Below are 136,123 nucleotides of genomic sequence, written 5' to 3'. Positions count from 1 at the left end.
CCCCAGCACCTGGCTTTCCTCTACCCTTTTCGCAGTTCGTCGATTGATATAGATCTGTGGGTTTGGGTACCTGCTACTAATTTTTAAATTACTCATATATAAATAACACAAACATAGTAAAATGTTATTTGTGTGTGTATGGGTGTTGTGTGGTGTGTGCATATGTGTGTGCTGTGTGTGTAGGGTGTGGTGTGGTGTCTGTGCGTGTTTGTGGTATGTAGTATATGTGGTATATGTGGTGTATTTGGTATACTGTATGTGGTGTGTGTGTGAGTGTAATATGGTGTATGTGTATGTGTGGTATGTGTGTGTGCAGGGTGTGGTATGGTGTGTAAATTTGTGTGTGTAGAGTGAGGTGTAATGTGTGTATGTGGTGTGTGTGGTGTATGTGCATGTGTGGTATGTGTGTATATGTGTGGGTGTATGTGCACGTGTGGTATGTGGCATGGTGTGGTGTGGTGCGATATGTGCGTGTGTGTGTATGTGTGTGTGGTGTGTGTGTATGTCAGAGGACAACTTTGTGGAGCCTTTTCTCTGCTGTTATCTTTATGTTTGTTCTGGAAATCAAGCTGAGGTGGAGGCCTGGGCAGCAGCCCTTCACACACTGAGCTATCTCGCTGCTCCCAGTCAGCTCTCTACGGTAGCTGCGTTTGCTCTTTCTCATCCCCTGCCAGGTCTATGCTTGGGTTCTTCTTCTTCAGTGCTGTTCTGCTCTTCTGTTTGGGTGACTTCTATTGCTCTGTCTCGGTTCACTGTTCCCTCTGCTCTGTCGAGTCTGCAGATGAGACTTTGATGTCAGATGTCACTCTCTTTCCACTTCTCACATTTCTCTTGTGGTGTTCCCCTCTGACCTGTGCTGCCCCAGACCCTGCAGCTTACACTTTGTGTCTCTTTTCCCACTGCTTTGGCTAAAGGTTTTAACACATTATCTAGAGTTATTTTAAATTTCTCATCTGATAGTTTCAATAGCTATATCATATTTGTTTACTTATATTGATTGCTCTGTCTCTCTCTCTACCATCTATCAATCTATCATCTATAGTTCTATCCACCAACTACCTGTCATTTATCTTATTTCATCTATCTATCTATCTATCTATCTATCTATCTATCTATCTATCTATCTATTATCCATCTATCTATCTATCTATCTATCTATCTATCTATCTATCTATTATCTTTCTATCTATTATCTATCTATCTATAATCTCTATCATCTCTCTCTATCCTCTATCTATCTATCATCTATTTATCTATCATCTCTCTCTCTATCTATCATACATCATCTACCCAACACTTATCATTTTTTTTTGCTTTGTTTTGTGCTTTATATCTGTATTTTTGTTGTTGCTGAAAGCTGAACATCTTGTGTAGATCTCCGTGGATTGAAGTAAACACTGGCAATGGTCAGGCCTCCTTACCATTTACTAGACTTTCATTATGGAGCGTTGAACAGTGTCTTGAGGATTGAGATGCCTTTGGGCTTTGTTGTTGCTATGGTTATCACCAGTGTGCCATTGATTGAATTTTTCTCACATTGCTGCATGTTCAGGCAGCAGCTGATTGGACACAAGGTTTTCCCTACTGTGTGTTCTCCCTCATCTTTAGGGCTTTCCTTTGGCTTACAGAGCAAGAAAAGTGTGTGCGCGAGCGCGTGTGTCTGTGTGTGTGTGTGTGCATGTGTGTGTGAGTGCATGTGTGTGCACGTGCACGTGTCTCTGTGTGTGTGTGTGTGTGTGTTTTAAGATTCACTTTCTAAAATACATTGCTGCTACTCATTGCACAATGGATTTTGGATGGGAGTTAGTGCTTGGGAAGAGAGACAGTCTGGCTACTGTGTTCTGGCTTCAGTCTTGACCAGAGTTCTGGCCCTCCATGGAGATGTTTCTCTCCTTCATGTGCAGGTCTCTATCTGCATGTGCCTTTGATTTTTCACTCAGGGAAGATGCCTCTTCTTCCTGTCTCCCAGATGCAGCAGGTGATCAACTATGCCTTAAAGATTTAGGGTGTGCTGCCAGTCCCCAGTAGCATATTTTTCCCTAAAGGAATGGAGGAGGCTCTTTTCAGAACTGTTTCAACACCGCCCTTCACTCCCAGACCTGAACTGAGAGAGAGAGAGAGAGAGAGAGAGAGAGAGAGAGAGAGAGAGAGAGATTCATTCACTTTTATTGCATTAATAAAAAAAGAAAACTTTGGTTGAAGCAATGTCATTTTGAATCACCTTGAAGGCTTGTCAGGGATGAAGTCCCTTGTTGTGCTCCTTCCCTCTGTAGAAGTCAGTCTCTTAGGGACCAGAGGGATGAACATTTATGGTTGAGATGGGTGAGGTTTCAGGAGCTAAGTTCAGGTGCTTTTCCTGGGAATGTGAAGGATGGGCTTCTCTGTGGTCCACTCTGAGCCTCCTGGACAGGACAGCTCAGAGTACATCTCTAGGGCATTGTGGAAGCTGAGTGTGTGTTTCCCTTTAACAGGTTGCTCCTGGCTGACTAGGGCACACTTCTGTGGTGTGGGCCAGGCAGAGGATTGATCCACAGAATACAGGGGACTCTCTGCCTTGAGAAGTGGGAGTTTTTATTTTATTTGTTCCATAAAGGAAGTAACAGTCTGTGACTAAGGTGACAGTGGAGGAGATAAGGGACCAGCATCAGATCCCAGAGCCGAGGTAGACTGCCAGAATTGGAAGACACGGCCTGAGCATTAATCTGTGGGAGAGAGTCGAGCTCCCTGCCACATGGGGCTTGAACCAATTGAATTTTATTCTTCAGGGTCAGTTGGAGTTCCATTAATCTGTGGGTTACAAAATAAACTCTAACTGCTCAGTTTGCTAAGACATCTGACTAGTTCCTTGTCTCTCCTTGTCTTACAATCTTAGTCCAACTGCAGAAACTGATTGGGAGGTCCAGGCTCAGTATCTACCTCACTAGCCCTGTCCCCTCACATCTCCCAAGACATTGAGCTCCAAGCCCAATGGTGCCTGAACTTTGAATATCTCTTCTATTCAAGGGCCATGTTGTAGCTGCTGGTTCTGTCCAACAGAACCTCTTATAGCCAAATCAATAATGGGCATAGACTATCCAGAAACTGCCTAGCAATTGCTCATACCAGTGTGTCTTCCAGCTTCTGGGAAGCTCAGTCCTCCAGAATTCTACACTCCCAGAAGTGGAGAGGGAAGAGGATGGTGGCAGTCTGTGGGACAGTGAAAGGCACACCTGGTTCCTGGTTGAGGAGTCTTGAACACTGGAGACCCTGAAGAGATGGTAGACAGCCCTCCATAGATTTGTGGCCATCAGTCATGTAAGGGTAATGTCCTAAACCGCTTCACAGGTCATGTAGGCTCAAGACAGTTCTCCATTATAATGAGGTACCCAAGGGCTTGGAGGCTTAGCCAATGAAACTTTCCTGCCCAGACACTTCTCCCTGCATAAGGTATTTACTCTCTGGCCCATCCTGAGAAGTGGGGTACAGTTTTACTCATCCACTTTCCGCCATGACAATACATGCCTTAAAACCATGGATTGTCTCTTTTCATTGGGATCCACGATGGGGAGCTACAGAGAAGACCTTTGCCTACAGAACCGCTGTCTAATCTTCCGAAGAAGGCCAGTGGGTGGCAGGCCCCAGGCTAGATCCAGCCATGAGGGCCCCCACTCCATTCTTAGCTCTTCTGAGGCATCCCAGTGGGGCCTGGATGCCCAAGAGCTTGAGAACCAGACGCAGCTGGCCTCCTTGCAGGATGGGGAGTGGTGTCAAATTCCCTTGTCCTGCCTCCTAGAGCCCTGTGGTGGAGGGGATGTGGAACCCCAGTCTAAGCCTACAGCAGTTCTCAAGGGATGGAAACAGCAGTTATGGCTGCTCTGGGTTATACACAGAGTTTTTAGTAATCTGTTGCTGTGAAGAGACACCATGACCATGGCAACTCTTATAAAGGAAACACTGCATTGGAACTTGCTTACAGTTTCAGAGGGCTTGTCCCATTTTCATCATGACAAGGAGCACAGTGGCACACGGGAAGACATGGTGCTAGAGAAGTGCCTGATAGTTCTAAAGCCAGATCCCGAGGTAGCAAGAAGAGACACTGGTCCCGGCTTGAAACCTCAAAGTCCACTTTCAGTGACACACTTCCTCCAATAAGGCCACACCCACTCCAACAAGGCCACACCTCCTAATCCTTTCAAATAGTGCCACTCCCTGGTGACCAAGCATCCAAACCTAAGAGCCTGCAAGGGGGTCATTCTTATTCAAACCAGCACACCCAGCTAACTCTAGTTGTTTTCTATGACCTAGCATTGCTTTAAGCTCAGAGAAGACCTTGTTCTTCAAAGTTTTCCTTTCCTTATTTCAGAGAGGAAGAACTGAGATCCTTAACATCACACATGAGCATTCCCCTGAGAGCCATCAGAGCACAAAGGGGAAGAGAGCGGGGCTTCCTTAGCTGGCAGTGTGCCTGATTCAGGAATACCACACACAGGTCTGAGCCTTTGTCCTACCCTGCTTTCAAGGGTGCTTCAGCCTGACCAGCTGCCCTAGAAGCTCCAGCAGGGGCACATGTTTGTACATGTGGCTGGCTCAGGGATTTCCCCCAGGAATGCTTAGGATGAAGGGATTAGAGACTGAGTTGCAAATGCAGTGGGTAAAGGGCTCAGTAAAAGAGAGTTGGAGGGAATTTCTTACAATCCGTTTTGGCTTTTGGCAAAGAACACTTTGAGAATGGAAGACATTCTTTTGGGCGATTCAGGGGTTCATCTCTCCTAGTGTCCACACCAAGCATCACACAAGGTCAGTGCTTTGGATGATGGGACATTTCCAGGAGCCTGGTCTCTTGGCTGCTCCATTCTGTCCTTCTGTCTTATTCTCCTCATTGGTGAAGGACGATACTGCACTCACAGAGAAGACCAGTATGGTAGGGAAAATAGCCTAGCCAGCAGATTTGAAGATTGGACTTGCTTGGTTCCTGGTCCTCCCGGTCGGCGGCTGCTTCTATCAGAGACCCTTTTCATTCCTCATAAAGCCAAAGCCCTTGAGCTTCTGTTTGTGAGAAGTGCTCCCTATACCCGAGTGCAGTAAGAACCCAGCAAACAGCCTGTGGTTACTGTTACTCTGGCTCTGTCACAGAGTAACATCTGCATCCTGGGAAAGGAACAGCTTGCAAAGAAACGCTCTGGTTCCGTGGCCCGTGCTGCCATCTGGAGGTCGTGGTGAAGAAGATAAAAAGAACCGGAGATGAAGAAAATGAAAGGATATTGATCACACTACTAGACGTAGCATAATTGTCTTGGCACAGAACCGGCACTTGTGGTGATTCACCCCACCTAATGATTAGATTCAGAACCTCGCTAAATAAAGGGACATCGCCTCTGTCACTTGGTCTTTACGACCCAGCCAGATGGAGATTTATCCCCTCCTCTCCCTAGATGAAACACAACAAAATCCAGGAATGTTAAATACCACCCTAGGACCACATGGCCAGTAAAAGAGTTACAGTTGGAAACTAAGTCCATGCTTAGCTGTAGTGATAACTTTGGTTTCTTTTAAATGGCAGTTATGAGAATATGATTTTGTTTTAATCTCAGGTGTGGGATGTGGGGACGTCTCAGTTTGTCCACAGCAGATAACTACCATTGTCTCATGCTCTGGGGCAGAGGATGGGATAGTTGTAGTTAGTTTGATTATGGGGATTCTGGAGAGGGTATAGACGGGAGAGCGCTGAGGGACCCTGAGGCAGCTGCTGCTCACCCTGCTGCTGCACCTCCCTCACCCCCACCCCCGACCCCCACCTCCAGTCTCTGCTGCTGGCTCCTGCTGTTGCATATGCTGGGTTGCTGGATACCAGGTATTATGGTGATGAAGATTGGATTTCCCCCTAGAAACCTGATGCCCATAATAAGCAGGAAGTAGTGTAAAGAGGTCCATGCCCCCTTCCCCCTCTAACCTTCTTTCTCTCCTTCCTAGTGTTGGGGGCTTGGAAGGGATTAGGGTAGAACAAGGGTTGGAAGGGAGGCAGAGAGAGGTATAAGAACCCAATAATGTAGTTAAACAAGCGTGCCAACACTTGTCCCTCTATATTATGCCTTCTCTAGAGAATCTCTGGATCCCTCTACCACAGTGGTTCTCAACCCTACCCCTTCAAATGACCCTTTCGCGGGGGTCACCTAAGACCAGGGAAAATACAAATACTTATATCATGCTTCATAGTAGCAAAATTACAATTATGAGGTGGCATCAAAAGTAATTTTATGGCTGGGGGTTACCACAACATAACTATTAAAGGGTCACAGCGCTAGCAAGGGCAAGAACGGCTGCTCTACAGGCTCTGGGCTAAGGGAAGCATCTGGCAGGAAAGACAGGTGTGGCCAAAAAGGAAGACGCGAGCAAAACAAAGATCTGTAGTCCAGGAAGCATCACGCCTGTTCTGGCTTCGAGTTGCCCTCACAGCAAAGACAGGAGACAGATCGGCGGTGGACAGATACCACCGCTCTGCAGTCCCCAATGCAGTCCAAACGTGGGCCGAAGACTCACATTTACAGCCCCACAACATGACTGGTTCAAGAGTCAAGAGAGGGAAAAGCACAGCAGCTCTGGGGCAGGGGAAGATGGAGATGTCTATGTTTGCAGTTTTGCACAGTGTGCCTTTCCTTTTTCTTCCAGTGCACCGACATGTCATTAAAAACAAACAAACAAACAAACAAACAAACAAAAAACCATGTGTATGCTGTCACAAGAGAAATGATCCTTAGATGCTGCTTAGCTCATAATTGGGCCCTGGAAATGTGTTGACAGAAGGAAGGAATCCCTTGCAGGGAAACTGAGGCAACAGAGAGGAAAGACATTATTACAAAGCCATACATTTAAACATGAAGTCAGCACTGAAATTTAAGTCTCCAGACAGCAGCCCTCTCTCTCGGTGCTTTGCTGAGTGGTACCCAGAAGGAACTGTAACGGGGATGAAGGAGCGAAGGGCAGGCCCCTGTCTCAGGTGGTCCCCAGGTCTGCTCCTTGATGCTTACACCTGTTCCCACCCCAGAGGCGTCCTGTGGGAGGTGAGAAGTGACAGAGCTGGACGTCTCCCCTTGCTGTGGAGGCTCCTAAGAGAGCGATAACCCAGCTTTCAGCTACCGTGGATCCCACAGTGTCACGAAGACCAGACGAGGCCTTTTGACAACATCGTCTTAGTAATTCTCACATTAACCCTAGGATGTACTATATCCCTAGCCATATACTTTAAAAGACTGCCTTCTCCCTAAGAGACTTTAAGGTCATAGCAAAATTAAGCAGAAAGTGTAGACTTCCTTCTGTTTTTAAGCCCCCATGGCCCCTCTCAACATCAGCAGCATCTTCCTCCAGAATGGCCCCTTGATTCAACAGATTCACCAACATTGGCACCTTATCATCCCTGAAAGTCCACAGAATCTGTTGCAGGTCACCCTGGGCATTAAAGTCATGAGTCAAGAGACCCCATCTGCATCTTTTAGTGTCTATTTGTGGAGGAGAGCAGCTGGGACCGGAAGTTAAGATGAAGGTCACACAGCAGGACGTGGCAGGGAATCCCAGACTGGACCTTTACCATCTTATACCCAGTCTTGTGGCTTCCTGATGAGGGTCCATCAGGACAGGCAGAGGCCACCTGCTGGATGGAGCTTCCACCTGGGGGAGCCACAGTTTTGTGGGGTTCACAGGTGCACCTTCATTGGCATTCTTTTGTAGTAAGTGGTTTCCTGTTAACCCACACTTGCTGGGCTTTCTCACAGGGAGCACAGGCTGGCTCCTGAACAGAGTAACCGGACAGGTTGGCGCTGGAGACGTTCCTCCAGTGACTGACTCAGACTCCCGATCTGATACCATAACACTGACATGCGCTTATTAAATCAGATCCTTGCACCATAGGAAGGCCTATCCAAACCTTCTAGGCTGTCTCTCCCTCATCTCTAGGTACCTAGAAGACTCAGGGTACAAGATAAACATCCTTTCTTGCTCCTTTAGGTCAAGCTCAGCCTCCGGTATGCTGTCCAGTCATTCCAGTCCACAAGCATTCAGCCAGTGTGACCCAGACTTCGGGCAGCCATTTTAGACTTGTTTTCCTGTTTGTGTAGACTAGTGGAAAGAGTGTAGCTCTGTAGCAACCATCCATGTTTTACCCTCGTAGCTCTTGGCTTTGGGCACAGCCCTGTTTCCTGAGCTAATAATTGTGGCTAAGGCCAGGATAGGGGTTTAAGAACCAGAGAATATAACGTAATTCCCACTGTACCACTGGAGTGTTTAGCAGCTAGCGGCCTTCATCCCCAAGTAAGATGCTCTAACTCTGAGGAACCTCCCATCTTTAAAGTATGCTAGATGGGGCTGTCAGACAGAAGCCTGGGGGTCTCCAAGCCCAGTTCTCTCGACCAGCCAGACAAACAGCAACCAGTCTTGTTTCTGTTACAGGAATTACAACTCTGTCCTCCACGAGCAGATCTACAGCTCCTACTGGATTTCCTCTGCCGACAGCAGAGGTCTTCCTGTGAGGTGCCAGACACCTTCCCCTGCTGCGATCTACTAGGTAGTCCTCAACTTGCCACTTCTAGCCCAGTGAGGGGCAGCCATCTTCCCCTGCAGATCAGCAGTGACTTCAGGAGGGTCTGTGTCTACGCTTCCATCAGCACCCGGGTCTATCACGTGAGACTGTCTGGAGCAGGCCCGGGATAGTCCTCACCAAATTCCCCATGGAGTCTGTTTTGAGTGTCGCTACTCCCGTAGGATAGCTGCCTCACGGGTCTGTCTTTCCAGGGAGAGTCTGAGAGCCCCGGCTGGGAGGATCGGACCGGACAGAATAAAAACTCACTTGTCGGTTGTTCAAGACTTTTTTTTAAAGTTACTGCCCCAAATACTTTATAGGTAGAGGTACTGCTGGCTGGGTGTGGAAATACACACTCCAGACCCACACATATATCCGTTTAAATACCAGCTCAGAAATTACTAGTCGCACGGTCATCTTGAGTTACTTCTCTTAGTTTTTAGTGTTATTTTTCACAGAGTTGGAACGGATGGTAGCCTTTACTTCAACGACTTATAATCCACTAGAGACGTACAAAACACAGAGCCTGGCTTTGCTCTCAACTCAAAATCTGTTCTTCAGTGCTGACTTTGAAATACTGGACTTGTATGAACCCTGCGTACTGGACTCCTTTCCCCACTGGTGCAATGTTCATCTTCACCACCAGATGGAGATAGTGAGATGCCGCAAAGCTTAGTGTGCTATCAGCACAAGGGAGTCCCAGGTCCCATTTTCAGTGAGTGTCTCTAGTACCCCGCAGCAGGGACTCTCCTGCGCCCAGACTTCAATCCTTTAAAGAAGATAACTGCCTTTTATTTTTGGTAATTGTATGCGCATATGAATTAACTCTCCCTATTTAAATTGTGGGCCTGACATAGCAGGTATTTTGAAACGGCACCTTCAGAAGGTTGATGCTAAACGTGATTTCATAGCAGAAGGTGGCCACATACCACCGGAAGCTCTGAAGACTCTAGAATTTGTATCCTCAGTCTGAGCCAATTACCACTTCCTTCCGGGAGGGCTCTGACGGGTTACCACTGTACACACCTCTGCGTTGGTCTAGGGACAACCTTATCCTATGAGTGTCTATTGTTTCCCCACTGCAGACAATGACATTTGGGATGAATTGAAGCCTTGGCCCACAATATTTGAGTCAATGACCTGGTTGTGTTGGTTCTGTTATACAGCCACATGGGGGTGGCGGTGGACAGAAATGATGACATAGGTAAAATCCAGGGTTCCCTTATTGGATTACTCCTACCTGGTAGGAACTCAGAATTAGACTTGGAGAACAAGGGAAGGGTTTCGGGGGCCAGGACAAATTAATTGAAGAAACTAATTAAGGCCAGACTGAGGCACAACTTTAAGGGGCCCACGTTAGCCCCCAGCGCTCACATTGTGAGCTAATGCTCTTGGTTTAGCCTCAGCTGGGACTGGACTTCTGGCAGGCTCTTTGGCCGCAGGGCGAGCGGTGGTGCTGGACCGTAATTAGTAGAGATCACCATTAGGTGTCACTGTCTCGCCAGCATCTGTCCAGAGAACTCTTGGCTGATGGCTAACTCCGGGTAGGTGGAAGGGTTTGTTCATTTTCATGCTTATAAACATCCAACGTAGAGTCGCATCTGCTCCGGTACTGTGGGGAGAGAGCACTTTCTGGCTTACTGCCCTGGGCAGTGTGAGTCCCGCTTGGGAGGTTGTACCAGTGGGTCTTTTTGCATGGCGATTAACAGCGGCTTTCTGTGATGGTTGCTGCTTAGACTGTTAAGAACTTGCTCCCTAACACTGTTCTGTAAAGAAGACCTTAGCGGTCCTCGAGTCAGAGTCTTAATTTTTGGAGAAGAGGCCCAGACAGAGAAAGCCTTTTCCCTAGGTCATATAGCCGAATCCAGACAGAACAGACCTGAGCCTTAGGCCGGGCTGTTCCAGCTTAAGGCCGTGGAAGCCACCATGTTCCTCGTTCGCTTTGCTCCTTTAACTCTGCTCTTACCATCCACAGAGCAATCAGTGTATGCTATGTTCTTTTTAGCTGCACAGAGCTGGAAACTAGACCTATGATACCGTGGCATGTGACAGACCCAGTGTGTGTGTGTGTGTGTGTGTGTGTGTGTGTGTGTGTGTGTGTGTGTGTGTCAGGGGCAGCATAACTCGGGAGCAAGCGATTTTCCTCTCTTCAGTCAAGAGTGCTTTACCAAGACCATCCACTCTTTCTGGGAAAAAAAATGCAGAGGATTCAGAGATTGGGGGTGGGGGCGGGGAGTGGAAGGCAGTTCCACAGACAATCCATTATCAAATGCAAATAATATTTACATTCGTGATCAGGCCCACGCAGGTCCTGAGAGTGTAAGCAAGTTACATAAAGTCGTCCAAACGCGCATATTTTCTCCCCTGTTACAATACTTTCTGCTCTAAAGCATGTACCTACAGCCTTATGGGGCGTGGCTTATGGTTGGTTGACCGAGGAAGAGAAGACTAGGGCCTAGGTGGATGATGGCTCTGTGCATACAAGAACCACCCAGACTGCAGCCCCTCTCTGGGACAAACCTGAGAGATACCAGTGGACAGAACGTTGGGAGGTACCTAGGGTTGTATATTTTGCTGGGGCAACTCGGATGATACTCAGGCTGGGGTCCTCACAGGCCACTGGACCCTTGCTGGTGCAGGAACCTCAGAAAGTACAAGAGTTGAAGTGGCAACTGTGACCACCAGGGGGCAGTATTTCACCACATTCCACTTAATCCAGGCCCATTCTCCCAACACTGAAGAAAGTTATGTCTTCTTAGGGAATCAGTGTGTTTGTAATAATCGCAAAAAAATGGATAGGTATATCAGCCTGAACTGAAATCTACTTCCCAAAGGCAGTATTGTCTCTTTTGTCGCACCCTATACCCCAGCAGCTATGGAGTCCACACAGCTGCTAAACCGAAGAAGCATCCATGTGTTCACAAACCTTGTATGTAAGCGGTCCTTCTCCGGTCCAGAGTTAGTCCAAGTTGTTCTCGGAGGACATTTTGTGGTTTCAGATCGAAGGGTACAGAGTTTCATTTATGTCCCTTATGTAGCCCATGGAAGAACAACCAATGTGTCTAAACGCATCTGCAGATGATGATGGCGTGCCGCAGCGTCAAAAGGATGGGCACCACTGCGTGCACTTCAGAGCCAGCCTTTTGTTCCTCCTCTGCCTTCTACCAGGTTGCAAAACTGGGCCCCATTATCTATTCAGCATTCGTCGTCTTCAGATGTGGCCAGACCCACACTGCCGCAGCGGCACGCCACTGCCACACTGGTTATTGACCATTCTGCTGGGATATCAAGCACTTTGGGCTTGGCTAGGGGACCATTAATCAACAACCTTGTCAGAGTGATGGATTCTGTTAGGATTATTGCTTAATTAGCTTGTTTAGGGCAAGAAAATCAACCAGGACATTAGTTCTCTAGCCAGAAGGAAGAGGGAAAGCAAGCAGAGGTGGTAGGAAGGGGTCTAGGAGCTCCCAGGAGGTGGCCAGGGTATTGAGGGTGGGGGTGGGGGCGGGGGCGGAGCCTCGGACAGAGCAAGCCTTATGCTCGAATTCACCAGACATTTCTGCACCTTCTGGCTGTCACAGCCCAGAGAGACGCCCCATTCAGTGGAGTTGAAGAACATTCCTGATGTCAAGGACCACGTCCGTTTCCGGGAAGCTTTAAAAATTCAGATTCCCAGGCTTAGGTTTGAATTTGCCCGGTCCGAATCTCTGAAGGTTTTTGTTCTGTTTGGTTTCTAAGATAAGTTGTTCCAGGTGGGTTTTGTTCACAGTACAATGTGGGATCCTCGGCCTCGGAGGTTGTGAGAGTTTCTTAACTCTGGCGAGTGATGAGGAGGTCCACATTTCTTTCTATCAGCTATGCATCTCTCCTGGCTTTGCTTATATTGCTCCCTGCCATGCTTGCTTCCGCCCGCCATTTTTTTTCCTGAAGTCTGCTTCCCAGGTCTTTCCATCCCCTATCTTCCCCTCTTTCTCTCCATCTTCTTTTCCCATCCGAGAAGGTGACTACCTCTTGGCACCAGGCTCCTTTTACACCCCTCTCTCTAGTCTTTCCTATCTGGTAGGGCCTGGGAGCCTGAGAATGGTTTTTGCAGAGAGAGAATTCCAGATACAATTGCAGTTCGTCATCGATAGGTGCTTGCGTGGTGTTTGGGAGGCAGAAGAGGAAGCTGAGTCCCAGGAAGCAGCTGTAAATACATATGCAGTGGTTTCGGGGGTGGACTCCTTCGGCTTTGCTTCCCCCTAAAATAGAAACGAAGATCCACTTGGTTCTCAGTTTCTCCAGGTTCACGGAATGAAGGTAGTTCTCACAGAAGGCAACCACAGAGGCTCTATCATTAGCGAGCTGTGAGCAGTTGGCAGGGCTGTGAGCATCTGAAGTCTGTCGTGCGTCATACTGCCCTTGCTTTGGGAGCCTTTCTTGACCTTTGCTGAGGAGTGCAAAAAGCCCAGAGGAGGTACAACATGGGAACACTTCTGTCCTGCACTGGGTCCCCACCTCCAGACAGGATGTCAGAGTCTATGTGTCACGTTATGGCCGCTGTAGCCCCCACTCCTCCCCCCCCCCCCCGAGTCCTCTGTGTGGTTCTGTGAGTCAGCATTTCAATCCACTGACCAAGCAAGTCACCTCTACCTTTATCTGTCGATACTTTAAAGAGAAAAATTAATGGCTGACCCGGAATGGCGCCTTTGAGGGAAAATCCTGGCCTGAATGGCTGTGGACATCAGTCTAGTAAATAAAAAGGAAGCCTGGTCAGCCCCAGGGCTGCTGGCTGTTGACCCTATAACCATGAAATGAACTGTTCTTTCTTGGTTCTTCAAATCCATGCCAACCCAGAAGGGGGTCAGGGTAACACGTGACCGAGGCAGCCAAGAGTGCAGGTGTGCCAGAGTTTCTACATAGATATTCAGAAGGAAGGTCACCTCTGAGCCCTTCAGAGACGCCTGATTCAGTCTTCCAGGTTTGCCCTTGTAACAGAGCTTGTATTGACCTGGGGCCCAATATTTTTGCACACAGAAGATTGTCTGTAACAGAGCAATCCAGCCCATTAGCTATTTTAGTCTAAATTCCACAAAGGGTATGTGAAGTGACCGAGAGCAACTCTCTGTAATATGTGAGTTAGTTGGCTATGCTCGTTGTCTGAGTACTGGATGTGGTCACTTCCAAATGGTGACCTTGCTCTTGCCTGAGTGTGTGTGTGTGTGTGTGTGTGTGTGTGTGTGTGTGTGTGTGTGTGTGTGAGTGACAGAGCACTCCTGCCTTTTTCTAGTGGGGGTTTCTCACAAAATCACGCTCGGAAGCTTTTCCCCTTCCTGTCCTTTCCACACAGACATTTGCTGTTCCTGTCCTTTAAATCCGAATTGTCTCCCTCAAGCTCTGGTATTGAATGAATATCTGTTCTCCAGCAGGTGGCGCTGTTTAGGGAGGTCGTGGAACCTTTAGGAGCTGGGGACCTAGCTGATAAGTATAGGCCTCTAGACGTGAGTTTTGGGGGCTGTATTGCCTGGGATCTGGTTCTGGTCCTACTGTTTCTGCTTCTTAGCCCACTATGATGTGAGGAGCCCATGTCATATGGTCTCCCTTTCCCGCCACAGTGGACTAAAATCCCATTATATCGTAAGTCAGAATAAACGTTTCTTCCCTGAAGTGGTTGCATCAGGTATTCCATCACACAGATGAGGAAACCAACCAGTACAATCCCTTCCTGGGAGAGGCTTCCTGAGTTGAGCTCTTAACGCCGCACAGCCTCCAGAGCAGGGTCTGGCTTGGTGAGCTTCTGAAATGACCATGATTCAAAACGACCATTTTGAGATACCCAAGGACCAGGCGTTGAATGGAGAGGTGACTACTTTGCTGGCTAGAATCCCGTCCCCCCAGTAGTACTTTAAAAACCAGATGGAAGGTTCTTCTTTCACACCAAGAATTTTTTTTTTTTGTAGAAATAAATTTTATTTTGCCATTTAGCTGTGAAACAACTTGGGTGCAGATACAAAAGCATGTGGATTTTTGGCAAATGACACTGATTAGACCAATCCCGGGGGTGCATAAACTGGATCAGACTGTTTTTTTTTTTTTCCACAATAAATGGATCCAGTGATTGATCGTGTGAGAGGGGATGGAATGCCAGTTTCTTCCTGCTTCCTCTCGGGAGTGGGAGTGGACACTTCCTGTTTTGTTTTCCTGCAAGTGCCTACTGACGTCAGAAAGTGCTCTGGTGACCTATGACCTTGGGTTTCCCAGGGCCTGCCTCAGCTAAGACCTCCACTCAGGCTCTTCACAGGCGCCTTTGACTCCATTTCAAATACCAGGTTTAGCTGCAGACCTGCCATTGGGTTGGTACAACTCCACGGAGAAAGCCATTTCCTCGGGTGACCACCAGGAGCTTGTCCTAGCGAAGAAAGACACAGAATTTCATAAGCAAAGGACCCAGGGAAAGCAAAGTTTGTTCCTTTCTTCAAGTGACCATGGAGGCCCAGCCCCATTACAACTACGTGGATGCAATAATGACCCCGGGAAATTTCCACCGTGAGAGTGACTGGTCCCCTCCCAGGCTCTCCCAGGAGATAGGGATGGTCTTATCTTCAAAATCTACAAAAGACACTGCCTTATTTGCTCCCCTCTGCCTGCAGCTGGGATCCAAACTACAGCTCTGGCTCTGGCCTGTCTGCAGGAGTGTGAACAGCATCATGGAGTTGGCCCCTGTTTTGGGCAAACCAGATGGAGCCCTCTGCCCTCTGCCCTCTGCCCTCTGCCCTCTGCCCTCTGCCCTCTGCCCTCTGCCCTCTGCCCTCTGCCCTCTGCCCTCTGCCCTCTGCCCTCTGCCCTCTGCCCTCTGCCCTCTGCCTGCTCCAGTCTGCTGGCCATGGACTTCTGTAGAAGAGTGGCTTTTCTCAAGTGCACGTGGCTCAAATTAAGTGGCAGCCCTGCATAGCTATCTCTCCTGCAACTCTAACATGTCCTTGCCCATGGTGGTTAGGTCCCATGGTGGTTAGGGACCCTGGCTTTCCTTCCATTTACTCTCCTCTTCTTCCAAGGCTTAAGTGTTTTACGTTTAGGGTTTTCCCTGCCTGTTATATTTATTTTCTAGTAAGAATTCAATCTAGCACACACACAATTTGAAAACCCAATTGTTACTACAAGCCGTGAAGGGAAAGGGGCAGATCGCTACATCCTTCCTGTCCCCTGTCCTTTTCAGGCTTGCTTTGGAAGCTTCAACCCACATTTCTAAATGGCAGCCTTAGACAGCAGCTCTCTCACTTGCCAATTTTAAATGCCCATCGATTTCTGTGATGGACGACGGGGCTGGGTGTTCCTTGCCCACTTTTATGTCTCTATCGTCTCTCTCCTCATCCTTCTAATATATTTATATCACACTTTTTGTTAAATCAATATTTAATTTCTACTTTATTACAATTATATATGTACTGTGCACTGCGGAGTGAGGAAACACTCTTGAATTGCATTTCCTTTCTTCTGTAACTTTTTGTTCTTTCAGGAGTTACTAATTACCTCATTTTTTGTCTGCATTATCTGTCATTATCTTAATAATTCTTACAAAAGTCTCCAGCAGAATTTCAAAGCTTTCTGCACGATGAAGCCACCCAAGGAACTGTATTGATTCCTCCTTCCTTCAGCTCACCCTTCTGCTACCCTAAGAATGGTTGCCCTCTGCACAGTGTCTAGCTTTGATAGCTGTGCTTTTCCACTGGTGGGTCCCATGCATCTGGATTCCCACCCCCACCCTCCGATCATGCTGTCAGATTATGAATTTACTTTCCTAATTGAATACGTTTCTCTTCAAAGCCAGCTCAGAAAGCTGGACTCCAATCTTCTGTCGGCTGTGGTTTCTACTGGGATCTAGAAACTTTCATGTTTCCAGCTGCAAATCCAGACTCTCGACTCTTTTACGTTATTTTTTTTTGTTCTTTGTTTTTCAAGATGGGGGGTTTCTCTGTGTAGCCCTTGCTGTCCTGGCTGGACAGGTCACTTCAAGACTAGTCTGGCCTGAAATTCATAGAGATGCACCTTTGTTAGAAGGCAGTCAACTGCCGTATTGTCAGCAAGCCAGCGTGGATGCAGATGGCATTAGCTGAACAAGCTTTCAATAAGATGTGATCCACAGTGTACTCTGAAGTCAGTTAAGATCACCTTGCTTCACCTGTTCCAGTACTCCCAGCACCTTCTAACTTGATCTTTGAACAAAACCATCGTCTGCAACGTGGCAGCGGAAGTACATGCCTTCTTCTAAGCAAACAGGTTGGAGGATGGGGTAGAAGAGTTGACCAACCTGGCTGAGCTAAGTCAGAGGTGAGCAGGGGTTGGGGGTGGAAGATGAGGCAGAAATAGAGGAAAACACAATTCTAGCATCTGTCAATGGTAGTACAAGCCGAGCTCTCAGCAAGTCTAGGGTACATGAAAGGCTTCTTGTATAATTTACAGAACGTGACCCAGAAATAGACTGGCTGGACAATGGCTCCCTCACTTCTTTCTCTGGGGAAGAAGCTCATGGAGCAAATGTGACAGTGACACGTCCTTTGATTATTCCAGAAACAATATGGTGGACTCAAGACCAGAACAGTGACAATACCGATTGACATGCTAGCACGGAAGGGGAAACTTTACAGGGTCCTACATCTAGACACAGGACAACTAATGACTGCTGAGAAAGGGAGAATTGTTCTCCTCTATAGATGAGCCCCCTGATTGGTTATACCTGGACTCATACACTCACAAGCAATACTCAACACTCAGTAGGTTGTGGTTATATATTTGTGCATTTATGTATGCACACATATATGTAATTATAATAAAAGAAGAAGCCGTACATTTGAGTGGGACAAGGGAGAGATTAGAGGGAGGAAAAAGAGGTAGGGAAGTGATGTAATTATGTTTTAATTAAAATAAAATTTACGAACGAATGCACAATTTCTTCTGCCACCTGGGAAATGGTTACTGAATGCCAACGTTTTACTTTGTGCTAAGGTGGAAACAAACAAGACAGATCCAGTCTTAGCATCTAGCAGGAGATGGCGTCATTAAGCAAGCAGCTAAAAGAGTATTAGGCACCTACAAGCAGAGAGGAGGTTCCATAACCTGATGGATGGTATTAATTAAAAACTCAAGGTTAAATGGGGCATCTGTATCACAGACCCTCCCTCCAAGGCACGGGGGTCACCTCAGACAAGAGGGCAGAAAGAATGTAAAACACAGAGCGGGCAGAGAGCTTTTCTGAAACACCAGTTTCTAAACACGACAGGGAAGCTGTGTATGTGAACCCAGAGCAGTTGTGATGGTATGCCCAAGACCTGGGCAAGGTCAAGGCAGACAAATCCCAACATGGAGTCATCACAAAGTACCACCTCTAGTTAAGAAGCTATTGGCAAGTGGTGAGAGAGAGACTCTCTCAGACTGCTGGGAGAGCGAGACAGAGTCTGTTTTCTTCAGAGACATGCTCCCCGGGAGGCCATTCAGGTTCCGGTAGATGGTCCTATACCCAAACACACATTGACAGCACTAAGCAGACTTTTGGGGAGGCCTGGGGAGGGATTATAGGAGAGGCAATGGGAGGTAGATTTGATCAAAATACATTATATACATGCATGAAATTCTCAAACAATAAAAAGAGAAGAAAAAATTCACGAAAGTGTGCATGGTCTTGGACATACTCATTTCTGAGTGAAATTTGCATGTAATGCTTTCTGAAGAGTAGACACGAACACAGTATAATCAACCACTGTGAATCACAGCTGGAAAAGCGCCATAGAAAAATACGGACGTCACAGACCTAGTTTTTAAACCTCAACCTCACTCTTAGCCAGCCTTGCAAGCTGAGCAACTTTCTCAATTGTAAAATTGGGACAACACTAATCGGTATTTGTTGTAACACTAAAAGCACTGCACTCCGCCCCCTAAAAAGAGAAACCTTCAAATTTAACATCATATGGATTAGTGAAAGACTAGTCATCTTTGCCAAGATCAGGAACATAAGAATATCTGTCTGTCTGTCTGTCTCTCTGTCTGTCTGTTTATTTCTCTTTGTTTGCTTTTTAAATATCGGTTCAGAACTATAGTAGAACCCTATCCAGGGTCACTGAAGAAGGGTAAAAACCCCAAACCCCAAACCAAACCAAACCAAACCAAACCAAGACAAAAACCCAAAGTGATAAGTGGATACAATTTGGAAAATAGAAAATAAAACTACTTTCAGATACAATTTATATCTTTTTTTTTTCTTTTTTCTTTTTTTTCCGGAGCTGGGGACCAAACCCAGGGCCTTGCGCTTGCTAGACAAGCGCTCTACCACTGAGCTAAATCCCCAACCCCTACAATTTATATCTTTAAATGGGTGCAGAGAAGACCAGACATGTCCACATGTGAAGGAATAAAACTAGACTCCTGCTTTGCACAGGCAAAAAAGCCAACTGAACAAAGAAACCCTCACAGTAGTTCTAAAGTCTAAAGGACAAAAGCTAAATTGCCATTAACAGCGTGTTCCTCGAGAAGCAGAAGTAAACATTTGTGACCCAAGGCTGGACAGTGACCCTTGAGTTCTACCATCCAAAGTATAGATAAAGAAAAATAGACATCGCAGACCTCATCGGACTTAGAAGCCCATGAACTTCAAATGATACCACCCAAAATCAAAAAGATAAAAACAAAATAAAATCCTCACAAGAAACGCAAAGCAGGGGGTAGGGGGAAGATCTGGGAGGAGCTGGGGGAGGGGAAAATGTGATAAAATATATGGAAACCGTTTTAATTGAAAATTAAATAAATTTTCTGTAAAAAAATTGAGAAGACAAGCTAAAGAACAGGAGAAAAATTGGCAAATAACACGATAAAGGTTAGTAATTAAAATATGAAAATAACTCTTAGAGCTCAGTAACGAGAAGATACTAAAATATACATAACTCAGTTTCAAAATGCAGAAGGGATTTGAGTAGAATTCTCTAAAGAAAACATACAAGTAGCCCATAACCAATGGAAAAGAGGCTCAGCATCATTTGATATCCAGGAAGTGCCAATCAAACCCACAGTGAGGTACCAGTTCAAACCCTCAGAGGCAAAGATCACCAAGTGCTGTTCAAACTCCCATTCATCATTGGTAGGAAGATACGAAAGGCAAGCAGCGTCTCAAAATGTCACTCAGAGTTACCATGTGATCCACCAGGCTGTGTGACCAAGTGAAGTGTGTAACATCCCTAGCTGTGTAACCAAGTGAAGTGAAAACATACGTCCATCTCAACGCTCACCCACAAACACTCACGGTATGAATATTAACGCTAGCCGTGAAGCAGAGATAATGCAACATCTACTGGTTGTTGGATCAAATATGGTGTGTAGCATCAGTGAAATATTCTTGGAATTAAAATGGAATGAAGAATTAACGTGGGCGAGCCCTGAAAACATTTTGCTTAGTGAAAGACAAGGTTACTAAGGGCCATTCCTGGATTCCACTCCTCACACAATGCAACACCCAGAACAGGCAAATCTGCTGAGCGGGAAAGTAGATTAGCACTTGCCTAAGACTGAAGATGCGGCTGGGGAGTGACTGCCAGGGGAGTGGGAAGTTTCTTTATATGCAGACGAAAATGCTCTAAAATTATATTATTGGGATAACCTATAACAAAAGGAATGGGATAAGTGCAGGCCTACAGTTATACTAAAACCACAAATACAACATGATTGTGTGTGTGTGTGTGTGTGTGTGTCCTCATGTAGCTGCCCTGGAACTCACAATGTAGCCTAGGCTGGATTGGAAATTGTGATCATCCTGCCTCTGCTTCCTGCGCTCTAAGTTCTCTAGGTGTGCACCCCCATGTCCAGCTTGGACGCCATACTTTAAGTGTGTAAACCGCCCAGTGTGAATTGCATTTCAATAGACCTCACTAACGATGAGAGAAAGAAATTGGCAACAAGAAATCTACGGGATGAGTTTTATAACTGGGGGAAAGGGTATGTGAGAAACTTTACGCAAGCTGCCAGTTGGGCTACAGCAAGGAAGGGCAAGTGTTGGGCTACTAGAACCCAGGATAGATCAGACAGCAATGTCTGAGAGCCAAGGCTAGGAATAATGGCATGGATGGTAATGAATTACCCAGGTATGGTGGAGGTAGATGAAGGAACAAGGAGTGGTCAGATGGATGGGCAGAGGCAGATGGTCCAGGCCCCAGGGACTGACGTTAAGGGCTCTAGACTTGCCTTGGACAGGAAGAGGGGGAGATGTTGAAGGGTTTTTAACCTGGAATGCAGTAAATGGGTTTGAATTTTTAAGAGCGTAGCTCTGGATACAGGAAATTGATTTGAAGGATGTGAATGGATACAGAACAATAAGATCAAAAGCCAATGTGAAATTCAGGGAGACAGATGATTTCTAAGAAATCCAAATTGAAGTGGTTTGAAGAGAGGGTAGGAAGTGAGGACGTGGAGATAGTTAATTCCTACATGAGATTTGGCTGTAATGGGTAGAGAGGAGAGAGGCAGCAGTAGCTGGAAGGGATTGTGAGCTGGGAGAAATTCAAAAGATACACGTACGTGAATGAGGCACAGAGAAGCCGAGGGAGGCGTTAGCATTCAGAAGGTAGAGGAGGGAGTTCATTCGATCGGGCCCCTGCAAAAGTGGATACAGGACACCCCCAGAGGGAAATGCTGTGTAGCAGAACTTGAGAGAAGGAGGGATGTTACCAAAGCAGGAGGGGTTGTACATTTTCAAGCAGAATGCCTTCATCTTCCTGTCCCTAGTTCCTCAGTGCAACTCCTGAGCCATGTGTGAAGGGACACGTACAACATTATGATGTCAAAGAGTGACAAAGCAAGGAAGACGGAACACTGTTGGGGTAATGTCAGCGTTAACGAGAGAGATAAATACATATAAAACACCTATGTGACTTATAGTTCCCCCTTCAGCCTTCAGAACAGGAGACTGAAAAAAAAAAGTCAGTAAAGAGAGACAATCCAGTGACCTTAAAGTTTCAAAAGTGTAGATCCTGTCAGCCCAATTAGCTTCAAGAGAAAACTAAAGAGTCATTCTTTACATTAAAGATATACAGATTGTGCTAGGCACAATAAAATTGGAAATGATCCTCCTTTAAGGAGTGAAAGGGAAATTCAATACAGTTGAGTAAAAATGACTCTTGTCGATTTGCAATCACTAGCAACCATCAAATGTTCATCAGGAAGTATTGATGCTTAAATACTACATCTTACATCTTTATGCAGAGTACCCTTCTCCTAGTTTCAACATGATTCATAAATTATCAAGTACTATTTACAGAAGTAACAGAACTTCAGAGGGTGTGGTGGTGAATTCTGATGATCGACTTGATTGGAGTAAGACACACCTATGGGATTAGCGGGGTGCACTTTTGGGTGTGTCTGCGAGAGAGTACTGAAAGAGGTGGTAAGACGTGTTCTGGATGTGTTGGGGGATACCATCCTGGGAAAAGGGCGGGGGAAGAAGAAAGCCAGGTGACTATGAGTGCTCCTCTTTCCCTGCTTCCTCACTATGGATGCAAAGCACCAGCTACCCTGCCACCACACTTCCCCTGCCTCCATACACTGTCACCTTTTTTTTTTCAACTATGAGCAGAAATGAACCTTCCCTTCTGAAAATCGCTGCTGTCAGGCATTTTGTCATAGGAACAAGTAACTAACAGAGAGGGTATTAATCACAGGATTGTCGAATGGAGAACCAACAGTGATAACTGAAGAACAGAGACTTTGGGTCAGTCAAAGGAAATGTCTTCAAGGATCTCAGGTTCTGGCATGTCTAGCCTGTCTGTCTGTCTGTCTGTCTGTCTGTCTGTCTGTCCCTTTTCTGCAGAGGTCCAGGGAGTAGAATTTCTATGGACACATGGATAGAAATTTCCAGGGCACTGTATGCTTGTTTTTAACATAAGGGATACATAGCACGTGAAGATTTCCAGACAGCAGGGGCACAAACTCACAAGCTCCTCAGATTCTAGAACACTCAGCCATAATTTCTGCTATAGCAGGACTGGGCACTGTGACAGTAGACGTTCTGGTGTAGACAGTAGACAGTAACTCTGGTGTGTCCCATAAAGGTCAAAGAGGGAATGGCAATGTGTTTGTTGCTGAGCACAGGCCGGCAGTATAGGTGCTGATAATTACGCATTTCTACCACTGCCCAAAGCCAGCGACGCAGCGGTAGAGCTGCGGTGGCTGGCTCTCCTTTCCCCCAAGGTCAACAGCTCATGTTGTTTCATCATATTCTATTCTCACCATTTCTAGTCTGTCTGGAGTGAGTCATCACCCGGAACATTAATTACATGTTGTAAATTTCTCATTCACAACTCTCAGACTGCTCTCTTCATGAACGTGTCTGGACGAAATCTCAGCATTTGGCCTTGAAACTCGGGAGCAAGGATCAACGAGGCCTTGGCTCCTAAAGATACACTTTCTGAAGTCTCTGAGCGGCTGTTTCCAGGGAGTCTTATGCCATTCTTACAGAAAGTGGGGAAATGTTCACAGGAAGGACAAAGGACGCTAATGCTGTTGTGTCTTACCTGGTCCAGAGGGCTCTGCTGCATTTCACACTTTAGCTGTACATGACCAGGTTCATCCACTGAGAAAGAAACATCATTAGAACAAACATTCTGTCTTTCCTCTCCTTTCTCTCTGGTGTGTGAGTACAATATGTGAGTTTGGGGGGCAGATGTTGACACCAGGCGTCTTCCTTACTTTTTGAGAAAGAGACTCCATTGAACTTAGAGTTTACCCATTGGGCTAGGCTAGTTGGCCATCAAGTTGCAGAATCCTCCTGTTCCCCACCTTTCTGGGGCTCAGGGCTTAGAGGCCTGTACCACCATGTCTGGGTTTGTGTGTGTGTGCTACGGATTTTCAGGTCCTCAGGCTTATGTACTTAGTTTCTTCCTGACTGAGCCCCAGCCCCATGGAACCAATTCTTAAATACGGAACAGGGCAGACATATACCATCTCAGATGATCTCAGTTCAGTATCAACACCCCTTTCTAGCTAGTTCCACCCCCAGCGTTCCGTCACAACACATCTTCCCCCTACTTTCTAGGCAACTCCTCTACAATCCTCCACTCTGCCAGCTGAGCAATTGGAGGGGACCTATCATTTTCTAAATAGCCCGGCAGAGAGAGGTGTAGACGAGTTGACCAGCTGGCTGGTTAGGTGGCTCTAAAATTCAGGCTTAATGTACAGTGAGCTTGGCGGATTGTTCTTTACTTCCCTTTTGGATTTATGACTCCCACATAATCCTCTGCTTTATTAAGCTATTGGAAAAAAATAAAATCTCTCTGCCAAGATCCTAAAGCAGCCTGGCAGCCTGCAATATATAAAGGCAGTAATTGGAGGCAGCCCCCCCCCCCCCCCCAGCCTGGCTGGCCTTTGATAGACTATTATTCAATACCCCAGGGAGAAAAATGTCCCTTGGAACTGGATCAGGGGAATGTTGCCTGCTGGGACTGTGCCTGGTCCCAGGAGGGGGAAGGTGCCTCACCTCCATTTCTGTCAGGTAGATGCTTTTGCCATCCTTGGAGAGGTTGCGGAATGCCTCTAGGGTAGATAAAGAAAGGTTTAGACTGGCTTAGCGGTCATCAGCCTGTCTGTTCCCAGAATGTGCCTTTCCTCTCGTCTCCTTTCTGTTCCCTCTGTTTCTTGTGGGGGCAGCTCAGGGCTCTCCCAAGACAAATATAACCGGTTGTCCTCATCTCTCCCATTCCAGACAGCACACCACACACCTCGCTTCCATTTCTTTGCTGTGTGTGTGTGTGTGTGTGTGTGTGTGTGTGTGTGTGTGTGGCGGGGGGGGGTATGGAATTTTTTTTAATGGGCACAGTTAGGATCTCCCTAATCTATTTCAGAGCTCAGTTTCTATTTCACCTTCTCAGGGCTGTATTCTCTCCATCTTCTAGGAGCCTTGGGCTTTTCAGATGTGTCCCATGGCTAGTGAGATAGGATTCAGGGGTGTTTCTGGACCCCACTCTATCTTTCCCTCATTCCCAACAGCTGTTTTGAGCTGCTCCGTGGCTTGGGGCCTGACATAAAATTTTATTGAAAAGAAAAAAAGCTATTCTGCTTAAATGTGTGGAAACCTCTGCCCTCCAACTTTGGGTTTTTATAGCTTGAAGAAAGACCTTCAGCCCACGTGTATTCACTTGTATAAAATTCTTTCAGTGCAGAGTGAAATCCTCTACTGCATAACTAAAGAGTAGATTTGGTTCTAAACTTAACTTGGAGAGGGTGATTTACATTTACTTTGTTCCTGAGACAGAGCCTGAAGAGGGTAAGGAGGTGAAAAGAGTTTGGATATAGGGACAGAAAGGAGTGCAGAAAGAAAGACAGGGACACAGTTAACAGTACTGTCATTGGTAGTTATCAGAGTCTGGTATTCTCTGAAATTTCTAGATCCTTGTGTCTGAGAATTAAAAACAAGAAAAATATGGACAGACATGTGGATTAGAGCAGAGGCAGGGAGAGTTTATTAAGAAAGCGTATACACCTGTGATGGTGGGCAGAGTTAATTGTCAACTTGTGAGAGTCTAGAGTCACCAGAAAGAAATGAACCTCTGAGCATACATATGGAGAAGTATCTTGATTGTATTCATTGAAGTGGGAAGACCACCATGGGCGGCACCATTCCCTAGCTGGAATCCTGCGACCGTGTTAAGTAGAGAAAGGGAGCAGAATGGAAGCATGCATTTATTGCTTTCTTCCCAGTTATAGATGTGACATAACCAGTGGTTTCAAAGTCTGGCTACCTTGACTTCCCTGACTGTAAACTATTTAGGCAGAATAAACCTCTTTTCCCTTAAGTTGCCTAGGTCAAAGTGTTTTATCATAGTTACAGTAAAGCAAGACAACTTTCAAGGGAGAAAGTAGGCCAGAACTTGGAGGAAGGTTAGAAGCTCAATGGCCTGGTGCTAGGAAGATAGTATACCTTTCTATGTTGTTTCTATAATACCAATTACATCATAATTTGCATAATACTATGGGTTTTTTTTTCTTTCTGAGAGTGTACTATATATTATATGTTGTCTTTGGTTGGGGAGGTTTCCAGTCTTCTTGGTTGACTGGTTTCTTTCATACCTGAATCTCACAGCAGTCTATATAAGGCTTTTGCTGGTCTCACCCTCTGCCCTATTCTTTGCCATACACTACGTAAAGTCTCACTGCCTTGGCCCTCTTATATCACGGAAGTCTCAGGCAGGACACCAGCCTGGTTTCTTCACCCAGGTTCTAGGGCATCAGTGCTGAATGTCTACAGAATGTCCCCAGGGCCACTTACTTGACATGGTTTCCAGCCGTATCAGGAAGCAGACAAGACTGGGAAAGCTGAGCCGGCCAGAGCTATCACTGTACCTGAGTGTCATAAGACTCAGCAGCTCCTTGCTGAGGAGGACTCCTGAAAGGAAGTCTGGAATGGGAAGGTGAGTTGGTGAGTTGAGGAGACTGAAGATGGGGTGGTCCTCTGCCTTGTGAGTCTCAAGAAACCTGCAAAGGCTGTCCATTAGCTGTCTCTCTTATTCCCACTCAAGTCAAGCATGTCAGCCAGGCCCACCTCACTCAGGGTCTCTCCTTTTTTTCTTTTTTTTTTTTCGGGTCTGGGGACCGAACCCAGGACCTTGTGCTTCCTAGGTAAGCGCTCTACCACTGAGCCAAATCCCCAACCCCCGGGTCTCTCCTTTTGAGTCTTGGCTGCTATGCCCTCACATCACACGCCTGCAGCTCGGCCAGCAAAAAACTCAAGAGACTCAAGACACTGACTACTCCTCTGAACACACATTGTCTTTCCCAATAATTAGATAATCCTCATGTAGCATAGAGGTGCCAGGACACCTAAGGGCTTTAGTTCAGTCCTGACTCTGCCAGGTTTTTCTTTGCTGGTGTTTGTATTAAAGTATCTTCCATCTAAATGTCATGACTCTCTGCAAGTCCCATATATAGGTGCTTCTAATGTTGGCAGGCATGGTCTCTGTGAAAGAGGGAGATTCAGTTCTAATGTGCTCATCCCAGGGAAGGCTGGGGCACAGAAGGGAGATCACAGCTCAGAACTTTGCCTTAGCTGGGAAGATGATAGGCATCTTGCCCTCTTTCTTTGACCTTGTCGTTTGAATCTTTCTTTAGTTATCCAGGGAGGCACCAACCACACAGGTGACAAGAGAAGAATGGCCAGCAGTTGTTGCTCCAGTGAGCAGGCAGACACTTGAAAGCTGATCCACCTAGGCAGGGATGAGCGTGGTGGCCCATGGGCCTCATGAAGCTAGAGGCACATTTGATTTTTGTAGTAAAGCTGATAAAATAGGAGCCAAATGCCTTCAGATCGGGCTTGAGTGTTCACCATAGCCACCTGCCCTGCTTCTGAGCTGAATTGGAAGGGTCTCTATTTCACTCCTTTGTTTTGTTCTGTGGTCATTAGGCTCCTTTGACAATATCATCTTTAACTGGTTTTTCAGTGGTTCTCCAAGGGTGGCCTCATGTGTCAGCCACAGACGCTATCTGGCAGCAAGTCTTAGAACTTGCTGGAAATGTGCCTTCTTCAGTCGCCCCAGACCTCCTGAATCAGAAATGTGGGGGCAGCTCAACCTTCCTAGTTCTAGCAAGCCACACGGGGTACCTTAGGGCATCTCAGCTCTGAACATCTCAGCCTTCTGCCTCACTGTGGACCCGTGATGCTGGGGTACAGCTGATGACAATCAAAATTAAGGAGAGAATCTATGCTCAAACGGAGAACAGTGTCTTGTATTTCTACCACTTTCTATGCCAGGGGCATGGGAAGAAGAATCACAGAGGCACTATCTCCAGAGTTAACCTGGGGGAACATGATTCTATGGCTTATTAAGGAAGGTGGCCATCTCGTTCGTAACCTTTTTGTGATATGTCTTCCCCACAGGTAAATGGAGGTAATGATTCCTGCCCTTCCCAGTTCTCAGCCAAGTGGAGACAATGAAAGAAGAGGAAGTGAACAGTTCTTGGTCAACCATGAAGCACTTATGCACCCTAAGGTATTGTTATTATCCCAGGACAGAAAGCTTGTGCTTACTTGAACCCAACATATGCCATTTGGTTTAATCTAGCCTTGAAACTTCCGTGAAGAGAGAGAAATAAGATCCCCATCCTGCTTTGTGGGTATTTGACTCTGAAAACCCAGACAATGAGCTGGAAGCTTTTGGAAGATGAGCCCAATTCCTTGTAAGTTATCAGACTTGTACATCCCCACCCCATCTCACTTCGCCTCCCCTTCTTTCCCCATTAGTCAGAGCTGTGTTGGAGAGAAAAGGTGGCTGAAGAATGTATGGGTACAGGACTGCTCAGTCTGTGGGTAGGGAGCTCAGATCAGAGTCTGGTGCTGGAAGCCCATCATGGTCAATGTAGCTAAGGGAGGTCACATAAGCTAGAGCTCTCTTTCTCCCAGCTCCCCAGTCTCACCATGCCAGCCTTGCTTATGTCATGCTGGAAATACGGGCCTCACAATGTCCCATAGCCCTCTATCATCCAGGCTCATGGGCCCAAGTTACCTGTACTCTCTATGACCTCCCATAAGTCCGAGCTGCGGAGAACTCCTTGGCTCCTCTGGATGTGCTGGAAAACATGCTGAGGGGGGAAAAGAAGCAAGAAGGCTGTGGGGATGGAGGATGTGGATGGGAGAGGTCCTGTAAGTCTATTCCTCACCTCTAGAGGAGGTTTTTTACTGAAGTGTTCGAGAAGCCAACCAATTTACAGAGAGGTAGAGCAGGGAAGGGGCAAGCAGGGATGGCCATACTCCTTAAGTCCATCAGTTTGCTCACAACTGGGCCTAAAGTTCCCCTCCCCCAACCAGTTTCCATTTCTTCTCCCGTTAGACAAAAGGGACATTCAGCTGTCTTTGGAGAAGCACAAGGTCTCTCTATAGCAGCGCTTTCCAACCTTCCTAATGCTGTGGTTTAAGCTCCAGCTCAACCAATGACCAGCTCTGTAACTGACCTTCGCCAAGTTACCACATCTTTCTAGGCCTCAGTTTCCTCATCTGAGGTACAGGGCTAGTTACGGTGCCCACCTCCTAGGCTTGTTATAAGAAGCCAATGAACAAACATCTATAAAGTGCAGATCAGTTACTAATACCTTTGTGCTTATCATTCACTGATTCCTAAGTGTGCACGCTCACATACAAATCCCCTCGCTTGTGCATTAGCGAGTTCTACATAGAAAAGGCCAGAAGCAGGTTAGAACTGTGTCCTGGCCCAAGCATGGGTGCAGGAGGTAGTGACTATAGCAGCAGCAGCCACTGTTGTACTGACTCTTACATTTTCTGGAGACTTTTTCTCTCTACATAATGCTCATTGTAACCCTGACCTGCAGCACACTTCCTAGATGGGGAAATTAACCCTCTGGCAGGTGCAGACCTGGTCTTGGATTAAATGGGCAGCTGCCCAGGACTGAGCAGAGAGCGGCCGACTGCCATCTATATGCTGCTGCCTCACAGTGGCTTTTCCACGTCAAAATAGCAAATCCCAGATATGCAAGGCAAGGCCAACTGTGGGGTGGGGTTGGCAGTGGGGGTGGGAGTAGGCCAGTGGCTGTAGGATGATGGCTTGAGAGCCTTCTCTTGGCCTTATTTGGTTTCTGGTAGGTTTGAAGGTAGACACCAAGTGGTTTCTATTACACAACCTTGTTCATTTAGTAGCTGACTAGCTATGTCATTATTGGGCGATTCCGAATGCTGCTATATTAAACACACTGTGGAGGTCTCTGGGGGGCAAGATGAACATGGGGAAGAGCTTGCCCTGGAGGACCCAGCAATGTAATGGTAGGAAGTTCCTGTCTAACATTTTATTGTCTGAGAAGAAGTCAAATTCCCCCCGCCCCCTGCCCTGGCCCTGTCAAGGATCTTGGCATAGCCACATAGGACTACTGATTTGGCCTTTCAAAATGTTCAGAGAGGGTGACATGATTAGTCATATGACATATTGGTGCTCTTTATTTTTTAAAGCAGTTTGTATACGTGTATATGGCTGATTATGCTATTTATTTATGCACTCATTTATTTATTTGACATAGGGTTTCCTCTAGCCAAAGCTGGCTTTAAACTCATAATCTTCCTGCCTCAGCATCCTAACTGCTGGGATTACAGATGTGTGCCATCATGCCTGGCCTGATTATACTTTTATTTTGTATTAACTGGGTCTTAATACTTTCCTTTGGCAAGTTAATGTTTTCTTTTTTAGGTTTATTTTTCCCACCTATGTTTTCTATTATCAATAGACATCACTTTTAAAATAAGAAAAAGTTCTTCTTAAGTGCAAAATACTAAGGCACACAATGTGGCTTGCCCTACAGGTGTTCGCTAGAAGGTGAGGACTCAGGTCGTAGGGACTGGCAAGAAAGGCTTGGCAGGGAAGGCATGTCTGCAGCTGCCTACATTCTTAGGATGGATGGGCAATGGCCAGGCTTAGAGCATGGGGATGGGGGAGGAAGGGGGTGCAGAGGAACAAAGGCTCGGCGTTTATAGGGAACAGCAAGGCATCTTAGAGTTGAGTTTCAGAGGAAGCAGGATGAGTTAAAAATGGCCTCTTCTGGACTTAAAAATAGAGACTTAACTCAGGAGGTCTGTGTGCTGCTTTGAAGCATTCAGACTTTGTCCTGAGGACAATAGAGGCCATACCCAGCCCGTAGGCCAACTGTGTTTATTTTGGTAGATCCTTCCACAGAAGCATTGATGTAGAAAGAGATGGGTTCTGACTAATGGGTGTTTCAATATATATCATGGCAGTTCTAGACACTGTCCAAGATAACCTCTTTCCCCAGCCTCATAGAACATTCTTCATCCTGCCACTCTGGCATTTCAGGCCTTGGTTGTCTGTTTGTCTCCCAAAACAAAATATGAGGTGACTTTGAGGGCAGGGTGATGTTTCCCATCCTTTCATACCCTGGTGTGGGACACCCAATCACCATTTGCTCACCCGGGTTAAATAAGAGCGTTAGTCGTGTCATAGTGAATGTGATCATACCTGGCAGTGGATCAGGCGACTCTGTAGTCTTGCAAACTCCTCCCGATCCAGCCGCCCATTCACTTTCAGCTGGAGGACAAGTTAAGAGCAAAGCAGTCCAGGGGGCAATGGGAAGGGGAGCTGTTTGTCCTGCTAATGAAGCCAGAGCAGCTTCAGCCTTCAGCTGGTAACCCAGTGCCATGTTGGCCCCTTGCCAGCTGGCTCCCACTCTATCTGAAGGTGACCTGGTTTGGAATTGTTTTCCAAAAACAAAATGTATTGTTAGAAGGAAAGATCTCTGAGAACAAGGCATCAATTTCAGTTATATCCAGCAGAAGAGAGAGCGTCCCCTCAACCATCAGTTGGCTGGGCTCCCTGGCAGGGGAAGGGAGGGAGGAATATGCAGGAGCCTTGAAAATGCAGAAATAGTGTGGAGAGGTAAATGTGCCATCCCTGGGCCCTGTGTCCCTGGAATGTTTCCTGTGTATAAATGCTTCCCCTGCCACCCCTTTTGACTGGCAACTAATTCAGGGGAAAATAATTGAACTCTGAGAGCTACCACAGCACTGTAGCTCTGGACCCCAGGGGAGGCTCTATTTTCAGTCCCCCAGTATAAGGCACAGGTCTTTTCTACCTCTTTCTCCTCCTCCTCAGTTGGGTGCCCGGCCACATGGCTGCAAGGGCCATTTGGATTCTTCTGTGTCTTCAAGTGACTCCAGGCCACAGCCAGCTGAGACAGGGCTGATTTATGATTCCATCAAGAAGCCTTCTTGTTCTACAATGGCTGGCTTCGAATTCACAATCGAGCCTTGTTAACCGCGTGAAAGAGGGGTGATCTGTCTCTCTCTGGAGACAGCTACAGCCCGAGAAGGAGCTGCCAGGCTTGGGATCCCTCCTATGTGGCCAGTGTTTCTCCTGCCCGGAGGGAGAGAGGTCAGATAGAAGAAGGAGGCTCCTAGGAGAGAGGGTGTTGATATGAGAGCAAAAGCAATGAAAGTTTGATTTTTGGTCCTGTTCCTTATGTCCATGAAACTAGGCTAGCCACTGAATTGTCTCAAGACCATTGCCTAGAGGTATAAAAATGCCATGTGAGCCAAAAGGGGTTCCACTACTGTGCACTGCAGACCAAGAAGGCTTTTGAGTTCTCTGTGGTTAGCTTTTAAAATTAAGAGTCTTTTGAATAAGGAATCCCAGCAGTGAAGATTACCTCAGTGTTGAAGGAAAGGGTGAAGGGAAAATTGCTCCGACTGGAGAAGGTAGCATAGGTTGAGGTTAGAATGTGGAACTTGGAGGCTTAGACTTCTATTTCAAACCCATGCATAGCCCCCAACTAGCAGTGTAAGCTGGGTGAAAATACTTCACCTCTGCTGCCCCTGGGTCTTCCGTGGTTCAATGGGATAACAGCAGTTGCTGGGCTGTTGTAAGCATTGCAAATACACTTCGTTATGATTCCCAGTGAGTAGTGACTAATACTATGGCTACAATGATAAGCGCGATTCCGGAGTGAACTGGTATATAATTCAAATCCCAGGGAAGCCCACAGGGGTTGGGGGGTTTCTAGGGCTGTAGGAGAGGGTGATTACAAAGGATACATCCATCAGTGCCATGATGCTTTGGCACTGGTCCAAGGAGAAAGTGTCCCCTGGGGGCCCTGAGGAAGGAGAAGACTGAAGTGTCATTGAGGATGGCAACATGAGGATAAGTGGCGAGACAGCAGGCTTCTAAGAGGACATACCTGTTAGGTACTCCTGGTTGAGAAGGCTCTGAAGTTGGCTGGCATCAATGTCTAGCCCCTGGTCCAAAGTGCAGGAGGAAAATGGGTTGTGAGATGGAAATCAGGAGGCAAGGAAAAAAAATCCCTCCAATTTTGTGGCAGCTCTCTGACTTCTGAGCCCTTCCTTTCCATAGCACATCTGCCTGCTCTTTGTCCTGGGCCTGCCCTGGGTTCTGGTCATGTTTGTAACTCCTCCTTTGAGTATCCATCACGATGGTTGGTCCTGACACTAGGCTCCTGTCTGGGCTCCCTCACACTGCCTCCCTCCATTTATTATTGGACAAGACAGGTGTTTCTTCCTCCCCTTATCATGACTGGCACTATGGGATCTCCTAGGAGGATGGTATCAGGATGACCAGTGTATTTGCTACTTTCAGAAAGATCATGAGATGTGTGATGACTTTGTATATATGTATGTGTGTGACAACAGGAGCTAAAAGTACTCAAAATCTAGGCTACTAGAAGCTTCTATCATACAGTATAATACTTAGTCTTTTGGGTACTAAGGAAAAAAGGAAGGTATTATAGCTTCCCTTAGATTAAAAACTGAAAGCAACCACAGTCATGTGTAAAGAGGACATTTTCTAGGCTTGCTCTCAGGGTGAGGTCATGGCCCTGGCCCTTCCCTGTAGACAGGCACTGGGCAGCCTGGTGGGTAGTACCTTTGATGACAGTTTCAGGCAATTAGGCTTCTAGTCCATGTCTCAGAAAGTGCTTCCTAGGGGCCTTCTGAGAACAGCCCATCATAGATACCAGCTCTCATAGACCCCACACACTGTCCCTTCTTCTCCTAACATTGACAACACCACCTTGCCCCCAAAGCAAAGAGCAGCCTCATATCCTGTTCTTGCAAGGCCCCATAGAGAGAAGCATAGACTCTGAGCTGCCTGTGTCTGATGCTGGGCCATTCTTCTAACCTCGTAATTTGGGAAGATCAGGGAAGTTGGCTTTATGTGCCCACCATCAACCGAGTTTTTCTTCCAAAGTATCTTGACCCCTTACAGTGGTTAATACGCTAAGGAGGATTCACTTTCATAGGATTATCCACGAGCCAACTGAACTGACCCTGGGCCACATCTACTGCCTGCTTCATGTTACATGTAGGACACATGTGGACCTGGACTCTACACTCTGTCATGCGTCAGAAGCACTTACAGAACTAACGGCAAGCATGACGATGTGGTTGCTCAGACAAGTTCCCCCAGAATTGCATCAAAGCTTCACAGGTGGGGGTACTTAGGGGAAATGCCCTAGGAGTTTGGAAACTGTTTGCCAATTGAATTCATAAAGGATGGTTGTTAGATCTGCTCTGTCTAACCTGGGAGCCCAAACACATGATTCTTTTCTGACAGCCAGGCCTGTTTATGCCATCACTACTGCCATGACTAACAAAAGCAACTAGTATCAATGGGTAAATACTGTATTAATAAAGCTAGTTAAAACGAATGTGAGGGACCAGGAGGGAGGATACAGCGAGTAGATGAGAAATGCTTTGCTTAAAAATTTCTTAGGAGTCACAACCTCTGAGCATGGTGTGTAGGTTGTGCAAGATGGTGCCAGGGGTGCCTTGCTCAAGGATGCCTGCCATGAGGTGACCTAGGCACAACGCCCCATCTGTCTTATTCTAATTCTGTCCGATGTCCAATACCAGCTAACAGTCACTCTAGAGGGTGCCAAACATTTGGCTGTTGCTTAGAAAAGTTCTGATTAGGGAGTTTGTACCATCCTATCATACGACAGATTATATTTTTATTTTAGAAGTACAGGTGCATGGCCCTGTGAGAAACTATACCACCTGCCCTGAAGAAGCCTGGTCTCAGGCATCCTAATCAGGTCTTGATGGCCACCTCAGAACAGCTAACCTAAGCTCAGGCATCTGCTCCAGGGGAGCTAATCTGTCTTAATTCAATCTGACAGAAATGATTGAGCACCTCCTCTGGGCCAAGGACAGTGATCGGTGGTTGGGGACAAGGAATGCATATGAAGTTGTCTCTCTGCCTTTGGGAACTCACAGACAGGGACAGTGGTCCTCTGGGTCAGCCTCGTTTCAGTGAGAGCTGGCCTGAATCCTGGACAAGTACTGAAGGGCTGCTCTTTCCAAGATGCACCCCTCATTCCAGCCACACTCTCCATCTATCCTCTCTCCTTTGGGTGTGTGGGTCCGATCTACCTCAGAGATACCACCATGCTATTAGCCCTCTGAGTACAGAGGCAGGGGCGGCTGGCATCCTTCCTCCCGCAGTCTTTGCTTGGCCCACAGTACACAGAATCATCTATATCATTTTCTGCTGCTTCCCACACCAACACTGTTATTAATGGTAAAAGGCCCATCCCACGGAACCATTGGCAGCTCTTTTATCCTGAGGAGTCAAGGAGTTCTTTATAACAGTTTATTAAACCATTAGGAAAGCCCCATGTGCACATAGGTGGCTTGGCAGGAGGAGAGCTGTTGGGGCTTTCTGAAGCTGGCCAGCTCCAGGGAGGAACAGTGCCAGGTTTGGGGTGGGGGAATGGCAGAGCCAGAGAAAGAAAGATTTCTGCCAACTGCTTGTCTAAAGGCTGAAGCCACACTATATCCCTTACACACAGCTCATAATTATCTTCGCCTTGTTCAGCTCTATGTTCCAATGGGATTCCACTCACATTGGGACATCACTTGTCTCCAGAGCTTGGCAACCAGAACATCTGGGGATGGTCCAGGGATAGGACGCATCGAATATGATCAAGTCCCTTTTGCCCTGTGCATTCTGATAAGTGACTAGAGATGTCTCTGTCCTTGCACTTTCCCCCCTACCATGGTGAGGTCCCTGGGTGCTAGATAGCATACCTGATCCATATATCTGTGGAAACTGCTTTTTGGGGATTCGTTTTCTGAAAGACTTCCCTGGATCAAAAGGAAAAGAGTTACATTAAATTTCTGGGAAAGAGGTCACTCATCCGGTACAACCTTGCTTTAGTAAGAGTTGGACTGACTGAAGGAAGCAATCAGCCTGCCTGAATCTAAGACAGGAGATTCACCTGGTAGTCGCAGGGGTGAGGTAAAGGAAATCAAATTTAAGGGGGTTTGAAAACAAAAGTTTGTTAGAAGGAAGATACTTGGGTCCAGTCTGATCTTGGAGGATTGGAATTCTCTTCTGCCCCACCTCTTAGAGCTATAAATACCATATCAGGTTGTCTCTATTTTCCCTGGCCATAGCAAGACCAGGAAGGAGAAAGAAGCTCTTGGGGGATGCAATGTAGGTAGTAAAGACAGCAAGCAAGACCCGCACACCTACCTTGAGGGCTTTGAGGTTGAAACTGCTGTTTGGATTCCTAGAAAACCAGGGAAACGGTGTGACAAAAATGACCTGCACTGTATTCCCAGAAGTCTACCTGTGGAGGGCACTCAATGACACCTATTATCTTCTGCAAGGATGAGAAGAAGGCAGCCACATCAGCAGACACACGATAATCATATGTTCATTTGGGGTGGGCATGGTCTAAGTTTCTCACCGTTGACTTGCTCATACTGAGATGCACACAGGTGGTGACTTTTACTGCCAGGGTGCAGATGACCTTTGACTCATGGTCCATCTTGAATTGGCAGTGATGGCCCTTACACATTGCTGTGAAGACCTCTATGACTATAGTAACACTTGCTTCAGGCTCAGGGGGACAGGACTTGTTGACCCCAATCTGTCCCATGACAACATTCAAGGCCGTCTAGAATCAAGGCTTGTTTTCAGGTCAGTCCATCTTCCTGGTCTACCCTGAATTCTGGCCATATTACAAACAAGTGAACATAACACATGGTATGATTTTCCTGTGCACATGACTGACAGCACGTATTCAACAAACCCAAGGCTCCACTATGTCCCTGCTTCTTCCTGGGCTCTTTCTTCCCATGAGTATGGTCTTCTCCTTGAAGTTATTAACTTCTGATTACCTTCAAGGACCAGCTCAAGCGCTGTTTACTCTGAGAAGCCTTTCCTAGTCCTTGTGGCCAGAAGCAGTCCCTCCACTCTGTCCTTTTGTATGGTTTTACATCGCTGTTGAGGTCACGTTACTGGTTCATGGAGTTTCTCATTCCCTATTGTTGTTAGCATCTCAAGAGCAAGTCTCATCCTGTGTCCCTGGCACACCATGGTCTAACAAACCACTGCTCATAAAGACACACTGAAGTAGACTAAAACACTCAGGACCCTAGTGCTTCTATACCTGTCCTTGTGTGGCATTTTGAGGAATATTCGGAGCAGGAACTCCACTTCTTTCCCGTGTGCTGAGGCAACCACTACATAGGTCCCAGGACTCAGGTGGAAGGACTTTGTGAAGTTGCGTTTGGTTACATAGTCTATTCCCTGGGCAGCATCTCTGAATTGGGAGAAAAATGCAGGTGGCAGTCTTTTCTGGAACTTCTGGAACTAGAAGAAATGAGATTATTGTGAGAAAGCCTCTCCTATACATAAGACCTAGTTGCTAGGACAGGTGATTCCTTTCTAGACCCTTCTCTGCTCACTGGAACAGCATTATAAGCTGGAAAAAGGAGATGGTGCTGACTCAGATTCAAAATTAAAATACCGCTTACCCCAAAGAATGGTTTCTTATCTACCAGGTGTGTCCCATCTGTTGTCTGTGGTCACACGAGTCCCAGCTATGGGTGTGACCCACTACATTTGTATATGACAAAATCATGTTGCAATGTCAGAAGGCTGAACTCGGCAGATCCCAGACACTACAGTGGATGCACGAAAATTTGACAGGTAATTTTATCTCACTAATCTAATAGCGTCCTGGGGTTCTGGTTTTCTCTCTTATTTATGCGCAAACAAGACATGGGAACTGGTGACATTGTTCCAGTGTTGAATTTCTTCTGGCGTCCCCAAAGCTATGTCTCCTCTAAAACTTTAATCATATGCTGCCATACAACTGCAGGGTTGAATTTTCTTCTCTCCCTTGCTCCCATCTCCCCAGCAAGAGCCCCGGGATTCCTTCTCATTGGAAAATAATGGGTCTCAATCATTTCCCTTTTATTTCAAATTTTCTTACAGATAAAACAATAAATATAACGCAATTCCTATTACCAGATGTCACATACATATTATATAATAAAAACCCTTACTAAACAAATTTTCCTACTATGTGTGAGCATGGTGATTCCATTTAGAATGCTTATGCAGCATGAAATGGTTATTGATGGGCTCTGCCTTGGGGGAAGAACAAGGGCAATGGGGAAGCTTCTATCAGGAGATAGCAGCTAGTCTTAGGCAGGGGATAGGCCACTGTCCTGGGTGTACAGCAGAGGGTAGGTGGAACCCCCCAAAGCAGTTTTACTCCTTTCAAGAGCAGCCCCTGTGGGCTTGGGGACCTGGTGTGCATAGGTCCTTTTGACAGAAGTAATGGATGATGGGGCCCGGTTCTCTTCCAAAAGAGCTGCTATGCCCTCTGGCACTAAGTATAAATGTGTGCAGAGGGATGTGAACAGCCTTCTTCCTACAAGCTAGGTTCGATGGCCCTACTTACCAGCTGTTCTCCAACCCCCATCACCTTTCTTTTTAAGCTCTGCTCAGAGTGGATTTGCTCAGTGGCAGTGAGCAGTGTGACCAAGGAGTGGAAGGAGACCTTGGTCCAGTACTCAGAGGGGTGGCATCATGCAGATCCAGGGTCACACAGCTACAGAGCTGGTGGTTATTCTAGTTGCAAAGTTTGTGCCCTTTTCTGTCTTGGGTCCCTGCTGTGCTGTGTTCTCCAGCTCAGAGAACTGGATCTGAACCATTCCATTCATTTGAGAGCTTCCCTCAGAGCCCTTCTAAGTTTTCTTCTTATGGTGGGGCTACAAGGGACCCAGACAGATTCTAAGCCCCAGCTTTGTGCCTAGGCCATAACTAAGGGACCTACCTCTTTGCTGCCAACTTTCTGTCTGGATTTTTGAGTCCCTCTGCTCTTGGAGTTGCTAGACACTGCCTACTTCTTGGGGCCTTGTAACTGCCTTGGGATGGGGCACTGTTACCATCTGCTGGTGATGGTGATGGTGATGGTGATGGTGATGGTGATGGTGATGGTGATGGTGATGGTGATGGTGATGGCACCATCTTGTTCCTTGTCCATACACTGTATTTTCCTCTTGGCAGTAGAGAGGAAAGTTACTGCAGAGTTCATAGCCATGGCAAGGCCAGGTCTGTGCCTGTGAGGTCAGGCCCTCTGAACTTCATTGTCCCTTTCCATTCTTTCTTATAGGCTTCAACATTTTCTTTCCAATCACTACTTGATCAGGTCAGGTCAGGTTATTGGATTAAAAAAAGATATCTATTTGCTTATGAGCAGATGTAAGGGTATGCCTTGAAGCTATATGAAGCCTGTAAGCGTCGGCTTATGGTAGATTCAGGGATTAAGTCAAACATCTGAAGGTCATTCCTAGATACCCCTTACTACTGCAACCAGTTGGACCAAGCTTCTCTATGAGGATCTAATGCGTTAGGGTGCTTTTACAGCTGTGGACTCTCTTGGATGTTAACGAGAAAATTCTGTGAGGTCTAGCCATATACCAAGATGCCAAACCATCCATGCTGAATCCTAGTTTGTTGACCTGTTTGGAGACGCTAAGCTGACTGATGATTCAAGATGCAGCAAAGATGGACTTGTGGACCTGGGTATGTGGAAAAGTATATCGGTTTACCAAGGGGCAGCATCAGAAATGAGGGAAGTCAGTGAGGACAGCAGTGAGCCGTACCTGGGAATCCACCTGTGGAAGAGAGAGAAAGAGGCATCAGGAAGCAGACACAACAGAAAGAAAGACAACTGGGTCTCCCATCCAAGCTCAGGACCCATGCTACTTCTTGTGTGGTCAGCCTGTCCAGCACACAGGGCATGTTATAGGAGTGGGATATATTCTTCATTTATTGAGCAGAATTGTAGAAAAGGAAAGCTATATTGTTATAGGGAACAGCAAAGAGGAGAAAACTGAAGGAGGAAGATTATCTGAGATGGGGCAGTGTCCCCTTTGTGTCTTAGAAAGATGTGGTTATTGTTTATAGCTATAATGGTGACATATGTTGAAGTGGGAGGACACGGCAAGAACAGAGAGAAGACACAGTCTCAGTCTATGGCAGATTTCCCAAAGTCAGGTACAAATGTCTTAATATGGAGAGTGCCAATGATAAGACAACGTCTCTGGTCTCCTTAGACAACTGTAAACGTGATAAGATTTTGTTCTATGGATATTCACTCCCCTTGTGCACATATGAGTGGGCAAACAGCTGTGTTCCTCTCTTTCCATCTGGTAGAAGGACACAGTTTCATCTTTATGACCCTCTAAATGAACTATTTCATGTGTGTGGAAATGGAGGTTAGGCAGGACCAGGGCAGGGAACAGGACAAGCTGCACTGCTTCTTTTGCAACGACGCCCTACTTCCCACCAAGCACAGACATTCCCCATTGGCTGGGTTCTGATTCCTTTCTTTTGTGAGCTGAGGTCCTACCCAAGTAGACCAACCACTTGATGGGTGTGATAAGACATTTTAGTCGTGGATACTGGGAGTGAGGTGTCAAACCCTGGCCTGTGGGGACACCTGTAGGGAAAGAGGACTGAATAGCATGTCCTCTTGTCCCCTTTATCTGTCCTAGCTTTTTCCTGCCTGTTCACAGAGCACTGGTATCTGGTTGATGTAACAGAACAGTGTGACCATAGCTGCTGGGAAATCCTAGACTCCCACTAAGCTTGGACCCCCATTTCAGCTACTTCAGCACTATAATTGCTCAGCCCTAGGGAGTTCCATAAGCCAGGATGCAGGCGAATTCACTGTTTCTGGCTGGAATACAAAACCAACCGAAGCATCTTTTTGAAAAAGATTGAAATTTTGTTTATGAGTGTTTGTCAGCACATACAGGTATGCACCAAGTGCATGTCCAGTGCCCAAGAAAGAAGAAAGCATTGAAAACCCTGGAACTGGGGGTATAGACAGTTGCGAGCTTCTATATGGGTACTAGAAACCCAGCCTAGGTCCTCTACAAGAGCAGCAAGCACTTTTAGCTACTGAGCGATCTTTTCAGTTCTCCAAGAATCTTAAGATGAGATCTAGACTGAGCATTGGCATTTAACTCAATCAGGATCCTGAAAGGACCATTGTGTGTAAGTCTGAGGAAGCCTCTGGTCTGGGGGGCAGCAGAGAAATAATTCATCTCTGTAGAAAGGAGAGAAGGAAGCTTGGAGAAAAAATAGAGTTGATTACAACCTCACTGTAGTTCCTGAATCATAACATGTTTGTCCATCGGTTGTGGGTGGGGTCATCTAGAAAATGAAGCTCAAAAGGTAGGTGGGAACTGTACAAGATGGCTCCACAGCTTGACCTGACCCTACAGAGGGGCCTGTATGGCTACTTCTGGGATCAAAGATTTGTTGTAAACAATGCATAATTATTCCTACCTCTTTTGTTTAATACTATTCTAGTATGGGTGTGACTCTCTCTCTCTCTCTCTCTCTCTCTCTCTCTCTGTGTGTGTGTGTGTGTGTGTGTGTGTGTGTGTGTGTGTGTGTGTTTGAGATGGCTGGAATGAAGGTAAAAGGTACACTCAAGTGGAAACACCCAGGTCACAAATCGTTTCCTTCAGCATTCAAGGGCTGAAGATGGGATATTTGGCTTCCTTGGCTACTACAGTAGAAGCTTTCATGTTTCCTCCTACCAAAGTGGAGGCGGGTGCTGGGTGGTGATTCAAATGACAACTGTCTATTATTGCCATTGTTAGAAGATGTTTTTCGATAGTCTGGGCAGGCCTGAGACAATGTAAAAGTATTGTGTTAAATCCCAACACTTTGTTCTGTTGGAGCTTTGACTCTTGAAGAATTCAGTAAAAGAAGTGGTTAAGTAAGAGTGAACTATGCTAAAAGAGTAGAACCCAATGGGCTCTCATTTCAGAGCCTGAATCCCTGATTCTCCTGTTGCTCTGGGTATGATGAGAAAGGGAAATGTCAGCCTTGTTGAGGGCCCTGGGCTTGGGCCTACAGGTGCTGAGATCAAACTCTACCCATCAGCTCTAGCAGTTGGGAAGATATTTCCTTTTCCTCTGAGCTTCGGATTTCATAGCTTTAAAAGTGGGGATAACCATAGTCTTGAGACACTAAATGAGAACAAGCTTGTGACTCTGTAGTGCCACAATCTATGAAGCCTCCTCACTAGCAAGTGCCACAGCTGTAAGCAGGACAGTGCCCATGAGTAGAGGAGGCAGGGAACTTGTCTGGCCACAAATGGGCTGAGACCAATGTCTTTGAAATTTGCTTTGTCTCAGTGAGCAATGGAAGTTATTCTAGAATGCTAAGCCCATCCCCAGCCTAGTGTATCAGTAGGCTTTTGAGCTGTGTGACTGCAGGCTTCAAGGGCATCTGATGCCCAGCCTCAGCTTCACCATTAACTCTGACATGCCATTTCACATACCCGTGTACCAGTTTCTTCAACTCTAATGTGAGAAGAGGGAACTACTTATACCTCATGGAGTCACAGTCTTATTTGCACAACAAGGCTATAGGATAGATGATGTGAGAATCACTCCCTCTACCTCTGGGATGCTTTGAATTTCTTAGGAGAAGAGATAGCAGAGCCATTAAAAATTCTTTGTAACTTTTCTCTTTAAATTTTTTTTTAAAAAAGAGTTTCTTAGTTAACTGTTTCGTGGTATGTGTATGTGCTATCACGGGAGTAAGGGGGAGTGAGAAAACTTATTGACAGTTAGTGGAAGAGAAGAATCTGGGCTGAAGGGAAAACCTGGTTTTGGATGAGCAGCCAAATGGGTCTTAGATGCCAACCACTGAGCTATATATCTGGGCTTTGGTCTAGAGTCTAGTCCCTAGACGTAAGAAGAAAAAAATTTCACTGATTGAATTTAAATGGGTGCGCATGCATGGACACATGTGTGTGTTCGTGTGGGTTTGTATTTGTTTGTGTGTGTGTGTCTTAAGCTCTTCAAAATTTAACCAATGATCTTCAAAAGAAACCCAAGTAGGCAGTCTCTGAGGAACTTGTTAAAACGCAGACCGTTAGACTCTGCAGGTAAGATTCTCTGATTTAAGGGTTATGGAGCTGGTCTAAGAACCTGCATAATTATAGAAGCAGCTCTTAGACTTGAATGCTTCTTGAGATCCAGGCATTAGATTCTGAGGCATACTGGAAAGCTATACCATAAAGTGACAGAGGTAAGGGACATCTGCCATCCAAAACATGGTCGAGAGGCTGGAGGGATGACTCAGGGTTGAGAACAAATGCTGCTCTTGCAGAGTTCTGTTCCTAGCACCTGCACAGTGTGGCTCTCAAATGCCTGTGACTCTAGCTCCAGAGGGATCCAAGCCTCCTGTAGACTCCACGAGCACCTGCACCCACCCGTGCACATGTGCAATACCTACACACAGATACAGCCATAACTAAGAATAAAACTTTTTTAAAAAGTCAAGTCTGATTCTCCTTTAGTTTAAATGGTTCTTCAAACATGAGAGCTGGACATATGAATGTCTTTGGGCTTTTATTACTAAATCTTCAAGCTTGGCCAGTGTCCCTACCTAGCCCAAAGTGTACACAGTATCTACAAAGAACAAGACCCAAAGCACATTGCTTACCTTGAACACCTGGAACTGTAGTGGAAATGGCCACTCTTCTGTCTTCAGGCTTTGTGGCATGACTGTGAAAGCCACAATGACATTGTTACCATCCATGGGCTCTTGAACGTCAAAGAGGTACTGTATATCCCTTCCATCTCCTCCTGGAAAGGAAAGAGTCATTACTGGGGCTCAGAACACCCCTGGGGGTCCCTGGACACTGCTTATGGAGTTGGGTTTAAATTCTGTTTGGAGAGCTAAGACCCAGGCCACCACAATGATTGTTAGAAGTTATGAACCAAGTGCTTTATATTTGAACCCTCAGTCTCTTCCTCTTAAAAACAGAGGAGGTAGTGTTATGCCTAGTGAAGTAAAAATGTCTCCTGTATGTTCAGCCCCATTCCTGTGTGCGTGTGTGTGTCCATATGTGTGTGTATGGAGAGGTATCCAGGTGTGTGTACACATGTTTGTGGAGGCCAGAGGCCAACCTCAAGTTTTCATTCCTCATGTTCTGCTCAAGGTGTTGTTTTGTATTGTGTTGTTTTGAATTGTGTTGTGTTGTTTTGTGAGATAGGGAGTCTCACTGGCCTATGGCTTGTGAGCAGGCTAGGCAGGCTGGCTAGTGAGCCCCTGGAATCTGTCTGTCTTCACCTCCATCAGCACTGGGATTATAAGAGCCCATCACCATAGGCAGCCCTAAGGGCTCTTTAGTAAACTTACAGAATCTCTTAGTGTGCATGGACTTATTGTACTGGCAATAAACACTAGAGCCTTGAACGGCATCAATCACCAGATGCCGGTGAATACAGGGGGAAAGAGGTGGTAGGCTGGTCATATACACTGCTCTTATACCCGAGCACACTGATCCCAGCGAGTGCAAGAGGAGAGCGCACATGGAAACTATCAGACTCAGGTGCATGGAGCAGTGCAGGAAAGCTAGGCTATAGATGAGTGGATATTCTTCAAAAGGCATGGGTCACAACAGATGAGCTCTGAGAGGTGAGTAGTGAGATGTAGAAGACTATCATGGTCATGGCCTTTCTACGAGTACCGAAGAAGATGATGATTAAAATGTACTTAGCAGCAAAGAGCAGGCACTCAATTGATTATTCCCTTCCTTCTCTTCCTTGGTATTCCTATAAATGGCCTTGCCGTGTAAGTTGGGCTAGGTCACTGATTCTCATTACGTCCAAGGAAAGGGGCTTTTGTGGTGCAGTCAGGCAGGCACTGCTTGGGGAGCTGAATAAGAGTTGAGGGACTGGGGATTTAGCTCAGTGGTAGAGCGCTTACCTAGGAAGCGCAAGGCCCTGGGTTCGGTCCCCAGCTCCGAAAAAAAGAACCAAAAAAAAAAAAAAAAAAGAGTTGACTCAGCATTTTCATTTAGTCTGCTGTGAGCTCCTGGGTGACAAGGCTCTCTGAGTAGCAGAGTGATCACATGAGCCCGGAGAACAAAGGGAAGCACACCTTAGGGTCTGGGGTTATTGAAGGGAATCTTTCTGGACAGGCAGGTGTGAACATACTTTCTCTCACACACCTATGTTTACAGCCAGTTTTATGGAGAATGTGCTAGCTCGCTTAAACTGTACCTCACAGGAAGCCGCTTCAGTCACCAGTGCCCACAAACAGGGAACAGGACGGACAGTGAAGGGTTATGATGGAGGTCCCTACTAGTGCTCCCTCATGAGCAGGAAAGGATTATTCACCCCATGTCTGGTTGCTCTCCACAGTCTTTCCTCCTGTCTTGGATGTCTACTGGAGAGCAGAGAGCCAGCTCTTCACCTGGGATTTGGGTGAAGCTGATTGGCAGGATGTAGGATGCCAGCAGCGATGATTGCCCCGCCCACCCCCATTACTGGCCAGCATCACGTGCTGCAAGGGTAGCTGCCTCTTGCGGCTAACTCCTTTGCTTTCTCATTGGGCCAGATCTAATCAGACACAAGAGTCAGAGAAAATTTGGGATAGGGCTAGGGCTGACAGCTACAGGTCTGGCAGAATGACCACCTGCTGTGTTTCCTGAGATCACTTGGTTCTTAAACCTCATTTGTCGCCAGCTCTCATTGGGTGTGACTCCAGGATCCATAGTGATCGGGAACTGGCTACATATGTACAGGCACGAGAAGTTCTCATGGAAATCTCGACAGGACATCCTGTGGAAAATAGACACACAGTCCAAGTCACCTCTGGCCGTGTCCTCAGTTCCAGCTTCCCATCACTTCGCCAAAGTCTATCTGTGGCACATTCAGTGTCATGCCTTTCTGCCCTGAGACTTTCCTCCACTGTTAGAGAGGACAGTGGTAGAGACAAGTCTGGGTATTGTGTGTCCACCTGGCAAAACCACTTTCCAAACGCATTAATCCAAGTCTTTTTAGGGTCACTGGGGCAAAAGCCATTTTTCTCTGCTCTTGGTCCTTTCAGCTGTTAGCAATCCTGCCTTTGCTCATTGCAAATTCATGGCTGAGGTCTTTAAGGGAACACAGGGATGCCACAGTGAAAATCTGGCCTTATGCTAGGATTAAAATAGAGATATAGGGGAAGATTTGCCCTTCTAATTGACACATGTCTCTGATCCTGAGCGACTCAGAGCCAGGCTTTCTTTCCTTATCTCACTCATGATAAATGTCTTCTTTTTTAAATTATTTAAATTTGTTTTCATACAGTATATTTGACCATGTTCTCATTCCTCCTCCAGTCCCTCCCACCCATCTATCCATCCAACATTATATCCTTTCTCTTTCTCACACAAAAGATGAATACAACAAGAAGGGAAAATCGAAGCAGATATCTAAAAAACAAACAAACGAACAAAAACAAAACAAAAAGTACACCCCCAAGAGGAGTTTATTTTATGGTGGCCTACTACTTTTTGGCATGGGGCCTGCCCTGGCATATGGTTGATATACCCAGCGACACTCCATTGGAAAAAACAGCTTCTTGGTTGAGGGTGGGACTTTGTGTCCGCATCCTCTTCTCAGTGCCGGAATTTTGTCTGGTTTGAACCTTTGTTGGTCCTGCGTGTGCTGCCATAGCCATGCATTCTCAAGTTCTTTTCTTTCTCTCCCCTGTTCTTCAGGGAGTGGCTGAGGTCCCTGCCATACTTATTCTACAGATCTGTCCTAAGGGTTTCTCTTCTTTTTTATATACACATACTAACTTTCCCTGTAATACGTCACTAAGCAAAACAGAGGACCCTCCAAGACATGTCCATCTTCTCTCAGATGTGCACATAAGGCATGGCATGTGCTTTCAAGACATAGAATAATGCATAGCTTCTAGCTAAGGACACTACTGTCCTGCCCAAGGTCAGGCTGGTAGATGCACTTTTGGTTATGCTTTTGGAGCGTGTTATCAAAGCAAAGTGGAGCTGCCGAGTCCCCAGATGATGGAAGACAGGGTGACAATCATATCTCCAAATTAAAACTTCTCATCAACTACACCTTCCCATCAAAATGTCCAGGAGAGCCCAGTATCTCATCTCCAAGATAACCTTCACATCAAGAAGAGGGGACATAATGCCTGCCATTCAAAACTTTTGTGACTTGGTAAAGAGTATAGGTTCCCTCTATGTGGGTCTTTGCAACATTAATTTCCATCCTCATAAACGTTTAAGGGAAGCAGGTGGGTTGGAGGGCTTGGGAAATAAGTACTCCAAACATCCTTAAAGAGGGGTAAATACCAAAACTCGCCGTCATCCTTATTCTCGTACAGCTGGCTTTTCCGTGAGCCATGGGTTTCCCACCACTCCTGGGACCTGGGTATGGATAGAAAGACCAAGAGTGAGCTCTCCCACACTCCTGCCAGAGGCCACAGTGACCTCAAATCACCTGCCGCTTTGGTTATAGTCTACATGTTTTGTGTGAGAGAAAACTCTGATATCTAGCCTCCAGGATCTGTAGTCTATCGTCATGAATGATATCCTCCAGTTCCGTCCATTTCCCTGCTTAATAGCATGGTTTGGCTTTTCTTTATGTTCAGGCAATGCTCCATTATGTATATAGGTCATACTTTGTTTACCAGCTTGTCTGTTGGCAGGTGCCTCGGCTGATCCCATACATGAACAATGGGAAAGGGGCGGGAGGTCGTGAGGGTTGATGAAGTGGGAGAACGATCATAACACATCTCAGACATGTATAAAGGTGCCATAATTGGTATAATTAATGTACATTTATAAAAACCATCTTCTGTCTTCAACCATCATCATCTTCTTCCCTCTCCTATCACCGATCTTGAACACAAGAGCTTTTTGTTGTGTCTACCTCGACAGTATCAAATATCATTCATTTACTGACTCTACCTCCTAGTCCCCTCTCTCCTCCCTCTGTTACCGCAGTCCAGCCCGCTCTTCCCTGAGCACAGCTCTTTCCACTTTCTTCCCTATCCTCCACACTACCACCAAGACTAGCCCTCCAAAGCAGGTGCTTGATCCTGTCACCTCCCCGCTTACGACCTGTTGGTGTCATCCAATCACTCCTTCAGGGAAGGTCAAACTCCTCAAGGAAACCGCAGCCTGTTCCAGCAATCTCTCGAATAGCTTCATGTCCTTAAAGAGGGTTACCTTCAACCCCACACATATACCTCTTTGCTTTCACCATGTCGCTTCTGTGTCAGGAAGACACCTCTCAATGTTGACCTGCCACCTCCTACCCTTCCCTTCTCTTACCTAAAGGGTACCCTGTATGAGAAGCTTGGCTAAAGCTCACCTGCTTCACCCTGAGGCTCTTCCTTTGGGGTCCCGCAGAGCCAACGACCTATGTAGCTACATTGCTTCTTATTTGTCACTTTAGACTCTAGGTGCCCAGAGGGCAGTGGCCTTGCCTTCTGTGTAACCATCCCAGGTATCTAACACACACCATGGCACCTACTCCATGCGATGATTTTGTTTTTTCTCTTTTGCTTAGTTAACTAAACTATAGAGTTGGATGATGTGTTCTAGAAGCAAGGTCTGGGGTGTGATGTCAGACCCTTCTAGGCAAAAGGCAACAGATGTTCTTCGTTCAGCTTGAGCTTCAAAGCCGCAGCAAGCTCCACAGGCTGTAGGCCCCAGAGGCACAAAAGTTTAATGAGATCTTTCCCATAGAGGAGCCCTATATCAAGAGCTCGGGTCACTTCTGTGTCAGGACAGCAAGGAAGAGACCACCACCCAGGCTTCCGGCTGCTGGCTGAGGCAGTCAGATCTGTTATTGTAAAATGGCAATTTTATAATTAAGCGATAATTACATTTTCTGCAGTGTGTAAGGGAAAATAAATGTAGTGTAAATCAATACGCTATTGATTCATGCAAGTTTGCCTTTAAGTGTGTGCGACTGAAATTTCAATTATGGCTGAGATTAGACCATCGGGCTCTTGCCATCCGTCTCCATTCCTACGGAGTGGGGAAGAAATCGACCACCTGCACGGAAAGGGTGATTATGCGGTCCCCTCCGCTTCCTTCTAGCCTGGTTCTGGTGAGAGGGGCTGACCCTTTGCACTCAGGCTGGACACTGCTCTGCTCGAACACTCCTGCTTCGAGGCTCCATTCATGCTCATTCCTGTCAGGTGAATGTCTAAGCTCCAGGACCATTCTCCCCACTCCGTTTCTTTGCTGCAGCCCAGCAGTTTCCTGGCTGGGGGAGGGGTGTCCTACCTAGTGTCTCTTTTGAAGCACATCCTGTGTCTTTGCCACAAGAACACCCCAAGTTCATTGCCATCTGCCATGCTTTCCCTGAATATGCCCACATGCAAGACCTTTTCCTTTTCTGAGCTCTGAGGTCCCTTGTGGCCTTCACAGGTCATGGAAGACCCAAGGGAAATATTAACCATTTTGAGTTTATTACCTCTGCTCACCCCAGGGAACCTGTTGTCAATGGTCTGACTTGTGCTACTCCTGTCAGCCAATCAAAATATCCTTTGGGCCCACAGTCAGCAGCTTGGGGTGCTGGGCATGGAGAACTGGGGACAGCTAAAGGTTACTCAGATTTACTTTAAGACCCATAAAGGATAATCCAGGTCTGGGTGCCCAGGCGTGTTAGCTTAGCTCCTTCAGAGACTGAGGTGAAAGAATGGCAAGTTCAAGGACAGCTTGGGCTACAGAGTGAGTGAAACTTAATCTGAGCAATAAGACAAGACCCAGTTCCACACAGATACTGAAGCGGGCTATAGTAAAGTGGGTAAGAGCTTGCTCGGCAAACATGAGCCCTGTGTGGAAGGAAGAAGAAAAAGACAACGTTAAGAATAAGGTGAGAGAGGAGGAGAAGGGACAGGAATGAAGATGATATCAGGCTAGCTTGGTGCATGACTGCTTTCCCACGTTCCTGTTCCTGTTCCTCCTCCCGTTCTTCAGGGAGTATCTTAGTGCTTCCAGCTGGGCTTATTCTACAGGTTTCTCTTCCTTTCTCCTCCCTTTCCCTCTCCCCCTTCTATTCCTCTCTCCTTCTCTCTCTCTCTCTCTCATCCTCCACCACATATCCCTTCATCTCGCACTATTTCCTGAGAGCCTGTATGGCCAGGCACACACCAGCCCCAGAGCCCACACCGAATCAAGGGGTCTTGCCTCAGCTTGGTCCAGGGAGTCCTGCTGGGATGCTGGCAGCTGGTCCAGCAACACTGGCTGTCTGCCTGTGCCTTCCAGACCTCAGCGCACACACCATATTGATTTTCACTACTTGTTGGGTCCTGTTCTGTTTGTCTGACACACTGCATTTCCTTTCTGATCCTGCTCCTACCCCCGCTGGTAGTGAGGCTGCAGCCGCTGGGCTGGGATGCTTTTTAGAGGTGTGCACAGATCTGGAGCAGAATGTGACAGGCCCAGTCCCACTGGTCACCAAGAGAAGCCAATCAAGCATTGCTGCCTCTGTCCTTCTATTGAATTTCCCTCTCGGTTGCCCTGGCACTGGGGACTGCCATGGGAGGAAGAGGAGATAAGAGGGACATGGGAGGCACAAAGACAAATATTGAATGTTCTCCTCATAAGAGGAAGCTATGGCAATACGTTTAATTGTTCACAGCAGGCAGTAGGGCACCAGAGGTCAGGCTATGGCAGCTGAGAACGACCAGTCCAAAACCTGGGGGAAGTTGCTGAGTGGATACTCATAGGGGTGTTGAAGACCTAGCTAGTCAGCAGCTCCCACCACAAGCAAGGAGCATTGTGGTATAGGTACACTGAGCCCATATCAAGGGTCAGGATGAGCATCTGAGCTCTACCTGGCATGAAGCCAACTCTGAGCTGATCTGTGGCATCATCAGATCTGGGCCCAAGGAATCCCTTCCAGGAAGGATGCTTTTATTCTCCAGCTGTCTCTTCCCAAGGGGAAGCTTGGCTCCCATCCTGCCTCTCACCCTCTTTGCTAATCTTGGGTGCATGAGTTCTCAAAGATTTTTGGAAGACAGACACAGGGTTTTACCATTTGTATACACATCAGAGCACACACCTAATCCAGTGTACATTTTGTGACACATATATGATAGGTGTCTAATAGATGCCTAAAAAATGATATTCTGCGTGTATAAGTGTGCCCACAGCTATAACCAGTGATGAACTGGCCAGCCCTGGAGTGAGGATTGCAGTGGGCTATCCAGACCCTGCCCACCTTCTCAGTGAAGAATCTCCACTTGCCCATGTTCCCAGCACTCATACCCATCTCCCCAGCGGCCTCTCCATTCTGTGTTGCCCCAGGGGTTCCAAAGGCGGATGATTTCTTCCCAGCCCCTCCGGTACTGAATCTGTAAGGAAGGAAGAACAGGAAAAGCAATAGTCACGGCTCTCTGGCAAAAGTGGGCAGAGAGCTGAAGTATGAATGCGGCTGCTTTTACCTCCCAGGACTAATTTAACTTCTGACCTCATTTGGCTGCAGCCAGGAGAAAAATGAAAGAAAGAAAAAAATCAATGTCTCCCTTGCTGCCTGCATAGAGTTGGAATGAGAAAGGGAATGAGAAGAGAGGCAGGAGATGAAAAGGACCCTTGTTTTGCTCAGACCCCAGAAGGTGCAGGGGTAGCTCCGTTACATTGGGTGCTGTCTTCTGGAACTGGGTGAATTCAGATTTAACTGCAGATGCCTAGCATGGGATGCTGAATTTGGCTCTAGGGGAGGAGCTGTAGGTCCCCTGCTTCTCTAGTCTGTCACACAGAAGGTGTCTCTATCCCACCTGCCCAGTGTGCATCCCTGCCAGCTTTCCACCTGGGACTGTAGTGCAGTCTTGTGAGTGAGAGTCCTATGTGAGGAAGACAGAGACATCTTTGGAGCTAGGGTAGCCAAGGCTAGCCCTTTTCATTCCACATCTTACCCCTGACTAGATACCCCAGTCTTTGAGAAGGTGGCCTCTAATAACCTAGATCTCCCTTCTTCGTCCTTACTGCCAACATGCAGGGTATCACTTCTAGTTAAAGGGTGGGACTCTGGGGACATCCGAACAAAGAACAACAAACCATTAATTAGCTCACACTTCTGGGAGCCAGGGGTCCTCAGCCTGGAGATGGGAACCAAAACATGACTGAGTTGTATCTGGGCTATTGATCCATGCTAATACTGTCTAAGGAGATGGAAGGCCCACGGAAGGAGGGAGCTGCCCACCGACTCCATGGTAGAGGCTGCCGAGAAAATGAACGGCCTATTACTGGGCAAGGAGAAACTGTGCAGATGTCCCACCCAGCCAACTTTCTCTCAGTTCTCTGGGGTGGGTACTTTTACAGTCTAAGCCTTGCAGAGGAAGAAACAGAATTATAGAGGTGAAGCAATTTTTGCGAGACTACCGAGTAGGCAAGCGGCAGGCAAAGGGAGAATTCCCATCCTAGCGGCTGTCAGTCCTTTAGGCCTAGGCTCTACATTTTGGAATTAGATATGGATAAAGACATGTGGCTGTGTCCTTGGCCTTGGATATAACCCTGGAGTCATCATGCTTAGGCCCATGTGACCATTGACAGGTACAGCTCTGGAGACGCAGCATGGCACATAACCTGGGACTTCGCTTAGAAAAGGTCTTTTGTGTTTCTTTCCAGGTCTGCCCCATGTCTCACCAGGATGCACCAGAAGGTTTGCAGTTTCTCCAGATGGCAGAGGCTCCTGGCACACACCTAGGCTTTCATCCTCTCTGACCTACCCCAAGCCTATCCTCAGCTGTCAGCATCTGCTGATACCCACCGAGCAGGGGCATGAGAAACGGTCACCTGGTGTGCTGCAAAGCTCGACGGGCCCCATTTGGTGCCCGGTGGAGTCAGGGGCTCAGTTGGGCATAGGGAGGAGATGGAGCCTATGATTCAGAGGGCTTAGAGCAGGGCTAAATGAGGCATGCAGATAAACACTCACCCCTTGGCCCAGGGGAGTTGCCAGCAGAGCTAGGTGCATAATAAAAAATGCCAATTTCATTTATCTTCCTGTCTGGGTCCTGCCTGAGGGAGGACGAGCAGATTAAAAAGCACACTACATTTACAGGCTGGTTTAATCTTAGCACTTGTGGCTCTGAGTTATAGCCTTTTTGCTCCCGACGGGAAGGGAGTCTCTAACAAAGTCAAATCCCTGAGCCTGTGTGTCCTTTATGCTGTTGCCCAATTGATGGCTAAGTTGGCTGTGGCTGGGGCTTTGAGGTCATGTTCAGAGCTAAGGCCACTGGTAGGGATAAAAATGGGCTGGCTCATGCCTCCATTGGTTTGACCATTCTCCTGATCTTAGCCAGCCTTTTCAGCAAAGATGTCGCTGGACAAGAAGTACCCCAGGCTATCTATTCTAAACAGCAGCTCCTTAGATGTATTTTCTCTAATGAAGACTAGTTCCATTGACTATTAATAGTTCTATGCCAGAAAAAAAAAAGTGGTTTCATTTTAATGGTTGATTAAAACCAAGCGGCACCAGTGCAGGCATTCTCAGAGCCTTTAAACTATTAATGTTCACTGCATCTGCAGGAGGCAGAGATTCTGAGATGCATCCTCCACATGTATTAGTTTGCACACCACGTCTCCTGAAGGTGATGTGAGATGTGCTCAGAAAGGCAGAGCAGGAGTCTATAGGCCACGTGGTCCTGGTCATCTGTCATCCCAGGTGCTCTGTTCAGGCCACTCTCATCACAGCACACATACCAATCACTGATCACAGCTCTCTTTCTCCAATTCTGTAATCAAATATCAAAGTCTTGTCAACATAGAAACCCAGATGGCATGGCTGAGTGATCACAGTTGCCACATGAGATAAACTTTATTTGTAAACCTAAGACTTGTCCACATCTGGGATAGCGGGGCTAGAGGAAATAGGATGTCCACGCGTGTCCAGTGTGATGCTAGTATTGACTGTCAACACTGACAGTTCACAGAGGTGGTTGGGAGGATAGAGGAGAGAGTCTGATGCACAGTTCTAAGGACTGGAGTCTGCAGCCTCCATGAGCTTGCTCAGGGAAATGCCTTCTAGAACTCTCTCATGTATTCTGTGGTAGAAGAATAGCAGTATCATCTTCTCAGGCCAAGGGCAAATGCATTCCTTCATGCATGCAATTGCATTCATCCATTAGACAAGCATTTATTACACGCCCACTGTCTTCAGTATATTGGTGCTGGTTTACCTGTTTGGAGGCAGGTAGAGGACAGAGGAGTCCCATACTGTGAACTAGGGCATGAAACATTAGGGCAACTGGTTTTATTTTGATGGATGGGAGAGATAGATTGGCAGAGAATAGGTAGGACAATTTGAGGTGGCCATAAAGAACACTTGACATTCTGCATTCTCTAGTTCATAGGCACCGCTGGGGTATCTGCCTTGGAGTTTAGAACTCTTGTCTCTTAGGGCACAGAAGCCATGTTTGATCTCAAGAGTAGTAAGGAATGAAGTAACAGGGAATGCTGTGGAAAACCTTTGGGTAGATGAGGAAATGCCACTACACAGGTGTTTGATGACTGCAGATGCCAACTGGGGAAGCCAAGTGCCAGGCAGCTGTCTCACATGTCACCATCTTTGTGACCTTCAGAAAGATGTTTCTCCCATCAGCTTTCAGCTTCATCATTTTAGAATGGGGGAAGCTGGACGCTGGTAGTGTTTTCTAGATGGATCATACTTTATCCAGAAACCACACACATTTTCGTTCATTTGTAGTGAGTTCTCCAATAGACTGCCCTTCTCCCCCATGGAGCCAAAAAACATCTGAGCAGAGAGAAGCAGCCGGACTCCTTCGAGCCTCCTTCAAGTCACTGTATGGCTGGGAGATTAAATGTAAGCCAATGAGGTATGTGTGCGAGCACATTTATGTGTGCACACACGTGCACACATGTGTGCATATGCGCATAGGGAGTGGATGTCTTATTGTCCACTATAGAGAACAAAGAATGGCTCCTGACCTCTTTTTCTTTCCAAGCTACAAGACAAGGGTACAGAATGTGTCTTGAACTCACAGGTAGAATCTGCTACTCTGGGTGTTAGGTTACCCATAGGCTCATATATTTGAATAACTGGACCCTAATTAGTGGGACCATTTGAGAAGGATTAGGAGGTGTGGCCTTGCTGGAAGAGGTGTGTCACTGGAGATAGGTTTAAGGGTTTAAAAACCTACATCAGTTTCATTCTCAGTCTCTCTCTCTCTCCTCTCTCTCCCTCCCTCTCTGTCTCTCTGTCTCTGTCTCTCTCTCTCTTTCTGTTTCTCCCTCTCTCTCTGTCTCTCTCTCTGTGTCTGTCTCTCTCTCTTTCTGTTTCTCCCTCTGTCTCTGTCTCTGTCTCTGTCTCTGTCTCTGTCTCTCTCTCTCTCTCTCTCTCTCACACACACACACACACACACACACACACACACACACACACACACCACGGATCAGTAAGAAAAGCTCTCAGTTACTGTTCTAGCACTGTGCCCGTCTGATTCTCATCATGATGATCATGTTATAGCCTTCTAAAACCAAGCAAGCCCCAGTTAAACACTTTCTTTTCTAGAGTTGCCTTGGTCATAATGTCTCTTCACAGCAATGGAACAGTGACTAAGACACCCACTGACCCAGAATAACCTGCTTACCCAAGAGAGAAACAAATGTCGTCTTGTTTAAGCTTAGAGGATCTGTCTTCTATCAGTTTGGTTTATATGTCACAAATGAAATGAGTTTCAAGACAGTCAACCTCTCTATTGATTGATCCTAACTCTCTATGGTGTAGATCCCACTCTATGCTCACATCATAGAAAGCAAAGACATAGAGGAAGAAGGACCCTAGGCACCATAACATTGGAGAAGGAATTGAGACTGCTGGTGGTGGAAGCTATAGGGTGAGAGTAAGAAATACTCTTGTTAGCTACTGGCCTTGCTGCAGGCATCTGATTCTGGCTCCTGTGTAGAGGAACTCAGAGGACAGATACTAGACCGGCATGGTTACCTTCTCAGCTCCAGTCACTGTGTATGCATGCTGGCTCACCAGCCCATTCTCCATAACCTCGGACTCTTCTGTCAGCTGCAGAAAGGAAGAACAGAGTTCTTTGGAGACATTCAGACAGTAGCACAACTGAATTAGTGAGCCACCACCCAGCAAGAAAGGGGTGTGTGTGTGTGTGTGTGTGTGTGTGTGTGTGTGTGTGTGTTACTATGAGTTACAACTGGAGGCTATTGGGTAAGAGGTCTCAATATTTCATGGCCAGGAGCTACCCACCCCACTGACTATGAAACTCATGGGGCTCTGAGGACAAGTACTAATTGCTCCACTGATCATTTGTCATGAGCAAGACATAGCAAAACCCATGTCAGTAGGGTCTCCTAGACTCAACAACATCCCTCTGCAAGGAATGGTGTGACTTGGCCAATGTTTAAGAGAACAGGAAGTATCATTTAGACAGGGAGCCAGCTGTTTTAGAACAGACTCAAATAATTTGGATGTTATGTAACCTATGAGACCTGCTACTTCTATGACTGGTGAGAATCGGGGCTCTTTATAAATATAAAGAAAATACAGTGGAGCCACTATGGTTGCTGTGGTTGCTTTCTCTAACCTGGCCATCCTTCTGGTCACTCTGGGTCACATGCTGCTCCTGGTCAGAAGGGAGCAATATGGAAGGATTTGGTGGTCAGCTGCATTCAGATTGTGCACTGTAGCTGTGTGACTCTGAAACTTCACTTAGTTTCTCTGAGCTCATTTCCTTGTCTATGATATGAATTTGGAATCCCTGCCTCAGAGAGAAGATATAGATGGACACTTCTAGGTGAAGAAAAAACTGCTGGGTACCAAGGAAGCCCCCATCTACTCACCCACTTTGGGGTGGCACAGGCCACCATTGAGCCTGTCTGGACTGCGGTCTTCACTACCATCAATAGGTCAGAGGGAGAGGAGTGCAGGTTGATCCTGGTGACCACTCCTCCTGTGAGGTCCACCAGCGCATCAGGAAGGTAGCCATAGTGTAATTGGGAATATGAGCCTAGCAGCCTGGGGAGGGGGAGGTCAGGTTATTCCTGGAGCAAGAGCTTGCGCATCAACCCTGTACATGTTCCCTATTTGAAGGACGTCTCCATCTACAGACCTGATTCTCACCATCAAAGAACTCACAATTAACAAACCCAAGTTCAACCTAGCAATGAGCAGCCTTTGTTCTCACTCTGGGAAAACTGATCCAGAGCTCTTGCTTTTATAATGCCCCTCCTCTTCATGGAAATCAGGAGGGAGAAAGGCATTAGTGAAGTCAGCACAGGAAGAGATAAGTCTGGGCATACATACCCTTAGATCTCTACTCTAAATACCTCTCCCACTCCCACAGCCTTTGGCCTTCTGCCTCTGTGTTTGTACCTCAGAAATACCTAGGTTCATTTCCTCAGCCTTGCTTTCTTCCTGCTTTTACTTTTCACCAATTGAACCCTGATCATCATTCCCTAGCTTGTGATGGCAGGGCTTTGCTTAGCAATTCTGAGCCTGTTTCACGACTCTATCACACACTATCAAGGTTCCATCCTTGGCTCCCCATCACAAGCTCTCAACACCTGGAAGGAATCGGTTTTTTCTCAGGCTTCCTTTGCTTATTGGAGGAGCAAGACATTTACATATGCCTCACTGAGTTAAGCATCATTAGCAAATATGGGCAGCATAGAGAAGGATCTCTGGCCAGCATCATGAGGCACAACGGTCTTTGTCTCCTCCTCCCTGCTCCAGATCTATTCCGTCCTCTACATCAGCACTTGGCATCAGGACATAATCTCTTTAGAAGGGCTTGTCAATGATCACATGTCAATGACCTCCTAAGGTATCTATTTGCTACAAGAACAGATAAATAACATGGGAGGAGACAAGCCGATCCCAGCCTAGGTGACCTCGACTCTGAGTTGAGGTTCACACAGGTAAAGAGAATGTCAAGGGTATTTGTAGGAGGAAATATCAAATTGGAGAAGCTTCTGGAGCCTGTGGATGGATGGATGGATCTAGAAGGGTAGACAGTGGGGCTGGAAGAAGTCTGTGGTCACTGGGAGAAAAGGCACTGGAACAATTACTAAAGTTGGGGCCAGAGTGTCAGACTCTCAGTGGTGAATTGTAGGTTCCTGAACTACAGTCTTGGCAAGTCTGTGGGCAGTCTCCCAAATGTAGGAGCCTCCCTCTGTCCCTGCCAGATCCCTGTGCAACTGTCTCCCATTGGAAAGCAGATGCCAAGACTGTCATGAGTGATGATCCTACCCATGTTTCTTTTCCTCGACTACCATAAAATAAAATGAGAGTCCAGTCCTGGGGCCATTCTCCCTCCTGTCTATAACAAGGTATTTGAATTGGAGATGACCCTTCCTATTTTGTTTTTGGATTTGCTACTAGATATGGTAGGGTGAACTGGGTCACACTGGGACCCCAGACACTCCTCTCTCAACCTCTTTCTACCTCAGCCACTGGCCACTCTCTTCCTCAAACTACATAGAGTGCCAGCAAAACCATGTCAGCAAATATGGGTCATGTGGCCACTGTGTCCCAGACACACATGCCAAGGGTGGCTTAGAAAACTTACTAAGGAAACCTAAGAATCTACAGACCAAAAGAGCAAATCTACAGGGACACTCATGTGACACTTACCCACATTGTTTAAAATAAGTTCTGATCTTATCCCTCCCTCACCTCCCTGTGACCCTAGGCTCTGATTGGCTTGAAAGTCTTTATCTCTGAAGTGTTTGCTCAGCCAATGGCATAGGTTCCCTTTAATCAGGGCTATGCCCACCTAGGTCTGAAGACTTGGCTGTTAATGTCACATGTCCTTATTGAGGACAGCAAATTTCACAAGGACCATTCCAGAATCTGTTAGTACTTTACTGTACACTCCATCCTGACTGTGATCCCTTCCAGCTCTAAGCAGAATCCACAAGGTGGTTGCTCCACAGAAGCACCTGGGGGTTTTGACCCCTCTTCACTGAGGTACCCCATCTTGTTGGCTCTGGGATTTATATGAGATCTGTTACCTACATTATTCTGCTGTTACCACATGCAATGGAAGGGCTCCCAGTCTATTCTGCCACAGTCAGCACCCCTCCTCATGTCTTTCGGATCCTTCTCTCAGTGTTTGTCTTCCATGACTGCAAAGCCTGTCCCAATAGCAGTAGTAGGGTATTTTGACAAGGAACTTTTTCACAAATGCAAGCTTATGGATCCTTCTGAGCTGACAGGGAATAGGAGGGAAGGAGGGAGGGAAGAAGAGAAAGAGAGAGAGAGAGAATGAGAGAGACAGATGAAGAGAGAGACAGGGAAAGAAACACAGAGGACAGATGAAGTGAGAGATAGAGAAAGAGAGAAACAGGCAAAGAGAGACAGAGAGATAGATACAAAGGGAGACAGAGAAAGAGAAACAGAGAGAGATGAAGACAGAAAGAGTGAGAGGTGCTCACCACACAGCTGTCACTTTTCTTTGTCACCTGAACTTGAGGAATTCTGAGTGAGCCTTGTCCTATCCCTCACTTCACATCATCTTGGGGAAACGACTCTCTTCACGCTTTGAAAGAAGAATTTAGGTGTCTAAGCCTCAGCCCTACAGGAGACTGAGTTGCTGAAATTTTTACCCACAGACAGTGCAATGTCTGATATGAAGCCTGACAGATCTTGTCCCAATCTCCTTAATCTCCAAACATGATTGCTCTGCCTGACACTTGGATGATCTGATTAATTTACTTCCAGACTCCCCAGCATGGTGTTAAGTAGGAGTTGGGAGTCCACATGTTCACTGGGCTGTTTCTATGACCTCAGAGGGCGAGTGGCCTCTTACAGAGACAGCTGTGCTCTCCACGTTTGTGTGGGGGTCCCTGTGTCAGACACCAAATCAGAAGACCAATCTCCTCCTGTGGCACTGATAACATCAAGAACTGGCAGAAAGAAAGTAACTTCAGAGGTAGGTGTTGGCTCAGCTTGGTCCGGACCACTGTGTGACTTTGGGCAAGCAATGTACCCTCACTGAGCCTTAGTTTTCTTATTCCTTCACAAGAGGGAGGACTCAATATTCACAGAGGCCTCTACTAGCTCTCTGGCTCTGCAATCCAGCCTTCGCTTGTGTGTTCTGTAACTCTCCTCCTTGGGTTGGTGGGTGTGGGGGCAAAGCTTTTAAATAGCTTTAATAGTTTGAAACGTTTTATCCCCATCTAGATTTCTTTAGGCGGTAGAATGTGAGATTTGGGCCTAGTCTTCCATTTCCTTTCAAGCTGAATGATTGCTTTAGGTCGGCCATTTAACAAAATGGGGTCAAAGTCATCACTTCCGTCTTCGAGCCTTCTAATTCTCCCAGTGAAGCACCAGGCTACCTCTTTGTATATAGGGGGAGAAATGAGGCCCACAAGTGATAAGAGTGGGATCTATCCTGGAAAGATAATGGCATTGTTTGTGTAAGTAGCTTAGCAGTGAATTAACCTCCCAGAACGCCTGCTCTGGTTCAACAGCCCTGGCTATTATCTGGCCTTCTTTTTCCAATACGAATGCACAACTCCTTTCAACAATAGAAGAGAGAAACAACTTTAGTTTTTCACAAATTGCCTTTAAAAGAAAGAAAGACAGAATACACGTAAAGAGGTCCGGAGGAACATCTTCATCTAGATTGTGAACCCAGCCAGGCTGCAGCCCTGTGGCATGGAGTACCAGGCATGTGACTAAGGGATCAAGGGATTCAAATGCTTGTATCTATGGTCTCAGGATGGCTTGGAGGCTCAGCTTCTTCTTGGGTGAATGTGGACCCTTTCAACCCTACAACCCTTTCTTCTGTTCCTTTTCTCCTCAAGTATGTGGGTTGCCTGGATGATTCCCTGCCTCCCTCTGTGAAGTGTTGTTCTCTATGTGTCTGCTTACATAATCCCCTCTGTCCTTCTGTGAAGTGTTGCTTTCTATGTCTGTGCCCATGCCATCCTGGGGAAAGTCTTGTCCACAGCTCCTGTTCACAGGGCTCTGTGCCCACTGAGCCCTGGACAAGGTTGAGAAAGCCAGTGGGGGCCCAATATTGCCTCTGCAACTGAAATCCTTAAAGGAACAGGAGATAGGGTCAAAGAAGACTGAAGCCAGAGCCAGAGAGCCAGAGTCAGAGAGAGAGAGAGAGAGAGAGAGAGAGAGAGAGAGAGAGAAACAAAGAGATAGACAAAGAGAAAAACAGAGACAGAGACAGAAAGGCAGGGACAGAGACAGAGACATACAAAGAGACAGATAGAGATAGAGAGACAGACAGAGAAGCCATGAGGCCAAGCTCTTCTATGAGGTGCAAGAAGCAGAGTATTTTGAGGAAGGTGAAGTTAGTGGAAGGGGCAAAGATGAGACTGGGAATCAGGCAGACTGCTGGGCTCCTTTCTTCCTTCCTTCCTTCCTTCCTTCCTTCCTTCCTTCCTTCCTTCCTTCTTTCCTTCCTTCCTTTCCTTCCTTCCTTCCTCCCTTTATTCATTTTTTTCTGTCTCTGTCTCTGTCCCCACCCCTTCTCCTTCTTTCTTTCCCCTCTACTCACAACCATTTCAGAATGCTAACTCTGCAATGTTTGCTTCTTCTGTGTTCATATAAAATGCATATTGCAGTGGATATAATTTTCATGCTCATAAATGGCGTTGTATTTTATTACTCAGTGCCTCTTGCCCATTTTGCTCAGAGCTCACCCTCTGAGGATCAGCCTGGGCATAGATTGCACCTGTGGCTTCTGACTGCTGTGAGGCTGTCGTATAGCACACCTATGTCACGGTACCAGCGTCTCCTGGCATAAATACTTCACACCATGCCCGCAGTGCCATTGGGAACTTCACAAGCCTGTCCTCTTAGAGCCCCTCTGAGAGTGCTCTTGCTGGATGCGACATATGCCTGGAGTAATCTAAGAGTAGTCAAGTGGCCTTCAGAACATTTCCTTAGGGCACACCCTGTGTGTTTCTTAGATGCCCACATAGGTCCGTCATTTGGCCTTGCTTTGGCTTTTTCAGTCTAAGAGCATAGAGGGATGCTGTCTTATCTTAAAATTTGCATTTTTCCTTTTGTTGTAGAAAGACTGAATCTCTCTTGGCCATTAGAAGAGTCTTTAGAACAGCACCTTGCTCTGTATAGATGTGCGCATGAATATCATTATACATAATCACTTGAGCCAGACTGCTCAAGTGTTGGAAGCAGTGCCAAACACGGTGCCTGGCATATGGCAAAATGTTCAGCGGGCATCTGCTGAATAAACAACTCTTGAAGCCCAAGGAAAACATGTGATCTGGGGTTCACGCAAATTCTGAGCTTGTCCCCGAACATCCTGTGTGGATCATAAGAAGGAACAAGTCCTGTTCATCTACCATCCCCCACCAGATGTGATCTCATAGCAGCCACACACGATCCTCAGTTCTTGGACCACAGTTTGAAGTATTTCTCCAAAGCTTTTGTCTGTCTCCTTCTCACTCGCCCTACACATAACTCTTCCCTTGCTGTAGAGTCCTATCCATCCTTCTACCCTCATTCAAACATCAGTCACTCTTCCAGCAGCCTCTGCTTCTCTCTCTCTGTTGGCCAGGGAGTCAGGATCACTTCCCTGTCTATCCCCCAGTCAGACTACAAGCAGGATTATAGTCAATCCTTTGACTCTGGAAGCCTTTGTACCCACTATTAAGCCAAGCATGGATTGAAAATGTTGGAAACCAATTTCGTCAGTGCTGAGCATGTATAAACATCCCTTGTCATCATTTCCTAAACACAACTTTTTGCATAGGACTTATGTCATGTAGATACTATATATAATATATGTAGATGATTTTGGCATATAGGATGTGTATACTTTATATGTAAATACTATTCCATTTTATAGAAGGATCGTGAGCATCATGGTTTCTAACCCCCATGGGAGGATCCTGGAATCATTCTCCTTCAGATGCCGTATTTCATTTGGATTCTTATATCTGCCTATCACCCATGTTACAGGAACGTAGAGCTGCCTATTCCAAACTTCACTATGTGTCTGTGGGTCTCTCCTCACAGCCCCAGGACCAAATCTTGCTTTGGCAATTAGTTATTAGATTGTTTCCCTTGGTAACCAAATCTCAGATGCTCAAATGCACATTGTTCGTTCATTTGTTTTGATGCAAGGTTTCACTATGTAGTCGGCTGCCCTGGGTATCACTATGTAGATACCCAGGTGGTTCAACGATCTGCTGGCTTCAAAGATCTGCCTGCCTCAGCTTCCTAATGCTGAGATCAAAGGTGTGGGCTACCACACCCAGGGCATTGCTTGCATCCAGAAGGAATTCATAAGCTGCGGGGCCAGCTGGCAGGAAACATCTGTGAGGGTGAGACACAGGGCAGGCAGAGGCTTGCCCACACTTACTTGGCATAGGCTTTCTCCATCAGGCAGGGCCAGAATTCTTGGTTGCCTCTGCGAGGATGCACAAAGCAGAAGTTGTTGCCTACGACAGGCAAGCGGTCATCGATGACTACTTCCACCCACTGACCACACTGCCAGAACTGGAGGAAAGACAAGGATATGTGTGAGGCTCCTGAGCTCCGGTCTCAGCATGCCCTTCCACTGGGGTGCCTTCTCCCCTCAGACACAGGGGCTCAGGAATATGCCTTAGTACTGCCAGGCCAGAAGGGAGTTTCTGCACCTTTCTGACCTAAGCCAAAACTTGTTGGACCATAACTTCCATCTCTCAAATACAAACTCTGTCCAGAGGAAAATCCCAGCCCAAAGAGCATGTGCGTGTCATCGCCAATGACAAAAGGAAAAAGCAAACAAGGCAAAAATCAAGAAAAAAGGTGGAAATAGCTCAGGGAAATTGAGGCAGGGAGGAAGGGTGTGTGGGATGTACTTCGGGTTTGCGATTAACTGTAGCCTGGTTTTGACATATCCTTTGTGAGCTTCAAACAGATCCGGGAGACTCCCGATCTTTCTTGCACATACAGGGCAGCAGGGGGAACATATGTTAAATAACAAGAGGAGTGGCAGATACAGGGCTCTGACAAGGCAGGACAGCTGACCAGGAGCTCAGGGCTCCAGGAAGGAAGCATGACAGACATATTGCAAATGCACCTCAAATAATGAAGACAGAATGGGTGAAGGCCTGGAGGCAGAGCTATGTGGCTGGCTCAGGAGGACTGAACAGTGACAGCCTAACTCTGGCCCTTCTGTCCTTATGTCACACTGGCCTTGCTATTATATGAGAGAAGTGAAACTGCCTGGCGCTCTTACTGCTAAGAGTACAAACGAGCCAGATGTTCCTCTCCAAAGCAGACTGCTCTCATCTTTAGTATTCAACTCTAAATGGTTCACCCGGGGACGTCAGCAAATGAGGAACATTCATTACCAAGCCAGCATTCTGAGTGTCTTTGTTGGTTTCCATCGAGCTGGGTGGAGCATGAGGACTTGCAGCTCAGAGATGAATTGGATGAAGGTATGTGTCTCCCAGGGGGGCTTGCTAAAGTGGAGCGGTTGTGAGCGCTCATCACCCTTTCCAAAGCTGGATGTCTCAGGGTTGTCGCACACACCTGACCACACGCTATCAGGTCACGGATGGAGACAGAGACTGAGGTGTCAGTGGAAACAAGGAAAAGATATTTTCATGGTCATTAACAAGCCAGGGCACTGCAGCTGGCTGGGGCACAACTGGATGAATGTTCCTCCTGAAGCAACCGGCAAGCTGTGTTGGCAGTAAAGCTCGGGAAATAAGGATGCTATTGAAGGCCATCAAGGAGAGTTAAGTGCAGTTCCCAAAGGGTAGACAAGAAGGCCATTCATTCAACTTTGGACTAGTTGCGTATAGATGGAGTGGATAATGTCCAATTGGTAGAACTGTGCCTGGAACTTGGTTTCGCCTCTTACTATCTTATAACCGTCACGAGGCAAGGTACTCACTTTACCTTTAGTCAGTTCCCATCTGTCTAATGATGATAAGATAGAAGAATTATCTAGAAGGCTAAGACTGAGAGACAGTGTGGTTCCGAGGGACTGTGATTTATGACATTTTATGGCTGTTTTGTTTAGCACCCAGAATGGCGTCATGGCAAACAAGGTGCCTTGGGACAAGGGGGCTATTATGGCCACTTTGTCTTAGACGTCAGTCAACATCATCTCATTCTTCTCTCACTAGCAGGGCTGATCAAACATGCTTTCTCTATGCAAGGAGAACACCAGAGAGGATGACTGTTGCAAGGTAAGCGTGTGAGTATGTGTATTCAAGATAAATATTGATAATGTATATACATAATATTCAATACAGACCAAAAAGTAAGCTGACTAGTGGTCAGAAATGTAGCCATGGCTTGTGTTTTCTAGAAGACAGACATATGGATAGTGCTTAAACCCTTCAGAAAGCATGCAGGTGACATTTTTCCAGTGCCATGTGTCTGACAGGGAAATAAGAATTTTTCGGGCCAAAGCGTCTGAGGTACATGGGCACTGTGTTTTCTAGAAGTAGACTCTATCATAGTAATAGGAAGAGACCGACAGAGGTCAGCCCTGTAGTTGATGCTCGGGAGTTTTTACCATGTGTGTGCATGCGTGTGTATGTGCGTGTGCATGTGTGTGTGTATCACAGCATGTATGCAAAGGTCAGAGGACATGTTGTTGAAGACAACTTTCTCCTTTCACCCTGTGGGTCCTGGGGATTAAATACAGGCTACTAGACTTAGGATAAGTGCAGAGGCAGGGTCATTCTACAAACCAAAGGTCTTGGGGTAATTGTTTGGCTTTCTTTGTTACCTAGAAGGGCAGAGTGTGTCATGCTGACTATCTGGTTATGGTAACCCAAGGCATGGCCAAGCAGTGCTGGCAGTGCTATGGTAAGCCTATGCTCAGTTCAGTTCTGGATGTTCTACAGTGCTCTTACTGTAGGTTTTGGATCACTCTCGGCAGCACTGCATCACTAGGGAGCCTGTCAGAAGACCTAGTATTGTCTAGCTGGATTTTGGGAAGTGAGGAACAGAATCAAAAGGAGTTACAGCAATGATGGAGTGAAAAGTAGCAAAAGAAGGAGGCTGGTCTAGGATGAATGTCTCATACACCCTCCGGGAAGAGTATGTATGTATTATACATGTATGCATTTGTGCATATGTACATGTATGTATGTCTGTGTATGTCTGTGTGTGCATACTGCCATGATTGAGCCATCTCCCTAGCCCAAGAATATTTCTTTTAGTTTAGATTTTAAATTTTAAGGGTGTATGTGTGTGTGTGTGTGTGTGTGTGTGTGTGTGTGTGTGTACAGGTGTCCAGAAGATGACATCAACTACCCAGAAACTGGAGTTATGGAGGGTTGAAGCCATTCATGTGGATGGTGGATGCTAGGAACTGAACTATGTCCTCTGTAAGAGCAATATGTGTTGTCAACTGATGAGTCATCTCTCCAGCCCTCAGGAGTAACTTTAGAATCATACACATCTGAATATATCCTAGAGAAATTTCTGAACTCCAGGGAGAAACAGTCCTTTAGAGCCTTATGGTTTGATAGTACAGTATGACCAACACTGGACTTTTCTACAACAATGGAAATTATAAGTCTATGGGACAATGGGGATTTTGAGGAAAAGCAACATGACAGAATAATCCAGTTCCAAATAAGATGCCCTTCACTGAGACCAGATGCATTCTCATGTAACTTGATGATGCAAGGGACTACTTCTCTCTGGTGAAGTTAAATAAAACCTCATGGTCAAAGGAAATGAGGGCAGAAGAGGTTGCCAAGCAATAAGCGTTGAGTGTTCTTTACGAAGCATACCTATATCAGTGACAGTGAGATTGAGAAGGCGTAAAGAAAGACCTAAGAGGATGCATTTGCCTGCGTATATATCCAGTCAGAGGACTCTGCTGCAGTAGGTCTTCTGTAGGTCCTGGGTCTTGAACACAGACCATCAAGCTTGCTTGACTCTTACCTGCTGAAACGTCTTGTTGGCCCACACACAACAACATATTAACAAGAGAATCCCAGAAGCAGCTTTAAGACATTGTATTGAGAAACAGTCCTGCCGATAAAGTATAATTAATAGTAATAATAAAATGATAATAAATATCTGTGGCTGTGAGGACAAATGTTTTAAGATTGTTGTAGCTAGGGATCGTGCTGACTTAGTAAAGCGGTGGTTACCTATTTTCCTCCAAGACAACTGACTTCCCTAGCACTGATGAGTGATCTAGGTTTCCTGTACCTGGTATGTTTTCCCTCGTGTTGAGAATGTTTAAGTCCAATTAGAGAGTTGTTGGTTACCACCAAGGTATGTGTGCCACTACTGCACCCTTTGGGTTATTGCGCCATGCTGGTTCATAGGCATCATGGCTGGGCAGGACTGTTGATTGTCCCCCTCCTTTGGCTGTTTGCATAGAGCTTTCTAGTACTCTGAAAGCTAGTTCTCATACAAGCAAGGATCTATGTATCTATGTATCTATGTATCTATGTATCTATGTATCTATGTATCTATGTATCTATGTATCTATGTATCTATGTATCTATGTATCTATGTATCTATGTATCTATGTATCTATGTATCTATGTATCTATGTATCTATGTATCTATGTATCTATCTATCTATCTACACACACACACACACACACACACACACACACACACACACACACACACAAAATTAGTGAAAAAAGAGGCCGTGAGTTTGACAGAGAGCAAGGAGGGATAAATGGGAGACTTTGAAGGGAGGAAAGGAAGAAAAAGTGAGAAATGTAATTATATTATCTCAAGAAATAAAGTTAAAGAAGAAATATCTCCAAGAGAAACATGTTATATAGACTAAATTAATAGCTATAGAAGAGTTAAAGAAGTCATATTTTGAAAAGATTTGCCTGTTTTTTGGTATGCTTCCCTTTTGGTCTGCTGTGCTGAATGTTTGATTAGCAAACAATACTAAAACTTTTTCAAATAACCAAGGATATAATAGCATCTCAAAGATAGTGTAACTCAAACATGGTTTAAAAATAACATAACACAGAAAATAACTTCACACGGCCCAGGCGCACACATTCTAAGGAAACTCTTAGCAAACTGGGGCTGATAGCATCAGGAAAGCCCCTTACTAAAATCCATAGGAGTGTGAGTTTGACTCTTGTCACTCTGATTCAGGGAATGTGACAAAGCAAAAGAGGAAAATGATGACTAGGGTCGTGAAAAGAGGAGAAACAACTGCTTGAAGATCCAGATTCAATCATAGAAAAAGAAAGAATTTGGTGAGGTGTCCAGAGAGTTTACTATGCAAGAGGTTGTTGCTTCTCTCTTTTCCCAGCAATATCTACTTGGATAGTGGGGAATAAAAGCCAAAAGAACTTCACATTGGCTATACAGTTGTAAAATATTTGAGAATAAATTTAGCAAGAAGGATACAGCACCAATATGAAAACGTAACTGTAACATTTTATGGGCAGGCATAAAATCAGTTCTGAATAAATAGAAAGATATACTTCGTTTCTGGAAAGGAATAATTAAAACAATAAAAGTGTAATTTTTCCAAATTAATACATAAATTACATGCTGTTCTATTCTACATCACAGTGGCTTTTCTGTTTAATTAGACAAAATTGTTTTAAAATTCCCATGGAAGAGAAGTGTGCAGAGATTACCAAGGTATTTGAGCAAAGAGGAATGACTAATGAAGCAGAACTTATCCTCAGATGCTGATTCCCAACCCTGTCATGAATACCACAGTGTGGCACATGGAAGGCAAGAGCTCAATGCTTGTCACCTCTAGGGTACTAGGTCAGTGTTTCTTTCACTAATTGTTATGTACAAGGGCACAGAGTATGCCCAAGGGACTTCTCTACATCCTGTTTCTACCATTTTGATTTCCACACAAGCATCTCAGCTCTCCTCTTCTCTGTGTATGACTGGGCCGTTAAACAAAAAGCAGAACCATGTTATGGAGGAAGTGGAGGAATACTGACACGCAGATGTCACTTTTATCTCAGGCTCCCAAGCCATTAGAATATTCATGACCCGTAAGAGCTTCTCATCCTAGGAGAGTATACTTGCACATACCCGGAAGTGGAAAATCCCAGCGTACTGGTACGAAAAGCTTTGGTTCATCAGGATCTTCTGCAGACACTGCGGGTTCTGGGTCAGAGAACCCAGTGCTGCCAGGAACCAGCAGTCTCCTGGGTGGTGATAAAGTCGTAAGAAGGCAACTGGTCATACCCGGAAATCCCATCCCTTAAATTTTATGGTTCCTGGATACCACATCTTGCTAAGATTACAACACAAATATCAATCTGACATCTTTGAGACCAGAACATTTTCAAATTATTTTAAATTTCGGAATATCTTCACATACATAAAAAATTATATGGGAACGAGACCCAAATCTAAATATAAATTCCTTCACGTTTCACATACATCTCCCTCATACTCATTTCTTATTTCTCCCTCCATTCAGACTTATTTTCCTTAAGTCTTATTTTTCACACATGGGTTTTGACTGTGACCATCCATGTGAGATCAGGTATATAATTTTCTTTTTGTGATACCATGTAGTATTGAAAAGATTTTCAGAGTTTAGAACAGTTAAAATTTGGGGGTTTTGAGCTAAGGATCGTCAACCTCTACTGAATTTTTGCCCAGTATAGGCCCGAGTGAGGAAAACTGGAGAATAAGATTTACTGAGCCAGTTCCAAGCAAGATAAAAAAGAGGTGCTATGCTGGTGGTGTAGGTATTAGGGGAGAGGGTTAGGGCATGGTCTGGTGAGGAATGCCAAGGAAGCCCCAGCTAGACTTTGCCAATTAAGGGGTTCATCTTGCTCCTTGATTCTTTTTCCTAGAATTGCCCAGGGCTGGCATCATAGCATTTAAAAAAAATCACTGAGCAGAGTCAGCTATGATACTTTATACAATTGTAGAAGACACTGCTATTTTCCTTAGCTAATGTTTGCCCTGTTTATTCCTATCCAGGGGACTCTCTAGCCCATGCAGGAGTTTACTTCATTTCCCCTGGAGGGATTACTAGCTTTGACCTTCTCCACAGGTATCAGTGTGAGCCCTTCCAAATACTTGATTTTCCTCCTCTCAGTCCTCTCCCTTACTACCAACCCCATCAATTTTCATGCCAGCTGCTGTGCTCAGAGCAGAAATCACAAAGGCACCCTCAGACACCTTTCTCCAGTTAGAAAGTCCAATGGGCAGATTGCAGGCTAGTAGCAGTATACAGGGCAGTATAGATAGATGGTAGCTAGATACAGGATAGGTATCTATGAACTTGGCTTAAGACCATGATTTCTCATTGAAAACCAAGGCAAAAGGCAGGATGGGAGCCATGGAGTCTTACCCGCTCTTCCTTGTTGGATGTCAAATCTGCTTGCACCTTCCAGAATGAAGTGAGGGGGGCCGAAGGATAAATCCTTACAAAAGACAACGAAAAGCTGTGAGTTTCTTTCCTCCCTTTCTGCATCAGTGTGGTATCAACAATATCATTCACTTTGCCCTTGAGGGATAGAGGTTAATCCTTAAATAGGTGCTTAAAATATGAATTAGGAAACTTTCCTTTGTTCTTCAGGTTTTATGGCTCTCGGGAAAGCAGGTGTCAAAGGGGCGGGCACAAGTTAGGCAATAAACACACAAAGAAACCAGCAAAGGAGCCTCATAAATAAGGTCTGAAGATCTTTTTATCAAGTACTCTCAGATGTTCTGCTCCCAACGAGCCTGTGTTTTATTAGAAGGTTATAAACAAATAAAAGTGAATGATATCCACTCATCAGGTGAGACTTTGAGAAATATCAGGACTTCAGGTTTTCCAAGGAAAGATTCACTGGGGAAACAGCATGCCTGGGAGATCAGCTTTTGCCCACCCTGCCCCTAGCTACTCACAGACTGAGTCTGGGGGACCTCTATCCTTCCCTGGCATCTATCCCACACACATTTGCTAGACACTGTAGAGGAATACTATAGTGTCAATGTGTGACGACATCTGGATGAGTTTGGAGGACTCACAGCAGATGTGTGTATTATGAGAAGTCCTCAGTGGGACCTGCAGGTACTTTCAGGTCACACTTGCATAAAGCTATGGCTCTTACTCCAGGGCCCATCAGCCTTTTGGATTTGTTTCCTTCAAGGAGCCCAGGGGTTTTTCTCTGTGACCTCTCTGTATGGCTCTTAGTCTATTGTTTGGATAATTTGGGAATTGTTTTGCTATTGTTCCCTTTCACACTGACACAAAGTCCTCAGAGAGCAGGGTCTTAGCAGCCCTGGAAGGACAGAGAACTACACTATGTGCAGCCCTTCAGTCCTTCAAGCACTGCCAGGACTTCCCAGTGACAACATGGACCAAGGACTTCGCAAGAAGGTGCACGAGCCTGCATTTTCTCAAGTAAGGGCATCTTAATAGCAGCTTTCCCTTGCTTCATCACCAGTGAACTGATCCCATCTGATGCCAGGAGAGGCAATTTGGCTGTCCTATGGGGCCTCTGTTATAAGCACGGGCAGAGTATACTTAGAAAGGTCTCTAAGTCACATAAGCAGCAAAAGCTGCCCTGAGGGGCCATGTTTCTGTACATTGGCTGGCGAGTGGGGGCACTTCAATGACCATGGCTTGTCACTTCTATTAGGAAAAGGGATTACACGTCTCAAAGGAGGTCTACTATCTGAATGAAAACATCCAGTTCCAAAGCCTCACTCATAGGAATAGGAAAAGAAGGTGGAAGCTCTGGGATGTTGCTCAGTGGTAAAATACTTGCCTTTCAAGCAAGCATGATGACCTGAGTTTGGTCCCCAGGCCCCATGTTAAAGGCTACTCAACAGAAAAGCATGCCTTGTACCTGAAAGCTAGCCAATTGCCAGGGGCTAGTGAAGTCATGGACCTTGGAGGAGAACCTACAACCACCACTTTACTAAGCCATCACAATCCCTAACTAAATATTTGTCCTTGTATTCACAGATAACTATGGTGCTCATCCCTCATCAAAGAAACTTCTCTTTGCAATGGGTGGAGATCATTGAAGAAAACCGCAACTCATCAACTCATCAAAATGCAGAACAGGAGAGATCGAGTGGTGCCCAGGTCCAAGGGATATATCTGTAATACAATCCCAACACCTACGGCTCAGGGATCATTGGGGGGAAAGAGGGATGGGAAGATTATAAGAGCCAGAACAGGAAGTTTGCTGTGAGACTGTATCTCCTAGAATACCAGAGAAACTACAACTATGAAGTCTCCTCAATATGGCTGACTAAACATGAACTGAGCAATGATGGTACCAATAGACGTGTTAACATGGAAGGAGGACAGGTCATGAGGTCCCCAAAACACTACAGGCAACCAAGGAAGGCTGAGAGTGGGAGAAATAGTCTTCTATAGGGAAGGGCCCCTCAACTGCTTATCCAACACTGAATGGTAAATTATAATGTATAAGTAATATTATAGGATCGATTAGGTTGCATTTATATTTCTGGAATATGTATGTGTACAATAATTAAAGAAAATGCCTTGAATTTGAGAGAAAGCAAAAGGAGGCACATGGAAGGGGATAGAGGAAGGAAAGAGAAAGGGGGAATGATGAGATTGTATTATGCTTTCAAATATTAAAAATACTCTTGTTTTAAAAATATATAAATGTAGGTAAAATATATATAGTAAAAAGCCAGATGTGGTTGAGCCTTCTCCTAATCCCAGCACCAGGGAGGCAGACACAGGTGAATATCCGGAGCTAGCTCACCAACTAGCCTGGCCTACTTGGTAAACTTCAGCTGAAAGTGAGAGACCTTATTGTAAAAGTCAAGGTAGATAGATGGTAGCTAAAGATGGAGGACAGCTGAAGTTGCCTCTGGCCTCCATGTGCACATATAACAAGAGAAGGTAGAGAGCATGGAGGTTTGAGGCAGTAGCATGGCCCATCCTGTAGTTATCTTTATCCACTGCTCTGTTCCTCTGTTGCTGCTCCATTGGCTTTGGTCCCACGACTTGCACCAGAAAGTGTTGTGTCTCAAAGGTTTCTGCAGACAGATTGCATATGGAATTTTGCCCTGACATTTCTCCTCAGGTGACCTGGAGACCTTGAACACTTCCTTCTTTGCTGTAGCTCAATTGCCAACATAGTGACAAAATGTAGGGACAGTTGAGAGAATCGGACTGTGAAGCAGGTTGATGACCACCATTTATAACTCATCCACTGAGCACTAGCTGTGGTACCCCTAGGCTAGTCCCTGCAGGCTCCCCACAGACTCACAAAGCAGGATGAGTCCTTCCATTCTGCAAATGAGGAAGGATGTGGAACACTTAACACAGCATCTGACAGGGTGTGTTGTTCAATAATTATTGATTTCTTTCTCCTGTGTGATAGCTGCGAAATTAAAATGGCTATGCTCATAGACAAACCCGTAGCCTCGAATGCATTCATTATTAAACAAGACAGAATCAAACATAAATTAAGCAGTCAATTCATAGATAATAGAAAGAAAGGGACAAAAGTGGGAGGAAGGAAGTGATAAGGAAAACAACCTGTAAGTTATAAAATAAGCCAGAAATACAGCAAGAATAATAAGGTAAATAAATTGTTCTGCTCAGGATAGTGGCTTTACACAGAACTGATCTTTGATAAATAAGCTAAAGAAACCAGAATAAAATTAAAAATAAAAATGAGCGTTGGGAATATAAAAACACAGCAGGAAATTTTGTGTTAATCAATTAAAAATACTAATAACTTTCTGAAAAAAAATTAATGACAAAATGGCTTAAATTAGTAAATTATACCCCCAAATCAATAATCCTGATCAATATTTTTAAGATTTCGAAGGCTATCATCTTAGTACCCCCATTATGTAATTTTCCTGCTGAATTCTCCCACACTTTCACGGGATAAATATGTCCTGTGTAATCTACAGTTTCAGTGTTTAGAAAGAAAGAAAAAAGAAAGAACTGTACTGCCAATTAAGAAGTCGGTGAAGGGCTGGAGAGATGGCTTAGTGGTTAAGAACATTGCATGCTCTCCCAGAGGTTCTTAGTTCAAATCCCAGCAACCATATGGTGGCTCCCAAACATCTGTTATGAGGTCTGATGCCCCCTTCTGGTGTGTCTCTTTTTAAAGTCAGCGAAGCTCTAGGCGAAGACAAGCTACCTTGGGCAGCCTGCTGTCCTAGAGGGACCTCCATTCTCTTGCTGCCTCTGTCAGATTCTTGAACCAGACAAGTAAGCTTCCCTTCCTCTACCCATTTTCCCTGCTCTAAGTCCTCTGGGACAAGCCAAGCTGCTTAAGTAGCCTGCTATCACAGGGGGACCTCCATTCTCCTGCCACCTCTCAGTCTACCTTCATCAGACCTGAAGCTCATGAACCATATAGAACTGCAGGTCTGGAACCTTACAGCCCAAAAGAGTATCAGTCAGAGGTCTGCCACACCAGGGCCACTAAGGACCATGCACCAACCCCCTGTCCCTGCCCCCAGTATGGACTCCAACGAGGACATCCAGGGACCAAAACCATCCAGATGGATAAAGGCCCTAGAAGGAATGCAGTCAACATGAGCCAGTGCAGCATGACACCTTCAAAGCATAGCTATCCCACTAACACAATCCAAACACAAGAAAATGACCTTAAACCCAATCTTATACAGATGATAGGGGTCTTTAAAGAGGAAATAAATAAATCTCTTAGAGAAATCAGAAAAATACATTTAACAGGTGAAGGAAGTAAATAAAACTGTGCAAGACCAGAAAGTAGAAGTTGAAACAACAATGAAAACACAAATTGAGAAATTCCTGAAGCTGGAACACCTGGGGGAGAGAACGGGAACGACAGGTGCACGCATCACCAGCAAAACACAGGTGATGGAAGACGTCTCAGGTGCAGAAGACACAATAGAAGAAATTGATACGTTGGTCAAAGAAAGTGTTAAATCTAAAAAATTCCTGAAACAAAACATCCAGGAAATCTGGGATAGTGTGAAAAGGCCTAACCTAAGAATAACAGGCATAGAAGAAGGTAAAGAGTCCCACCTCCACGGCCCAGAAAATATTTTTTCTAAAAAAACTTTTCTAGCTTAAAGAAAGGGATGCCTATAAACATACAAGAAGCTTATCAAAACCCAGCTAGACTGGACCAGAAAAGAAAATCCTCATACACATAACAATCAAAATACAAAATCTATAGAGCAAAGAAAGAATACTAAGAGTAAAAGGCCAGGTAGCAAACAAAGGCATACCTATCAGAATGACACCCAACATCTCAACAAAGACTCTAAAAGCTATCTATCCACAAATCCAGACCTACAGAAAATACTAGAAAACGCCAATCAAAGAAAAATAACTACAGCCAAGAAAACACAGGAAATAAGTAATTCCATACCAACAAAAACAAGAAAATTGCACACACACACACACACACACACACACACCACCACCACCACCACCACCACCACCATCACCACCACCAACAACAGCAAAATAACAGGAAATAACAATCACTAATATTTAATGTTTCTCAACCTCAATTGACTCAATTCCCCAATAAAAAGACACAGGCTGAGAGAACGGATGTGAAAACAGGATCCATCATTCCACATACAAGAAACACACCTCAGCCATAAAAGAGACATTACCTCAGAATAAAGGATTGGAAAAAAGTTTTCCAAGCAAATGAACCCAAGAAGCAAGCTTGAGTAGCCATTCTAATATCTAATAAAATAGACTTTCAACCAAAATTAATCAAAGGAGACAGGGAAGGACACTTCATACTCATCAAAGGAAAAATCTACCAAGATGATATCTCAATTCTGAACATCTATGCCCCAAACACAATCACTCACATTTGTAAAAAAAAAAAATTTCCTAAAGCTTAAATCACACACATTAATAGTGGGAGACTTCAAAATACCACTCTCACTAATTGACAGAACATCCAGATAAAAACTAAACAGAGAAATGAAGAAGCTAATACACATTATTAATCAAATGGCCCTAATAGACATGTGTAGAATATTTCACCCAAACACAAAAGAATAACCTTCTTCTCAGCACCTCATGGATCCTTCTCCAAAATTGACCATATAGTCAGTCACAAAGCGAACCTCGACAGATACAAGAAAATTGAAAGAACACCTTGTATCTTATCAGACCATCAAGGATTAAAGCTGAACTTCAATAAAGACAGAAACACTGGAAATTCTACACACTATTAGAAATTGGACAATTCCCTACTCATTAATCTCTGTGTCAGGAAAGAAATAAAGAAAAAAATGAAAGACTTGGTAGAATTCAATGAAAATGAAAGAAGAACACACCCAAATTTATAGGACACAATGAAAGTAGTTCTAAGAGGAAAGTTCGTAGCTCTAAATGCCTCCTTAAAGAAACTAGAAAGTTCTCACATCAGTAATTTAAAAGTACACCTGAAAATTCTAGAAAAAAAGAAGCAAGCACATCAAAAGGAAATTGAAGGTAGGAAATAATCAAAATCAGGGCTGAAATCAATCAGTTAGAAACAAAGAAAATAAAACAACAAATCAAAAAAACCAAGAGCTGGTTCTTTGAGAAAATCACCAAGATAGACAAATTAACCAGGAGACAGAAAGACAGTACCCAGATAAAGAAAATCAGTCATGAAAAGGGAGACATAACAACTGACACTGAGAAAGTTCAAAGAATATTAAGTCTTACTTCAAAAATCTGTAGTCCACAAAATTGGAAAGTCTTATTGAAATAGAAGATTTTCTAGATATATTCCACTTACCACAGTTTAATCAAGATCAGATAAACTACTTAAACAGCCCCATAACCCCTAAGGAAATAGAGGCAGTCGTTAAAAATCTCCCAATCAAAAAAAAAAAAAAAAAGTCCAGGGCCAGATGGTTTTGGAACAGAATTCTATCAATATTCAAATGAGCCAACAAAATGGAAACAGAGGAAGCTCATTCTATGAGGGTACAGTCACCCTAATAAATCTAAACCATACAAACATTCAACTTCCTACTGAGATCCCTCTTATGAACATTCATGCAAAAATACTCAATAAAATACTCTCAAACCAAATCCAGGAACACACCAAAGACCACCATCCATCAAGATCAGTAGAATCATCTCAGGGACAAAGGGATAGTTCAATATATAAAAATCTATCAACATAACCTACCATATAAATAAATTGACAGAAAAACAATCACATGTTCATCTCATTAGATGCTGAAAAAGCCTTTGATAAAATCCATCACTCCTTCATACTAAAGGTATTAGAGAAATCAGTGATACAGAGCACATACCTAAACATAATCAAAGCAATATACAGGAAACCAAAAGCCAACATCAAACTAAATGGAGAGACGTTTAAAACATTTCCACTAGATGCAGGGACAAGACAAGGCAGTCCATTCTCTCCCTGTCTATTCAATATAGCACTTGAAATTCTAGCCAGAACAATAAGGCAACCAAAGCCGATCAAGGGGATACAAACTGAAAAGGAAGAAGTCAAAGTATCGATATTGGTGTAGTGTATGATAGTATACATATGTGATCCCCAAAATTCTAACGGAGAACTCCTACAGCTGATAAACACTCTCAGCAAAGTTGTGGAATACAAAATTAACTCAGAGAAATCAGTAGCCCTCCTTTACACAAATGATAAATGGGCCAAGAAAGAAATTAAGGAAACAACACCCTTTACAATAGCCACAAATAATATAAAATATCTTGGTATAATTCTAACAAAGCAAATAAAAGATCTGTATGACAAGAACTTCAAGTCCCCAAAGAAGATATTAAAGATGGAATGATCTTTCATGCTCATGGATAGGTAGGATTAACACAGTGAAAATGGCCATCTTATCAAAAGCAGATTCAATGCAATCCCCATCACAATTCCAACACAAATTTTTACAGACCTTGAAAGAGCAATTCTCAGCTTCATATGGTAAAACAAAAAATCTAGGAGACCCGAAACAATCCTGAACAATAAAAGAACTTTGGGAGGAATCACCACCCCTGACTTCAATCCATACTACAGAGCAATAGTATTTATCATTATTGCATATAATGATACAGAAACAGACTCGTTGATTAATGGAATTGAATCAAAGACTCAGAAATAGACCCACATACCTCTGAACACTTCCTTTTTAATAAAGAAGACAAAACTACACAATGGAAAGGTGAGAGCATCTTCAACAAATGGTGCCAGATGTCTGCATGTAGAAGAATGCAAATAGATCCATACTTATCACCCTGCACAAAACTCAAGTCCACGTGGATCAAGGACCTCAACATAAAACCAGATACACTCAATCTCGTAGAAGAGAAAGTGGGAAATGTACATTGGTACAGGAGACAAGTTCCTGAACAGAACACCAATGGCTCAGGCTCTAAGATCAACAATTGATAAATGGGACCTCATGTAATTGCAAAGCTTCTGTAAGGAAAAGGATACTGTTAAAAGGACAATCATCAGCTCACAGATTGGGAAAAGATCTTAGACAAGCCTACATCTGACAGAGGGCTAATTTCCAAAATTTACAAAGAACTCAAGAAGTTAGACACCAGCAACACAAATAACCCAATTAAAAATGGGGTTCAGAGCTAAACAGAGAATTCTCAACAGAGAAATTTCAAATGACCAAGGAGCACTTAAAGAAATGTTCAAAGTCCTCAGTCACCAGGGAAATGCAAATCAAAATGACCCCGAGATTCCGTTTTACACCCATCAGAATAGCTAAGATAGAAAGCTCTAGAAAAAGCACATCTGTCTAGTATGTGGGGCAAGGAGGACACTTCATTGCTGGTGGGAGTGCAAACTTGTACGACCATTCTGCAAATCATTTTGGCATTTTCTTAGAAAACTTGGATTAGTTCTACCTCAAGATCCAGCTATACCACTCCTGAGCATACACCCAAAAGATGCTCCAACATCTCAGAAAGACATTTGCTCAACTATGTTCATAGCAGCTTTATTCGTAATAACTAGAGACTGGAAACAACCTAAATGGCCCTCAACTGAAGAATGAATCAAGAAAATGTGGTACATCTACACAATGGAATACTATTCAGCTATTAAAAATCAAGACATCATAAATCTTGTAGGCAAATGGATGGAACTTGATGATGTCATATTGAGTGAGGTAACCCAGTTCCCAAAGGACATGTTTGATATGTATTCACTTACAAGTGGACATTAGCCAAAAAAAAAAAAAATACAGGTACCATGTTATACTCCATAGACCGAAAGAAGCTAAACAAGAAGGCCCAAGTGAGGAAACTTGAATCTCACTTAGAAGGGAGAATAAAATAGTCCAAGTGGATGGAGAGATCTGGGTGGGAGAGGGAATGGGGAAGGGAGTGGCAAGGTTCAGGATCAGGTGTGAGGAAGGGCAGGAAATTTGGTTAGAAGGCCACAAAAATGAATGGAAATCTGAAGCGTTCTGGGGTAAGGTGGTAGGAGACATCTTTAAGATGAGACATGGCCTGGGGCAAGGGAGGTGCCCAAGAATCAATGGGGATGACCTTAGCTGTGATTCATTACATTGGGGATGTGGAGCCTGAAGAGACCACCTCCTGTATCTAGACACAAACCCCAGTGGAGTGAAAGAGACATCAACACACACACACACAGAACCTTTAACCCAAAGTCTATCCTGTCTACAAGTAATGCAGTCACACGGGATGGAGCAGAGACTGAGGGAATTGCCAACCAATGACCAGCCCAACTTGAAATTAATCCCATGAGCAAGTACCAATCCCTAACACTATTAATGATACTCTGTTATGCTTGCAGACAGGAGCATGCTGCTCTCTGAGAGGCTCTACCCAGCAGCTGATTTAGACAGATAGAGACGCCTACATCCACTTGGTGGATGGAGCTTGGGGATTCTTACTTAAGAATGGGAAGATGGATTGTAGGTCACAAAGGGGAAAGGAACAACATAGGGAGACCAACAGACTCAACTAACCTACACCTTTGGGGCTCTCAGAGTCTGAACCACCAACCAAAGAACATACACAGGCTGGTCCTAAGCCTCCCTGCATATAAGCTGCTCATATGTAGCAGATGTGAAGCTTGAGCTTCATGTGGGTCCTGAACAACTGGAGTGGGGGCTATCCTAAAAGCTGGTGCCTGTATGTAGGATGTGTTCTACTAGCTGGACTGCCCTGTCTTACCTCAGTGGAAGAGGAAGTATATAGCCTCAAAGAGACTTGAAGTATCAAGCTGGGGGAGGGAATATGGGGGGGGAGCTACCAGAGCAGAGGGGAAGTGGAGGGGTGGGGGGAAAGGATTGTGGGATGGTGCAACAGGGAGGGGGTCAGGGACTGAGATATAAAGTGAATAAGTAAAAAAAATTAAAAAAGAGAAGTCAATGAAATCTTATATATAACATGAGAGTAAACACACATGCACACACATATATATATACATGTGCACACATGCTGACATCACAGACCAGATAGACTTAGACTAGCTTATCATCAAGTAGAAATGTATGTAGGAATGAAAAAAATGCAAGAATAGTTTCATTTTGGAATTCGAAATAACAGAAAATAGCACTACAAGGGCCAGAAGGAGGAAAATTTAGATCCCTTAGCTAAATATTATGAAGGTATTTGAAAAACACACATCCTTTTACCAAAATAATGGAAGTTTACAAGCAAAGCAAAACAAAACAAAAAGAAAAAACAAACAGAAAGCAATACCAAAAAGAAGAAGAAGAAGAAGAAGAAGAAGAAGAAGAAGAAGAAGAAGAAGAAGAAGAAGAAGAAGAAGAAGAAGAAGAAGAAGAAGAAGAAGACGACGACGAGGAGGAGGAGGAGGAGGAGGAGGAGGAGGAGGAGGAGGAAAAGGAAGAGGAAAGAGGAGTGGGAGGGGAGTGGAAGAGGGAGGGGGAGGGGAGGGAGGGGGAAGGAGGAAGAGGAGGGGAGGGAGGAGGGGGAGGGGGAGAGGAGGGGAAAAGTATATAGAAAAGTAGTTAGGAACAGAATAGACCTGAAATTAATAGCCAACATCAAGTTTCCTAGAAAACAATGGTACTGATTGGGTCAAAGGTGGGCACAATCTCTACAATTCCTGTCCCCTAAGGGTCTGCCTCATGCCTCATGCTGGGTCTGAGAGCCTTAACCCTCATCAGAGAGGGAAGGTAGGATGGGGCATGGTGATGATCCTCAGAGGCATCTCAGGTTGTACATCTGGCTTTGCAGAGAAAAGCACATAGAGAACCTGTGTAACTGTGGCTAAGAAAGAGCAAGCTCGGCCCGGGAAAGTCCCAGGTTAGCAGGTGGCCTTAGCGAGCCAGGGCAGTGGGGGAAAGGTTTGTGATAAGATCCTAGGACAGATCTGTGCCAAACTACCACAGGGTGGTGACGCAGGATCAGCTGGTGGTTTTGTAGACCTGAGGTCGTGGAGCCGTGCCTTCCACACCCGTGAATCATTAGTTCAGCCAGCGGTAGCATTCAAGATCCAAAGCAATCCTGTGGCGTGAGACCCGTCAGGTGCAAGGAATCAGGCCCAGAGGAGTTTAGTGCTATGTTCCAGGTCCGGTGCTATGTTCCAGGTCCGTTTGCCACATGAGTCTCTCTTCCCCTCCCAACATCCTAGTAGCTAAAGTCTTTCCCGGCTTGAAGTATTTGATTCTGTGAGACAGACAGAATCTTTGAGGCTCAGAATATTCTCCCTCCCTGGGTGTGTTTGTCCGAGAAGGGGTGGGTGAGATTCCTATTTGAATTGGTGGGCTCAGTAACTCAGTCTCCCCTCCTAGTGTGGGTGGAAACATCGAAACTGATCGACCCATCAAGTGTCTGACTATAACAAAGGGGAGAAAGAATTTGTTCTCAGCTTGAGATGACAAAATGATTTTCTCCTGGTCCTGGTCAGATGGGGAATCACACCTCTGGGTTTCCCGGCTCTCACTCCCCTGACTTAAGACTTTCCCCTGTCTCTAGGAAGCAGACTGCATATCATGGTGTTGCTCAGCATTCCTAACTTTGTAATCAATACTTTGCCACACATTTCTCCTTGAAAATTCATAAATGGGTTAAATATAGATTTATTACTATATATGAGCATATATTGTCAGTATGGATATTGACAAATCATTGAGACTATATAATCATATATCAATGCTATATGGTACGTGCACACATATAAGTATACATTATAAATTTTGTCATGTATTTGGAAAATCTGAATAATAACATAAGCCACCAATAATCCTTAAACTAAGTAACTGTTGAATTAAGTAATCATAATGACTTCGGTCTAGGCCGTAGATCCCTCTCTCCAAGCCAGGTTTGGATTTGCTCTCTGCTATATTAGAAACCTATATAATGCAGATCTTGGCAAACACCCTACTTGAAGTGGTCATGGAAGTAAGTGTTCTCCATTGTCTTTAGAGGTGTCACCCCTGTATAAGAGCATTTGCCTCACAGTATTTTCTTTGAAGACCTCTCATGAATTTCCCACACAAAGTACTGATCTCGTGGAAGGGACATGGATGGTAAATAGTTACCTTTACACAGCTGTGACTAAAACGCCTGGGGAAAACTCAGACGAGGAAGGGTTTATTATGGAACCCAGTTCGGGAAGTTGGTTTATCGATAGCCTTAGTAATAACATGGTGTAGTGATGTGGTTGTTGGAGGATGTGAACAGGAAGCAGAGACGAGTCAAGGCATTGGGGACCAGGCATAAATGTCAAAGGCATGCCCCTCAATGACCTACTTCTTCCTTCTAAACCCTACTTCCTAACATTTCTGGAATCATCCAAAATACCGCCATCGGCTGGAGATGAAGCATTCGGCACACAAGCCTCTGGGAACATTTGATGTTCAGTCTGCAACACTTAGACTCATCATCTTGTCACTCAGCCCTTCCAGATGGTGACTAGGCTTTTCTTTGGACAGGTGGCAATATAATTCCTTTCCTATATTTTTCCGAAAGAATTCTGATGTGTTGGCATTACAGTTCTTCTTTTTTTTTTCTTTTCTTTTCTTTTCTTTTTTTTTTTTTTTTTGCTCAATGGCAATTGGCTGTTGGCATAATTACACTGGTACCTTCTGTCACCTGTCACATGATAAAGCGTCTTCACAATTTACCCCACATTCCTCTTTTTATGCCTTTTCTGAACAATATATTTTGGCGAGTCACTTCTAATGAGTGAATATGCCTCCCCAAAATGACTCTGGCTAAGCGAAGATGTTTCCTGGGCAGCAAATGCATTGCTCTGGGTGACCATGGCTGGGTCCACGATGAAGCCGTAAGCTGGGCTCCAAGCACCTATGAGAACATGCTTTAGATATGCAGCCCATTCTTTGGGTTATTTTTTTCCCCGAATGGGGTTGAAGGTGGCATCCAGATCCCTTGCTCTATCAGCGTGAAGCGTGAAGATCTCCAATCTTTGGCTTTGTGTTGTCCACTATGGCAGCTATAGCTGTACATATTCGTGTAGACCAGTGGTTCTCAACCTATGGGTCGTGACCCCTTTGGGGTTGGTATATCAGATATCCTGCATATCAGATAATTACATTATAATTCGTAACAGTTGTAAAGTACATTTATAAAGTAACAATGAAATAATTTTATGATTGGGGGTCACTATAACGTTAAAAGGTCACAGCATTAGGAATGTTGAGAACCACTGATTTAGACTTACAATATTAAAATTTTCATCTCCACATCACAGCGACCACATTTCAAGTACTCAGTAGACACATTTGACTACAGCCCATAGCAGTGAACGGAGCAGAATGAGTACCTTCATTATTGCAGAAAGGGTTACAGGACACCACTGATTGATTTAGGGGGATAGTATCATCCACCAAACAGGGCTGGAAGAGTAATGAAATGGCAAATTTCATGCACACTCTTAGTATAAGATCTCAACTGTGTACATACTGAACAAGTGGATTTATTACTGTCACCCATAGAATAAAAATTCTCCTTAAAGTGGGCCTTCTAAGTACCAAATTTAATTTAGGGGATGCATTACACACACACCCCCATGTTTATTCTTGGCATTATCTCTTTTTTTTTTTTCAGAGCTGGGGACCGAACCCAGGGCCTTGCGCTTGCTAGGCAAGCACTCTACCACTGAGCTAAACCCCGGCATTATCTCTTACTGAGAGCGCAGGTTATAGGAAACATTGAGAATGACGAATCCTTGAGTTTCCTCCCTACAAGATCACAGGCTGCTACAGAGCCCAGGCTGAAGTGAGGATCGAAGTTGGACAGTCCTTAGAGAGAAACAGGGCGGGTCAGGCTGTGAGAAACATTTCCCTTCAACAACATTTCAGCAGACACTTTATTGGATCATTGTTAGAGGGAAAGAGAAGAGAAAAGAAGAAATGTGGATGTGATAGTTGATCATGACTGCGTGCCCTGATGGATATCCCATAGGGCCATCATGGAAACCATCCTGTGGGGATGTCTGTGAGGGAGTTTCTTCAAGTGGGAAGATCCACCACCAGTGTGGGTGGAACCATTATGTGGAGATGAACATCGGCATATTCTCTCTCTCTCTCTCTCTCTCTCTCTCTCTCTCTCTCTCTCTCTCTCTCTCCTCTCACTCCTTTCTTCCATCCCCTCCCTATCTCTGCTTCATGTGGATACGATGGACCTTTATTACTGTCACCCATAGAATACAGACACCTTCTGTTCGTGATGCCATGCCTGCCTGGCCATGGCGGATTATACCCCTAAACTGTAAATGAGAATAAACCCTTCCTTCCTTACATTGCTTCTGTCAGGTATTTTGGACCATCAACAAGGAAAGTAACAAATACAGCAGATGATAGGAAAGAGGGAGACAGAAAAAAGTTATGGGATAGGAAACAATTTTCTGTGGTAGGCCCAGAAAACTGAAGCCAGGTCTCAGGCTCCTGAGGCTACTGTTGAATCTACTGCGTGTGGATGAAAAATCCAGGAAGAATAATAGCAGCTTCCTACATGTGGAGTTTCCCCATTGTCTAAAATGAACTAGAATGAGGAGATGGGGCCTCAGAACACGTTTCGGGTGAACCATGGATAAGCATGAAGCAAGCTGTAGGGGAGGCTTGACTGAAAGCATAGATGGGGTACAGAAAATGAGAAGAAATGTCTTTTGCACATTCCTTCCCACCAGCCCCTTAGCCCCTGTCATTTTTTTCTGACCTACATTTCTCTTTGGAAACATTTGCTGATTTTTTTTTTGAGGGTTGAAATTGAAATTCTCAGCCTATGAAAGCCCAGGAATATTGAGGGATCCGAAAACCAACAGCTAGTGTCTAATAAGTACCTACAATTGCTAGAGTCTAAGCATTGCATTCAGTTCTTCTTCAGAGAGTCATATGTAGTATGGCGCCGGTCTGATTTTCACCCCCATTGTTTTTCATCTATGAAACAGAACAAAGAAATTGCGTAGCCACAGAGAGACTGACTTTCTAGAGGGGTTGGTTCCTGTTGGACTATATGAGGTTGGAGAGTCTAATGGTGTATAAGCTATCGCTGGCAACCAAAAGCCAAGAACATAAAATATAACATGAGGTCACAATGACACCTTATAGGGGACAGTGTATTTTGAGGTCAGGCATTTAGGTGTGGGATTGTCTAGCTGTGCAACTTCAGACTGGTCATTCTTCTCTTTCCACTTTTACAGGCAGAATCAGATTAATGGCAGTCCCTCATGGTTTTAAAAATTGTTCAAAGAGTTTAAAACCCATAGCACTGTGTGTGTCTTGATCTTACCCTGAGGCCTGGACGAGCTTAGCTGTGGCTCTTGTATGCAGGGCCTTTCACATAGTCCCATCTGCAGTAGTCAGTGATAACACAGTTGTGAAGTATATACCCAGGGTTTTCTCTTGGCTAGCATATGTGGGAAATCAGTCAAAAAAAAGTTTTCTCATTCGTACACATGAGACAGTCACCTCCACACTCACGCATTTATTTATTTTCCTAGGTTCTAACAAACCCTTATTAGGCATGAGAGTTCATGTGGGTAAAAGTGTAGCATGTGGCCTTGGGAGTCGTGATCTCACTCCTGGGTCTTTCTCTCCTTCTCTCCCTGTTTCCCTAGCCATGTCCCCCTCAGAGAAGCTGTATCCCCTGTCCAACCCTGTTTTCTTTCTTGTAATATTAAAATCCATAGATGCTGCGAGTGAGATAAACTATATGGAAGGCTGTAGAAATTATTACACAAACACCAGTATTGCTGACTATGGAAAGGAACACATTAAGAAATATGATATTTGGGAATACATGCTGAAACAAACAATGGCTAGAATATGGGCCAGTCCCAGGGTGTGAAGCATGATGGGAAAAATGAGCATGGCCTCTAGTTGCCTTTACTATAGGTTACTGGTTTGAGTCTGTATGAGCCATTTCTACTTGCCTCAGTTTCTCCTTGCGCCCCAGGTTGAGTTGTTGATGGAATTAGATAATTAGACACGCTCAGTCAGCCCTTTCTAAATAGGAGTGTTATAAATAAGGTCTCACATAGACTGCTCAGCACCTTTGTGAGGGAAGCAAAAAGACTTTCCAAATGAGTTTCATCTTTCAAAACAACAGAGGAGGGAAAATGACCCTTCAGAGTTTCCTTAAATAGACTTTTCCACCTCTGTAGGTGATAAAAACAAAAGAAGGGGGGACCAAGGACCTACTGCAAAGGGCTGATGGGACCAACCAGACAAGACTTATGAATGAATCCAGCTTTTGTGAACTAGCACTGAAACCCCACCTGGTTTCCATTGGTCCTTTTCTTCCCTAGAGAATATGACTGTCCAGCTAAGGTAAGAAGTTTTCCCTTCAGAGCTCGGTGTCTTGAGTTCTCTTTCACATGTGCATAACTAAAATTATTGGCTGCATAGTTTTGGACAAGATAGATAGTCCCATCCTTACCGGGGCCTCATTAGAAATCACCATTTGTACAGCCTACTCTGGTGCTACTCACCATGCCTAGTACAGTGCTTGGCACACACAGTGCCTGAGAACTGCTCTCACTAGCCTTTGTACCGGTTTCTTGTTTTAGGCTGGGCTGGCAGCTTTGGAGGAAATGAGGAGGAGGCATCGGGCACCCCAAAACGTTTGTAATTTAGTCCCTATACATTTATAAGAGTCCTGAAGAGATCACAGGAAACTTCAGTCCACTGCAATGTCCCCGACTGAGCTTCATGGTTCAAAACTGAGATCGTTCTAGAAGGCAGCAGGGCTCACCTTGCTGCAAGGTAGAGTTAGTGGCCATCTGCTACTGATTGAGGTGGGGGAGTCAGGTGATTCAATTGCCACCCTGCACAATCACCCCGATGTCACAGGTGTCTGTGATGTCTGAAGTCCTTTTGTGGATGACCAAGCCTTTATAAGACTAAGAATGTGATTATAAAAGAGAGAGGCAGAGCAATTATTTAAATTCCTCCTGTAGTAGAAATGACTGACATGATATATTCCTTTTGAGTAAATTCTGGTAGGTAAGAAGAAAGGAACATAAAGACACTGACACTTGAAGAGAATAAAGGACGACAGACTGATAGATGGGCTCAATTAAGGAGGTGGAGAGACCCTAGAGACCAAGCAGCACAGCCTCCGTAACCATGACAAGTCATTTTCCCAGTCATAGGACCGAGATGTTTTAATCTAGCTGCGGTCATTATCAGAACAGAGTTAGGAACCGTGGTTCAGGCTCTGCCTCTGAGCACAGAGCCCTCCCATTTCTTGGACTGGACCTATGAGTGCAGCAGAGAAACCAGATGAATCTTACTTTTCTTTCCTGTTTGGTTTGAGGCTGGATCACTGTCTTTTCACAAGGAGATGCTATGGAGCACAGCGCCCAGATTCACAGAGCTTACTGTGCTCCCAGATGGGGTTCCCTTACCTGTGGTCGCTTCCACTCCAATTTTGGAAGGCGCTTTCCCATGAGCAGTTTCTGGCCAATGGAAGATGCCTCAGCAGGGAATGTATCATCTATAAACAGCTGACCCCTGCTCAGGCAACGATCCCGTAAGAATCTAAAGTCCTGGTTCTTGAACTTGACCACGGAGGTTTCTTCTAGAGCCTCTGTGTCATGTGCCATGACTAGCTCTAGAAAAATGTCTGAAGTCCTTTCTTTCTGGTGAGAGAAAGGAAAATGATTAGTGTCAGAACATTCTGATGCCTCCCAGTTCTATCAGATCTGAGCATAAGATTTCTGCTGTCCCTGACATAGAGCCCCTGGGTGGGCAAGCCTCAACTAAAATTTAATATCCTTACTTCCTGTTCATGTTCAGCTTGGTGTACTGAATTAGTTTCTCATGTGAATCAGAGACTCTGAGGGCATTTGTCCATTTAATGAACATTTATTGAGCACTGACCTTGTGCCATGCACTCCTCTGAACGTTGGCAATCCGAAGATAAATACATCATGATCTTTATCCCCAAGGGGCTCATTACAAAGTGAGGAAGATGAATTAGACATTTCGACAACCGGCTGTCATTCAACAGACACTACTCAATTAAAAATGTGTACAAAGCCCGTGGCCATAGGGAGGAGGTGCTATAACTCTCCTGACAGCCTGGGAGGACATTCCCATAGGCGGTGACATTTGAAACAGGCCTTGAAAGGAGAATTTACCTGCTGGAGAAATGGTGAGTAATTTTTTTTAGATGGTTGTAGCTGCCCTTTGTAGCAACTACACAGAGGCCACGGAAGTTGTCTTGTGAGGTCATGGGGCATGGGAGAACAGGAAGTAACTTGGAAGGTTTAGTGGGGTTTAGTTGAGGCTGGAATATTTAAGTATTGGAGGGAAATGGCTAGAAAAGGCAGATTGGGAAAGTCAAAATACGTGGTTTTTTTCATTTGTTTTGTTTGTTTGGAGTTTTGTCAATCGCCTACAAGCATGTGTGTGCGTGCATGCTTGCGTGTGGGTATCTCAGGGGTGGCATATAAGCTGTGTTTTGATTAAGCTGTAGGTAGGATGGTGATTCTTAAACAAGTAGGTGGCCAGATGAAGGTGAGAATTCATGCAGACTGGAGGAGGTTAGAGGCTGCTGCATTTGCCCTGAGGAGAGACAGTGGTGAAGTGTTAGTGGAGAAAACAGTTGAGGGTAGACAAAGTCCAGGTTTGTTTTATAGGCAGAACCTAGAAGATTAGATGATGAACTAGACAAGAAGGAGAGAGGAGGTGGTGGTGTGAATGGCCACATGGGTTTTAAAGTTGGCTTGCATTTTCACCAGTTACATCTTGGATCTGCAATATGGAACTAGCATTGTTCCTATCTATCTCCCTATACAGGCTGATTATACCAAACTTAGAGGGTTTGTGATGGTATTACTTAAGATTTGACCCAACCAAGAAGTTGGTATACAATAGGGGTTCACCAAATTGTCAACATCTAACTTTTTTGAGACATTGTCAATAAAGGTTTAGGATTCTTGTCCAGGAAGCCATATGGGTATAATGGATGTAATCCCACAACATAGACCTCACATCCTCCACCTGTGAAGCTAGCCTCAAATTCACAGTCACAAGTTCACCTTATTAGCGGGCCATGAAGAGCAAGTCTTAAAGTCCTGCTATTGAAGCTTCTTTGGCGAAGGTCTACTCAGATAGCCACATTTCCCACTCACTACTGCTTCACAGTAAAGAAATCCAGGGAGAGAGAATGAGAGAACATGGGGAACTCACTTAGAAGGCAAGAACACGAACTGACAGCCACGACTTGTGAATCCTAGAAAAACATATGCAAACTTAAAATAACTTTGCAATTATCTTGCAGTTACTTGGTAGTGGTATGGCAAATTACCGAGATAGCACAAATTCACAGGCAGAATATCACCAGTTAAGTGTCATTGTTCCAGCACATTCCAAGGGAAATTGTACTTATAATTTTCTCCCAAATAAGATATGAATAATTTACATTGGCATTATTAGACTGAGCTCTGTAAAACTAGCATTGTTACAGATCAAAAATAGTTAAGCCTAGTCAGATCCATATAGTTTAACCTGAGGTTAAAATAATGGTAAAAATATAGGCAATTTGAGCTGTTTTCACCTATTATGATATATGCGTTTCTTCAATTTAGCTATTGGGGAAAAATAAAAAAAAGACCAAAATATTCTGTATGCCTCAGCATCTGCCATGAGGTTATACCGAGAGCCCACAACAAATTAAATAACACTGACAGAGCTGAGGTAACAGCAAGCTATCATTCAAGAGCAGAAAAACAGTGATAGAAATTGCTTGTCAATTCAAGAGAATGGCAGCGACACCCAGTAATGAAGAGGTAGGGAATTGTGGGTTTGTCAACTGTGTGCGTGCTCAGGAACCAGGGAGCCAACACATCATTACGCCTCCTGCCTCTCCACCAAACATTGAATTGGAGCATGTGAGAAAGTCTAGCAATGACCTAATTTTAGCTTATGAAAACCACACTGTAGTTACCCTTAATAACACAATTATGGGATTGCAAGGAAGGAGCCCATAATTGCATGTAAAAATTAAAGTTTAAAGGATTTAGTTTCATTTCTCTGTTAGAATCATTCATAGGTCTTACAAGTTGCGGGGTGAGTCCCTGGCTCATTCTAGAGAGCTCCCACTGCCCAGTAGTAGCGGGTAGCCAGACTTTAGGTATGCACATTTAAAAGTCACTGTCCTGATTCGTAAAATGGAGATAATTTTACATACATAACAGGGTCATTCTGGGACGCAGAAGACACTGTGCTATAGAATGTCTAATGCCTTAACTGGTAAAAAGAAAGTGGTCCATGGGTGGCATTATTAGCACAGTGACCATTATCATTGAGCATAGATGGGTTATGTAGTGACTTGCTGGTACTAAAGGGCAAGCTCGGGTCTCAGGAGCCTGAAGGATGCAGGTAGGAGGGTGATCATATCTCTCCTATTTGTTCCTCACTGTTTTCTCATTCACTGTGTCACAGTGGCAGATGGACATCTGTTGCTGGAGGACGTAGGACACTCTGGGGAAGGATATTTCTGTTTTTTTTAAATCCTGTTTATTTAAAACAATATTTCTATTATTTTGTTGAGCATTTCATACACTCTATTTTGATCCTATTCCCCTCTCATATTCTCCAAGATCCACCTCTATCTCCTCCTCATTCGATTCCACAGCTCCTTTTCTGTCCTTTGTACTGAGTCCAGTGTGTGCTTGAGTCCAGTGCGTGCTGCCCACACCCACTTGGGTGTAGGGCCATCTCCTGCAGCATGATTGACTAACCAGAGGCTACGCCCTTTATGAAAACTGACTCTCCCTCTCCTGGCAGTATCAGCTTCTAATGGCTCCACAGTCGGGGTAACAGAAAGGACAGAGAAGGGGGTTCACTCAGCTCACACGGAGGCACACTTGTGTACACGCGCGCATGCGCACACATACACACATGCTTCTCAGCTACCGCATCTCCTCCTTTCCAGATTGTCCATCTGTAGAACTTGACACTATTGTCACTATTATGTATCCCAGAAAGCACCACTCAATTTTCTCACTTGTCACTTTGGAGGACACTTTGGGGTTTCTTTCCTTTCTTCTCTCCCTTAGTTGCCCACATTTTAAGAGGAAGCCAAACAAGAGAAGGCTCGACCACGCTGATCTGAGAAACAGAAAGTGCAAGATACAAGAGCTCTGCCTGCTGCTCAGTGGCAAGCTTGACTGGCTGCTAAAACTCTCTTGGGAACAAGGAAAATGCCACAGGAGAGGTAGGTCAATGGCAGAATGAGTAGGAACTGGCTAAGCCCATGAGTCAGGCTTCAGGAAGGTGTGCATGGGGATTGGGATGAAACCTCCCCTTCTGCTGACCTTAACAGCTATGAATCAGGCCGAGTCCAACCTTTTCTACACTCTCTGCTGAGGTGGAGACTGCTGCAGAACAAAACATCACAGACTGGGCCCACCAGCAACAGATTTCATTGTCTTCATTCCATCTGGAGGCTAGAAGAGAGGACCAGTTTTGCGTTCTCGATTCCTTTTTATATAAGGCCATGGTCTTTATAATCATAAGGAATTAGCTTCTTCCTTATGATTTCGTCCCCAGACACGGTAGTACTAGGGGTGGGTTTCCTCCATATCAGTCTGTATCTGGGTGGTGGGGAACTTAGATCAGTCGGCAGCAGTGGTTAGCTAACTCGAGTTTGGCCCAAGACTCTCCTGGCACTGATTACATATTCTAAGAAGTTGGAAGTTCTGAAGATAATGGGGAATATTAATTAGGACCTTGGGGTGTAAGGGATGGCTGTCAATGGACATAAAAAGGATTGGCCAAGCAGCACCTAACAGTATTGAGAATAAAAATATTTGAATGAATGGAAAGACGGAAAGGTTTCTTTAATGGAAGAGATACTTGTTATAACATATGACAACATAGCTGTGTCTCAAAACCATCATGGTGAGTGAAGGAAAACAGTGCAAAAGAGCGCACTCTGCATGAGCACATTTAATTAATGGGATTGTGACAGAAAACGTTCAGTGGTCACATAAATGGAGGGATACGAGTGAATGCATTACAACTTTTCAGGGTGACATTGGTGCTCGCCTTGAGTGTGGTAAGGATGTCACATGTATAGACACCTTCCGATTCCATCTATGTTTGTACTTTAAATATGGAGAGTTATACATTAGTCGTACCTAAAGTGCTTAAAATTGGGTGCTGTACAAATCATATAGAATCTCCATCCACTTCCTTTATTAATCCCCCAAGTTAACAAGTAACTGTGTTTCACTTCCCTTGCCGCCTCACGTTAACCTACAGTGTATACAGCCATCTCTCCATTGACAATGGAAGTTCTCCTTTTTGCTTTAATGAAATGTTATGCTATAAATACACTTGGCATACTTGTGCTAAGTGTCTCCAGGTTAGATCTCTTGGAGTGGAAGTTTTAGGTGTAGAATACGCATACATGGAGTCCAAGTCAGCTACATTATTTTCCCAGGAAAAGACTCCATTGCGATACCCTCAGTGACTCTGGCTATTGGCAAGCTTCTCATTAGTATCCGTTTGGTGTGAGCAAATAGCAACTCCTTGTGGTCTTAATTTGTTTCCCTGATTAGTGGTAAGATTGAACATTTTTCAATATATTTCTTCTCCATTTGTACGCCGTCCCTTGAGAAATGAATATTCATATCCCACGCACATTTATCCACTGGCTTGTCCTTCCCATTGATTTGTAGGACTTCTTTATCTTCTTGGCATATGCATCTTTGATTGGGTCTATGTGGCGCAAGTATCTTCAGTCAGCTTGTGGCTTTATCTTCTTTCAGTGTCATTTGAAGAACCCAGCTATCTTCTAATTTACACAAACGTGTTAAAATATCAGTTGGATTTTTATAAACTGAGTCAAATGTTAACAGTTGTGGGTATTGGGGTTGAGGATTTGGCCCAGTGGTAGAATGCTTGCCTAGCAAGTGCAAGGCCCTGGGTTCGGTTCCCAGCTCCAAATTAAAAAAAAAAAAGAAAGAAAGGGGAAGGAACAGTTGTGGGTATTAAATATAAGAAACTGTGTGAGTTTTTTTTTAAAGTTGATTTGTAATTACCACTATTTTTCTGATTTAAGGATTTCTAGAGTTCTGTGGCATCTTTAACAAGTCTGATGCAGATAGAAGCAACCTGAAATACTCTCGAGGGACACTTGGAGCATTTAGTAAATAATGATGAAGGAAGAGGAGCATCTGTGTGTGCACATATATGTGCATATGTGTTAGGTGTGTATATATGTGTGTATGTGTGTGTGGTATGTGTATGCATGTGTGTATATGTGCCTGTGTGTGTGGTGTGTACATGTGGGCGGGTGTGTGCATTCCTGTCTTTTTATAAAAACTGTTTTGTTTTGTTTTGATAAAAATCTCACCTTGCTCTACAAATGTAAGGTGGTGACAGCAGACTCGCTTGGTCAGGCTGTGCATCCTGCCAGATGTGCACCATGCAATGTAGCACAGTGAGGCAGAGGCATCACAGTAAGCAGAATTCAGAGTTCACAGTCTGACCCAGAGATACAGGTAAGTGAGTCTGGACTATCTGGGAATCCCTATACTGTAAGTTTTACTTCAGTAAAAGTGTTGAGGTTTAACGAAGAGCCTTTGCAACATTTCCATCATGTTTAATAATGGACATAAAGGAGAACTACCACCCAAGTGCTGACAGAATCAAAGCTCTAAATGATCTGAGGACTAAGAGGATGAAGTGTGACCCAGGTGCTCACAAAGCTGTTTTTAAATATGAAGGTTAACTGCATGTGCTCTGTCTTAGCTAGACTTTATTTTGAGAATAATTTGTATATCTAAATTCTTGGTTAAATGGAGCCAAACTATGCTTAGGGTCTGAACAGCTACTAAGGCAATGTGTTGCTCTAGATGGAATGGCTCTGATTCTGTATAGAAAGGTGATCTTGGCCCACTGAGATGTTGGCTGTGTAACCTTATTACTAGGGGGCTACATTCAAGTGGCCTATTGCTTCTGTCTCTGTTGTGTCCAAACAAGAGTCAGATTTGTCTAGAAAAGCAAGTATTTCACTCGCTGGCAGACTTTTTGACACGCAGTTAGACCCACCTAGAGCAGGGGGTAACTTTATTGAACTTGTATAAACAAGTCATACAGGCTTGAAGCAGGCCAGCCAAGTAGGCAAAGAGCCCAGAGACCATGATTGGTATCTTAACGAGTTTCCTAGGACAAAGAGCACAGAAATGTCATTGTTCCCAAGCCTGGCGTCCTGGTTCTCAGGCCTTCTAGAACACTTCTGTTCCGGGAAACAGAACAGAGTTGACCATCTCTGGAACTTGAGCAGCTACTGGGTTCTTGCTCTGTCTGCTGTGAGACTACTGTCTGCTGTGGGACTATTCTAGCCATATCACATAAGACACTCGGATAAGCTTGATTTTAATACATATTCTTTCTCTTGGTTTTGCTACCCCAGAGAATGCTGACTAATGCGCCTTCACACACAACACAGGAATCACTAGTCACATGTGGCCCTTGAACTCTTGCTATAAGGCAAGTGACTGACTTTTAATTTGATTCCATTTCGTGTCATTTACATTTAGATTGCATTTAACCGTACCCATCGACGTGCAACTAGTGGCTGCCTTATTGGACAGCACCAAGGAAAAGACTGCTAATGGTGTGAAATGCCACAGAACAAGGAAGAACATGACAGAATTTTCATGGGACTCATCAGACTGAGGAGGATGGCTTCGGAAGGATGCAGACGAATCGTTGCCTCCCACAGTTCCCTCTCAACTTTGCCCTGCTGGGCTCTCTCCATTCAATTATGTTTCTCCAGCTTCCAATTTTTTTTCTACCACCAACCCACTCAGTCATTTTCTGCCAATGGCAGGCTCTGGAAAGCAGTTCCCTCAGGCCTCCCAGTGACAGGTGCCTGGGCTGTTCTAGTGCTGTTTACAGGAAGTACTTGAACTATTCTAGCCACAAAGGGTGAGCTCTTTGCATTTTTTCCCAAGTCAGCTAAGGAACAGGAAGCCATGTTCAATTGTTGCTTGCCCAAGAGTGATGCTCATAGCCCTCTCCTGGTTGGTGTTTTTCCGAACAATGGAAATAAATCTGATGTAATGTAGCAGAACACGACAAAGGACGGCTTTCCCCTTAACAAATCCTCATTTGAAATGGTGCCCAAACCCTGCACGAGGAGCGATCTATTTCCCACAACAGTGTTACAGCAAAACCCATTACTAATTCCACAACTCAAATTAAAACTAACAGAGCTTGAAGGCTGGGGCTGACACTCTCTCTGCTGACAAGGAACAAGGAAGGGTGGAGGAAGGAGCCGGCTCACTCTCATGTGTGTGTGTTTAATTACACTGTTTAACACATGGAGAATAATTTAGTCACCAGAGTGGAGAAAATAAGGCACTTAACTGCTCTCTGGTGGAAAAACACCCGGAGCAAACCACTTTTAGCTATATGGCACCTTGACATACCTCAGAGCTTTGGGGAGAGAAAAAGAGGGAGGGGAGCAAGGGGGAAGAGAGAGAGAGAGAGAAAGAGAGAGAGAGAGAGAGAGAGAGAGAGAGAGAGAGAGAGAGAGAGAGACCAGTGAGATAGAGCCAAGGAGAGTGTGCAACTAGGGGCAGAGAAAGACAGGAGAGGGGAAGGAGGGGAAGAAAGAAGAAAGAGAAAATGGAAGGAACAGGAAGTGGACAGAGAAGAAGCAAGGGAGAGCGATATAGGAAGAAAGAGACCTTGGCACATAGATTTATACTCTCAGGAGAGCTTGAGGGATTTGGTGCCAGTGTGAGAGTGAGCACTGATGGCAGGCCTTGAAGATGGAGCTAAACTTCTGGGTGAGTGTTGACCTGAGTTCTGTTCATGCCTCAGATACCTCAGGAAGATACGAGTCCTCCATAGCCTAAAAGCCATGGGCGGAGAAAGGCAGATGTAAGAGGGAGATTCTGGTAGTTTCTTTTCCTGTTGTTGTGTAAATACTTTATCAAAAGCAACTTTAGGGAGAAAGGAACTGTTTTAGTTCATAGTTCAAGGTATAGCCTATCACCGTGGGGATTCAAGACAGGAGGGGACTTGGATCGAGTTACATCACACCTGTCATTGGAAATAGAGGGGTACATGCATGTGCTCAGTTCTCTTTCTCCATTTTATATCGTGTAGGATTCCCCTGTTAGGGAATAATGCCATTCAAAGTTTAAACGGGCCTTTCCACATCAATTAATGTGATGAAGGTAATCCCCTTCAGGTCTGCCCATGACCTTATCTGTTAGTTTATTACAGATCCAGTCAAGCTGACAAGCAGCGTCTTCATAAAGATTGTAGCGGGTTCCATTTGCAGAAAAGGAAACCAAGGCTCAAAGTCAAGCTTGAGGAGCTGGGCAACACTGGTGGGCTTCTGTGCTAGCCCCTGGCTTCAAGGCTGGAAATCTGGCCTGCAAGTAACCTATGTACTATGCCCTTAATCAGGGCTGAAAGGGATTGGAGTACACAAGTGTCTTCCATTCTCTGAGATAATCTCTAATCCACCAACTGGCCATGGGAGTGGGGGACATGAGAGAAACCAGGCTCGGATTTAGAAGCAGTGAAGCGTCTCAGCTCTGCAGCAGGTGCCAGGGAAGTGAGCGCTCAGAATAGAACTATCTAGCGTCTGCCAGTGATGGGGCTTAGCTTCAGTGCAGGCTGCCAAGGAGACTGACAACTTGGCATGAGAGCACAGAGTGCAGAAGATTGCTTCTGTAGGTCAGCAGACATGCAGTCACACCATCCTTTTTCCCACTGTTCTGGCACACGGACCCAGCACCCATCTTCCCATCCTCCCATCCCGCTCACAGCCTCTCAACCTCTGAACCTTACAGCCTCACAGCCTCCCATTCTCCTAGTCTCCAGCTTCCCAGCCTCCCAGCCTCCCAGCCTCCCAGCCTCAGAGCGTTCATAGAGCTTAACTGATAGGAACATGTCAGGAAAGCCCAGTGACGGAGAGAATGGAAAGGATCTATGTGTCCTCTCTCATCTCAGACACAACGTTGCCTCCTCTAGACTCAGTTTCTCCCTTTGGAAGATTAAGAAAATTGGACTTTCTTTTCTAAGTTTCATTAGCCCCTTTAAATATATGGTCTGATTTCCGATGCTAAGAATAGGTATGGACCCTAAAAATTTCCAGAGGAGTATGGCTGAGTTCCTTGTTATTCTGTTTAAGTAAGTTTGTATCCCAACACCCACAAGGAAGACAGTTTGTCTTGGTATCTTTTCTCTATCGAAGGATCTTTGATGGGTGTCACTCTGTTAGGAAAGACACCTAGAAAGCTCTTGAGCAGATTCTTAGCTTTATTCTACCAACAAGGTAGGCTTCCTTCTGGATTCTACAGCTGGATGCACTCCAGAGAAATTGTATAGGATTTGCCACATTCCTAGACTTCTGGGGGTAGGTTTTTTTCATCTATGAGGAAAACTTAACTTATTCAAATTTCCTCTTTAGCACATCAGGAAGACTTAGGGAGTTGGAGCTGAGCATGTACTAAGCTAAAATACCAGGTCATAATGAGCTTCTGTTTTTGAACAAAGTTCCAGAGGAAGGATCTAGCCCTCCCATCACTTCTCAAAGACCAAATCAGACAACACTAGATTTAGAATCTTTCTTCCCTTCCCATTCTTTAAAAAAAAATTAATAGAAGTTAAGGTCATATTTATGTAATTCACTTATTCTTAAAAGATCACCCGTTGGCCTTTCTTCTTAGTCTTCCATTGACACGAAACAGAGAGAGAATGGATGAGAGAATCAGACAAAGGCTGGGAGGGCACACAGAGAAAAAGAGATCCAGACAGAAAGAGTCCAGAGACAGCCACTCAGTGGGAACTGGGACTATGGAGAAGAGACCTAAGGCATACAGGGACAAGATGCAGGATCTGCCTGGGCTGGGTGTTCTCCTGTATTAGCCTGGGCTGGGCATTTTCCTGTATCAGCCTATAGTACTGAAGCTGTACAATACCAGGACTGCCCCATCTCCACAGTGAGCATTCAAGTATAGTCCGGAAAATAGACACATTTGCTGTGATCCACCCCTAGATGGAGTTCTCGAAGGCTACTCTCCACCCCTCTATCTCTGCCTCTGGCTTCAACAAGGGAGAGGAGAAAAGTCAGTGGAGTCAGAAGGTGTGGGCCTCTTCTCAGTTGGCCTGACATACCACCTTGTGGCCTGGCTATTTGGGGCATTTGAGGCCAGTGTTAAACTCACAAATGTGTGGTAGAGTCCTGGAGTGGAAACCGGGCCTAACTCCGACCCTATCTGGCCCTTTCCAACATAAAGAGGAAGAATAGCAGTATCAACAGCCAAGGGGAATTTTGATCAAGGGGACCATTCTCCTTTCCTGGAAGCAATCTGGGACACCTAGTGATGGTCCCAGGTTCTAAGCCACATTTCCAAGTAGGTAAGGTCACACCTCTGGGCTCAGGGATAGGGTGTGGACCAATGGGAGGACTGAAGTCTTCAGAAAACAAAACTTCCTTATTAAGTATGTCAAAGAGCACTATGAAAGAGAACAGACTTTGGTAATGAGGGAGGGGAGGCAGAGACAGGCAAGCTTGGAAGGGTGGTGAAGCCTCTAAGGCAGCCCATGTGCCTTTCTCCATCCATTCACACTCCCCATGCCTTAGATTTCCAAGTGGAGCTAGATGACTTGTGAGAAGGACTGTGGGTGCAGAGGAAAACCAGTAATAGAAAGAAATGGTTTAGAAGCCTGCTGGTAAGGAAGTGTGGGGCAGGTATGGACAGGACAGGCCTAAGAGGATAGATAAGCATTAACTCCTCTCCTTGAGAAGAGGTATAGGATGCTGTTATGACTTTTCTGTTGCCTATACCACCTTTCAGAACAGCCGAGGTTGACAGGGAGCCCTGGGGTCCTGTGCCCATTTGTGGAAAGCAACCTCACTAAGTGGGCAAATAGGTTTTATGCACAGGCCCAAGGGCGACACTGGTACTAGAACAGGGCCTTGAGATGGTCCATATGCCCAGCAGTCCACCAGAACATCTGGGATCAGTTGATTCAGGAAGCTCTCAACTACTTCCCCAAGAGATGGCACCAAAAGTATTTCAAGAATGTTGGGGATTTCCGTGGCCTTAATGCCACCCTTCAGCTGGTTGTCAGACATTTGTAACATTGCACAATATTCTTCTCATGCATGACTCCACCAGATGTGAGGCAGTGGGGACAAACTTACTTTGTATTCTATACTGGCTCTTTAAAAAATTGGACCCATGACTGGATATAAGCAATAAACATAGATTTGAACAAAGGAAGGCAGACTGTTTCTGGGTCAGTGCGGGAGCTGGATGAGTTGGCCTACAACTGCTTTTGAATATATCACAGCTCCAGAGGTTGGAAGGCCCAGCATACATCCCATATTGAACTGTTTTCATTGTGGAGATGAGGAACCAGGACCCACTGAACTTCCCCGGTGTTTACTGGGAGATTCTGCTTTGCAGGTTGATGACCTTTCTACCTACTTCTCGGTTTCTCATTGTGTCATAGAATTTTTATGCAAAAAAAAGCCATGCAAAAGAAAAAATAGAACATAGTAAAGTTCCTTGAGAATTCAGGGATCAAGGCAGAAGATTCAGGTTTGCCCATAGACACCATGGTTGAAAGCAGGGTTTTCTATGGGAATTCAATACAGGAAGTGGTCTTTCTTCTGGCCTTTTCATAGCCTTTGTATGCAGATTTGAGTCATGACCTTCCGAGTAAGGAAAGGGCTGTAGGCAGCATGTATAAATGTATAAATCCACCCATTATCCTGAAGAATCCCAGCTCAGAAGTCAAGTGCTGTTTTGTCTCAGGGTCTTTTAGTTTCATCTATCTTTTGGGTGTCTTGGTCCTCTCTTTCTTGTTTATTATTGTTATTTGATTGCTGGTTTTCTCTCTATGTACTGTGTTTTAGGCAAGACTATTCAAGAGGCAGAGATAGGGGCGGGCATGTAGCTCCGTTGCCAAGATACTTGCTTACCATGAACAAAATCCTAGGTAAACTAGCATGGTGGTGCTTTCTGTAATCCCTTTCTGTAGTCTCAGGATTTGTAGGAGCATCAGACACTCAAGGCCGTCATTATATAACTCTCAAGAGTCTAAGGCCAGCCTAAGGTACACAAGAGTATGTCTCAAAAAGGGTGTGCATGTATAGGGTGAGTTAGGGTGGGTAGAGTCATGGGCATGGCAGGGAAGCCATACTGTACTCTGGGCTTCTTATGGCCCCAGGTTATCTTCTGTCTGGTAGTGGCTTGGTGCATGCCCTTCTCTGGGAAGTTTCAGAGCTTTGATATGCCTATCAGCTGACTTGTTCCAAACACTCAGGACATGGTCTAAACCAGCCTATCTGAAGCCCTTGTGGTTCTCTCAGGGGTGAAGAAGTGACTCTTAGGAAATACACCTACCAAAATCATGCCAACAGAAGCCTAATTTGATAATTAGTAAAATACTAAAATGATCATTTAGTCCTTTTTTTTTAAACTTACATTTGTCTTGGGTTCTTTTAGCCCCACCCATCTTTCATATTCTCTCTCTCTCTCTCTCTCTCTCTCCTTTCTGCTTTTTGTTTTATTTTGTTTTGTTTGAAGACAGATCTTATCTAGCTCAGGGGAGCCTCAGACTCTGGAAGACTCATTTCAGACATGAATGAATGGTTGTTGTCAAACTGTTTTGTTGACAAAGGTTATGGCCTCCTGGGAGATGGGTTTATGGGTATGTCTGTGGGAGGTTCTCTGGACTATCTTAATTCAAGTAAGAAGACACACCACTGTGGGTGAAACTATTCCCCAGGCAGAGGATCCTGGAAGGTATGAGAATTGAAAACGTTAACTGAGCACTAGCACACTTGTACGTATTCATTGCTCTCATCTTCCAACTGCATTCATAATGTGAAGTGTGACCTCAAGTTCCTGCTGCTATGACTTCTTTCAAAATGAGGGGCCATAACATTGAACTATGGTCTGAAATAATTCCTTTCCCGCCTTAAGCGGCTTTGGTTAGAGTACTCTCTCACAACAACACAACCAAAAAACTAAGATACTCAGCCTTTTGGTTGCCTTTTTCTACCCCAGACAAGGAAGCACCCCTGCCAATTGCTTCAGACCTCAGATGAGGTGCCGACCTTCAAAGATTAGATATAGGTTTCTCAGTGAAGGGCAGGGAATGAGATAACACGGCCAGGTAGGCAGGAGAGTGAGTTCATCTGACCAAGGAAACTGTGGGAGGCAAAATATACATTGCTTCTTCTGTTGTCTTTATACAAGGAAAGACAGGATGCACAGTGATCTGTCTGGCCTTGTCTCTCCGTCAAGAGAGGTCAGATGAGTGACTTTCTTTTGTTTCCCATCAATCTCTTGTTACTTCCTATTGCCTTCCCTCTTGCTGCCCTGGGATGGTAGCTCCTGATATGTTAGTACCATAAGACATACTTTTTGTCCATAATCACTTAACAGGGAGGCCAAGGTAGAAATACCACCACAGAAGGACTCGGTTTTCTTGAGCAATAAGCACAACCTGAACACTGCTAAGTCCTTTGTACTTACAACCTCAACTAAACTTTCAATCTTGAGAGGAAGGTGGTAGGAAGGTTACCTCATCCACGTGAAGAGGAAACGGGAACACTTCCAACGGATGAGATAGTAAAGGACACAAAGTTTGCCCTCAGTGCCATCGAGCAGGCCGTTCCACTGTGCACTCCCCAGAAGCACCTTCTCTTCTATGGTGTTTGTTTAAGAGGGTCACTAAACACAATCAAGGCACCGGGGCACAAGACAAGATGTGACAGAACTCTAGATCTGTCATTTGCATTTAGTAGGCGCTTAACAGTCACCTTCTCTGTCTACAAATTGGGACTAATGAACTCACACTACTTATAATACTTGTCCATTATACAAGTAGCAGTTACTGTACCCCATCACTTCACATAGTAATAAACACGGCTTCGTGTAGTTATTGTGCCTCCCCTCCTCCTAGGAAGCAATGGAGTCAGAGTACACAGTAGGAAAATTCAAGAGAGATGCTGACTAAACATCCAGTCAATGTCTCTAGGGGGTAAACAGAGGTCTACCTGTCATCTGTGACCTCATTCTAAGCATAAAGGGAAATCTGACTTTGTTCTAATCTGGGAAGTTTGAGGCTGACCTAAGCAGCTGGAAGTGTCTCCCTGACAACAGCATCACATCTCAAAGACAGGATAACTTCAGCAGCCTCAGAGATACTTATGTGACTATGACTGCAGGAGGTTCTGGAGGCTCCCAGTGAAGCTTGGCAGTGGTAGTGACCTGCCTTTTGTGTTGAGCTCAGATCGTTCTCAACTTTGTCCTTGTGGCTATTACACCAGATTATTAGAGAACAGTGTCTGGGCTCCATGGTTTCCTTTAGTGAATACATACTGAATACTTACACTGCCAGAGCTATGCATCAGTGGAAACAGAAGTCCTGATTACTGGGCTAGGCAGTCAGGACAGTGCTTGCCACAAAAGCATGAGGAACCAACTTTGAACCTTGACACGTATGTACAAAGTTAGGCATGATGGCATCCACACATCCCAGCAAAGACTATAAAGAGGCAGAGACAGGCAGGTCCCTGGGACCCCCTGGCTGTTGTTTTAGCAGAAGTACTGAGCCCAGAGATGCTGATTCACAAAACAAAGTAGGTAGCTCCTGATGTAGCACCCAAAGTTGGTCTCTGGCCTCTGTATGCATGAGAACACACACACACACACACACACACACACACACACACACACACACACACACAAGCACAGATACATTTATACCCGCGTAGGCACAAAAGAAAGATTAAAGAAGGAGGAGGAAGAGGAGAAGTCATGATTCCTGCTATCTGAATGTTCTCATGGTCAACAATGACCTCAAGGTTGTAACTCTGTATGAATAGAAAGCAAAGGTGACTAAGTGACCAAGACCCATGGCAAAATTGTGATAAGCTTCTCTACAAAACTCACCTTGTGTTTGTCTCTAATAGTTTCTAAAAGTTGAACATGGATTTCTAATACAATGTATTCTGACCATATCCTCACCCCCCCCCCTCCAATCTTCCAAGCATCTATCTCCTTGGACTTGGTGCATAGGAAAGGCCTGGTTTTTCAGAGCCCCTGTGTCCTACATCATAGCCCTGCCTCAGCACACAGAACCAGCATCAGGAGGAAGGTTTCTGGGAAGCACATAGGTTCACAGATGGTGGGAGGATTCCCTAGGTCCAGAGCCTGAGAGATGGCTGCTTGTGCCTCACCTGTGTCCTCTGAAGGTAGCACCCTGGGGCAGTGTCCCTGCAGGAAGCTTATTTCGATGAGGCAGCTGCACTACCAAGCAGTCTTGAGGGCTGGAGAGAGGTAGAGGGGACGGCTGAGGGAGAGTGTTGCTCCTTTGGAGGGAATAAATACAAGGTTCTGCCTGCTTCTTCCTCTCATCTACTTCCTTATATGAGCGCAGCTGTCGCTGCAGCCCCGCCTTAGTTAAACAGTATTTCCAACCTTGACTGAGGGTGGTGATTGGCTTTCAACAGGGAGATCTCCCAGACTATCAGCCCCCTGGACTCCATCCCCTCCTGACCCCATCTCACTTCTGACACACCTACTGACTTCTTGCTTGCTTGCCTGGATTCTCACTGGTTTCACAAATCTGCATGGCTTCACCTTCACTTTGTTTCTGGGACTTGGTGATTTTACAACCAGGGAAGCAGCTCTCCTTCATCCTCATCCTGGGAGCTCAAGATACCTTGTCTTCCCTGCCAGCAGTGGTCACTCTGAGCAAGTCACGTCTCATGCTCCTTCTGCTGAAGAACACATTTTCTTTTTACAAATAAATTTCAGAATACATTAACCCCTGGGCATGGTGAGACCCGCAAATGGACTCTGCATCAACTCTGGTTAATGGAGTGTGGGGAAATGGATGGGGCCTGTGAAGCTCATGCCTCCTAGTTGCAAAACCCCAATACTGCAGTTCAGCCTGGGTTATAGGAGGTAATGGGGGAAAAATGGGCAAGGAAGGACAAATGTAGAACTCACCAGAAATGAACAGGAACGTCTGTTTGCAAACATGGGAATGGGAAGAAAGGGGATTGGAACATGGAAGGAAGAATGTGACCTCTTGAGAGGTGTAACTCAGACCACCCATGGCAGACAGGGTAGTGAATAGGTGAGCTGGAAGGTTGGTCATGGCTTGACTTACAGTGGGCTTTAAACCACCTCTCTAAGTTCTGACTATCAGATGTAGGTACGTCCCTTCCTTTAAGCCTTAGTTTACCAATTAACGAAATAACTCTTGCCTGTTTATTGGGACACACTCTACTAGAATTTTCATTATAAACACAACAAACAGCACACTTTCTATAACTATAAATAAATATGCACAAATAGGCATGTTTGTGGTGCACGCCCCAAATAATTTTACTGACTGAATATGTATTCAGAAACAGTTGAAAGCCATCAATATCAGAAAAAAAAATAGTAGAGAGAAAATGTTTAAGAAATCTCCACCCACATGATCCTATATTAAGATAGTGACTCTAGGAAAATAATTTTTTGTTTGTTTGGGTTTTTTTTTTTTTTTTTTGGCTTACTGATGATGGCTTTGTCGTCTAACATCTCATGAAATATTTTTACTCCTGAAAGGAAGAGTCCTTGTCCCTACAGTATTCACTGGATGACTGAGTTCAAAGGGAAATGTCTCCCAATGGAGTGTTTGATGCCAGACGATAAGTCCCTTTTGCTGAGAGTCGGAATGTAAGAACAGAGAATGGCCAAGATGAAGGGACTCTTTGCTGGTCTGGCTCCTTGGCCTTCTGCATTCTCCCTCCCCTTTCCTGTATGCTCCCTAGCAGCCAACTCTCAGGGATCGTTCCTTCCAGTGAATTCTATTCTGAAACTATAAAGCAGATGACATGTACCATAAAATCTTAACTGGACTTCCTGCTCAGAAAGAATGTGGCAAGCTTCTTACTGCATACCTGTTGTGAATTGCAGCCAGTTGGCCCCCGAATGGGAGGCACGATAGCCACCCCCTTCCTGTATGGTGGCAGCTGTATATGAAGGCTCTAGAAGCACCTTCTACCACAGTCATAATCTGTGTATGACAGACACACAGCTCCTGTGGTAGCCGAGCTTGGACTTCTGGGGGCTATCTCCCTAGATCCTGGATGAAGAAGCTATGTTTCCCTCAGACTGGCAACACCACTCTTCCTGCAGTGGCTTGCCTAAGGTGTGACTTCACTTTCTCAGTAACCTGTAGAAGGAACAGAGGGAAGTCTTTTCTAGTATTTAGAGCCTGAAGAAAAACAGAGACATACTGGGCTTAGGGGCTATAGCCTGTACTTAGCCCGGGCTATGATTCCTGGCTCAGCCTACTTCCCAAGGAAAGACTGCTTTCCTGAAAGCCTCCTTAACCATGGAAATGACCCAGTGTCCAGCCAGCTCTCCACATGCCTAAGCTCGAGTGTGAGAGGAATAGCCTTTTCTAGCTCCCTCTCCTGACTTCTCCTTATGTTCAACCTTTAGCCCTGTGTTGGACTTTTCCACTGTGTTCCTTTACAGACCACGGGTTCCTATGCTCCCCTCCGTACTGGTCTCAGGGCACATAATTGTAGACCTTGGTACTTTGACTCCCTGCTCCCTTTTCCACAAAACACTTTTATTGACTCTCTGGGAGTTTCACATCATGTACCCTGGTCACAAATCCTTCCCGCTCCTTCCATGTTCACTCCACCCCCCAAAAGAAGTAAAAAAAAAATAGCAACAACAACAAAAAACAAAATCTATTCTATGTTATCTATAAACTCCCTGGAGTGTGGGCAAACCCTCAGTGGCCTGCCCCTTAAACAGAACTAAGTCTTTCTTCTACCACACCTCTGCCAGAAGCTATTAACTGTGGAGACTCAAACTTCACCATCTCTGACACACTTTCTAAGAGTTCTTTTCAGTAGCTTCTTGTCTGGGCTGCTACTTTTTGGAGGTGGAATGGGGGTGGGTGAAGTGCTTGTCACTGTAGCCTTCCATGTCCCTCCCTCTCAACTGTGTGACTATAGTCATCAAAATCACAGCAAACAGGTTTTTTTTTTTTGCTCTTCCCAGTCAGTGTGAGCATGGATTGTGGGCCTCCACACGGTTTCTGGCAACAGAACAGACCACAAACACAGCTCCCCACCCACATTGCATAGGTGGGAGGGGAGGATAGACAAGGCCCTTAGGAGGTTGCCTGGACCATAGACATCAACATGGCCTCAGGTGACAGCATAGACCTCCACATGGTCTTTGATGGCAATATGGACCATGGATATCAACATAGACCTTGGGTGCAGTAGGGCCTTAGACCCAGATGTGGCTCTCAAAGGCAGTAAGAATCTGGACATCTTTATGGCCCCTGGTGGCAGCATGGCCTACGGATAGGTACTTCAACTATTTTAATGAGAAAGCCATACATAACTAACAGCCATGGGACAGCCACATGATTTGTGAGTGCTGTGATGGCCATTAGCACCTTCAGTGAGGGCCCCAAACAGGGAAGGCTCTTTGAGTGGCCTCACTGTTGAGTAGAAGATGCAGGAGAGCTGGCAGACAGATGGGCAGAGTGGAGTGTGTGTTGACGAAGCAGGGAAGCAAGGAAGCAAAAATCCTGGGCCCACTGGGTGACTTTTCTCCAAATGAATCCCAAGAAGCCAGAAGGCAGGTTTAGAAACAATACTATGGAAACAGGGCATGGCAAAGTACACTTTTTTCCCCCTGGAGCTGAGGACCGAACCCAGGGCCTTGCCCTTGCTAGGCAAGCGCTCTACCACTGAGCTAAATCCCCAACCCCGGCAAAGTACACTTTTAATCCCAGGGCTAGGAAGGGCAGAGGTAGGTGGATCTCTGTGAGTTCAAGACCAGCCTGGTCTATACAGCTAGTTCCAGGACAGCCAAAGCTACAAAACAAAGAGACACTGCATATATATATATATATATATATATATATATATATATATATATATATATATATATATTACAATGGGTTCCGAGAAGTTCCCTGGGTACTTCCCCTTCTCCTACTGATCCTTCAGGGCACCCCAAGGTAAAATGCACTTAGTCTGGTTGGTTCCGATAAGCCCCATTCTGTTTTCCTTTGTAACAAAACAACATTGTTGATTTAAGGGATTAAAACTATGTGTGTAAAAATATGACAAAGAGCACCATTTGGCACAGTAAACAGGTCTACAGAATACTTGCCACATAGCTAACAAGAACTTTTATCAAATTTCATGTGGGTGGAAATAACAAAGGCTAAAAAGGATGTTTGCTAGTGCAGAAAAGTGTGAGGAGACAGCGTTCAGCCTGCCTGCCTTGCTGCTATGGATAGCATTCCCAGACCAGAGTCAGGCCCAGATCTGTTCCACTCTGATTTCTTACTACACCTTGCAGGGCAGGACCCCATCAACAACCAAGGTACCCACTTGCTTATTCAATGGAGGAGAAATGAGAGTGTGTACAAATGGCTGAAGGGGCAGAAGCGACAGGGACAGAAGGATCCAGAGTGGTTTAAAACCAAAGTGACAACTCTAATTTCTTTTGTGTCTTTCTTTCTATGTGGTGTATCCATATAGAATTGAGAAATTTCCAACATTCCAGGCTGTAGGTGCACTTGAAACAGGTCAACTCAGTAGTCACCATGTTGTATTGGTTTGAAGCTTTCTCTCTGTAAAGATCTCTTCCATGTTTCTGGAGTCCTGGAGTGTCTTCTGGGTCTCCACAGAGCATGCTCTGCCTCCTTTGGGGTATGAGAGAAAGCCTTGCTTGCCCAGGGTGCAGGTCTCTGACCCACTCATTGTCTCTAGCCTCACTCTTTCAAATGGCTCTGGAACTTTCTTCCCCATAATCATTCCTGTAATGGTATGCCTATTGTGGTAGTGGTGGAGGTTGAGGTGGTGGTTTTTGTGGTGTGTGTGTGTGTGTGTGTGTGTGTGTGTGTGTGTGTGTGTGTGTTAAGACTCTAAAGCTTCCAACTGAAACTTTCTCTTGGTATTATCATTCTTTTTTGGGGTCTCTCACATACATCCTTTCCTTGATATTTCAAACAAACTTCAGATCATAGTATTGTGTTATATCCTGTCCTTCCCACTTAAAACTCAATCAGGAACGTGTTTTCATGGTGTCATATAATCTTCAGAACCACCACTCCTAATGACTAAGTGGTACTTCAGTGCTTGAATATTGCTTTGTGAGAGAGGAGACATATAAAGAAACAGTCAGGCTGTACCTGCTTTCAGCTGAATTTAAAAGTCAGAGACTGTGGTAGTCCATGACTAAGGGATGTATCATCTCCCCTTACCTTGTAGCAGAAGTGATTTATATGTATATGTACACATATATGTACATGTATGTATATATACACATATATACCTATGTATTCACATATATTCCTATGTAATCATATATATATATACATATATATATGAAGGAAAAGCGTATGTTAACTTGAGAAACTACAAGGAGATACACACGCACATATATAGTATACACATATGTACATACAGAGAGTATATACATGTATGTACAAATATATATGTGTATATATATATATGTATATACATATACCCACACAGTTGAAAGGAAAAATGATGAAAACTTTAGAAAGCATAAGGGAGAGTTACATAGGAGAGAAGGAAAAGTAAGGGAGAATATGGTAAGATTTAATTTATTATAACATTATAATTGCATATTATAGTTATATAATTATATATTATATTTTAATTACTTTTAATTTTAAAACGTCATTTGAAAAGGTGACTGTTCTACCCTCAATTCTGGTTAGTGCCACATTGACTCCAGTCCTGGGAAATGCTGATTTCTGCATGTGAGCCTTCGACTGGCCTTCATATAAATGCACCTATGTTTCTAATGATGGGCAAGGTGGCACTTGAGATAGATCCGCCTCCTTGCTAACATCCTCCATAAAACCTATCTCTTCATTTCCCAAAACTCATCTTCGAGCATTGGATTTTCCATGCTTCAAGCTTCCTGACTCATGTTTGGTGACAGGAACTCATCTTGCATTTCTGAACATTTAAATCACTTCTGTATTTTATCTCTACAAATCTGCTTGCATAAATCTTCCTAAATGGTGTTGATAGATGTCTTATGCTAAACTCCTAAAAGTGAGAGCACTGGCTTTAGAGTTATGAGCACTAAATGATTTTGATTTTTCATTAAAATTATATTTGTGTGTGTATGTGGTTATGCATACACTCGTGTGTGTGTGCATGTGTACATATCACAGTGCATGTTTAGAGGTCAGAGAAACCCTTTAGGTGTTTGTTCCCCTTTCCCACCATGACAATCTGAGGCAGCAAGTGCTTTTACCAGCTGAGCCATTCTCACCAGCCCAAGATTTTAGTTTCTATTGCTAAAATATTCTTTAAAAAGCAAAGATACCATACCATTCTAGCACTGCACAAGTGCCATTTTTTTAATCCTTGAAGATTTTTGTATGTAGCTCTGTATGTGTGGAATACCCACATGCTATATTCATATTGCAGGTGCACCCCTACATGTGTACATCTATGTGGAATCCTGAAGCTGATATTGGAGCTCTTCACCAATAACCCTCCACTTTACTCATTGAGGTGGGGTTTCTAAGTTGAACCTAGAGTTCCAATATGGCTATCCAGCCCACTAGCTCCCTCCAGAAATCCTGGTAAGTAATTATCTGGTATTTTCATTTATTTGGGTAATCCTAACTGAGGAATCTTAACTCCTTACACCTGCCTGTGTGGCATCTGCCTTACTCACCGAACCATCTCCCAGCCCCGCCCGGGGTGTTTCAACATCATAAGTAGTGCTTGTGCTGGTTTGCCAAGGGAGGGAAGATGAGGCACTAGACAGTAGAGAAGCGAACTACAACATCCAGAGGATGCTTCAATGCTCATAGAGCCAGGACCACTTCTTCAGTCTCATCTCCTCCATCCCCCACGATCCCTGATCCACGGCTCATTCCCCAACATTGGAGAGGCCTCGACAATCCCAAGGAAAGTCTTGTATGTCCATGTTCATGTGACTTTATATTGCTCCTCTGTAGAAAATGTGTCACATCTCCTCTGCCCAGTCTAGCCCTGAATCACCTTTCAAAGCACTGTTCAAATATTACATCTCTTCTTACTACCTATCAGGAGCAAGAATTCAGTAAATATTAGCAATTGCTACTCCTAGTATTACTTCTTCATGGTATTTTATATAGGAGTCTTGATTAAGTATTCCCTATGGCATATAGCGTTTAATCCTCTCAACCTTACAAGTGAGGCAACACACATGTCACTCACATACACCACACACACACACACACACACACACACACAGAGACACACACACACACACAGAGACACACACACACACACACACACACACACACACACACAATTTTAAAGGTTAAATCATGTACTCAGGATCACGCTCCCGTACTAGTCAATCATGATTTAAGTCCACCCATACATCAAAGGCTAGGGGATCCTACCCTCTATGGATTTTTCTCCAGCCTCCTCTCTCTTTCCTCACCATGCAATCCTTTGCTCTCCCACGTAGACCATTAAGCACTTGATCATTTCCCAACTAGTCTGTGAGCTACTTGCAAGGCATGGATAATATATCTTCCATATCTCAAACTCCTAGCTGATCCATGGCCTACAGTAGGTACACAATAAATCTAAGTGGCAGGAAGTGCAGTTCCTAAATCAAGTGGTCCTATTCGAGAGTTGGTGAGGTCGACCATTCATTTATCTTGGGCTGCAACAATTATTTCACCTAAGCAAATGAAGTTGGAGTTCTCAGAGTAGAGTGTGGAAGTGATGCAGGAAGTTATAAGCCCTCAAGTTTTCAAGTCAGTCTGTCCTGACCTTAACACATATCTGTGGGGGTTGGGACAAGTTTGTTAATTCTTAGCCTATATCCTCATGTGATAGGACTGCTAAAACCCAAAGTGGGTAAAGTGGAGTCCAGCTCATTCTAACTTTGATGTCTGCTCTATGTAAGAGATTTAGTATCAGAAGCTAGAAGGAGAACTAAGGACAGAAACTCGTACTCTTCAGGTGGAAAGCAAGATCACTTATGGGAAGGGTGTAAGTGGAGACCCAGGGCCGGTAAGTAGAACCTCACAATGACCAGAGTAGGAAAGTCTTGCATGAAAAAGGGGGTGCATTTTCACTGGCTTTGAGAATAACTAAGGCAGAATATGTTAAGAAGTTCCTGGGCAAATTGAGAGCCTGGCAATATATTCGCCTCTGGTGTTACCATGTGTTGCTCTATCTACAGAGAAAGAAGAATGTAGCCAGGGAGAAATGAGCTCAGTTGCTGATGGGTAGCTATGGTAATGGATTAACTGAAGAGAAAGTGACCACCTCTCTGCCTTTGGTATAGTGCAGTTCATTCCACATAGATTTATCGTGTACCTACTGTAGGTCATGGACCTGCTAGGAGTCTGAGATATGGAAGGTATATTATCTATTCCTTGCAAGTAGTTCACAGACTAGTTGGCAAATGACCAAGTGCCCAGTGGTCTACTGCACTGTCCTAATGCTGCTAGCTCATGTTGTGGTGACCTCCAACCATAAAATCATCCTCATTGCTACTTCACAACTGTAATTTTGCTAGTGTTATCAATAGCAATGTATGTATCTGCTCCACAGGATATCTAATATGCAACCCTGCAAAAGGGTCATTCAACCCCCAAAAGAGGTCACGACCTAGATACTGTTGGAGAACTGTTGGTACAGTGACTATGGTGCAGGGGCTCTAATGGAACGCAAGTCCTGCTTATGCTGAAGAAGTAGGGAGATGAGGCCTAGAGAGGAGTGTATCTATACTGGGGTGGAGTGCCTGGGAGCTTGCCATGGTTTAGCACCCATGAGGATATGTTCTTGGAGTTGTCACTCAGATCCATGATAGCATCCAAATGATAACTAACATTAACCATCACAGTGCCCTTAACAAAATCATCTTGGATAGCCAGAGTGGGCTGGTATAACTTCTCGTGGACCCTTGGGCTTTTCTGTGTTCCTAAGGTGTTCAACAAGAAAACTAGAACAAGGGAATTCTGTGGTCATTGGGGGGGCAGCAAGAAAGGGCTGTTGGGGTGAAGCTGTCTCAGTCTCTACCTGATTTAGGGATGACAAGAGGACTACTTGATACGATAGCAGATGATAAGATTTTAAAGAAGGAAGCAGACGATGCTAAAGCCTGAGGCAGTGCAGGGATCACTTCACCTGGGACTCTTTCTGGGGCTGCTTCCTGCTGACATTTACTGTAAAAGATAATGAAAATAATTTCATTACTACAAGTGCTCATGTCAATACCAAGTAATTAAAGAAGAAGTTGTAGGTGGCATGTGCAACTGGGTATGAAGAAGACACAAACATGCCCCACATGAAAGCCTTAACCACACTCACATATTGCTGTTTTTTACAGTGTTCAGAGGAATATTTGTATCTACTTGATAAGGGAACATGATTGGGTGCATGCATACAAGCTTATTAATATCTATTTTTGTCACCGTTAGAGCCATTTGAACATCCCAAGAAGACAATCATTAGACAATGGGCCAAGCCTGAAGATAAGCACAGTGTGCTCAGTTGCAAACACTGCCTCCGAGCAGAGCAATCAAGCTTTATTCATTTCTTTTTCAGCTCATTATGTTAACCTTTTATTATACAAAACTGTCAATTCCATTACACAATGACAAAAAAAAATATTTGGAACAATTCATGAGATATGTTTACCATGCCAGCTAGCAGAGGGGAAAAAAATGAAGTAAAAGAAATTAGCTGAAGAGTGTTCTCAGCCTTGGATGTTCATGGACAAGTTGATACATCTATGCAGGAACGAGCAACTCCTGGTCCTTGGCTGTGCATTGGAATTGGGAAATGCAGTGTGTGCTAGGAAAGATGGAAACGGGATAAGGGATGTTGCTTTTTTTCTTTTTCTGAGACACAGGTAACAGCGCTTAGGGGAAAAGGTGTCTGGCAGTGAGTTCTGAGCAGCAGGTCTCAAAGTCGTGTGGGGATGTAGAGTCCCAGATCACATCCCAGAGATTCTGGTCATATTTGGCTTGAGATGAGAGAATCCACGGGTGTAATCAGCATCCCAGAAGTTCCTGCCTTAAGAATCCCTGTGGGCATCTTACGTATGGCTAGATTACTATATGTGTATGCAGGCCCTCTGGGGACACAGATCCTATTGGAGCAGCAGTTCTCAACCTGTGGGTCACAACCCTTTCAGGGAGAGTTGAATGACTTTTTTCACAGGAGTCACCTAAGAATGTGAAAAAACCCCACAGAAATTTACATTACCATCCACAACAATAACAAAACAGTTATGAAGTAGCAGCAAAAATATTTTTTTTAATTTATTTAATACTTAATAATAATTCTTTGGTTTCCGGGCAAACATCCCCCTCCCCCCCACCCCTTCCTTATGGGTATTCCCCTCCCAACTCTCCCCCCATTGCCGCCCTCCCCCCATAGACTAGTTCACTGGGGGTTCAGTCTTAGCAGGACCCAGGGCTTCCCCTTCCACTGGTGCTCTTACTAGGATATTCATTGCTACCTATGAGGTCAGAGTCCAGGGTCAGTCCATGCATAGTCTTTAGGTAGTGGCTTAGTCCCTGGAAGCTCTGGTTGCTTGGCATTGTTGTACATATGGGGTCTCGAGCCCCTTCAAGCTCTTCCAGTTCTTTCTCTGATTCCTTCAACGGGGGTCCTATTCTCAGTTCAGTGGTTTGCTGCTGGCATTCGCCTCTGTCTTTGCTGTATTCTGGCTGTGCCTCTCAGGAGAGATCTACATCCGGCTCCTGTCGGTCTGCACTTCTTTGCTTCATCCATCTTGTCTAATTGGGTGGCTGTATATGTATGGGCCACATGTGGGGCAGGCTCTGAATGGGAGTTCCTTCAGTCTCTGTTTTAATCTTTGCCTCTCTCTTCCCTGCCAAGGGTATTCTTGTTCCCCTTTTAGAGAAGGAGTGAAGCATTCACATTTTGATCATCCGTCTTGAGTTTCATTTGTTCTAGGCATCTAGGGTAATTCAAGCATTTGGGCTAATAGCCACTTATCAGTGAGTGCATACCATGTATGTCTTTCTGTGATTGGGTTACCTCACTCAGGATGATATTTTCCAGTTCCAACCATTTGCCTACGAATTTCATAAAGCCGTTGTTTTTGATAGCTGAGTAATATTCCATTGTGTAGATGTACCACATTTTCTGTATCCATTCCTCTGTTGAAGGGCATCTGGGTTCTTTCCAGCTTCTGGCTATTATAAATAAGGCTGCGATGAACATAGTGGAGCACGTGTCTTTTTTATATGTTGGGGCATCTTTTGGGTATATGCCCAAGAGAGGTATAGCTGGATCCTCAGGCAGTTCAATGTCCAATTTTCTGAGGAACCTCCAGACTGATTTCCAGAATGGTTGTACCAGTCTGCAATCCCACCAACAATGGAGGAGTGTTCCTCTTTCTCCGCATCCTCGCCAGCATCTGCGGTCACCTGAGTTTTTGATCTTAGCCATTCTCACTGGTGTGAGGTGAAATCTCAGGGTTGTTTTGATTTGCATTTCCCTTATGACTAAAGATGTTGAACATTTCTTTAGGTGTTTCTCAGCCATTCGGCATTCCTCAGCTGTGAATTCTTTGTTTAGCTCTGAACCCCATTTTTTAATAGGGTTATTTGTTTCCCTGCGGTCTAACTTCTTGAGTTCTTTGTATATTTTGGATATAAGGCCTCTATCTGTTGTAGGATTGGTAAAGATCTTTTCCCAATCTGTTGGTTGCCGTTTTGTCCTAACCACAGTGTCCTTTGCCTTACAGAAGCTTTGCAGTTTTATGAGATCCCATTTGTCGATTCTTGATCTTAAAGCATAAGCCATTGGTGTTTTGTTCAGGAAATTTTTTCCCGTGCCCATGTGTTCCAGATGCTTCCCTAGTTTTTCTTCTATTAGTTTGAGTGTATCTGGTTTGATGTGGAGGTCCTTGATCCACTTGGACTTAAGCTTTGTACAGGGTGATAAGCATGGATCGATCTGCATTCTTCTACATGTTGCCCTCCAGTTGAACCAGCACCATTTGCTGAAAATGCTATCTTTTTTCCATTGGATGGTTTTGGCTCCTTTGTCAAAAATCAAGTGACCATAGGTGTGTGGGTTCATTTCTGGGTCTTCAATTCTATTCCATTGGTCTATCTGTCTGTCTCTGTACCAATACCATGCAGTTTTTATCACTATTGCTCTGTAATACTGCTTGAGTTCAGGGATAGTGATTCCCCCTGAAGTCCTTTTATTGTTGAGGATAGTTTTAGCTATCCTGGGTTTTTTGTTATTCCAGATGAATTTGCAAATTGTTCTGTCTAACTCTTTGAAGAATTGGATTGGTATTTTGATGGGGACTGCATTGAATCTGTAGATCGCTTTTGGTAAAATGACCGTTTTTACTATATTAATCCTGCCAATCCATGAGCATGGGAGATCTTTCCATCTTCTGAGGTCTTCTTCAGTTTCTTTCTTCAGTGTCTTGAAGTTCTTATTGTACAGATCTTTTACTTGCTTGGTTATAGTCACACCGAGGTACTTTATATTATTTGGGTCTATTATGAAGGGTGTCGTTTCCCTAATTTCTTTCTCGGCTTGTTTCTCTTTTGTGTAGAGGAAGGCTACTGATTTATTTGAGTTAATTTTATACCCAGCCACTTTGCTGAAGTTGTTTATCAGCTTTAGTAGTTCTCTGGTGGAACTTTTGGGATCACTTAAATAAACTATCATATCATCTGCAAATAGTGATATTTTGACTTCTTCTTTTCCGATCTGTATCCCCTTGACCTCCTTTTGTTGTCTGATTGCTCTGGCTAGAACTTCAAGAACTATATTGAATAAGTAGGGAGAGAGTGGGCAGCCTTGTCTAGTCCCTGATTTTAGTGGGATTGCTTCAAGTTTCTCTCCATTTAGTTTAATGTTAGCAACTGGTTTGCTGTATATGGCTTTTACTATGTTTAGGTATGGGCCTTGAATTCCTATTCTTTCCAGGACTTTTATCATGAAGGGGTGTTGAATTTTGTCAAATGCTTTCTCAGCATCTAATGAAATGATCATGTGGTTTTGTTCTTTCAGTTTGTTTATATAATGGATCACGTTGATGGTTTTCCGTATATTAAACCATCCCTGCATGCCTGGGATGAAGCCTACTTGATCATGGTGGATGATTGTTTTGATGTGCTCTTGGATTCGGTTTGCCAGAATTTTATTGAGTATTTTTGCGTCGATATTCATAATGGAAATTGGTCTGAAGTTCTCTTTCTTTGTTGGGTCTTTGTGTGGTTTAGGTATAAGAGTAATTGTGGCTTCATAGAAGGAATTCGGGAGTGATCCATCTGTTTCAATTTTGTGGAATAGTTTGGATAATATTGGTATGAGGTCTTCTATGAAGGTTTGATAGAATTCTGCACTAAACCCATCTGGACCTGGGCTCTTTTTGGTTGGGAGACCTTTAATGACTGCTTCTATTTCCTTAGGAGTTATGGGGTTGTTTAACTGGTTTATCTGTTCCTGATTTAACTTCGGTACCTGATATTTGTCTAGGAAATTGTCCATTTCCTGTAGATTTTCAAGTTTTGTTGAATATAGGCTTTTATAGTAAGATCTGATGATTTTTTGGATTTCCTCTGTATCTGTAGTTATGTCTCCCTTTTCATTTCTGATTTTGTTAATTTGGACACACTCTCTGGGTCCTCTCGTTAGTCTGGCTAAGGGTTTATCTATCTTGTTGATTTTCTCAAAGAACCAACTTTTGGTTCTGTTGATTCTTTCTATGGTCCTTTTTGTTTCTACTTGGTTGATTTCAGCTCTGAGTTTGATTATTTCCTGCCTTCTACTCCTCCTGGGTGTATTTGCTTCTTTTTGCTCTAGAGCTTTTAGGTGTGCTGTCAAGCTGCTGACATATGCTCTTTCCTGTTTCTTTCTGCAGGCACTCAGCACTATGAGTTTTCCTCTTAGCACAGCTTTCATTGTGTCCCATAAGTTTGGGTATGTTGTACCTTCATTTTCATTAAATTCTAAAAAGTTTTTAATTTCTTTCTTTATTTCTTGCTTGACTAGGTTATCATTGAGTAGAGCATTGTTCAATTTCCACGTATATGTGGGCATTCTTCCCTTATTGTTATTGAAGACCAGTTTTAGGCCGTGGTGGTCTGATAGCACGCATGGGATTATTTCTATCTTTCTGTACCTGTTGAGGCCCTTTTTTTGACCAACTATATGGTCAATTTTGGAGAAAGTACCATGAGGAGCTGAGAAGAAGGTATATTCTTTTGCTTTAGGATAGAATGTTCTATAAATATCTGTTAAGTCCATTTGGCTCATGACTTCTCTTAGTCTGTCTACGTGTCTGTGTAATTTCTGTTTCCATGATCTGTCCATTGGTGAGAGTGGGGTGTTGAAATCTCCCACTATTATTGTGTGAGGTGCAATGTTTGTTTTGAGCTTTAGTAAGGTTTCTTTTACGTATGTAGGTGCCCTTGTATTTGGGGCATAGATATTTAGGATTGAGAGTTCATCTTGGTGGATTTTTCCTTTGATGAATATGAAGTGTCCTTCCTTATCTTTTTTGATGACTTTTAATTGAAAATTGATTTTATTTGATATTAGAATGGCTACTCCAGCTTGCTTCTTCTGACCATTTGCTTGGAAAGTTGTTTTCCAGCCTTTCACTCTGAGGTAGTGTCTGTCTTTGTCTCTGAGGTGTGTTTCCTGTAGGCAGCAGAATGCAGGGTCCTCGTTGCGTATCCAGTTTGTTAATCTATGTCTTTTTATTGGGGAGTTGAGGCCATTTATGTTGAGAGATATTAAGGAATAGTGATTATTGCTTCCTGTTATATTCATATTTGGATGTGAGGTTATGTTTGTGTGCTTTTCTTCTCTTTGTTTTGTTGCCAAGACGATTAGTTTCTTGCTTCTTCTAGGGTATAGCTTGCCTCCTTATGTTGGGCTTTACCCTTTATTATCCTTTGTAGTGCTGGATTTGTAGAAAGATATTGTGTAAATTTGGTTTTGTCATGGAATATCTTGGTTTCTCCATCTATGTTAATTGAGAGTTTTGCAGGATACAGTAACCTGGGCTGGCACTTGTGTTCTCTTAGGGTCTGTATGACATCTGTCCAGGATCTTCTGGCCTTCATAGTTTCTGGCGAAAAGTCTGGTGTGATTCTGATAGGTCTGCCTTTATATGTTACTTGACCTTTTTCCCTTACTGCTTTTAATATTCTTTCTTTATTTTGTGCGTTTGGTGTTTTGACTGTTATGTGACGGGAGGTGTTTCTTTTCTGGTCCAACCTATTTGGAGTTCTGTAGGCTTCTTGTATGCCTATGGGTATCTCTTTTTTTAGGCTAGGGAAGTTTTCTTCTATGATTTTGTTGAAGATATTTACTGGTCCTTTGAGCTGGGAGTCTTCACTCTCTTCTATACCTATTATCCTTAGGTTTGATCTTCTCATTGAGTCCTGGATTTCCTGTATGTTTTGGACCAGTAGCTTTTTCCGCTTTACATTATCTTTGACAGTTGAGTCAATGATTTCTAGGGAATCTTCTGCTCCCGAGATTCTCTCTTCCATCTCTTGTATTCTGTTGGTGAGGCTTCTATCTACAGCTCCTTGTCTCTTCTTTTGATTTTCTATATCCAGGGTTGTTTCCATGTGTTCTTTCTTGATTGCTTCTATTTCCATTTTTAATTCTTTCAACTGTTTGATTGTGTTTTCCTGGAATTCTTTCAGGCATTTTTGTGATTCCTCTCTGTAGGCTTCTACTTGTTCTCTAAGGGAGTTCTTCACGTCTTTCTTGAAGTCCTCCAGCATCATGATCAAATATGATTTTGAAACTAGATCTTGCTTTTCTGGTGTGTTTGGATATTCCATGTTTATTTTGGTGGGAGAATTGGGCTCCGATGATGCCATGTAGTCTTGGTTTCTGTTGCTTGGGTTCCTGTGCTTGCCTCTCGCCATCAGATTATCTCTAGTGTTACTTTGTTCTGCTATTTCTGACAGTGGCTAGACTGTCCTATAAGCCTGTGTGTCAGGAGTGCTGTAGACCTGTTTTCCTGTTTTCTTTCAGCCAGTTATGGGGACAGAGTGTTCTGCTTTCGGGCGTGTAGTTTTTCCTCTCTACAGGTCTTCAGCTGTTCTTGTGGGCCTGTGTCTTCAGTTCACCAGGCAGGTCACTTGCAGGGGAAAAGTTGGTCCTACCTGAGGTTCCGAGGCTCAAGTGTGCTCGTGGGGTACTGCCTAAGTCCTCTCCGAGGCGGCAGCAACCGAGGAGATCTGCGCCGCTCTTTCCGGGAGCCTCCGTGGACCAGGGTTCCAGATGGCGTTTGGTGTTTTCCTCTGGCGACTGGATGTGCGCAGAGTGCAGTCTCTTCTGGTTTCCCAGGCGTGTCTGCCTCTCTGTAGTTTTAGCTCTCCCTCCCATGGGATTTGGGTGCAGAGAACTGTTTATCCGGTCTGTTTCCTTCATGTTCCAGCGGTGTCTCAGGCGCAGGGGTCCTGCCACTCCTGGGCCCTCCCCTACGGGAACCCAGAGGCCTTATACAGTTTCCTCTTGGGCCAGGGATGTGGGCAGGGGTGGGCAGTGTTGGTGGTCTCCTCCGCTCTGCAGCCTCAGGAGTGCCCACCTGACCAGGCAGTGAGGTCTCTCTCCCACAGGGTTTGGGAGCAGAGAGCTGCTGCGGAGCAAAAATAATTTTATTGATGGGGTAGTCACCACAACATGAAGAAATGTACTAAAGGGCCACAGCTTTAGGAAGGTTGAGAATCACTGGTCTAGAGGGTCATCTGACTCTCCAGACCAGGAGACAGATCTCCCCCAATGAGCTCTGTCCAGGAAGTGCTCTTTGCCCGTAAGGTCAGAATCTGATCACTCGGGAGTCAGAGCAAACTTGTGGAGTAGATTTCAGGGGACTCTTGGTGTGTTTGCTGCCTGCTGGTCTCTGGAGAGAACTATTTCTCAGTCCTGGCTGGACCTTAGATCCCTGAGGGAATTTTTAAAGATGTTTATACCTGATCTGTGCCCCAAAGCAATAGTCAGGATTATGGCAGTGAATGAGGGCATGTCTGTCAACAAAGGACAGGCAGTGAGGCTTGAGAAGGCTCTTTCCTTGGTTCCTAGGTTCTTTCTTTCTAGTCCTGATGGGTGGGGGCACCTCTAGGAGTTCATCACTGGATCTACAATGCCTGGCTGCCAGAGGCATCATGTTCACTATCCCATTGAACCCTGTTCTTTCTCAGCACCGCAAAGCCCCTCTCTTCTCTCTCACAGACAAAATGTTCCTCTCCAGCATTGAGCCCTGAGGGAAGATGCTGGTTGGAGGAATTGTCCAGGCAAGATACATGCCTATAGCTCTTTTATTAGTTTCTAAGCAACCAATGGTTTTAGTTAAGACCAGTGAGGCAAAGTCTGAGGGAGTTCATGCATGGTTTTATGGGGACACACTGTTGGGCAGTGTCAGTGCCTGTGACAGAATGCAGGTGGGAATACAGGCTAACATAGACAGACAGAGGGGGATAGAAATCATCATGGAGGTTCGTGAAGCAAAGCCTCTGAATGGGCATTTCATGCATGCTCCTAGGAACCTACCTACTCTGAGGCCGAAAGCAGGTTTGTAGAGTCGCCAACATTGACTGATAATTTAGCGTTGGTTGGCCTTCGTGGGTGGGGGAGGAGGTCCCTGACCTTTGACAAGGTAGTTCTTTTAAATTAATGGAAACTGAGACAATGCCTAGAGCTGGCTTCACTAGAAACTCATGTAAACATGCTGAGGAGACAGGGAACCAGGTACCTCAATCTTTAATCACGATTTACCCCATTATCCATGAGACTAGACATGCCTCAAGGGTAGTTGTTTTTGTTTTTTTAATTTTTCTTTATTGTTTGAGAAGCCTGCCAATATGAAACTAAAGTTTTCTTGGGGAAGCAGGTGTCCTTTAGAGGCAACCTAGGCATGTTTCAAAACCTCTCAAGCTTTTATTGGCTCGCATAGCCCCTTCCTAAAGTTAGGGTCTTAGCCTCGCTACTTAAAATCTCACTGCCTCGGTTGACTCATCTTTAAAATGGGTATGTATGTGAGGTCAGTGCAAAGTCTCCAGGGTCTAAAGTTTCTGGTATTGGCAATGGACAGCACCTGGGCCACAGTTTACACTTTTGGTCTCTACCCTGAGTGGGCTTTCCTGCCCTGGTTTCTCTTTTTCCATATGACTGCAGGGCCCTTGGACAGTACTGAGCCATTTATCTTCAGTTCTCACAATGCCCTGGTTCGCTGACAATCTGAAAGCATTGGTAACACCCTTACTGGGAATATTTTCCACATTTGTTATTGGACTGGGATCACAGATTTCTAAATTTCTCACTTGAGCATAAAGAAGTTCCTTGACCTATTTTCCTTTAAAGAACAGGGAGATTTGAAATATGAAGGAAATAATATGATATCACCCAAGACCCCCAACTACCTCCCACCATCCTCCTGGATCTGAGGAAGCCTCACATCTGTGTAAGGACTAACTCCAAGAGGGAAGGCTGTGTTTTATTCACAGGTCGTAAGTCTACCAAATTCTATCCGTTAGGAGGTTGATTAGTGACTAGCCTCAGAGGAATGCTGTGAGCATATTAAGTGCAAAATAAAAATGGAACTCAAAATAACACATTCAATATGATCCAAACTACGCTAGGTAACAGCTTAGAAAAATTCTAGAAGCAAAAGGTGTCAGGATGTCACCATAATTGTCTCTTTATAGTAAGATTGTGGCTGATATTTTTTTTCTCCCTGCCTTTTTTTATCCATTTCTACAGTCGTACATTTTCCCACAATGAGCAGGGAGTTTGGTACAAAAAAGGAAAAAGAAATCAGGAAATATGTTCCCAGCAGGGGGACCCTCACGCCATCCCGCCCACAAGCTTCTTCCTGGATGACAGTGCCATGTAGTGAAGAATGAAAAGCCGGCCATCCTTACCACTCACCAGAGTTAAAGTGTGTGTGTGCACAGAGAGAATCAAAATACACACTTGCGCTAATCACCGTTCTGAGCCGGGGTGCTGGGTATTTTCTGGGGGCCACATTGTCAGTGGAGGGCTGCCCGCTGCGTGGGATGGATTTCCCAGCCTGCACAGGATAATTTTATCACCAAGGACAACATTTGCAGTTCTGCATGAGTGGCTCTCCTGGTGCGTTAAGGAGGGGAGGCAACTGCTCAGGGACCAGTGCTGAGATGGAATGGGCTGAGGGGTCTAGCACAAGATGGCTTGGGGGAGTGAAAGTTGTATTTAGCACAGGGAGGCACTGAGAGGGGTGGCACAGAAGGAGGTTTAATGGGTGCTATCCGCCTTTACAACCGTCGTAACCTATGTGGCAGCCGTCAATCTTAAAGTTTCTTGATCCTCGTCTTGGGACTTTGGGGACAAGCACTATGTTTCTTATTTTATGTTTCTTTTTCTTTTTGTGCGCACTCGTGGTGTGTGTGTGTGTGTGTGTGTGTGTGTGTGTTGTGATGTGTATATATATGTATAGAAGCTGGAGGTAATCTCAGCTGCCATTCTTCAAGAATCGTCCATCTTTTGGAGGGAAGAGGGTTTCTTCCTGGATTTGGGGTTCATTTAGCTAGACTGACTGATGAGTGAGCCCCAACAATCTGCCTGTCTCTGCCGCCCCTGCACTACATAGTCACATACTAGCGTACCCTGCCTCTTATGTGTGCTCTGGGTATTGAACTCTCTGGTCTTTATTCCTTTAAGGCAAGCACTTCTCTGGCTGTCATGTCACCTCAGCTCTCAAGTGTCTGTCATGTGTACAATCCGTTATTGGGGGAACCCCTAACAGGAAACTGGGGCATTTTGATGAATGAAAAGAACAATTTAGGGGGCTGGGGATTTAGCTCAGTGGTAGAGCGCTTGCCTAGAAAGCGCAAGGCCCTGGGTTCGGTCCTCAGCTCCGAAAAAGAAAAAAAGAAAAGAAAAGAAAAGAGAAGAAAAGAAAAGAGAAGAAAAGAAAAATTTTAAACTGAGAGATTTTAGAGGAAGGGGACACTCTGAACTTCATGTGCCCTCTACTTTATCTTTTGGTGAGAGACTAAAAGTCCCGAGAGACTCATGAAAATCCTGGAGCTGCCTGTCAGAATCCAGACCAAAATTCTATGGCTAAAATGAGTGTCGAGATATGTTTGAACAACCCTGCTCTTCCTCCACCGAAACAACTAAAAACCATTCTCTGCAGTCTCAACCTCAGTGCCTTAGCAGGTGACGCCATAGGGAGAAAGGATCTTTGCAGAGGTGACCAAGTTAAAATGAGGTCACTGGGACAGTCCAACATGATTGGCTTATCAGGAGACGGCTGCCAAAAACTCGGGGACAAACTGTCACATCTGAGAGAATGTCCCGTAAAGGATGAGGTATGGAATTTGCAAATTCATATTAGGATCCGGGAGTGGAGCCTGGAACACCCTTTCTAGAGCCTACAGAGGGAACAGGGCTGACAAAACTTGACCAGAGGCTTCTGCCTTCCAAAAGTTTGGAGCAGTAAGGTTTTGTGCTTAAGCTCTTTGTGGAGAACTTTGTTACAGGCAACCAGGAGATCCACACAGGTTTTCATAGAGGAGGAATTTCTACCGCTGGTCCTCCTGGGGAGGAAATCTCTGGATTCCAGTTATCTGTTTCAGCTTATGCTACACAATCATTAATAACTGGGGTACGGAAAGACACAGACAAACAAGGTTGTTCAGAAGCTGATGTGTCTGACTTCAAGATCCTGGGGTTCATCACACGCTAACCTCAGTTAGTCAAGATCTATAGCAGCTATCTCCTTGACCTTGGCAAGTGTCTGCCTGCAATGTACCATTAAAACAGGTCTGAATCTGATCTCTTATTCTCTGCCTGTTCTCTCCTTTGATAGTAACTAAAGGCAGTGTTTTATACAGGAAAGACAAAAGCGGGGCCAGGAGACAAGACCAAATGGCCGCCTCTGGACACAGAGAAGGACTCAGCCCAGAGCATGACCCAACATCAGTTTAGACATTTTTTTTATTGTTTCTTTAATTTCTCAGATAGATGTTATTCTGAGACTCGAATAAGCCCACAAGTATCATTAACCAAGGAATCAAAGCAGGTGGGCTGGGCTCAATGGCTGTGAAAAAGCAGAGGACCATAAGGAAGGAGGGTGGTGTGGGAATGGAAGCCCATTTCAACAGAGTTTCTCATAAATCCTTTCTTTTTCACCTGTAAGTTCTTTTTATTAGCAGAGAATGAAAGAGGGGGACAGCTTGCAGTCAAAAGTTACTTCCTGGCCAGGGTAACCTTACCCAAGACTTCCAGTCATGGTCTGCATTCTCTTCTTCTTTAGTGGGCATCTTCTATCAGTACAAACTGCAGCCCGCAAAGCAGGGAGGGGCCCTGGAATGGAAACTGCTTTTCCACAGACATCTTTCTTTCCAGGAAAATATCCTGAATTTCTAATTGGTTGATACATTGCCAAGCATAGCGATTTAGCTGGCAAAATGCCTTATCAGGAATATGGGGTATGTGTGTATGTTGGATGTTGTGTTATAAAAGGATAAGGAGAGGGGGCATATGTTCTGTGGAGGTCTAGAGAAAGGCACTGCCTCAGCAGGCCTATGCTGAGACATCCCTTCCTCCTGAGGGACCAGCCACATGACTGTATAGTATAGAGTTTATTCAGGGCATGGGGAGGGGAGTTAAGAGGGTAGTGGGGCAAAGAAAGAGAGAGAGAAAGAGAGAGGGGGAGAGGAAGAGAGAAGAAAGAGAGAGAGAGAGAGAGAGAGAAGGAGGGAGAGAGGGAGAGAGGAAGAGAGAAGAGAAGAGAAGAGAAGAGAAGAAGAGAAGAGAAGAGAAGAAAGAGAAGAGAAGAGGAGTAGAGGAGAGAAGTAGAGGCGGGCCATGAGCACCTGGAGAGAAGTGGGGGAGGGGAATTGGGAAAGAAGGGACAAAGGGGTAAGAGAGAGCAAGAGAGTGAGGAGGTACACTTGTCTGTTGCCCAGTAACTGTGGGGGTGGAGCTTAGACAGAATGCTAATGGGGATGCGGGGTTGTGGGGGTTATCTTTGATGGTTGTAGAGCAGTGTGGAACTTGGAGGTTTACTCCTATGGAGAGGCACTGATGGAAAGTTAGGGTGGAACTTTCAAGGCTGGCTCCTAAGCCCAGATGGACAGCTCTGGGATGTAAAATGACAGATGGCATGGATTAATCATTTAAAATTTTTTTCATCTTTTCTTAGTCATTGAAGTTGTTTCTTCAAATCTTAATTGGAAGCACAAATTAAAAATATTTTTAAAAAATGACTTCCTCCAGCTTAAAAATGGCAAGTGACTCACGTAGGTATAGAAGAGGCCAATCGACACAGGATAAAATCGTTACCATCAAAAGGCATCCAGGAAATGGGAACCCAAACCACAGTATGATACTAGTTAACCTCTCGGATAACTGGTACCCACAAGCAATAGCAAACAGAAAATCGAGTGGTCAATGATTTGAAGAAATTAGAACCTTGTGATGGGCTGGAACACATTCAGGATACAGGGAGTGTCTCAGTAGAGCAAAGCTAGACACCCTATATAACTCTGCAATTCCACTTCTGGGTGGGTACTCAAAAGCCAAGAGAGCAGGAGATCAAGCAGATACTTGAGGAGTCATTGGCGACAATAGTAGAATTTACAGCGCTCAACTACGAAAGTAACCCTGGCATCCACCAATGGCAAAAATGTGGTCTATACACACAATGAAATGTTTTCGCCCTCAAAAAGGTGGGAACCCTGGCATGTGCTACCTACCGCATGGATGAATCTTGGAGACATTAGGTTAAGTGGATAAGCCAGCCACAAAAAGGACAAACACTGTAGGACTCTACCAAGATGGGTACCTATATAAGTCACACTGATGTTGTGTTGTGTATTTGTGACCACAATAAAAGGGATGCATGTTACACATATATAACTTACTAAAGCTTCTCTAGGTTTTGTGTGTGTGTGTTTACTTATTTTGTATGCATGTGGAGCATATGCATGTGGGAAGTATGCATGTTCTGTCATTTGTATGTCAAGGCCAGGAGTCGTCCTCTTCTTCCACTATGTGGATCCTGAGGCTCAAACTCAGCAAGTGTCTGCTGAACCCTTTCTCTGGACCCTGTGTTTGGATTTTTAAATAAATATGTCTTCTGTATTAGGGCTTCCCAAAAAGGTTTTGGTATGTACCTCTCCTACCTCAGAGGAATCTGAAAGAAGTCAGGACTATGGCCAACGGATGTCTGACTTAAGATCTTGGGGTTCATCACACACTGGCCTTGGGTAGCCAAGATCCCCAGCAGAACTGTCGTGCCTGCCTGAGATGTGTCATTAAAACTGGTCAGCAGTTCCTGTACCCTACCATGCCCTCTCTCCTTTGCCAGCTACTAAACACAGTGTTTTGTTTTTACAAGTTTTAAATCAAAGTAAACAATCATAATGAAATAAAACCTCATTCTTAGGAATTCACTATCGTGAGGCTGGGGCAGTTAAGGACACTTGCTGTTCTTCCAGAAGACAAGAGTTTGATCCCAGTCCTCATATATCAGCTAACATCCCTTTATAATACCAGTTCATGGGGGTCTGATGTGATTGCTACACACATGTAGTGCATAGACATGCATGTGGCAAAACACTCGTGCACTCATAAAAATAATCCTTAAAATGTTCCTTGCTGAATGTGACTCGGAAGAAGAGGTCCTCGGCCTTCCTAACGCTGTGACCCTTTAATACAGTTCTGTTGTGCCGACCCCCAAACATGAAGTATTTTTGTTGCTACTTCATAATTGCACCTTTGCTATACTATGGATTGTAATATAAATATGTGTGTTTTCCAAAGGTCTTAGGCAACCCATGTGACAGGGTTGTTTGACCCCAAAAGGGGTAGTGATCCGCAGGTCGAGAACCACAGCTCTAAAGTGTATCACCTTAGAATTAAATAACCCAAATCTCAAATGCAAAAGCATCACTACCGTGAACCACTGACAGGTTTAGTAGAAATAATTGCTTCTTGAGTCTCTCAGCGCTGAGGTAAATGTGCCCAGCTTGGATCACCAGGTCGATTGCAGCAGGGCCTACAAACAGATTGATCTTTTCCCCTCAGGGCCTGGCACTGCTTAAAAGCTCTTTCCTCCATTGGTTCTTGAGATAAAATTGGGTCTGCACTATTGGGTGGAAGGCATTATTGCTTAGTGTCAAAACTTTATGAGAAAATGAACATTCTAGAAAGTTTCATGTTGCAAATTTTTTTAAAAAAGAAATTAGTCTAAGTAAATGACCCAAAGTTACCTGTGATCTATTTTAAGGAGACAATTTAATTTTATTTGCAGAGATTCAGTAGGATTTTGGCAGTCTGAATTTGGGCGCAGTTTGCAAACGGGTCCATTGTGTGACAATGGAGATGTAATGTTCTGATTTCCCAGTGGACGACGTTCCATTTCTAAAATTTCTTTTTAAACTGTGTGTTTTTAATTTAGTAGAGGTCTAAGAAGAAAAATATGCAGATAATAAGATCTAACCTTGGTTAGTATGCAGGGATAATCCTTTTGAAATGGTCTATTAGCTTCTTTTGTGAGGATGCCGGGTGTTGGGGGTAGGGAGCATCCACATGCAAAGTCCATTAAGTGGGGTGAATGACCCATGAGAACTTGGTTTTCGAGAGAATTGATTCAAAGTGGTGTATTTAGGAATGGGTCTCAGTATATTTGTGGGATTTATCCTAAAATTGGTATCTGTTTATTATTCGTCTTTGCTCTTTTGGAAGATATATTTACATGCTAACAGAGTTGAAAGTGTTGAGATGAATCATGTCAAATAAGTGAGCTTCCAGGAGGAGGGGAGCATTGACACCAGGAAAAAACCCCATAACTCTCCAGGGAGGAAATGGGGGGGATCTCAGAAAGTGTGAAAGCCCATGGATAATGGGTAAGAAATTAGTTCTCCCAGATCGGTGCCAGGAGGTGGGTAAATTATGAAATGTACCCTGGTGGGGGGGATTATAAAACCATTACACTTAATTATATTAAGAGTAAAATATGGCGAGTGCATGTAAGGCTTCATCACCGTCAGGCAATGTATGTGCAGTTTTGTGGCAATCATGTGAAAAGAAGAAGAAGAAAGACAGCCACCACCCAGGGCTCACAAAACAAAGCCTCCAACTTCTGATCTCTAGATCAGGATGGTAGGTTATTTTCTCTTTGTTTGCTTATAAATTGTCATCGTGTATTTCTTCAAGATGACAGTAACTATTTTCTTTTCTATTTTTCATTAACTAATTTATTTACTCATTTTACATTCTGAGAGCTGCACCCCCTCATCCCTGTTTCCCCGTCCCTGCCCTTAAACAGTCCTCCCCCTCCCTTCCTATCCTTTTCCTCTGAAAGAGCGGAGTTCCACCCTCCCCGCCATATCCCCTCACCCTGGCACAGTAAGTCTCTGCAAGGCTAGGCACATCCTCTCCCACTGAGGCTAGACAGGGCCAGCCTAGCTAGGGGAATGGGATCGACAGACAGGCAACCGCTTTAGGGACAGTCCCTCCTCCAGTTGTTGGGGGACCTGCATGAAGTCTAGCCTGCATTTCTGCTATGTATGTGTGAGACATGGGTGGGGTGGGGTGGGATGCTCTTTGGTTAGTGGTTCAGTCTCAGAAAGCTCTCAAAGGTCTTCCTAGGGGGGGTCCTATTTCTTCTGGGGCCCTTGATCCTTCTCCCAACTCTTCCCTGAGCTCCATACAATGTTTGGCTGTTGGCCTCTGCTTTATTTCAGTCAGCAGCTGGGTGGAGCCTCTCAGAGGACAGTTATGCTAGGCTCCTGTCTGCAAATATAACAGAGCGTCATTAATGGCGTCAGAGATTGGTGCTTGCCCTTGGGATGGGTCTCAAGTTGGGCCAGTCATCGGTCATTCTCTCAGTCTCTGCTCTATCTTTGTCCCTCCATTTCTTGTAGACAGGACAAATTTGTGGTTGAAAATTCTGTGGGTGGGTTGATGTGCTTATCCCTCCACGGGGAGTCTTGCCAGGCTACAGGAGGGACCACTTCAGGTTCCATATCCCTACTGCTAGGAGTCTCAGCTAAAGTCACCCCCACCCCTTAACTCCTGGGAGCCTCCCTATCCCAGGTCTCTTACATGTCTTAGAGATGCTCACCAGCCACCAATTGCCATTCATTTTCTTGCTCTCTGGCCCTCTCTCCTTGCCTCAGTCCACACTTGATCCTGACCCCCCATTTCTTTCCCCATTCCTTGTTCCACCCAAATCTCTCCATCTATCTGTCTCCTACAACTATTTTATTCTTCCTTCTAAGTGAGATGCAAGCATCCTTGCTTGGGTCTTTCTTGTTTAGTGTCCCTGGGTCTGTGGAGTGTAATGTGGATATCCTGTACTTTTTGGCTAATGTCCATTTATGAGTAAGTACATACCACGCATGTACTTTTGGGTCTGGGTTACCTCACTCAGGATGATATTTTCTAGTTCCATCCATTTGCCTGCAAAATTCATAATGTCCTTAGTTTTAATAGCTGAGTACTATTCCACTGTGTAACTCAAACCCATTTTCTAGATCTACTCTTCAGTCGAAGGACAACTTGGTTGTTTTCAGTTTCTGGCCATTACAAATAAAGCTGATATGAACATACTGGAACAGATGTTCCTGTGGTACAGCAGAACATTTTTTGGATATTTGCCTAGGAGTATAGGTATAGCTGGGTCTTCAGGTAGAACAATCCCATTTTTTTCTGAGAAATCACCAAATTGATTTCCAAGTTTGTACTCAGTGAAGGAGAATTCCCCTTGCTCCACGCCCTTGCCAGCATGTGTTGTCACTTGAGTTTCTTCGATTTTAGCTATTTCTATGGGTGTGAGACGGGATCTCAGAATCCTTTTGATTTGCGCTGTCCTGATGACTTAGGATGTTGAACATTTTTTTAAGTGCTTCTCGGACGTTTGAGAGTCTTCTGTTGACAATTCTGTTTAGCTCTGTACTGTGTTTTTAAATTGGGTTATTTGATTTGTTGGTGTCTAACTGCTTGAGTTCTTTATATATTTTGGATATGAGCACTCTGTCAGATGTAGGGTTGGTGAACATGTTTTCCCCAATCTATAGGCTGCCGTTTGTCCTATTACAGTGTCCTTTGACTTTCAGAAGCTTTTCAGTCTCATGAGGTCCCATTTATTGATTGCTGATTTTAGTGTCTGAGCCTTTGGTGTTCTATTCAGGGTTGTCTCCTGTACCAATAAGATCAAGGCTATTTTCCACTTTCTCTTCTATTAGATTTAGTGTATCTTGTTTTATGTTGTGGTCTTTGATCCACTTGAACTTGAGTTTTGGACAGGGTGATGAATACGGATCAATTTGCATTTCTCTACATGCAACCCAATTATTTCTCAGTCTTTAATTTGACTCCATTGATCAACCTGTCTGTTTCTATACTGATACCATTCAGTTTTTATTATTATTGCTTTGTATTATAGCTTCAAATCAGGGATGGTGATACCTCCAAAAGCTCTTTTATTCTACAGGATTGTTTTAGCTATCCTGGGTGTTTTTGTTGTTGTTGTTTTTCATATGAAGTTGAGAATTTTTCTTTCAAGCTCTGTAAAGAATTGTGTTAGACTTTTGATGGGAATCACATTGAATCTGTATTGCTTCTGGTAAAATGGCCATTTTTACTATGTTAATCCTAGCAATCCATGAGCATGGGTGATCTTTCCATCTCCTGATATCTTCAATTTCTTTCTTCAGAAACATGAAGTTTTTGTCATACAGGCTTTTCACTTGCTTGTTTAGTGTTATACCAAGATATTTTATATTATTTGTTGCTATTGTAAAGGGTGTTGTTTCCCTAATTTGTTTCCCAAGTTGTTTGTCATTTGTGTAATGATGGGCTACTGGTTTCTTTGAGTTAATTTTGTATCCATCCACTTTTCTGAAGGTGTTTACTATAGGTAGCAGAGCTTTGGTAGAGTTTTGGGGGTCACTTATATATACTATCATATCATCTGCAAATAGTAATAGACTTCTTTCTTTCTTTCCAATTTGTATCCCTTTGATCTTTTTTAGTCATTTTATTGTTCCAACTAGAACTTCAAGTACTATATTGTTCCTAATTTTAGTGGAATTCCTTTAAATTTCACTTCACTTAACTTAATGTTGACTATTGGCTTGCTGTATACTGCCTTTATTGTGCTTAGGTATTGCCTTATATTCCTCCAAGTCTCTCCAAGACATTTAACATATTTAGTGTTTTGATTATTATGTGGTGGGGGTATTTTTGTCTCTGGTCCAATCTATTTTGTCTTCTGTAAGCTTCTTGTATGTTCATAGCTATCTCTGTCTTTAAATTAGGGAAATTTTCTTCTATGGCTTTGTTGAAGATATTTTCTCACCTCTACTTTGAGAATCTTCTCCTTCTTCTATTCCTATTTTTCTTAGGTTTGGTCTTTTCATAGTGTCCCAAATTTCTTGAATGCTTTATGTTAGAAATTTTTTAGATTTGGCATATTCTTTGACCAATGTATCAATTTCTTCAATGGTATCTTCTGTACTTGAGATTCTCTCTTCCTTCTCTTTTATTTTGTTGGTGATGTTTGTGTCTGTAGTTCCTGTTCTCTTTCCTAGGTTTTCCATCTTCAGGATTCCCTCAGTTTATGCTTTCTTTATTGGTTCTATTTTCATTTACAGATCAGTTTTAATTTATTTCCTTCACCTGTTTGATTGTATTTTCCTGAATTTCTTTAAAGGATTTATTTATTTCCTCTTTAAACGTCTCTATCATCTTCATAAGTTGAGATTTAAGGTCATTGTCTTGCTGAAGGTGTTAGGATATCCAGGGTTTGCTCTATTAAGAGAGCTGGGTTCCCATGGTGCCTTATTGTTATGGGTCTTGCGTTGGCCTTTAACTATCTGGTTGTCTCTGGTGTTGGCTGGCCTGGTAGTCCCTCATGATAGCAGGTGTCTGGGACTACAGGTAGAGCTGGTTGCTGTAGGTCTCCTGGGAAACAGGTCTGGTTTTCCCAGGTGGCAGCAGGCCTCCAGGGAGGCAGGCTGAACCATGGTTACTATTTTGTTTTCAAATTACTGGGACCAGAGACGAAGGTCTTAAGCAAGTAAACAGATGTTTTGAGTTTCAGAAGACTTGAAAACATTTAAAGAGAGAGCGGATTGCCTTTGTGATTTTACTACTGTTGCTCAACTTTTCTATAAATGAAAAATAACTCTGTATAAAAATGTGTGAAAGATTTATTTTCATTATTTTATTTTTATGTTTTTGAATCTACCATTGGTGTGCACCCAGGGAAATCCGAAAAGGAAATCATAGGCTCAGGAGCTGGAGTTCTATGGGTGCTGGGAACCAAATCTGTGTCCTCTAAAAGAGCAGCAAGTGACAGGAACCTGATATGGCCTTCTCCTGAGAGGCTCTGCCACAGCCTGACAAATACAGATGTGGATGCTTGCAGCTAACCATTAGACTGAGCCCAGAGACCCCTGGAGAAGGACTGAAGTAGCTGAAGGGGTTTGCAAACCCATAGGAAGAACAACAATATCAACCAACCAGACACCCCAGAGCTCCCAGGGACTAAACCACCAACCAAAGAGTACACATGGAGGGACCCATGGCTCCAGCCACATTTGTAGTAGAGGATAGGAGGGGAGGCCCTTGGTCCTGTGAAGACTCGATACCCCAACATAGGAGAATGCCAGGGAGGTTAAACAGGAGTGGGCGGGTGGGTGGGGGAGTAACCTCATAGAAGCAATGGAAAGGGATTGGGATAGGGGGTTGCAGAGGGGAAACTGGGAAGGGGGGTAACATTTGAAATGTGAACAAGTAAAATAACCAATAAAAAATTAAAAACATCTTCTCCCAGTCCCACCCTCAAAGGTCTCTTCCCCCATTACTGTCTCCCCTTCAGAGAAGGGGAAGACACCCTTGGGTACCACCCTGTCATCAAGTCATAATAGGACTAAGTGCCTCTCCCATTGAGGTTCATTGAGGTGTTGTCTTTTACTGTCTATTGTAATGCTAAGTTTGAGCAACCAAGGAGCCACAAGTAGCCCCTGTGACCCTGTCCCCCAAGTTAATGCTGATTGGTGATGCTGACAGCCAGTAGCTGGGCAGAAGAGACATAAGTGAGGTTTAGATTTTGCTGGCTTGGGGTCTGAGGAGGACCACAAGGGGAAGAAGAATGTGCAGGAGGAGGAGGAGGAGGAGGAAGGAGAAGCAGCCATGGGTTAAGGGTCAGTAGAGTATGTCCCTGAGGGCTGCCCAATTGGAGTTAAGAGCAGCCCTGATGGAACATAGTAAATAGTAAATAACTCAGAGTTGGAAAGTGGGTTCTAACGGCATGGAGGGCAGGCAGCTGGCCAGCTATTGTGCTGTTTAGGGCTTATTGTAAATATAAAGGCTATAGGTGTGTCTTTCATGCAAGAGATTCAATAACCTAAGGTAGGGTAGAAACTCCCTGGCCTGGGATTTAAATATTTACTACAACACAACTGGCAGTCTAGGTAGGGGAAGGGATCTAAGGGCAGGCAACAGAGTCAGACACAGCCCCTGCTCCAATTGTTAGGGTACCCACATGAAGACCAAGCTACACATATGCTACAAATGTGTAGTGGGGGCCTAGGTCGGACCACTGCATGTTCTCTGATTGTTCAGTCTCTGTGAGCACCCATGGTTAGTTCACTCTGTAGGTTTTCTTGTGGTGTCCTTGACCCCTCTGCCTCACTGGATTCTATCTCCCACTTCCCGAGCTCTGCCTGCTGTTTGGCTGTAGGTCTCTGGATCTCTTTCCATCAGCTGCTGGATGAAGCCTCTCAGGAGACAGTTATGCCAAACTCCTGTCTTACAGCACAGCAGAATAGCATTAATAGTGTCAGGGGTTGGCTCCCTCCAAAGGGAGTCATTGATTGGCCAGTCCCTCAATCTCTGCTCCATCTGTATCCCTGTACATTTTGTAGGCAGGACAGATTTTGGGTTGAAGGTTTTGTGGGTAGGTTGACACATTCCTTCTTCCACTGGAACTCCAGACTGGTTACAGGAGGTGGCCACTTTGGTCTCAACATCCCTAGCTGCTAGAAGTCTCAGCTAGGGTCACCTCCATAGATTCCACAGAGAGTCTTCTGTGTTTCGGGTCTCCAGCTAGTTCCAGAGACGTTCCCTACTGATTTCTGGTCTCCTTCCTAACTTTCTACCAACCCCTCTTTTTCCACACTTGATCCTGATCCCTGTTCCCCACCTCATCCCCTCTCCCACCCAGATCTGGCACTATTTTATTTCCCTTCTGAACAATTCACGCCTCCTGTCTTGGGGCCTACTCATTATTTAGGTTCTTTGGGTCTGTGAATTGTAGCCTGGTTATCCTGTACTTTATGACTAATGTCCACTTATGAGTGACTACATACCATGAGTGTCTTTGTGGGTCTGCGTTGCCCCACTTGAGATGGTATTTTCTAGTTCCATCCATTTGTCTACAAATTTCACGATGTCTTTCTTTTTAATAGCTGAGTAGTATCAGGAGTAGATTTTAATGGACAATTTTTAATCATCCACTTTACTGGTACCCTATATATAGTTATATATTTAAATACCAAAATTTTGTATAGCCATTCACACACATGATCCTACACGCCTACACAACACTTAACAAGATGCCAAATGCTTATAGTATAATGCAGACAAAAAGAAAAAAACAATTGTATAGATGACACAAACTAATTCTGTCTGTAAAACAAAAACTAAATCAGGAAAAATATATATATTTATATATATATATATATATATATATATATATATATAGAGAGAGAGAGAGAGAGAGAGAGAGAGAGAGAGATTAGATGTGAATTCTTCCAAAAGTAAAAACTGTTAAAAAGCAAAAAGTAAAAACTACTTGTCTCTAAGTGGTGGTATTATGAGAAATTTATTTACTTTACAGATTTTTCTTTATTTTTCAAAATATTTATAAAATTGAAACCTGAAAGTACTCTTAAAATTTGAATGAAAAAATTAATTTAAGTTTTAAATTCTAGCTTAATTGAAAGATTTAACGTTTTCACTGTGGTAAAAATAAAAGGAGATTCCACAAAATTAAATACTGTCCTAGCATAGAGTGTAGGGATTACACTGCTGAGTACAGCTCCAGAAATGCTGGAAGCAGTGATTCAGGCAGATGTCTGTCCACACATTTGCAGTAGCATCATTTGTAACAGTCAGTGAAACATGTGACACAAATGTGTATCTGTGGGTGGGTGGCAAACACAATATGTCCAGTCCTGCTTGGCCTTAAACAGAAAGAAAATCCTGACACCCAGGGGAACCCTGAAGACATTCTATTAACTGAACTAAGCAAGTCATTCGAAGAAAAAACCTGTATGATTCAATTTACTGCGGTCAAAATCAGAGACAGAACATGGAATGGAGGTTGACAAGAGTGGGGAGCAAGAAATGAAGAGCTAGCACGTCCTGGACAGCTCTCAAAATGGATGATGATGATGTTTGCACAGCAAGAGTGTTCTCAAAACGCCACTAAACTCTGCAGTTAATCACGCTTAACACAGCAAGCTTAAGGTTATGAATATTTTATCACAATTTAGAAAAATTTTCCACCTAATAACAGTTGAAGTCCAGATAACACTGGGGACCTAGGTGAGTTGATGCGGTTAGTGACAAAAGTTGCAAACTGGCATCACTGAGATGCTTGACAGCTAGATGGGGACAGCTGAGCTGCAGAACCAACGGGACCTGGGGCCGACAGAGAAGCTGGGGGTGCAGGAACCACAGAAAGGAAGAAAAGCTGCCATCAGTGTTCAGCATGTGTAGCCCAGGCGTCCATTTTGATGGCTATGATGGTGACTGCTATAAGCTTGACAACTTTTAGACTGGGTTTAAGAGTGGGCACCAGGTCTCTGTACCTGGGAGAAGGTAGGGAGAAATGGAAGACAGGGAAAGCCAGCAGCCAGGAGGATAAGAGTCAAAGCCCCTGACAAGAGCGAGCCCTTAAACAAGGTCCTGAGTCCGCGTTGAACTTTTGACGATTACTTCGTCAGCATGGTAAACTGATTCATAATTATTTTATGGGAGTTTAGCAACTCTCTCTGAAACTGGCGCAGAGCTGTTAATCCTGGATGTTTATTACCCTCCATTCAATGAATAGCTTAATAAATCTAAAGAAGCCCAATTTATGGGGATGGTTATGGCATGCTATTCAAATTTCAAGCAATTACAATAAAACTGTGTCTATTGAGGGTAAAGTGCCACCTCCCCCCCATCCGATATGAGAATAGCCAAAACTTGACACCCCCTGGAGCTATCCTTTGTTCCTTATCTAGGCCACAGGGGGCCAGAGGCTGTCTTAGGTTGTCATGTGACTAGAAAATGCAGGGAACGCCAGCCTGTTATTTCTATTCTGTCTAGGGAAGTAGGATTCTGGGGACTTGCCGTGAACTCTCTGAGACCCACGCCAGAGCTCAGCTTGCGCAGGCACTAGGCATGCTCTAAGGGGTAAACTGAACAATTTGGGGGAAGAACAGGGTTTTTCACAGCTTCTTTCGAATTCATAGGTTTCTTTGCCCGCTGTCAGGCATTCAGT

At 44.6% G+C, this 136,123-nt stretch overlaps 1 protein-coding gene and 1 long non-coding RNA gene across 17 annotated transcripts; one reads left to right on the top strand and one right to left on the bottom strand.

The window, feature by feature from the left end:
- Positions 1-14,471: 14,471 nt before the first annotated feature.
- On the bottom strand, positions 14,472-102,898 carry Capn13 (calpain 13). 16 transcript variants are annotated; one of them, XR_015621986.1, is made up of 24 exons: positions 102,736-102,898; positions 88,686-88,728; positions 86,897-87,130; positions 69,430-69,502; positions 68,151-68,266; positions 62,506-62,642; positions 55,997-56,171; positions 55,134-55,208; positions 50,441-50,526; positions 46,505-46,579; positions 44,833-44,978; positions 42,853-42,995; positions 38,928-38,993; positions 36,473-36,675; positions 35,551-35,587; positions 35,103-35,159; positions 32,237-32,294; positions 31,136-32,152; positions 30,523-30,746; positions 28,054-28,129; positions 25,824-25,952; positions 24,036-24,091; positions 23,074-23,132; positions 14,472-14,936 (listed from the first exon to the last, which is right to left on the bottom strand). XR_015621986.1 is itself a non-coding variant. In XM_087553667.1 (24 exons), exons 3-23 carry the CDS (start codon positions 87,092-87,094, stop codon positions 23,106-23,108), a joined length of 2,007 nt encoding a protein of 668 aa, XP_087409793.1. In that variant the 5' UTR covers positions 87,095-87,130; positions 88,686-88,728; positions 102,736-102,898; the 3' UTR covers positions 14,472-14,936; positions 23,074-23,105.
- Positions 63,359-72,470, top strand: LOC148005101 (uncharacterized). The gene is made up of 3 exons (XR_015622235.1): positions 63,359-63,568; positions 64,268-64,327; positions 71,035-72,470. It is a non-coding gene; the product is annotated as an uncharacterized LOC148005101 (long non-coding RNA).
- Positions 102,899-136,123: the final 33,225 nt, after the last annotated feature.

This window comes from Rattus norvegicus, chromosome 6 (assembly GCF_021556685.1).
Source record: "Rattus norvegicus strain SHRSP/BbbUtx chromosome 6, alternate assembly SHRSP_T2T, whole genome shotgun sequence".
Classification (NCBI taxonomy): domain Eukaryota; kingdom Metazoa; phylum Chordata; class Mammalia; order Rodentia; family Muridae; genus Rattus; species Rattus norvegicus.
This window is presented reverse-complemented; position numbering and strand designations above follow the sequence as displayed.

Coding starts and splice junctions, on each gene's coding strand:
- Capn13 (XM_087553667.1), bottom strand. CDS start 87,094: ATGGCACATGACACAGAGGCTCTAGAAGAAACCTCCGTGGTCAAGTTC. Junction 42,996..44,832: donor GATCTCAGGAAACACAGCAG/GTGGTCATTCTG, acceptor TTTCCTTTCCAG/GAGGAGATGGAAGGGATATA. Junction 25,953..28,053: donor GGAGGTCATAGAGAGTACAG/GTAACTTGGGCC, acceptor TTCCCATTCCAG/ACTTCCTTTCAGGAGTCCTC.